We start from the raw sequence: 144179 nt of genomic DNA, 5'->3' as shown, positions 1-144179 counted from the left end.
TGCCGATCCCATGGCCACTTGCATCGGTGCTCAACTGTCTAGGGGCTGAAGCATCTAAGTGGCCGAGGATAGGCGGGGTGGTGAGCAAGGCCGTTAGAAGAGAGGAGGCTGCAGCTTGGGAGGGTCCCCATGCAAAAGGCACACCTTTTTTGAGCAGGTCTGTGAGTGGCCGTGCTATGCTGGCAAAATCTTTAACAAAGCGGCGGAAGTAAAAGCAAAGTCTGAAGACACCGTCTGAAGACGTCTGAAGATAAGTCTGATACGTCTTCAGACGTCTGGATACGTCTGAAGATACGTCTGAGGATACGTCTGAAGACACCCGGAAATTGTTGATATCTTCGACTTTCTCGAGTACACCCGGGGGAGGGGGGGAGGGGGGGGGGGTGACAGAAGACCTATGGGCCCCGGGTGCCAGACGACCTAGCTACGCCACTGGAGCCCAGCCAGGCTGTGTCTACTTTTCGTCGTCTTCGGGACCGTCCTCGTTCTCCTCTTCGCCTCACCGTAACAACATTATACATGTATGCAAACATAGATACATAAACATTTTCTTAATGCGACAGTAATACACAAATGTTAAAACAAATACAAGTTACTACTATAACAAATTGCGGTTTTCTAGTTGTGTTAGATGGATCTTGGCGTCAAAATTAGATCTGTATTCTTTTTTCCCTCTTATGCTTTCAATGATGTAAATGCCATTGCTAAGTACGGAGTACAGCGTTAAGAAACGCACTCCCTCGATTTTCTTTTTGCCCGCTTTTCGGGGCAGTTTCGACTTCTCAAAAACAGGCTCTCAAAGCGACGTCATGACATCATTATGGCGTTGAGTATGCCTCCTTAAGGAACGTAGCTGTCTCGATGCGCCTTTCCTAGGCATCTCAAAACAAAGCTACGTCTACGTGCATATTGGCATAGCACGTTCGTCGTGACAACTATTTTTGCCTGCCTGGCGTCATTTATGTCGTCTGTCTACAAATGTCACTTTGCTTTTAGTTGCATTAAGCTTAATGGATTGAAGAAAAAAAAAGAAAAAGAAAAACAGGATAAGTTATAAAATATCCAACTTAATAAATATAAAGAAAGAAACAATAAATAATAATTGTTAGAGTAATTTCGCGCGTTCATAAGTTCAGTGTTCCCATTCATGATGCCGGTATAACGGCGTTCCAAAGAAGACGATGCGAATCAACGTCTTGGTGTGAGCACCACGGGGAAGCCTTAAAGCTCGCTTACTACTTTACGCCTGCTTGCACGAGTGTCTTGGCTTAGCTTTACTGTATCCATTGCGCTTATAGTTCACGGGAAGCTTGTGAGGGGCGCACGCCGGCCGCTCACAGCAGCGCCAGGCGCCGCCACTCGTTGCCTCGTGCCCCCTGTTCGCTCTCACCGAGCGCCGTTCTTATCTCACTCCTCACCGGTCCGCTGACGGGAAACACACACACCCCGAGCTGATCGCATCGCGCTGCGTATACTGGCCAAATAAAACTGCACGTCAGTCTGCCAGCACGCTCGGTAAGCAGCTCCATTGACATATCGGCCCATTTCTTACAGCCAGTCAGCAAATTAGTACTCTCAAGGAGTTCCCTTCACGGAAGGGAATCCTTTTGTTTGGCTGCTCGCAATCGCAAAGGCGCCTGTCTTTACACGCGGCCAGCTCCTTGTTCTGCGAGCGCCCGTATTTCCGAGGGCGCAATCACGGCCTCCTGCCTCACAGCCTCGCGCGCCCCTGCGCAAACACGGCATCCTGAGGCAGCGCTCGACGGCAGCCGTCGTTACGTGACGGACAGGCGCCGACGCCCCCGGGAGAGCCGCCGCCTCCGAGTGGTAGTGTAGTAGCAGCTCGGATGCCGAGCGGTGCACTCCGGTCGGCCCAGGCAGCGCCATTACGTGGACTCGCTCACCGACAGTGCCACGCTCGGCTGCGGGAGTGCTCGGGTGCGCGCGCGTAAATACACGCGCGGTTGACACGGTCCGCGACAGGGATTGCACTGGAGAACCCGTATGTATTGACGGGCGCGTTCGGTGGATGGCAAGCGACTCCCCCCCCCCCCCCCCCCCCGCGCATCTCTCTCACCGCGGGGAGGCCGAGGACGCGCGCGCGCGCTGACCTTGACCACATGCCGCCGCTCTGCGCGCGCTTGTGTGCCGACCTCTGCGGTGTGATTTATCTGACCGTCTCTTGAGACTACGGGATCCTAAACGCCGCTGCCGGGGCTCGATTTTTATCGTTATTTTCCCTCTATTTGTACACCCACTCCTCTCTCTCTTCTCTTCCCCCCCCCCCCCCCCCATCTCCGCCGCACTGCCCCAGACCCCGTTTCTCTAATTCCGCCAGCCGGAAGAAGCTCGCCGGAGGCGCGCTCAGGTTGATTACTGGGTGTCACTTCATCCCTGGTCAACCGTTTTACGATCAGCGAGCATTTTCGTTGCGGGTGATTGCGTCTTTTCCCAGCGCTCTCTGCATGCGGCGGCGCGCAGAGAACGGGGCCGCCGCCGCCACCCCGTCCACCGGCCTATCAGTGACTACGCTACGTTCCACTACACTGCAGTGCGGAGGCAGTAAAGTTCCGTTGGTCGGTTTATTGCTCCAACTAGGGGCGCCTGTCGGTGTCGCTAATATCACCGATAAAGGTACAGCGAGGTTTGCTACACCGTCAGCGTGGGAGCAACTAGCCGTATATAAACGGATGTCCGGCCCCGATACTTCACTGTTTTGTGCTTATACGTTATTACCGTGCTGTGTGCAGTGTATAGTGCCATGCTGCGAACATATCTAATTCCGCGTTCGAGCGCTGCAAGGCGCTTGCTCGCCATGTAGACCAGATATAACCGCGATATTTAGTAACATGTATAGTAGCAGCACAGGCGCGTCGCTAAATTCTGATACCCGTTGCTAAACCTGCTAAACACTGCTAAACACTGCTAAACACTGCTAAACACTGCTAAACTGGACTTGCGTTAAAAATTTGCGTTTCTATTTTAAAGCGAATCTTTATTAGCGAAGCATCCTAGCCTTTGCAGACACTGGCTGCTGCTGTCTCGCCGAATTTTTCACACGCAGAAAATAAAAAAAAAAAGTTGACAGTCACATTAGAGACTGGTGGCGGCGAGTCCTACACAGTGGAGTTCTTTCCATCAAGTACAGGCCGTCCAGAAGGCCCATGATACGGCGGTAAGGTTAAACCTTACTGTCCCGACATGGGAGCCGCCTGCGTCAACCTAAGGGTTGATCTTCAGGACATTAAATAAAGTTCATCATACCATACCATACCATAGTCACATTAGCAAACGCTAAAGAGGACGAAGGCTTCGCGCTCTCGAGACATTTATTAAATTACTTGACATTCTCGTTCGAATGCGTTGTTACTTCCTATTACTTTTCTCCCACCAAAGGTCGTGGGATCGAGTGTCTTAATTAGCTATATCTTAATTAACTGTGCCTTATTTACCGTCGCCCTAATTAACACCAAAAGTCGTGTGTTCGACGATCAATGGTGGCACCATAAATTTTGGTGCCATTAAATTTCGGTCCCACCAAAGGTCGAGGGTTCGATTCCCACCAAAGATCATGGGTTCGAATGCCTTAATTAGCTTTGCCTTAATTAGAACGAAAAGTCGCGGTTCGACTCCCACCAATGGTCGTGGATCCCGCTCACATCAAAGGTCGTGGGTATGAGTACCTTAATTAACTATATTTTAATTAACAGTGCTTCAATTAATTTCGCCTTAATTAGCACCAAAGGTCGTGGGTTCAACTCCCAGCAATGGTCATGTGTTCGACCATGAATAGTCAAACACATTCGATCACTAGAACGAGCACAGTAACGGTCATTGGGCACGTCCCTAACTTGCACGTCTTCGATCGCTTCTACATTGCCAAGACGTTCCCCTCGGAGCAGCAACATATGGTATGGAAACGGGTTGCAAACAAAACTGGTGCTGTAGCCCTGTGTGATGTCCACTGTCGCAAAAGGCGGCAGCAGCGCGCGATGTTGCCTCCTTCCTGCTTCATCGATTCATCCTGCGTCATGGACCACCTGAGGAACTGCTCAGTGATCGCGGACGTGTCTTCCTATCCGAAGTAGTTGAAGCCATTCTTAAAGAGTGCCACGTTGCTCATCGCACAAATACAGTGCACCATCCTCAAGCCAATGGCCTTACACAACGCTTCAGCCGTACGCTCGGCAAAATGCTTGCAATGTACGTCGCCTCCGACCACACAAATTCGGACGTCATTCTGCCCTTTAACCTACGCGTACGCCACCGCTACACGGAGCACCAGCGGCCTTTCACTTTTTCTTACTGCACGGTCGGCACCCGTCGCACACCATCGACACAATTCTACTATACCGGCCGAATGCATCTGAATGTGCGCCCACTTCTGCCACGGCAAGGCATGCTGAAGAGTGCCGCGATCTCGCACGGGCCTTTACTTCCATTGACCAAGTGCGCCAGAGGAGCACTCGCGGTGACACTACTTCTGCACCCGCCTTCCTTCCTGGAGCGCTTGTGTGTCTTTCCGTTCCTTCCGCTGCACCTGGGCTCTCTTTAAAACAGCTGCCCAAGTATTAAGGGCCATGCCGTATCGCCGAGCACGCATCCCCCTGCAAATACGTGATCGAACCCATTGAACAGTGTTCGGACATGCGTCGTCGTGGATGAGACATTGTCAACGTCGAGCGCCTCAGGCCGTACTATGATCCACTCGTAGTGAAGAGCTGTTAGGTCGCCGGACGGCTCTCTTTTCGTTCCCGAGGGTTATTGTAGCGAAGAATAATAATAATATTTGGGGTTTTACGTGCCAAAACCACTTTCTGATTATGAGGCACGCCGTAGTGGAGGACTCCGGAAATTTTGACCACCTGGGGTTCTTTAACGTGCGCCTAAACATAAGCACACGGGTGTTTTCGCATTTCGCCCCCATCGAAATGCGGCCGCCGTGGCCGGGATTCGATCCCGCGACCTCGTGCTCAGCAGCCCAACACCAAGTAGCGAAGAAGAGGAACACTACAGTGGGCCATCCTCTTCAGCGCTTTCTAGTGGGTCAAGCTCCCCAGCGCTCTTCTCTGGAGTCGCCGCTCGTGCTGAGAGTCCGTGCCCTGCTCTAACGGTCGGCCAAACCGCTGGTGGCTAATAAACACCTTTACAACCTCGACCTTGTGCCGTCCTCCCGCGTGAGATCTCTCTTGGCGCGAGTCTTCTTGCCACTTGAATAGCCGCGCTTAAGATAATGACTCTTAGCCGCAGGCATCGCTTCGAAGTTGCAGTGTCCCTGCAGCTGCCTTGGCCAATTTAACGCAAAATTTTCTGTTAGCACGCCGTTCAAAATGAACACGTGTATTCCACTCAAGTGATATCGCTGATAAGTAGTGCATTATAGGTTTCCTCTGCCGCGTCCGACCACCGATCAAGATAATGTTACCTAAAGTAACAACACAAGCTACTCGTATTGGTGACACTTGCTCGGATGTACCAATAAATAAAATCCGGACCAACTGATGTCAGGTAACATAAAAACACGACAACTCTTAAATGCCTCAAAGCGCTAGTGCATCGACATATACGTTTTCCTCAGAAAATTAGCATTTCACCTCATTAGCATTCCAGCGTGTGAGCAGTTTAATTTGGCATATGCAGACCTCTGCATTAATCAGCTTATAGTAGACTGTATGACACAGTCTACACTCTATATACAGTCTATGGTAGACTAATGTCTCATTAATAGATATCTGCCCGAGGCGTCTTATGAGCTACCTTTTCCCCAAAAAGTAAATGAAACATTGAAGTCATACTGTTCAAACGCAAATGACGTGTTTTCCCTTACAGTGGGTAACCCTGTATATCAATAGTTAATCGCATGTCATGACTACTGCATTGCTAGCCCGTACCGGAGTTTAGAAAACTTACGTTCTGACACGTAAAACAACAGAATTCAATAAGGAAGACCTACAGAGTTCTTTTTTTTTTTTTAGTCAGCCCACTTCAAACACTGAGTTGCTATCCCATCGGTGGGTGCGCTTGAAATATCTGTGATTCAACAAACTCTCACTCTTCAATCATTAAAAAAATATACAGAACTGGAGCCGTATTCACAAAGCTTATCGTTCGTAAGTTGTCTTTGCCATTGGCCAGTCGCCTTTGCTAATTATATGTTCAGTTTCTAAGAGAATAACTTATTAGGAACAGTACTATAGAGTAAGACCTTTCTATGAATACGAGCCCTCATGCTCGATGTTTCATTCACAATTTACAGATAAGGACAACCAAACGATATTGTTTTATGAATACAGCCCCGATCGCTGCCGATTGCTCTTCATTCACCGAAATCCAAAATCTTGTACATCGTAAAAATCCGGCACGGGGAAGGGGGGGGGGGGGGTAGGGTTCGCAAAAATTGTATGCTTTTGGCGGGTCACACGTCCGCGTAGTTTGCGAGGCCTTGCCGTAAACCGTAAATGAGAACAAAACCGAAAAATAACGGAAAAAAAAAAGCGGGGAGGCTAGGCATAAAGACCCCCAAAACGGAATTTTTAGGCTAATTGTACTCGGAAAATGCGAAGAACGGGAGCGTCGCCACGACGTTGGCTCTATTAGGGACGGAGTTCAGTTCCGAAGAAACAATCACGGCATTTAATGTCCGGTAAGCTGCCAGCGGCCGTAGGTATAACAGCAACCCAAAAGCCAGCCAACCCTTGCACCAACCGCACCTCCTTTACATTCTTTGTTCTACTTCCCGCATAGCACTGGGACGGTTTCCCGGCAGCGGTGCGCATGTGTGCAAAACGCAGTGCGTGTCGGAAAGAAGATACAGAGCCTCTCGTTGGGCACTATTTCTCGAATAAAACGCTCCCTTGTTAAAAAAACAACGCTGGCGCAGCACGGGCGCAATTACACCCGCTGCCAGCCGCTTCCGAATAAGCGCACGCGCCGGCTGAGTTTGCGTTTACGCGGCGCAGCCACGAGACATCCGAGAGGGCGGACGCACTTTTACGCGGCCCCCCGGCCGGCCGGTCGTAGAGCATTGTGCCATTAAAAGGGGGCCGCCGCCATTACCGCTTCCTCGCATCACGGCCGCGTAATTTATGGCGCTCACGAGCGATGCTTGCTTGCGTAAGAGGAGGAGGCACCGTCTCGCCGCCACTGCCCTAAGTGCGGGGAAGGGGTGGAGGAGATGCCGCGTGCGGGATTGCCCGGTTCACTAAGGCAGCGGCCCAGCGCTGTCCTTGACTGAGTTCCGCGGGCTCTATCGTGCATGGCCCGCATGTGCGCGCCCCGCAGAAAGCACGAGCGCAATTAGCCCGTGTGATATGCCCTCCTGCGCCGGAACTGTGTACGAGTCTCCTCGGTCGTGTGTGTATAGCATCGCGTTCGATGCGCTTCCGTACGCAGTGTGCGATCTCGTGCTGGACGCTGCACGGAGTTGCACGTCCATTGCCCGCAAGGACACCAGGACCGGGCTCAGGTCGGCGGTGCCTGAGAACGTGGCTCGCCAGTCGTAAACCTTTAATGAGGCCCATTGCTATAGCTGAGTGCCTTCCGGGTTGCATAGAAGAAGGTATATCGGCGATTGAAGGATCAGTGTCGAAAGACCGTTGCGGGCGTCCGGGAAGTGAGCGAGTGGGCACGGAACGAAGCTCGCGAGTAACGCAAGCGCGAGAGAAGTGCCGAGATGCCGGGCGCTCAAGAAATATATAGGCCGCTTGTCATCACGCGGACGCGCGTTCGACGTGCAATAATGCCGATGGCATGGACGACTCCACGGGTGATTCAATCTCGGTGTTCGGATGCGAATAAGTCAATTTCGGATGCGAAGAAGTCATGTCCACCAGCGGGACATTGGCGTTCTCCGCTTGCACTGGACGCCGTGTTTGACAGTGCAAGACCACGACGCAAGTGATCTTATTGGCTTGTTCGCTGCAATTCTTGTAACTATTTTAAATATATTGTGGACATTGTCAGGAGCTCGTAATCTCCGCCTCTCTTCTCCGCAGTATCATCGGCCTAAATAAAGGCGTTCAAGTTTTCCTCACGTCAGCGCAAGGGTAAAAATAAAAGAAAAAAATAAAAAAAAAACGAACATAGATAGCATGGCCACATGCAGGCACGGCTACACGTGTTGAAATTTAGCTCTTGTCTCCTTAAGTGCCTCTGCGGTGCGCGAAGTCCGTCTTACAGTCGTTGTTACTTCAGCGTTTTGCCGGTTTGTCAGGTGTGTCATTATGCGAGTGATGTAACTGAGCGCGCAGGGTACTTGAGCTGCGCGCTTCAGTAACGGTCCCCTGCTTTCCACGAAGCGAGAAGGAAAGAGAATGTCTCCTTGCGATGAATGTCCCCTGTATACTCGCGCTGACGCGCCTTGACAAGTGCCGTACTTGACGGGCCTGGGAGACAGTGCTGCGGAATCGTCGAGCCGGATCTGCCGCGCGGCTGCACATGACGCTCCAAGTGCGCAAACGAATAACGCTCGGCGACGAGCGTAGCGTGTGGGCGGCCGTTGGGGGGGCGGGGGAATGCCGGCGGGCCGCGCGCGGGCCTCGCCAGTGGCTCTGCGCGCATGTTTCCGGCCGTGCGTTCTGGAGCGAGGACGTTACCCAACGCGACCTGTTCGTCTCGCCAGGGGGGTTCCGAAAACAGCGCTTCATTCAAGTGCGCTCGCCCCAACAGAAGCCTCTGTGCGGTCCTTGCGTACGTGGGCGCGTCGTGTGCGCCACCGTCGGGATATGTTCGGCGGCGCGTTCTAGCCCAAATAGCGGCCCCTGCTTTGCTGTCCCGGAGTAGTACCTCTGCGTGCGGTTGCGCTCCGGCCGTGCGTTTAATGTAGTCGCCACTATGCGTCTCCTTGTTCCTTTCTCCTCCCCCTCTTCCAAGTTGTCCTGTTTTCTCTTCCCTCTCGCTGTCTCTCTTATTTTTGATGCATTCGGTTGCACACCTCCGCCCCTGTCATCATTGTGTTGTCTTCTTGCATTGCAGCTGAATGCAACGCCACAAATTCTGGCCTTGAGTATAAAAAAGGCAGGTAAAGTTGAGATTGGGCCGTGCTATTTTTCGGGCGAGAGCGAGAGACAGAAATATGGGCTCCGGCAAACCAGCGCAGGGCTGCCTGTGTCTGATTGTCTTTGAGGGCGTGCCTGCGCGTAGACTACGTGCATATACGCGCGAACGCTAGACATTTCGACACCGTTCGCATGATGGCCATTACTTCGCTGAATGAATACAGAATACGATCCTGCAGGCTTCTCGATGAAGAAGTTGCGGCAGTTTTCACGCTCGTAAATTGTTTTTATCTTTGTTTATTCTATGCAAATACAAGTGCCTTAGGAAAATGTCCAATGCAATAATACCGCAATCGCATAAACGCTGTTGTTGTGCAATGGCTTAGGCTTCAGCAAACTTTACAAAGTTAGTACAACTTTTCCTTCCCTAAAGGGATTCAAGTTTAAACAATATACGTGCACATGAAAACAAACAAACAAAGCGAGAACAAATAAAAAATAATTTTGGTGAGAAAGAGTAACGGGAAGGGGGCAGCTGGAACTAATAAATCAGGGAGAAAAATATAGCTACAACCGTTATACAGTAAACTCTCAGTAGTACGAACGTCGGTTTAACGGATATTTCAGAATAACTAAATTTAGAAAATCCCTGGCAGTTTTCCTATGTATTCAATACAAAAACCTTTCAGTTAAAAACGAATTTCTGAATAGCAAGTATTTTAGTTGAGTGAACTTGATCAGTGGACCCGGGCTCATTTCTGAAATCAGTTCAACGAAGTTTGGCTCTCTGCAGCACTGGCGTAGCCGCCGCCCTCCGAATCCAAATCGCCCTTACAGCAGCAGATGTGTGCAGTGTGACAGTGAGCTGGTTACCTGTGCTGAGCTATCAGATCGGGAAATCGGCTACTGTGTTCGTCCCGAAGAAGAAGAGTGCTACGAGGAAGATTCAATGGCAGAGGCAAATTCAAATCATGTAATTCTAGCCGAGGCTGTGGGATGCCTAAGAAAGTTGCGAGACTTCGTGTGTCAGTAACAAGCCGTGCGAGAGGAAGTGCACAAAAACACAGACTCTTGGGACAACTCTGTTACTTCGCTCTCTTTAAGAACACACGTGCAAATGAAAATTGCAGATTTTTTTCAGAATTAGATAGGCAGCAACGTAACTGTTACGCATGTCGTATTGTGGGAACGGCGCGGCCCCTCAGTCCATGCCAGCAGGCCGCACTTCTGGCCGGCCGCACCCAAGAGCGTCCCAGCCGAGCCTCGAACCACCGCTCGCGCTCCCGAATCACTTTGTCCTCCACTTCTTCGACTGCTGGCTCCGATGCCGTAGTTCCCATACTGCCCCTCCCTCTGCGAAGGCGATGATGGCACTGGCCCATGGTGGCTTGCAGCGACGGCACTGCACCCCCGGCGGCGGGCAAATCTCGCAGACTGCTGCATCGAACGAGGATCGGCGGAGCAGGCAAGGTCCGAGACACGAAGGTCTTCCAGGAACACAAAGGCCCTAAACCTGGCTGGCCTCCCGGACGGACGCTTCGAGAAGATGCGGCAGACCAGGCGGTTGAGCCTCCGAGTTATCGAGGTCTTGCAGGAACCAGAAGGCTCTAAACCATTCCCGGAGGCACACCTGGTCCGGTCTTCCTCTTCGACCTCGTTATAACGAGTGCACGCAACAGGTCGCCGGAAGTAGCAGCCGCCCGCTCGCTGCCATTTCCCCACACAGAGACCACACGGCACAGCACCACACAGTTAAAGGGCAACCCCGGTGATTTTTCGATGTCCACTGATCTTGATAAAATTTTGAACATACGTTCTCTATTATACTCTGATTATCTGTGCCAAACAATATGACTGCAAGTCATTTAGTTTTCCTGAAAATGAATTTTAAAGTTTGGTTGCGTTCCCGACTCATGACTTTTTACTGGCAACCCTGTATTTGTGACAGCAGAGACTGCACCGCCACTGTCGCTGAAATCGTCACCGAAATCGCCACTTTCTGGTTCAGAAAATCTGTAAAAGCTCCCTTTGTCGTCAGAAGACATCATTAGTTTCGCTTCTTTGGCGTTAGTGCCACGTGTACTGCGTGTTTATCACGCGTTCTGTGTGTTTACATTATGGTTGTGTAGGTTCTGAGTTCTGACGTCATCGACTGATCGTGACGTCACACGAAGCACCTACCCGTTTTGGTTTCGGTATCTCGTCTATTGGTTATTTAAAATTATTAATGAATTTCTAAGCAAATTTAACCACCCTACCGGTTAAAGGTCTGTCAATGCCATTTGAAAATGTCATTATCCTAATATGGCTAAAAATAAAAAAAAAACGCCGGAGTTGACCTTTAAAAGGAGGGAAGATCGCAAATGATGATGATCTTCAACGGTGCGCTTCCACTACCGTTGGCAACTGACCTGAAGCGCCCACGAGGTTCTCCTCGTAGCCGTTGTGTTAAACTCCTCTTATTCGGAATCGTCGCCATTGCTGCCTTCGCTGCCGCTGCCGCCGGCCATCGTCGAGGAACCGCCGCCAGAGTCCGAGACTTCGCCCTCCTCGGGCTCGGAAGAGGACGACGTGCCGCCCGTGTTCTCGGCTTCGCTACCCGACGAGTGGTTCTTCCGAGCCGTTTTCTCCGACAGCTTGCCTTTGCCTGCCTTGGCGGCTCCCTTACCGTCAACGGTCCAGTCTTCGTCGCTCACCGACGTCTCCGAGCCGCTGGACGCGGCCGCGCCGCCGGGTTTGGAGCCACGCGTCTCTCCGTGCTTCGACAACTTGTCGCGTTGATGCAGTACTGCATCGCGTTGATGCAGTAAGCGCGCCGGCAGGTCCTTCTCCAACGGTGGCGCCGGGGCTTCAGCAGGGGGCAGGAGACCGCTCCGGCCCCGTGTCCCATGCCAGCTAGACCCGATTTCTTTACTGTTTATTCATCAGTTACCCCGCAGCACCCAAACGCGTTACAGCAAGGGGGTCACAACATGGAATAAAATACATCTTCGTTCACACAATGCACTTGCTTTTCAGTCAGCCTATTGCGCTGTTCAATTGTTCGAACAAAAGATGAGTTGGTATACATGTTCGTCTTGGCAGGTTACTCCAGGATTTTGCAACTATGATCAGTACGCTTTGAAATGCAATGAGGTTTCCGTAGGTAAATTTCCCATATTGTTAACCCGTAGACGGCGACAGAGGAAGCGCCGGCGGGAACGCTCCTCAGAGAACGCCAGAGCTGCAGCCCGCACCGTGGTCACGCGCCAGGCCAGGCAGGCGTCGCTCCATGGCCGTGGTACGGGCGCCGCCTGCCTTCCCCACGATCATGGCCCGTCCCGGAACGCAGCCGGGGCCCCACGTTGCGGGCACCAGTGTGGGAACGGCGCTGTCCCTCAGTCCATATTGATGGGCATAACTCTGTAAATTGCATTTCACATTTTTGACTCGATGTCTGCTGTGCCCTATGCTGTCCCATATTCTAGTGAATATTCAGTTTAGTGAACTTTCAGTTAAATGAAATACTTCCTTGGGTGCCTTGAAATTCACTCAAGTGAGAGTTCACTGTACATAGAAAGATAGCTCCTGCTGTAAAGGTGAAGTTATTGGAATAGACCCGTCTTAAATCAAGGTGCAAATGAATAGCAAAGAATTTACAGGTATTAGTAGGTTCCATCATACTCTTGTTGAACGTGCATAGGATGCGAATAATGTACGGAACGGTATAAGTACGCTGCGTAAAGGCGAATCGTTTTTTAAAGAGGTTAGTTCCATTAGTCGGGAGGCACATCACATGTTCACTGCATTCAAGCCGGACTGAACGGCTAGCTGTTCACTGTTGGAAACAAATATTACCATATAACATAAACATCTGCGAAAAGTCGTATTCGGTAGAGAAATATGTTCTTTGTGCTTCGGGCCCCACTCAAAGAAATTATGTTTTTTTTCGTTTTGTGCTAAGCAACCGATCATTTATTACTGAATCGCACGATATTCGTGCGTCGCCTTCGAGGTATGAAGAAAAAGGATTGTATAGAAAGGAGAGGAGGGGGAGCAGATGTCAGAAGGCAGAGGACAATGCGCATTGCAGCTTCCATATATGCCTACAAAAGCGATACTTAAGCAGGCTTTTAAAGACCATGCAAGATTAATAATTTAGCTTAGTAACCACCGCAGGAGACATTTAAACCAGACGGTAAATACCAGATCAGAGCAGAATATAGGACAGCAGCGATCTCTGGGTTCTAGTGTACAGTGTTTCCGCGACGTCTGGTCAGCATTTATTGGAGGAGAAGTTCGAGATGGAATGATAATTCCTGTTGTCCAAAATTCATAGTAGAGGCGGGCATCAGGAATTTTGCGACAATAGCGAGTGCAAGCTCTTTAATTAATTAAATATCACCAATTATAATTCTAACTGATGATTTTAGCGTAGATACAGCTAATTCGACAGTTAATTCTGTCAAAGCAGGCATCCTGAGAAAAAAAAAATTTAATTCTGGGGTTTTACGTGACAAAATCACTACTTTATTATGAGCCAAGTCGTAGTAGATCAGTTTTACCACCTGGCACCTAAACCCTGAGACTGGAAACACACATCCGGTAGTTGAGATGAACGACGATATACACTGCCGGTGTTGTGCGTAGTTTTGTCTCGCATTGCTTAGTGAAGGTGTGAGAAACTGGTACGTGGAATAACAGTGCATTTCGCCGCACGGGTACGAACACGTCAAAACTGGTGCCAGGCTCGGGGTTCGCTACAAGGTGGTCATGTATTTGGGCCCTGACCGGCTTCATTTTCGCAGTTGTAACACGGGCACTGAAATCAGTAGGGAAATTTAGTCGGTTGAAGAGCATATTCGCGATTATTGCACAATTACCGATGTCCGTCACTGCTGTGAGTTTTGAAGAGAAAAAGTATATCATTCTCTCGGAGGACAGCAGTCGCTGAAACAACTGACAACCTTTGCAATGCCAAGCCCAGTGATGCCTCCAATGCCAGACATGCTTTCCTATATGTATACCACGTTTTCACGGAGGACTTATTTGTCAAAAGAAGCATTTCTAAATTTATAACGGCATTGTCAGCTTTTTTGCCATTAGGTGGTTCATGGGCTTTATAAACCGACTGCAAGCCACTCGAACGGCAGATTTGGCACTCAGCTGAAACGCTGGCATCCACCTCATTATTTCTCTGTATAGAAAATGAAAAGAAGTTGCGTGGTTGCAGTTATTCAGAACAATCCCAAACGATCTGGGCCCGTGATACGAAAAATATCTTACGCTAGAATTGTTCGTCAGAGAAAATTTCAACCTGATGCTGAACTTACCGTTAGCGGAGGTGGTCGGCCAATGGCAAAGCTCACTTATGAGTGACAAGCTTTGTGAATTTGACCCCTGGTGTTGCTTGCTTAGTCGTCTAGGCGAGAAGCATTGTAACTTGCCGAATGGCCAGTAGTTGCCTCGAAGGTTAGATAACAGTGTCAACGTGACTTGGCTAAGGCAGACGTCGTCTCATAAAGAGGCCTTAAAATGAAAGCTGAGAGCCTTGTCTACAAGCTGGCCTGATTCATCAATGGTTGACAACGCTGTGCATCATAAAACGCGCTACTCTTTTTCCGGAGGAAGTTGACAACCTGCATTCCGTTCGTTTGCTTATGTTCTTAAGTTTTATAATGAATGAATGATTGAAGGAATTATCAATTAAGTAATTAATTAATAATGACACAATGCTTACTGATATGCTCAGAAACAACTAACTCATCTTAGTACCGGCATACTTAGCACAAAGGATCGAAACATATGAACCGTTTATGGGACTTCACTATCTAAATATTAAAAAATATATACTACGCAAGTGGCGTTACATAAAGCAGGCATAGCTATGCACAAACTATCTTTTTCTTTTTAAATTTTATTTCCTTTTATCCAAAAGCATAAAAATATTAATACAACAAATTTGAACAAGATTCTATCTATGTTTTTATGTAAAACGCACGGAAATCTTCTTGAGACAGAGTAGCAACTGAAAGCACCGATACTGTAACAATGTACAGTCGATATTTGGATTGCGCCTAATTAGTATCAGAAACGGTATGCGTGATTGACAATGTCGGTGAGCTCGTCGCCTGGGACAAACCGCGAGTTCGCAAGCGAATAAGAGGCAGGGCCTCTTAAACATGCACGGATTCAGCTCGCACTGACGGACAGCGGCCAGGAGCTGCTGGGAACATATGGGTCCCGTAACTAGGGAACCACGCCGTCTGGTGCCTGCGTGCACCACCGACTTAGTTCGGGCCTAATAAATGTTGATTCATCATCATTATCATCATCATCTTAAACGCGCAGGTGAGCGAACGCGTCGCACGAGTTGGCACGCGAAAGCTACAGCGACGACAAAGGCGCTCCAAAAGCGGCCGCCGAAAGCGAATTGGTGAAACCGGCCGCATTCAACTAGACGTCTGGCCACCGACGCTATACACTTTATTGGATGAACCAAGCGATAGCAAACATGTCCCGCTGGCAGTTTATTTCTTACTTCGTTTTTTTTCCTAATCAGGCATAGTAGCGCGACTAATTGGCGGGAAAACGGGTCCGTGCACGGCCGATGCAGGTCGGGACCGCCTCTGTATACATGGCGCGGGTTGACGTGCGCCGCTGCGCACAACCTCGCTGGGCCGTCCTCTGCCTAATCACTCGCGCCGCATGTCGCTTTGCCTTTCTGAAGAAGTTTGCACGGGAGAGCAGGAGATTTCCCGAAGGGCTGACTGTATAGTGTGCACCTTTTAGAACGTCGGTAGGCCTTCTAAGCACTGGAAATGGCCGAGTGCGTTTATTGAGCCTGCCACTCTTTACTGCGCTGCCGTTTCTTTAGATAAAGCTCTGGAAATCGAGGTGTGTTGAGAAAGCGTAGACCCTTTCGGTGGAGCAGTTTCGTCTAGAGGAACCAGATGGCGCTCTTGGCGGCGCGCCGCTAAAACCCCTGAAACTTCGTAAAGTAGTGCCACTCTCCTCCTCCGCCTTCACTCCTCCTCGTTTCTCCTCTATTTCACGCTCCCTCCTCGACCATGGCGCCGCCTACGATGCTCGAGCGCAGCAGACGACCTTTCGCAGAGTGAATGCACGCATAGCAAGGCAGTGCTCTTTAGGCGTTCACGTTGGCTTTCCAGCACCGCGTAACTTCGTGTACAGCATAGAACTTCCAGTCGGATGCTTGTACAACTTCGGTAACGGCAGCTTTTGTTTCATTTTTTGATAACTATTTCTTAAAAAAAGTATCTGAAGGAGTGTTAACGCTGTGCGTTGACGACTGCGAATGTATCGCGTGCCCTACAATTAGGTACGCAACATTTGTCAAGGGCGTGTCGCATGATCTTGTTCCGAATGGTTGTAAATAACACGTTTACCATCGAATGACAATCTCTTGGCTTCCAGCAAGCCCTCAGCCTAAAGAATCCGCGTCGCCCTTACCATGTGAATTCGCGGCGCGTATGAGCTATGACGTACAAAGGCTGACGGAGGTCACTGCTCTGGAGGTTCGAAAGTGTATTACAAGCTACAGTGCCGCCAACGTGCGTGCTTGCCAATCTAAGCGCACGCAAAGCCTCAGAGGTGGGCGCTGGTGCTATTAGGTTTCTCGTGTCTCAACGCCGACAGAAATACCGCGGCCGATCATCGAGTCGGGACTGTGCGTACACAACAAAATGAGTTTTTAGCATTCGTGCGCGAAGCGGGAGCGCGACAACAATGCTTGACTCAATCTCAAACAAGACCACTGTGGCCTTCAGTAATTTTTTCAGGTTAATGACTTATCATGAATAACACTTCATCGTGCGTTGGTTCGTCCGTTTACTAAGTGACGTACTTGTCGCGAACCGAGTTGCACTGAGGTGCATGCATTCAGGACGGTTGCACTCCCTTCGAAGTAATATTTGCGAGACATGACTTTATTAGTGAAGTCATGATCGCGCAAAGAATCCCCCCGCCATGACGCGGCCGAAATTGCGGCAAGTGAAATGATGTTTTATCCATAGGTCAAAATGATATGAAACGGCATTCGAGTTGCAAGTTAATAGTTTATGTTCACATAGATGCATTACAGATTTGCCTTTGCACTCACAAGTCCGTGTGCACCATTTGTTGTCTCATTGCGTAAATAAACGCACCAGCCTAAGAGTCCTACAGCAAGCGCGTCTCAATTAGGCATAATGACTGTAGAAACTAATAGTGGCATAGACGAGCAAGCGAACGACTATATGAGCGCGCGAACTAAACGAGCGAGCAAACGACTAAACGAGCGTGCGAACGAACGAGCAAACGACTAAGCACGAACGACGACTAAACCAGCCAGGGAACGGGCGGGCGACCGCACGTTTTCTTTGCGAGTGCTCCACCGCCGCATCTTAAGCTTCGCACACTTTAAAGCTCACGCGAATTAGCACATACGTCTCAATTACCTATGATGCGGTCGCTCGACGACGAACGCACCACGTAACACGGTTTCGGGAGAGCACGCACGCGTTTCATCGGTGCCTCTGTATCGCAAATCCACCGGGCGACCGCCAACGAGGAACACGAACAAATGTGGCAAACAAAGCTAGTCTATCTAAAGAAGGCTAGTAAGTAATCACAAAAGGCAGAGAGTTGCTCTCCTGAGGCGCTTTCATGATCGAGACTGAAATTTTATCAAAAGGACTGCGCTGAATCTTAAAAATTTCGTAATCACGTTATCGCACGCAACCTCGCGTGCCCGCGAACTCAAGCCGGTTGGCGTTCAAAACGATTAAGCGCACCAAATATGACTAACACGACCACGTAGTGCGCATATAAGCAAAGCAGACGTTGCGTAAAAATCATGTTAAAGCGTGCGTACAAATGACAACATGCACAGTGAACTGTGCAATATGTACTACGTTATTGCCCGCAGCACGATGCACAAGCCCGGCACATACAATACTCTGAGAGAGCCACAACTTACATCACATAGTCGCGCGGAGGAAGTTGGTCGGAAGTTCTCCCTCTCGATTCGGTGAAGCCATGTCTTTCTTCTTAACGCATTGCGCTTACCGGACGGTATCGCGAACATATTCTTGCCTTTGCTAAAACTATATTGGCATCCGAACGCGCAGCAGGTCATGGTAACAGAAAATGACGTGAAGCGACGTCGCACTTGCCACAAAACATCCTTTAAGGCGTTCACAAGATCAAAACAACACAGAATAGGAACGGAAGGAATGCCGCCAACAAGCGCCGCTTCTCGAGCAAAGATGGCACTGAAGCGCGACTGTAAACAAACGAAGCCGGCGCAAGGGGCCACGTGATGCCATTAGGCCAATAGCGACGCGGCGTCGGCTTCGGCCAGAGCGCTGGAGGAGGAGGCGGCGTTCTTCAAAGCGTGGCACTACTTTACGAAGTTTAAGGGGTTTTACGCGCCGCGCGTTGCCTCGGCGAAAGCGCACGAATAGGAAACCATTACCGCTTCCGCCCTGCAACTGTGGCGATCGGCTGCTGGAAAGGCGTGTTCGCCAAAGCATCGCGGTCTATCCATGCTGCAAGATGTGGAACGGCAGACGAAGGACGCGTACAACGTTTGGCTGCAAAGAGTGACATGTTCGGGAATGAAAGGAATCTGTGCGGCCAAATTCACAGACCGCTGCTGCACAGGGACTGACTGTTTTTCCGGCCCTTCGCGATGCAGGACCTTCCTCGTGGATTAGAAAAAGATAAAAAAATATCCCTCATTGCCAGAGTTGCACCGCTAACCTCCACATAAAGAATTTCGCACCACAGATCGTCGGCAAGAGTGAGTGTCGCTCGCTAAATAGAGACGTAGCGAGCAGCGCCGCTTCCTGGCGTATCGCTCGTTATCTACACACGTTCAGCCCCACTCGCATGCAAACTTACCATATTTACTCAATTTTAACGCGAGTTTCTTTTTCATAATTTTCGCAGCTTGAACGCGACCCTCGCGTTACATTTGAAAAGGATAAAATTTACGACTTTAAAACAAACATTCTAAATTTCAGCTCTTTTCGCGGCGCATGTAATACTTAGCAGAAACGGTCATTAGAGTGCATTGTATGCACTGCGTTTGTCAGCTCAAAATGGCCAGACCTGGTGAGGAGCCCTTTAAAGGCTCACTTGCAATTTTAAAACAAATACCATGTACGTCTTTCGGCAGGCCAAAGCTGGAATATGCAGGTATTATACATCCGCGTACTAAGCCTAATATCGATGCGCCTGAAAACATTCAGAGGAGCGCAGTCCGTTTTAATTTTTCTGAGTATACACGACTGCAATGTATATGTTTAGCAGCTTATGAAACATAAGTAAATCAAAGCTTTAAAAACAAGAAGTAAATTAAATCGACTTAAATTTTTATATTTATTATTAGGCCAGAAGTCGCACTTTGCGCTATTAGATACGTTTAAGCACTATTAACATCAAAATCCCGCCCTCACATTCACTTTAGTTGAGCCCATATTTTTCTAGGGCAAATTAATCTGCTCAAGCAATCCTTTTACACCGTACAAATGCTGATCGGGACAGAATCCCTGAACATTGCCTTGGATCTGTAAAAGAAATCATTTCGTGTATTAGCTGAATATTGTTTCGGTAACTGCTTTGTTTTATAATGTACACATTTATTTTTGAAGTTCTGTAATGTATATTTGGTGCTTTTGTATTTTTTACCATTCCGAAATGCCTAATCTGCTACCGTGTTTTGAATTATTCTCCCTCTTGCTTGGGCCTTCCGGATTTCAGTATGCAATAAATAAAATATCGCCATGGGAGACCTGAGGCCGGGTCGCGTTAAACCTTGCCGGACGTACAATAAAGTTGTAGCCATCCATCCATCCATGTTGATCTGTGAATACCGTATGCATACTGGCGCTGCGGAACGGAAAACATCACCTGATGAAACAAGGATTTTGAATAGAAGCTTAGGTCCACTCAGCAAGGGAGGCCATATGTTTAGCTTCCATCTATATTTTTGAAATTTATTTGAAAGCATCGGACCGGCGTGACGGAAATATGAAATCATCATTCATCTACGGCTTTTTACTTTGCTGATAGTGCCTGCCTGTTGCACAAACCACGTGGCTCGACTGCCAGTGCAGCTTTTCCACACTTCGAAGAACCATCGGAAGCTCTGCACATGATGCACTACCTTGGGGATTGCCCTTTAAGCCAGGAAATGCACTTGGACCAGGACCAGTGCCAACTGTGCGTGCCCCGCTATACGAAGACACCTTTAATTTTTCAGCGATACACTGGTCTCAATGACAGGCTTCTGGATGTTGCGCGCTTTGTGTGCGTTGTGCGTATCATTCCATTTATCGCATCAATCACCTGGGGTAGCATGCTATAGGCGTTCCGCCGGGGAATCCTCTCCAGTGTTCGTTAAAGAGCCTTTCTCTCAGCGCAAACCGACTTTCAAGTCTCCACATAACTGTTGCTCGATTACTCGGACGCACACGAACAAGGATTTTTTCTTTTGTGCAGGCAAGCACCGAAACGAACAGCATTTATTTATTTTCTTGCTCGGCAACCTGAGGAATGTTCCAGTGCCGAGGCGCGGTCATGGCTGCTAATCTTTCCCACGAACACAGACAAGAATAAGGCCACTGCGTACGTTACTGGTGCACTGTAAGCGATTGTGCGCAGTCCGTATGCGACATACTAGGGACACTTGGGACATTCAACGGGAGCGTAAACTCGCGTTTTCCTGTCTTCCGTCTCTCTCCGCCGCACCTTTAATCCTGGCCAAGCCCAGCTGCCCCGCCACCTCTCTCCACTTCGCCTTATATTGGACGCGAGAAATATGCCGCGCCGAAACGACACGCGTGCATGAGCACGCACGTCTCTGGGCAGCGCCGCCCGTCGCCGTGCTTTGTACACGCTTTGCTTTGTGCTACTGCCTGCATGGAGCGCTGGCGACCCCGAGACCGGAAGATCGACCTGGCCCTTGTTAGAAGGCGGCCGTGCCACCGCTGGACGCCTGCGTTGGGACGAGGAAAGGGAGGAGGGGGGGGGGGGGCGAGCGCATGCTGCTCCTCTCTTATTGTTCCCGGCACGGGGGAGCCCCGAAAAACAAACGAACAAGAGAAACTAAAGAGCCGACTGATCCTAGGAGGCGCTCTCGCACGCGCATGTGTGCGCACGGCAGCCGTTTCCAATCACACGCGCGCCCTTGCACATACCACACGCACGCACGCACTTGCTCACTTTGCTCCGAGTGCGGCTTTGGCAAAGCGAGGCGCTCCCCTGGGAAAACGCTTTGCATCGGGAATTAGCGAAAGGCCCATCTATCAAGGTAACGGACGCGCGTTCGACTTGCGGAAACGTCCGTTGTCTCCCCGAACGGGCGTCTCTGTCGTCCGCATGAGATGCGAGCCAAATGCGGCATGGCATGCAAGAACAGAAAGAAAGAAAGAAAGAGAGAAAGAAACGGCGCCGCTTGTCGCTGTGGCTGGCACCGTAGAGCGTGTGCGTGCATATGCGCTGCGTTTGGGTTGGAGGGACGCCGATCGTGGGACGGAGCCCTCCTGTCGAGTCCGTTTCTCTTCTTCGCGGGACTGACCCAAACGAGTCTCATCGATGCCTCGTCGCTGCTTAGGAACGGCTGTTGGCAGCAACTAAGAAACACCAATGAATGCCCAGGCCAGTGAAAGCTAACCTAAAAGTTCATGCAATTCATTTTTTTCAATAAGTTGTTAGTTTTTGCTAAGCGCTATCTTGATTTCGCGGAAGGGTCTGAAGAAAGAGATTGCCTCTCCAGCGTTTTCCCTTGCATTGACTGTTATAGGTTGAGCGCAGCGTTCTGCGACCGTTCAAGACCTTTGAGCCAGTGGTATACATACTGTATAGCGTAAGCACCGACTGCCCCTACTTTGAGTGTATTCCATAGAGCATCGCGAACGCCTCATTCCGAGTGACCTTGTGTTTGCGTTTTTGGAAGTAGCGGCTTATTTATTGGTATGCTCAGTTTATAGCAAATGCTTCGACGCGCCATTGAATAGCATGAATACTGTGAGGCAGCACTTAGGACAACCCTTAATCCGCCCGAGACACTCCGCTATAGGATCCAGTGCAGTCCACAGTGAGGATGGTCACACACGCGTGATGGAGAGGAAAGACAAACGTATGATGACGACAATAATACACAGACGATGGAGAAGCGCGTAATCGATGCCCACAATGCCCAGGAAGTACGAAGTCCGGAAAGCGCTAGAAATGTTGGTATAAATTGGCGATTTCAACGATATTATTCACCTGCCACTAACAAACACATAGGATACAAGAAATCGAAGATGCTCTGCGCAAATACCCGCCACTCGTCCTTGGTGAGTATTTGATTACCAACAATTTTCTTAAATGTTTGCTGCGACCGACTTCTTCAACACACTTTAAAACCTCATCATTATTTAGAGGCAAGAACAAATAGAACACTTACAAAAGTCTTCGATGGGAACATAAGTACTGAAACATACAGGGTGTGACACCAATACACCGTACACAGTTTGGACCTCCCCCACCTCCGCCACAAATTCTTCTAGCCTGAGAGGTCGTTCCAGTTAAAAAAAAAAAAGAAAGACTTATCTCACACCGCATCTGCAAATGCGCGAACAGAGGCTATTTACAAACCAGCTCACATTTAACAGTTCCGCTTAACCCGAACGCTCGTTTATTACGAACAGCTTTTCACCACCAGAGGCAGCACGCCGCCCACTAGGGGCGACTTCGTGTGCCATTTCGCTTAGAACGAACGGACTGTAGCCCAGCGGCGGGACCACTATACGCAGCGCGTAAATTGGGAGCCACAAAGGAAATCTTGCGCGCTAGCTTGTACATCCGGAAATTGGCGAAAAAGCATGTTTGATGCACTTGGAGGCACCAAGAGAATGTTGAATGTCAATTATTCTGGTGCCAATTTGCCAAGAAGCTGCCTTCGCGGATGTAACAGAAAGCGTACACGTCAAAAAAAAAAAAAACAAAAAAACATGATAATTAAGCGCAAGAGGTAGGGAAGTTTTACGACGAAGTTCACGCGGCATAATATATACCGCGCAGTGTGCCCTCACATGTGCAGCGACAACCTATATGCGCGGCGATCGTTATCTCTGACTTACTACGAGAGTGCTGTGAAAGGGCAGGTGCTACGGAACCAGATAAAACGGAGGAAGAAGAAGAAGAAAGAAAGAGGTTGCTGCGCAGGTTATTTTCGCGCCTCAAATTTTGTTCCTGCTAAGCGTGTGCAATTTTAGTTAATATCTCCGATAGCGAACAGCCTCCGCGCTATATGAAGCGTAGTTCGCTGTAACATATCTCGACGGTATACTTAGGCTGGCAACTTTTGTGTACAATGTGGACGTGATACCGCAGTCACCAGCTGCCACGTTGCAATCCTCTCTGTGTTTGATGCGGACACCTTGCCGCTACTTGAAGCCCCCCAAGAGTCCCTGCACACATTACGCACGACACATAATTATCCGCTCTGCCGCTGTGACTGTCAAGATACACTCATGAGTTGCGATAGCACAGTAACAACGCACATTCAGTGTTCGAGCACAACCTTTTTGTGTTCATCCCAATTCGCCCATCGCCATAGAATATAAAGCCATTCGATTTTTATGCCAGTGTTACGATCGTCACCCTTCGCCCTCTTCTTACCTCTCTTATTTTAACCTCACACCTCTTCATTTCCACCGACAGGCTGAATGCCTGATCTTAATTTTTTTGCACAGTAAATGCTCCACGGGAAGCACGAAGTCGCGGGATCGAATTCCGGCCACTGCGTCCTCATTTCGATGAGCGCTAAATGCGAAAACACCCGCATACTTAGATTTAAGTACACGTTAAAGAAGTGGTCCAAATTATTCCGGCGTCTCCCACTACGGTGTGCCTCATAGTCAAATCGTGGTTTTGGCAGGAAAAACCCCAGAATTTAATTTTAATTTAATACTCAAGGGTTTTCATCTTTACATTGCCCAATTTTACAAATGTCAGGCTAGAAATTATCACTATCTGAATGTTGCACCGATTTATGCCTGAATTGAAAGATTTAAACACAGAAACATAGCCTCTTCCGTCATGCTATTGAATGCCGGTATATGTACGTTGCCCAGTGATGTAAGGTCCATGTCCCTGATGAAAATTGTACAGCTGCTGAGCCCCACTTTGTGTAAACTTGACTTTTTGCAATGTTTTTTTTAAAGCCCAATTTCTGCAATAGATCTTTCTAGGGCTACAGTATAAATAACTAACTAAATAAATAAATATATAAATAAAAAATAAATAAATAAATTTTTGTTCGCAGAGAGCATCGAGCCTACGATCTCTCCAGCACCGCGCCTTTTTTTGGGTCCTCCCCGCGCTCGAACTGGGATGTAGTCCTTGTATGTAAAGAAGAATTATTCTCTGACAAAGAGCGTCGTTCTCTTTCTTCTTATTCTGAGCTCTCAGAGCGGCAGTACTGCATATCATAGACCGGCGATGTTCGATCTATGATATCTCAGCTACCAACACTTGCATCCACTTACGACTGCAGGGCATCTCGCACCTGTTTTTTAAAGTTTGTTCGGATGAAATTGTAAATGCTGACAACTATTGTATTGCTGGCTTCTTCAAAAGCAATAAATTGCTCAGTCATTGAAGGATGGCAACATTAGGTGACATGAAAACCCTTACGGCAATAAATCATTTCACAGACGCGCTAAAACAGTACAAAAAAAAATTGCAACAATATGGTACGATCTGCAGTTAACTACGATTAAACGCTAGGCAACCAATCAAGCCAATCCAATAACATAAAATGAATGTAAAAAAAAGCACCCAATAACGTTATAAGATGATAATTGTTAACGAATATGTAATGTATCGCTCTCATTAAAGAAGGATGTTGAAACTTTTGGAGAGGATCACTGCAGTGATGCGTTACTCAATAGCTCCAAGCATTTTTCTATATTTTGAAAGGACGAACATCAAGGTGATTTATTGCTGGTCCCCTAACTTTTCTGTGCCTAGAAAAATAAATAAGGCTGTCCTGGTAAGTTCACATACGCCCATACTCATTACTAGACCATTACTAAAGGCGTTTTGTATGCGAGGTCTGGGGAGAATACTCTTCGAGCAGCGGAACTGGCGTGTAAATATCCTCTTCGCGTTCAATAAAAGGCACACAGCTGCGTACACGGCACCAATTGCAACGCTCTCAGCAACATCAACTTAGGTCCCCAGGGCATATGAATAGGGATTTTTCTAGACGTCGAAGGCGCATGCGCAATGTGGTCGGATGTTAAAAATGCGGGACTATTTAACCAAGAGCTGTTTCTTCGTGAAGACTGAGGAGGGCCCAAATTCAAACACTACACCTGCTGTGGCGTTTCACGTGGTAGTGTGCAGAACTGTACATTGTTGGACCGTGTTTTGACCGTGTTTTGCGACTGGGAAGTAGCTATTCCTCATCCTCTAATTTTCTTAACATCACAGAACACACTCGCGGGCAGTTGGCGCCTGAAATAAGAGGAATGCTTCATCAAGCTGCGGAAAAAGGGCCGATATAATTCTCTGAATAACTTCCGGCTCATTGGGGCATCGTCGGTAGCGGCTCTGCTGCACAGGGCTTCTCGGTCCACCCACAAAAGCAGCCCGATGGTCACAATTCCTTTACCCGAAGAACGGACGTTGCAAGGGAACTCCGTTTACTTGCTCGGAGAACGACAAAAACATTATGGCGTTCGCGTAGCATCTCTAATTGGCGTCTGCGTGCGTTATAAACGTTGTTACGGCTGCAAGGGTCAACTAGCCCCTCCTACTGCGATGCAACGTTACTTTAAGGCATATGGGTGGGAATGACGCTTGTTCGCTTATTCCCGCTTATTCGTGAACACTTATTCTTTTTTTTATTAGAATGACTGGCAGAGGAACGTGCCACTTATGTAGAAACCAGGAGACCATTGAACACCGGTTGTTCATGTGTCCCCGATATGGGGTCGAGCGCCTGTTTCTCTAGATTACGCGAAACCTGGGCTTCAGAGCGTTTTGAAAGGCTAACGATTCTGGGACCGTACATGGCCGCATCCGTTGCTGGTGCAGAGTGCCATTCGCGCGCTTTTGCAGTTTTTTTAAGAGCACCGACCTGAGTGAACATCTTTATGGTTGCATATCTTTTTTGCGCACGACCGCAGTCGTGGTCTATTCATCTTTCTGTCCCCTTTTTTCTTGCCCCCAACCCAGTGTAGTGCAGCAAACCGGCCGTTGGTATGGTTGTCTTACCTAAATTTTCCCTTTCATGCTTTCTCTCTCTTTCGCATATGATTTTCCTGGACTGTGCTTTAGTTGCAGTACTATCAGTCCGCTGGGCAATATATGCACATGCTGGATGTGGAAGCAAAGTGGTTCCGTGTCAGGATGGAGTGTCGAACTCATATTATTTCATCAAAACGTTGTAGGATGATTGCCATTTATTATTTACCGCAGCGCGCTAATGTCGAAATCAGCGCGTTTTTCGTTTCTGTATTTATACCGAAACCTATCCAGGGTTATGGCTGTATATTACACGCCCCCCGAGCATATGTCGGCTGAAGATAACACTTCGAGCTAGTAAGAAAAATTTATCTGAGTTTAGAGCGTCCATTGTAATTTTTGTTCGTCTCCTGCTCCTTATGAAACGACTGGGCGAAACCGACGATACCACGGCGAATTCTAGCATTAGGCGTATCGAGGGAGTACGGTCTGTGGCAAATGTACCGAATTCCTCTCGGGGAAAGTGTGATGACCAGAATCGTAGCCCCGCGGAAGGTTGACTTATCCCCGACGGTTCTATTTTGCACCCCCATGGACGAAGAAACGCAAGTGGCAACAAGTGGCTAGCGGCCTCGTTGGTCGAAGTTGATGCACGCTGGCTCTCAGTCAGCCGACTTACAAGAGTATTGAGGTTTGCGTGAGCTAAATGGAGCGGGCACGGAGGGGCTATATTATTGGAGTGTTATGGCTACGGGAACGGACGCGGAGGGCTATGGACATAGAGGGCAACAAGCTATGCTGTTCAAGGTCCAGCCCCTCTCACCACAGTGAAAGCAGGGCGGAACTACATGGGATAAGTACACCAAGCGCCTGACCTATAGCACCCTGTGATGCGACAATGATCGACTTTCTCTGAAGATAAGCGCCAAGAGATTATTTCACTATCTACAAGTAATACTTTGGGTGAGCAAACTATCCATCACGGCCAGGGATAGAGAGAGGGATATAAGGCAAGCAGGCATGTTAACCAGTCAAACGTCACATCTGCAAAATGACAATGCTTCTGCTTCCTTTCCATGTGCAGGCACATCAACACTGCGTAAGACTAGGAACGCCTTTGCGGGCTGCATGACAGTGCCCACAGGAACAGTTCGTGTGTACGTGCGTGTGTGTGTTTAGGGTTTTCTTTTCTTTTTTTTATCCTTCTCCCTCTCACCTATTGCGTCCCCTTGCCCCTCCCCCAGTACAGGGTAGCCAACCGGAGATAATCTCGGGTTAACTTCCCTGTCTTTCCTTTTCCCCCCCCCCTCTCTCTCTCTCTCTCTCTCTCTCTCTCTCTCAAATATCCACTAAGGAATGTCGAGGAGCGCGCCATTTACAGTTCCCAGTCGAATGGATCTTGTGATGACCTAATTGAGGCTTTGTAGCGGCAATACTGATGTACAAAGACAATTCGCCCCATCGAAATGTTCGAGCGCTGCGAAACTCGATTAACGTTGAGGTCTTGTAAGCTGAGTCGGAATCAAGCGATTTCACTAAGGCGCAAGGCGCCGAACACACCGCCGAACTTGCAACTATAGACACAGACTTGACGCCAGATGACTAGCAAAATCACTATGCAAGTCGTTATTTTCGTAGTCTGCCAGTCTTGAAAAGCTATTTGCAGGCTATGGACGCGCGTTCCCCTCAATGGGCGTGGGCGCACGCGTACAGAAACGCGTGTGGTACACATGGCGAAGTGATCGGAATGTCGGCCTCGCGCGACTCGCCGTGGAGGAACGCCGTGGCCGGAAGGAGGAACGGCCGCGGGTCAGCAAGCGGGGGCGCTCAGCTTCCCTCCAGTCATTCACCGAAATCTCCCAGAGCACGCGAGCACGACGACGCAGTGGACGGCGGCCGCGCCAGACACGCCGCGTGGGCACGGGCTCCCATCGGCTGGCGTGTGCTCGCTTTTCCGCCGGCGCCCACAACTCGCTCGGCGTGATTCGTGGTTTCTCTCTGGCGCGCGAATGACCGTCTCGGGCGCGGAAGCCGACGGAAGCCTCCTTTGCGGACGCCGCTCTCCCTCTTTCCGCTTTTTTTTTTTTTCATTTTTAAACCACCAAGCTCCGACCTTCAGCGTGCGGAAAGCAAAACGCAGCACTGAGGAGGAGGCAGGAAAGAAACCCCGTCGATGTGTATGTGCCACCGTCATGCGAGCGTGCAGGTCCGAGCTGCTTCTTTTGCCGGCAAGACGAGCGTCGTCGACGGTCGCGCACGCGGTAGCCGCGAAGCCCCGGTGCGAGGAGAACGATGACGGAAGATCGCGTTGTCTACCTGAGAAGTGAACAGCGAGCGCCGACGAAACGTCCGGCCCCGAGTTTATTAGTGAGCCACGTTTTCACACGGCCAATAAACCGGCCGCGCATAGCGATATGTTGGGCCGAGAGCTCGGAGGAGGACGGGAGGGCCGATTATGCTGGTACGCGTATACCCGCCGCTTCTCCTAGAGAGCAGCACCACATGACACTTGTAGGACTCAAAATTGCACAACCCGATGCCCATTGCACGTGCCCACGCTCTTTGTCCCCTCGCGCGCCCGCCGCAGCTCCGCACCTATTTTAATATTTTCTGGTAGCAGCTGGAGCCAGGTGCGCCACACCGGATTTATTCGCCTTGGTTCATTCGCACGAAGACGAAGCTTTAGCTCGGGCCCAACTCCAACGCGGCCTATTCAAATACATGTAAAACGCAAAAACGTTTTCTGAGATAACCCCTGGACCGATTTTAATGAAATTTGTTGCATTTGAGAGAGAAAGTTAAATTCTAGTGACTGTTGGAAGCGGAATTTCGATTTCGCTTTTGTTAAAGGAATTTTCAAAAATTCGAAAGTTCGAAAAAAATAGAAGACGAAGTTTACAAATTCATAACTCTGCATCAAAAATAGATATCGCAGTTATGTAAACGGCATCCATTAGACCATTGAAAACGGACAAATTTGGTATGTCATTTCATACCTCACGTGAATTTGTTACGTTGTTTACAAAGGTTCTGCAAAACCTGTATTTTCAGATTACTAAGTTTTTTTAGATTCATGTATAGCAGGTCAATTTTGTCCGCTTTAGATGTACTATTAGATGCAATTCACAGAATTGTAATATCGTTTTTCGTTTCTGAGTTACAGAGTTATAAACTTGATATTTTCTTTCTTTGAAAATTTTCGATTTTTGGCAATTTTTAATAAAAAATTAAAGACGTAAATAAAAAATTCGAAACCAACAGTCACTAGATTTTAAGCTTTTCTTTTAAAGGCCACAAACTTCGTCAAATTTGGTGCAGTGGTTCCCGAGAAAAACGAATTCTCCTTTTACATGTATTTAGATAGGAGCACCCGAGCTAAAGCTTCCTCTTAACGGCATTTTCGGTCTGCCAATGCTCGAATTGCAACCACATATGTACGAGTATTCAGGGATATTTATTGTAGCGTTACGCTTACCGTGTTAGTGTTCCACTTACCGTTCCTTTGTTTTCCATCAGCTTTCGCAGCAAGGCCCCATTTTTGTCCGAGTCACTCAGTTCGCGTTTTTCATGAGAGGTGGTGCCGCCGTTGCATGTAGTGAGGGGAAGGAACACCATACCGATTCAACACAGCGTTACTGTGCAAACAAGTCTTTCCGCTGACTCATGCGCGGCCAAGGGGATGTGATCGGCTTGGACAGATTAGGTAGTGCGACTAACACATGCGAATGCCACAAAATAAGGTCACGAAATTTCAGGCCGCTTAAACCACGTGTTTGCTTTCCAGTAATTCGAGCGCATCCATCGCGGTTCGCTGGGGCCGTGAGGCCAGCTAGGGGCCGTATTCTGCGTCAGTCACTGTCGGGCAGATCTATTTTCACCGGACGCTCATTGGTTACGCCAGTGGGCGTAACTCCTATTGCTCTAGCTGTGCGTTGTCAAAGTATCGCTGGCAGTTGTGAAAATTCTCAGCATGCTTGAAACTGTTCACTAGCGAACATGGCTCCAACGCATGCCTCGCACAGCCCTATTCGCAGAAGCGCTCATCGCACTCATATATATATATATATATATATATATATATATATATATATATATATATAGAGAGAGAGAGAGAGAGAGAGGAGAAGAGAAATCTGTCAAAATTCTTCTGATCTGTTCTTGCTTGGTTCCCTCAGCGAAAGAGAGATACACATATATATAAAAGCAGAGGAAGGACAGCGAGGAAATGTGAAAAACCACTGTTATATACTCAGCTCGCCATCGAAGGTGCGAGCAGCTGCAGCAAAATAGGTATTCGAAAGAATGCGAGAAAAATACAAACTTATTTTATCGTAAACACGAGCCGTTCGTTCTATACCACTTGTTTATGCAGGCTCATGAAAACGTCTTGAGGTGAGAGAACCCTACCAGCGCTGCGAGAAATGAGAGCCGGGTGTGCAGATCCCCCAGGTTACTCTGCAGTGCTGTAGATACCGTCCACGTGTACGACGGTAGCAACTTTCACGCGTCTGGGCGGTGGCGGTGTGCGGGCCAACGTCGCCGAGACGTCATACAACGTCAGGTCACGGGATGTCATAGTAGGAGGAGAAGGAGAAGAAAAAGAAAGAGACGGCGTCGCGGGCATGGGGTGCTGCCAAGCGGCCGCGGACACTTGCCGGCGCGTTTCGTCGGGGCGGTGGAAATAGTTTTGAGAGCCGGAAATACGAACGATGCTCAGCCGTCACGGCTCAGGGGTCTGCCGGCCGAAGCAGAAAAATGACGCCCAGCGTTGCTGTCCGCGCCCCCACGGCAATGGACACAAACGAAACTTCTCTCCCTCTTTCCCCTTTACTTATTTTCTTCGTTTCTTCCCTCCGCAGTTGAAAAACATTGCCGAAAAGGGGCAGCAGCTGGGCTTCGGCCACGCGTATGCGTGTATGTCTCTTCAGTGTGCATAAGATATTAGAGACAGCACTGCGGAATGGGGGAAAAAAAAGCTGGCTGCATGTATTAAGTATTTCTCGAAAGTACCCTTAGAAACCGAGAAAAGATAACGCAAGAAAAACGAAGAGAGTAAAGGAAAGAAGTGCCTCCGGCCGACAGTAGTGGCGCTCTTCTTTCGTGCTGCGTTCTTCAAACGTTCCACGTGTTTAATGGTGTATCGAGGGCAAAGAGAATTACCCACAACAGTGCATTCTCGACTCCTCGGCTCGCTGCCTGGGTGCTAATCACACACTTGAGAAACCAAATTGCAGCCGTGTCTGGTACATGCAGGAAGCTGGCGTATTCGGCTTGCCCGGCTAGCTGGCCACGTATGTGCAAATGCTGCCACATTTATTGCCTTTTAAGATAAGGCTCCTGAGCACAATTTTAGAGCTGAAGTGCAAAGGAAAATATAATGCGACAGAAGATGTAAAAAAAAAAAGAAGGCAGCGACGGTTGTGATTATGCACTTTGCATTCTGATTTTTAAATTTCTGCATGACGCGCTTTCACCGCTTGTCATTCTCCTTCTCCCAGAGAAGGCAATGAGTTGTGTTTGTTCGAGTCATGTTTCGAGGGCAGCGAGATATTAAAAACAAAAGGAACTGTATGAACGTAATGGATAGTTTATATCCCTAGAAGCGAATACGCGGATCTTCTTGTGAATTGCCTCTGTTTTAAGGTGTTTGTTCGAGTAAAAGACACCTTAAAACAGAGGATGTTAAACAGGGGATGTTTGTTCGAGTAAAAGATAGGGTGAGACGCAGCTTTTCTAACCGATTAGTTGCGACGAAGATTGTATAAAACTAAATTTATATTTAGCTTATTGTGCAGTCTCTTCAATGAGACATTAAAGCAACATATTAAGTGATGTTGTTTGAGTTAAGCACGCTTCTGGCAGTAGCAAAACGATCACTTATGCACTAAGAGCTGGCTGTTTGTAATCCAGAAAAGAAAAAAAAAAAGTACGGGTGGAACCACCACCCTAAGGTTCTTGCATCAGCTCGCCTCGACGTAATAAATTTTCACAAAGTCTGCTCGGGCCTAGTTAATTGATTAACGGCAAAGCATGACTGCATTACATTCTTAAGGAACCAAGTATTGAACCTGGCACCTTTCAATAACCTTTCCTGAGCAAAAACGGTCTGAATGCGAAAAAAAATTGCAACCCGTGACTTCACGATCAGATACCCGCGCCTAAGTCGTGGTGCCAAATTGAGAAAAGGAAGGACATTTGATCTTCATTTTCTCTGGTAATTGCAAACTTTCTTTTTTTATGTGAAATGAATAAAAGTGTTATTCGGTAAAAATACATTGGCAGCCTGAACTGATTAAAGTGTTGCTCTTTAGCGTCCGTTTAAACCTGCTTATTTTTCTGGCTGTCGTCCCTGTCTTTATAGGCCTACTTCTTTTTATAACGTGTCTCATATTTCGAAATCTCGCTGCTAGAGTGAAGGTCTTGAGAAAGCGCCGTAGCCCTCTAAATGAAAAACGTATACATAACTATGATTTCTTGCGGCACCCTATGGCAAAAGTGAAGTAATAAAAAAAATAACAAGCAAATGAATATTTTCTTGGAGGAAGCAGCTGTAGACGGGAACGTTACGGCTCACAAACAGAGAGAAAGAAAAAACTATACGAACGTAGCTTTCCGAACAGCTAAACTTCCGACAAAAGTATTCGCAAGGACATTTTACGTTGTCGCAAGAAACCGTGTACTTGTTGACGCTCTTGCAAAGTAAACAGTGTTTCTGAAACCTCCGTATTACTCCGGCTCATCCACGGGCATTACTGCGTTCTGCAGGAACGCTTCTGTAAGGAGTTGAACGACGAGCACGTAAGGTTGCTTGAGCCCTGTTCGGCGAAGCTTTGTTCGCGTTACTAAATAAAGCGCACGCACAAAAAAAGAAAGAAAGAAATATAGAGAGGACGAAAAAAAAAAAAACATAACCTTACGGAGGCAGCCCATTTGAGAGCGTCCGCGAAGCGAGTGCGCTTTTTCGTGGCCGCTTCCGGCTGTGCCGGTCAGCAAGCATGCAGCCCGTAGACGTGCCGCGCGCGAGCGAGAGAGAGACAGAGAGAGAGAGAGAAAAAAAAAAAGAAAAGGAGAGAAAAAGAAAAGATAAAAATGCGCAGTACAAATGTGAGCGTGTGTTAAGACGAAGTACGACTCCTCTCACGCAGGAATTCCGCACTCCCGGAGGAAGGGACGCAGATCGCCATCAGCATGAGGAGGCGGCACTGTGTCACGTTACTGGTACTGGCCCACGTCACGGCGCTCGTATCGGGTGAGTGTGGCACTCTGACGAGGCGCGTGCCCGCGTCGGCCATACTGCTGGGCCAGCGTTGCCGTACAGCGCGAGCCTTTGGTTGGAACGGAGGATACTCGGCCGCCTCGAGACCTGGCCGCCACTCGCACACACCACGCGGCATCGGCGCCGCCACCGTGGACGGTGGTGGCGGCGATGGATTAATATCGCCAACTAATATTCTGGCTAATATCTGACGCGAACGAATATGCTGGCAACGCCATTGCTGCAAAGGTTTAGAAACATGGGCTAGGTTAGCTCATGTATAGGCTTGCGTTGGTGTTGCGGTGGGTTTGGCTACGTATTTCTTTGTGAGATGGCGGCTATAACAATTTTTGCAACGCTTAGTCGCAAGTGAGCGTCTTTCCTGTCCACGTCTCCCTTTTCCGCAACGCTCCTGCGCTCCCCTTTGCAAAAATCATGTCAAACCAGCTAGCCCAACAGCGTACTATTCTAAAGGCTATAATAATGTAGTACTGTAAAACTTGGCCGTTAGTTGGAAGGACCCTTCCGCATGTAGTCTCGAGCCAAGTAATTCCTTTTGAGCAAATAGAAAACATTATAAAATAATAAATATCAAATTATCTACTGAAATGCGGCTCTAATCGCAAAATACTGCCGACTTCTGCTCAAAACGTTTGATACTGGTACACCTCTACTGCTTGTCTTTCGTCAGAATAGACACCAAATGTGCGTTCGTTTCATTAAAGTTTCTGCCGGTTAGCCGTATGTGCCGTACTCAAGGCGCGCCACACGAAGACCACTGGGAAATAAAGTCCAGAGGAGGACATTCATATACGAACGTCCTCCTCTTGTCTGTTGGCGTTTATGTTGAGAAATACTTAGCAGAACCATTAGGTCGGGAAGCCAGGGCATTTCCATGTCAGGAGAGCAGGGTTCTGTTAAAAAGTAGGAAGATGAAGAGCAATGAACGGTAGGCAGGTCAAGCAGGCGTGCGCCAGGTTTGCTACCCTACACAGAGGGAAGGTGGTGAAGGAATGAAAAGAAAGAAATTAGAGGGAAGAAAGCAGTAACCGTTGCAGTTAAGAACTGTTAAGTATGTAGCACAAAGCCTGTAGCATGTGGCGCGTTTTGCGTCCGAGCCACGGTGGTGTCGCCACCATAATAAATTCGTAGTTTCGTCCAAAGTGCGACGCTTTAACAACAATAGCTTGCTCTGTCACCTGCGAGAGAGACAGGCGCAGAGAGGGAGATATGAGATGTGAAAGGCGGAGAGGTCAACCAGAAAAACAAACGTTCGACAAACATGCACTGGGGGGCAAATCCCCTGTGTTGACTTAAGCCCCAACCACAAGGGACAAGCTTCCGACGTATTTTCTGCCTCAGGCGGCGTCGGCCAGTGTAGTCAGGAACAATGTGACGCAGGGAGCGCCGCTTCCTCGACGCCGAAGCCTGCCCATGCCAGATCACAGTGCCGACGCCCCAGGTGGCTAGCAAAGCACGAAAGCCGGCCGATGGTGGTGGTGGTGAATTGTAGCAACAGGCGGATTTAGCCTGGCGATCAAGGCCGGCAATTGCTCCGCCCGAGCGTCTCGCACAATACCGCTGAAGGGTTTCACGATATGTCCATCAAACCAGTCTCTCTTTAGAATTCGATGAGGAGACGTTAAGTTTCTTTGCGGGCTATAACTGATCCCTCGGGAAATATAAGGTGTTGCAGGCACGCATGCGGAAGGTCCTTGACGCCGGCGGATGCCGACTCCGAAAATCTGTCGGTAACCTGTTCCTTGTAGCTGGGCCTCAATGGACACCTTTAGCGCACACCCTTACGCAGTCATTCTAATTACTACAGGGTGACTAGTACTTTCTGACCCGTAAATACGTAATAATGATAACTATAGATGTGCACTGCTCACCAATAGTGATAGTTTTCCAGTAGGCACTCTGTAGTAAAGGCAGATCAAATGAAAGCGGAACAGTGCTCAGAAAAAGGTATGAAACCCCGTGTTCATTTATACATAATCGCCACGGACACTATGGACAAGCAAAAAACGGACACCCTGCCGGCACTTCTTTATAACTCAACCTCATACAAGATCCAAATTATTGTACAATTCCGTCCACAACTCCGGGTGTTCCACTTTCATTTCATCCACCTTTATGTGGTATACCAGTGCAATTGTACACCGCCTGCTTCCTTCTTTCTTTTTTTGTTCAGTTCGAAGATATTTTAAAGATTGCTTTCAACAGATAGCGCTGTTACGCTTGTTGAGATGCATTTTGGTAGGGGTAAAAATTGCCTGCAAAAAGTAAATCGCGATTTCAAGGTGGCTGATAAGAAGCGTTCGCTAATGAAGTTTTTAATTATGCACTTGAGGGCACATGATGCAATCGCGAAATTGAAGAAAAGCAATAGTCACATCGTAACTGCTTAGCAGAAATCGTGAGCCTAGCGCCACTTTCGAGATACATGGCCTTAACCTGTGCAGCTAAATACATTGGCGCTCCAGTTGACAGTTTACCAAACGCGTGCTTCAGGTACTTTCGGACGACCTTAATTGGAACGCCGATGCATGCATTAGCACGTTTTGGAGACGGATATTTCGAAAATAGCGCTATAGACTTTGGATTTCTGCCAAGCATACATTACTTGATTACTAGTCAGCTTCAACTTCACAATTAAAGAATGCCTTACTTCATTACTGGTCAGCTTCAACTTCCCCATTGAAAAATGCTGGCTAAAGGGAATAATTTATAAATTTAGTTAGTAAATACTCTTGACTAGCCACCTAGACATTGCGATTTGTCGTGGAAGTAATGCACGTGTCTTCAGGTGATCCGCCTTAATAGGCTGAATTGCGATATATCCTCCATGCGACTTGAAAAAGTTTAAAAATAATATGTGCGAAGTTTAAAAAACATACAAACAAAAAACGTATTATATGTATGTTGCCATTGAAGGCTGACGCCGCCGCCGCTTACTCCAAGGACACCCAAACGGCTCAAGAGCCCATAACATCTATTGCTGCAATACAACTGCAGTGGTAAGGAAAACTTGAGTAAGCAAGCGTAAAGTAACCTAAGTAAGCGCAGAAATTGTTGGAGATGCTTCAACAAAACAAAATTTAAGGAAATTTAACGTCACCATATCCTGTGCACTATACCGGAGGCGGTGCGCAGGGCCGATACCGAAGGTTCTGATATCGTTTAACAATTATTATTTTTTATTATTAAATTACGGGGTTCCGTTTCCAAAACCGCGATCTAATTATGATGAGCCACGTCCTAGTGGAAAAGTCTTGATGAAAATTTTGACCACCTGGAGTTCTTTAACGTGCGCCTAAATCTAAGTACGCGAGAGTTGTTGCATTCCTCCCCCAACGGAGTGTGGCCGCCGCGGCCGGCATTGAACTCGCGACTTCTAGCTCAGCAGCGAAACGCCATATATAGTTATTCAACTACCACGGCGGGTAAGATTGTGAAATCCGTCACGCACGGACGCAGACCATCGACGAAGTTGAGGAAAGATCCTATAGTAGCGACTATCACTACGAAAAATCTACTTGCCCAGGTGAGGTTTAGCTAGTGCGCGCGGGCGCATTAGAGAGCTTTAGCGGAACGTTTCCATCGCCCCGCTCCGCTCAGCCGCGAGCGTGTGAGCGGACGGGCGCCTCCGTTCCGCTAGAAAGCTCGCGGAGCGGATCGCGCAAACGCGGCGAGCGAGGCGAACGAAAATACAAAATGGCTGCCGCCACTGGCGCGGGCTGGCTGATCTGCTCGGGAGACGCATCTTTGACAGAGTGCATAACGAAACGAGGTGAGGGTAAAAGCTTGGCGCCGCCAAAAGCACGGTTGCGAATACGACGATTTGTTGACGAGTACGCAAGGGGCACCTCAAGCGTCTTCGACTCGCCGCAGCCTCGCGGTCTTCGTGGGGCAATACACCCGGCCGGTGTAGATATATAGATAGATAGATAGATAGATAGATACATAGATAGATAGATAGATAGATAGATAGATAGATAGATAGATAGATAGATAGATAGATAGATAGATAGATAGATAGATAGATAGATAGAGAAGAAAGAGAAAGAAAAAGAAAGCCAATTATAGTTTTAAAAAGTGCAACAAAAATTTCACTGCTTGGCACTGATCAAGTTGAATATGCTATATGCTTTTGGCTGTTGTCTCTTATTCTACCACCAAGTGGCAAGCATGCGACTGCACGCCAGCCGAACGTGTGAACGCACAGCTGAAACAAATTGTTTTTCCGTTCAACCTCTGGGGTAGAGCCGGTGTACGCGAGCGGAGCGTGGAGCAGCAAACGTTCTGCTGTCTATTAACAAACAAACGGTGCGGACAGCGTTAAACACCGTACACGTCAGTGTTGCGGTGTTCACAGTAACGAGGGATTATTTGGCTGACGAAGATGAATTACACGGCTTAAGTTTTTGCGCTTCAAGCTGCATTTGGCACACGAATAAAAGAGACGACTATAAGTGATCAAAAGGAATCGAAACCACGTATTTATGTCTGACCTCATGTGGTTTGAGTAGAAAGTTGCTTACCTTGGGTCATCTCTCTTATTCGCGCCGACTGAGTCCAGGTTGGCTACTACTACTACTGCTGCTACTACTACTACTACTACTACTACTACTACTACTACTACTACTACTACTACTATGCACGTGGAAAAAAAATCGAGCCCCTCCGACCACCTTATTCTTCTCGCTCATATATGTAACGAAAAATGTATACACCATCTTTTTAACCGGGTAATCACAAGATTTACTTGACGCATATCACTGCACACAAGCGAAGCGAGGAGCTGGCAAAGAGGCCTTTGCCACCTCTTCAATTAGCTAGTTCCACGATAGCGTGCCATCAAAAATGATGCCAAGGTATACGGAATAATGCACTGAGGTCAGGGGCGTGCAAGAACAGCGTGATGATTTATACTTACGTATAAGTATACTTGGCGCTTTGGGATAATTCTTGACATTTAAGCTTATTCGGGAATGTTTTGTTTCAGTGAAACACATCTGCCGAATGATGTAGGCTCGTTTTGCTAAGTGTACGCTCCTTCATCGTAGAGTGTTTTGCTTATTTTTTGAACTTCGAACACTTAAATATAAAGAATAAACCGACATAAGTTACTTGAATCACGTCACTACAGACTATTATATACGTCAATCATTTGAAAAAGAAAACAAAACAAATAAATAACCAGCAAGCAAAGCAATTAATTTACTAGTTACATTAACTAACGTTTTATTTACAAAAGTTACGGCACATGTCCATGTCCGAAATTTGAAGGCAATCCTCATAAAAGTCTAGTTACGGGCATCTACGTTTCAAAGCGACCATGTAAACCGAAATAACTGGCGTCAAAATTGCTCCTTCAGTTTAGCTGATCACGCACGCAACACTGCGAAGTGCAGCTCCCTCCGCGACCCCCTTGTGACGTAGTAGGGTGGCGTGAAATGAAGCTTGGCTATATACGATGCGGCAAAGTGATCCCCCTCGTCCCTCCTGGTAAAGGGAATATGCATACAATCGATAGTTATGCACAGGGCCTATCGAAAGGAGATCGTGGGAAGAGGGAAACCTCACTTTACGCCGCACTCTTACGTCACGCAGGACAGAGGGCCACGCTCCACGGTGCTGCGTGCGTGGCCAGGTAAAATGAACGAATAATTCGACGCCAGGCTATTTCGGCGTTCATGGCCATTTCGAAGTGTCGAAACACGGAGCTAGAATTTTATTACGATTCCCTTGAACTTTAGAACATAAACCTCTGCCGTAAAGCAACTAGGAAGTTAATTAATCCGAATAGTTTAATAAGTAAATAGATTTGCTTTGTTCTTTTTTTATATTGAAAATGATGCCCACCTGTGCAGATAATGCATATGTAGTCACGTAATTGAAGTACACTTTCTAGGCTTTTAAATAACAAAGTTTTCAAAGTAAACAGAAAAAAAAACCACACGCGTACTATACTTCAGAAATGTCTAACATCGTAAATTCCAAATACAGCGCAAGAAATACACATACACATAAAGAAGACACGGACAAGCGCTTTCTGTGTTCTTGATGTGTATGTGTATTTTTTGTGCCGTATTTAGAATTCACCTACTGTAGACTATACAATGCAAAACAAGACGTGTTTCATCACCCCCCCCATATATATATATATATATATATATATATATATATATATATATATATATGTATATATACAGTTATTAAAGATCAAGGAACCTAATTAATATATATATTATTCAATGTACAGTAGCAGCCCTGATATAGAATTTTGAGGACTATCATTTGTTAGTTTAATCGGTGAATTAAATGCACTGCTCATTCAGGTACACTGTTCGGCATCTGGAAATAGTTAATAAAGAACACTCTTGTGACTTTCTAAACACTTAAGGTAAAAGGTCGAGTTAGTTCAGTAAGAGTTTATATTCGAACATGTCAAATGCCTTCCGGACGCTAACAAATTGGGCAAACAGGGTGTTGCTTTTATGAAATCTATTAAAGTTGAGGTTATCAAATTACATCTTCAAGAAAGCTTGCTGCACTGCTGCCACTGTGGAAACCGTATTATGCCACACTATTCATGGCAAAATGACGGCATAGTTTTATGAAACACTTTCTCCAGAACGCCCTCCACATAAAGAAACGTATTGCAATGGACCCGTGGTTACCGTAGTGGCCTTTAAGTCCTTATTTATGTTGTGACCTGATGACACTAACCTTCCTACTCTGAGAAATACTGCATGTATAGAGAAGCGTTCATTTTTTATTGAGCCCAAAAATATTTTGGCAACCACAATTACAGCATGTTTAGTAATAAAGGCATCATCACTGGGCGATCGTGAAGTCGGTTTCAACTTCTCTTGTGTCGCACGTATTCGGTTATTATTGGGATGTACACGGAGCTAATATTCGTTTCAAACTGTATGCGTAGTGAAAAGCACACAGATTCTGAAACTTCCATCCCTGATTTAACATCTGCCCATGACATTCGTTAGCTATACGTACACAAGACTGGTGAGCAAAAGCTCCTCGCGATATATAACGCCCATCTTTTTTTTCGTTTTTTTTTTGCACGTTGGTTTTGAACGTCTGCTGACAAGAGAAATAGCAACACCTTCGGTGAAACAACTGAAACTGAATTGTTTTAACCAAGCTCCTAGTCTATTTCGTGCTCGGGCGACAACACGAGAACTGATTTAATTAATGATTATGTTTAGCTAATGTTACCTTACCCATGACTTTGTTTCGCATCTGTTTGAATTCTTCCATTGAATGCACCACCATCGTCAGGGTTGTTTTTTTTTTGAAATTTTAGTAAATTACTTCTAGTGTAACTTAGCTTAAGAACGCTTTCATGGAAAGACCGGGACCATTTCTCCTTTTGAGCTTCGTTCTATTTTGATTCCCTCGTAAACACTTTCGAATTCTGAACACGCCAATCGTAAGACAGAGTATACCCTAATAATCGAAACAACGAGTCAGTTCTAGTTAAAGCCGGCAAATGCGTTTGTTTACTTCGTTGCCACTCAGCATATGTTTCTCGTCCTCGAGGTCTTGAATTTGGAATTACTCTCTCGAGACTGGGATGGGGACAAAAAAGACAGCGGTTTTCTTACCAATCGCGGCTGCTCGGCATTTGCGGCATTCTGCCGCTGAGTCGCGCAGAGACGGGCTTGAGTCTTGGTCGCAGCGGCTCCATTTTCACCGGTGAGGTGTGCGAAAACGCCCTTGTGTTCATATATAAGTGAACTTTAAATATTTCCTAGACGGATTGAACTAATTCGGAGCCCGTCACCGTGGCGCCTAAAATAAAAAAAAGAAAATAGATTCTATGGTTTTAGGCGCAACAACCGCGATCTGATTATGAGGCACATCGTATAGTGACGGATTCCGGAATAATATTAACCACTTGAGGTTCTTCGACGCGCACCCAATGCACGGCACATGGGCGTTTTTTGCATTTCACGCCCATTTTAACATAACATCCTCACTGATTCAAATCTCTGCCTGCGGTGAAGTCTGTCCCGTAATCATTGTTTAGTAGCTATAACTCACGTGATCAGTACCCGTAATAACCGAACATACCTATTATGATCGTGCGAAGATGTGTACGCTGGCATACTCGGATAGTGGTCGATCTGAAAAAAAGTGATAATAGTTTAAAAAAAAAAAACGTCTTCTTAAAGGACTACGTACTGGAGTTCTTGTGGGAAGTGACATTGCATAGCGATGCAGGTAGTGGTATATTTTTTATCTTGTCTTCTGTCGGCTATGCTCGTACATAGCTTTCTGTGTAGGCATAACATCCATTTTAGTATGCGGATGACTCTTTCACGACGGGTTAAAGGTTGCTTTATATATATATATATATATATATATATATATATATATATATATATATATATATATATATATATATATATATATATACAAAGCTTTGCTAAGGCTCGTGGCCCACAAGAACGTCAGCAGAGCTTTCGTGGCACATAATGAACAGGTGGTGCTTTGCCATGGGCCGAGAATGTGGCGTATACTGCCAAGCTCGAGTACCGTTAAAGGTGCAGTAACGCCTTCAAAAACTCTCTCCGGCGCGTAGCGGCAGCAGTCGCACAGAACATTTTGCAAGTCTTCAGGAACGTCATATTCAGAGCACATTAGTCTTGTGGAGGAGAACTCTCATTAATTAAAATTGTCATCGGTACCTTTAACGCGGATTGCAACGACGGTTTGGGAATATAGGCGTTTCTTCTAAACCACCCGCCTTTCGTAAAGTAAGGATGTCACCAACACTTGAAAAGAATGTATCCGTGAGAGCTTCGATTCGCCGCCGAACGTCGCGGATTTCAAGCAAGTGATTGCATAGCGGGGGGCCAATCGACACCTGCGGTGCTATTTGTTCGAAGCTATTCTTGCGTGCATTGTTCCTTGCAAACGTACGACGACACCACCCGTTCTCGCGGAAAGAAGTACGCATAGGCATAAACCGAGGCCCTCACGGAGGGAGGGGGGGGCGAATTGGTGGAGGGACGCAGCCACAAAGCAGCCGATTGAAGAAAGACGCGCGCGTACAGCGGCGAGCAGCGGGAGTAACCGCAGGAAAAAAAATATGATTCGCGTGCCTACGCCGTCACATGCGAGAACGGTCGCGGGTCATTGCGTCGCCTCCGCATCCACTCAAGCGGGCCGCGGATGCTCCGTTCCGAGCCAGTACGAGCCAAAGACGCCCCACGCGGAAATGAATGTCTCCGATTCCGGAACTGCCTGGCACTGCCACGCTTATCTCGCCCGAGGAGCGTTTGAGTGCGAAATAATGAAGGGGCTAAGTGCTCCGCTCGGAGCCCTGTAGACGCGCGCTCCTCCAAACAACCGGGATGACGCCGCGTTGACAGTCGCGCTTGTTTTCCAACGGGCGGCTAAACCGATGTCGAATCGTTTAGAGAGCGCGGAGGAGGAGAGCGCCCACGGCGCTGCCGCCCCCCTCTAGTGAAAACGACCTGCGAAAGGCTGTCCCTCTGGCTCTGGCCACTGCACCGTCCTTTCTGGGTGGCCCGTGGAAGGGCGGTAGTTTGGAAAGCGCAGGCTCTGCATTTCACATCGCGGTTCGGTAAGAAGGTAGTAGCGTCGACTGGTAAGGCAACGGCTTTTTCGAGCTACGGAACCGCACGGCGGCGCATGGCAGAGCGCTTTCTGTTCCAGAGCATGCGCTCCTCATGCTTGCGCAATTCACGAGTTTCATATTTGCATCTAGCCATTCATTCAAGCATCCGCAGCGTGGGTAAGTTGAAGCTTGCCTGACGCATCCCTTCGGGTATGTCATGCTGCTAAAACTTTGGTTAGCGCGATTGCAATATTTTTTAAGACAAATTTCAATGATTACTAAAGGACGACATCGCTAACACAGAATAGTAATGCGCGGGTTTCTACAATCTCTGTGTGTGCATGCGTGTCCTCTCATCTGCGTGCTGGGGCCGTATAATGTAAAACTATTCCAATATGTTTCTATTCCAATCTCCTGACGTCAAATTTGCGTAACCACAGACGCAAGCAACGGGCGGTCACCCGCAGGGTTGTCTGAACACACCAATAAAACGCCCTCCTCGTTCATAGGAGGTCACTTTTGTTTGTTTGAAAAACGAATAACATTGCCTACACTAAGCGGCTTGTCGTATATAATTGGCTGACAAGAGGCGAGGAGAACGCTCAAGTGGAGAGGGATTCGATGGGGCAGAGGCAGTGCCCTGAAAATCGATAACCGGATGAAGAGGGTGGTGCCGGCGTCTACGATTGGTCGGCTTACCCTTACTTAGCTTGCGGTGGCTGGTCGAAAATCGCGGCGGCATGCAACGGAAGCTTAAGAATGACGCTGAAACGGATCCTCGGCAAAGAAGAGTTGGCAGAATGAGGTGGTCAACGTGCCGAAAGGGCTCGAAAACGTTACACGGCCACGCAAAAAGATTTATTATACGCGAATACACCCATGCTCTCCGGCAGGTGCGAGTAGCCAGCGTCTCAGCGATCGGCGGCAGCCATCTTTTATTCCTTTGGGAACAGGGCAGCCTGCGGCTATTCAGAAGAAAATTCAGTTTTGTTCGGCATATTAATGCATCTTTGATGCGTACACGTCACTTTCACGCGGTGAGTTTTTGCGGTTTTGTCACGTCGCGTGACAGGCAGGTGAAGTGGGTGCAGCCCGAAAACTTTTGACCAATAGCCGGAGGCTAATGGCGAAAAGGCGTCGAATCAGAAGTAACTGTTTTTCTTTTTTCTCTCAAATCATGCATAATCAGTGTGTACACGTCATGTGAGGTGTGGAGGTATCGCGGTTTTCGTGACGTCGCGTGACAGTCAGATGAAGTGGGGGTGGTCGAAAAAAGTTTTTGACCAATCGTGGAGGGCTGATAGCAGAATTGGAATAGAAAAGTTTGGAATAGTTTTACGTTATAGCGCCCCTGAGCTGCAACTACTTGTAGACACATTCGTTATTCTGAACACGGCTTACGTCTTTAGAAGTTGCAAATACATATGTCTAATTAGAGTTGTTAACTACTTCAGCTGCGCTTTCGTTCAATTTTCCTTTTGTGTAATGAATTATTTTGCGCATTTCAAGCGTTATTAAAGCGACAGCTCTTTAAATCGGTGTCTTTCTTTAGTTGTTTTGGCCTCCTGGGATGGTTGGGCGATCTCGGAGAATAAACAGTGGAACATACCTAATGACCCGAGTTGCCCGAATAGACGACTTGTTGCTGGCTGCTGCCTGTCCCAGTAAAAAACTTGCATTCAATGGGTATGGTGATACTGGGCAAGTGCCCGAACAGATAACTTCGGCACAGCGTATGTGATACTGCTACGTGCCGATTCTTGGCGAAATGCGACAGAATGGATGCGCCAAGGTGACGCAAGGCATATCTAACCTTAAATGTATTAAAGCGATAGCGCCCAGTCCGCAACAAACACCACCCCGTCGAGCGCGGCCTCTTGATGGATAGCCATTGGGATGAAGTTGCATCGAGGATAGTATAGGACAATGTAAGTTGCTACGGAGTTTCAATTGGGGGACCGTGATTACAACGAGACATACTGTGTCCTGATATCATTCGGCATGGCGGTTGGAAGCGCGATTGCCACTCCGTGCGTCTCCTGATGTGCCCATAACGTTTCGCGATTTGCGGATGGCATGGGTGTATGCAGGAGGTTATGCAAGAGAGCTGTCGCTGACTTTGACAATCACCTTCGATGGTTTCTGCCACAGTCTTTTATTTCGGCCGGTCACTTTGAACGTGATCTGAACGAGAGCAGGAAGCCGAGTAATAAGCTACAGGCAGCTTCTCGCGAGTATAGCATAGGTTATGAACGCACGTTGCAAGCTCCGCTCGTTTACATGTGGCCTGAAGGCTGGAGATGCTGGCTTGGCAGGCAGGTATCAGCCGCAGATACAAACATCGTGGGAAAACGCGAAAGCAGGTCGCATGACATATTTCGTTACCACCTATAAAGGCAAGGTAGCATCACTGTAGGATCAGAGGACACGGCACCCCTGACAACTTCGTCCCGAATCTGAGCCTTCTCGGTGGAGCAAGAAATGACGGGAGAGCTTTTTCTGGAACAGATGAACGGAATACTGATATTGTAACCAGGGGGCACGTAAATCATGCACCTGTCCCACGCGAAGCGAGGAAAACTAAAAAAAAAAAATCTTTACCAGAACACATTTTTGCTTAACCTCGTGCTGAAAATGGTAGTATACATTATTATTGTGATTGTTCAACGCCACGCTTAACCAATAGCGCGCGAGAGTCAACCGGACGGCAAGCCATCTCGTTATAACGACGTTAGCGACGACACCCGCGAGAACGAACGCTCGCGCGCGCAGCTCACGCTATAGTACAGGTGTCCTCTGCTATAAGCCCTTCTCACAAGCACGCCACAGACCCTGCCCCGGCTAACTCGGTGGCCAAGCTTATCGGCTGATCGGAGATAACCAAGAACGCGTGAAGCTATTAAGTGCACCGGTGGCGATGGCCTTTGTTATCAGCGCGTAGGCGCTCATTTGGCTTCCCGGCGCGTTTGGTCGACGTTCGTATCTAACGCCGAGTACGCTGCAACAACTTATATAATATTTGGGGTTTTACGTGCCAAAACCACTTTCTGATTATGAGGCACGCCGTAGTGGAGGACTCCGGAAATTTTGACCACCTGGGGTTCTTTAACGTGCACCTAAATCTAAGCACACGGGTGTTTTCGCATTTCGCCCCCATCGAAATGCGGCCGCCGTGGCCGGGATTCGATCCCGCGACCTCGCGCTCAGCAGCGCAGCACCATAGCCACTGAGCAACCACGGCGGGTACTGCAACAACTTAGCTTTACGCCTGTGTGATGAAGCTGTTAAATGTCATGCGCTCTTCTATTAGCAGGTTTGTGTGCATTAAAGACGCATATATAAATCCGACTATGTATGTACATAGAGGGTGTACCAGCTATCATGCGCCAAATGTGAGAATAAAGCGAAGCCTTGTATGTGGATGAAACCAAGCACTTTCCTGATGAAGCGTCCAGTACTTTTCGTGTTCTTCCTAATTTGATTAATTCTAATGCCTAAGGAACCAACGTTTCAATTGTTAATTTTGGGAACGTCATTTTAGCACAAGGTGTAGAACACATTCGGTAGCACCAATTACCTTTTGCGCGGCTCGTTTTGGGAACGGAGAAGTTCTCGTCGGCAACCAATGCGCAGATTTTGGTCAGCTTAGTTGAATTTAAGAGGGAAGGTCAAAATCTAATAGTTCAAGAAAGGTGATTTTAAATTTATGCCATACATATTATATTTCCTGAAAATTCCAATATTTCGAAAAAAACTCAAGTATTAAGTCCGCGACTGTGCACCCCAGCAACAAAAAACGATGTCACAATTATATAAACTTCACCTAATAATACATCTAAAGCGGAAAAACTTGATGCATTATACACCGTTATCAATATACCAATAACGTGTCAGTATAGGACTCTTGCAAAGCCCTCATACAGTGTAACAATTTCACGTAATATGTTAATTCGTTAAAACAAGTTTGTGCGCTTCAAATGCTCTGGCGGGCGCATTTTACAGAACTGCGCATTTGGTGCAGAGTTGAGGATTTGTAAGCTTTGTGCCTATACGTTTTTCAATTCACCGATGTTCTGCAATTTTTGTAAAAACTTTGAAGCCTTAAATGAAAATTATGTTTCCTGCAGTCACTAGAATTTCTCTATGAAATGCGACAAATGTCCCTCAAACTGGTACAGTGGTTGTCCCATCAAAACATTTCTGTGTTCAACAGGTATTTGAATTGGGAAATCACAGCTGGCCCCGAGCGAAAGCTTCCTCTTAAGAGAAAGATCGCGAAATATGAAAAAAAAAAGGTTATACCGGGCTCCCCGCCGGCTCGCCGCAGCCGTAGGGCTCTCAAACACGCTGCGCAGAAACTAAGTGCACTCCACGCCTGACACAGCGGTTCTATCGCTTTGACAGGACGTCCATCTTGGCATGGCCGCAAAATTCCTGCTGGCGACAAGCCGCGCATCTGAGCGCCCGGCAGTCTGTGACAGCGGTAAGCAGGCTGCCAAAGTCAGGTTATGAAGGATCGCATGCGCGCGCAATGGATTTTCCGCGTAAGGCCGACACAAACATGCCTTGGCATAAATGTAGCAGCCGCCTCGATGAAATTGAACAGGTCATACTGTATGAACGAAATGGTTCATTACGCAGGTGGAATTAGTCCGTTCGCCGTGCGTTTGAGAACTGCACTGCGGCTGCGTTAAACAACTGTCCCCCCCCCCAAAAAAAAAAAAGAAAACAGGAAGAAATGAAAACAAAAGAGTGAAGGTTACATAATGCGAAGGAAAAAAAAAATAAGATGCTGTTCTTTAGAACACTGTAATGCTGAGAACTGTAATATGTTGAACTTTTGAATACTGAATTTGCACTGTAATGTTGAGAGGTCAAGGGGCAAAGGTTGCGCTTGTTGTTTCTCGGTCAACTTAATGCAAGCGAAAAAATACATATGACAAAGCAGCTGTTATATAGTACGACCTAGTGTGCTGTCTCAACTTGTAGAAGTGGTTGACTGGCTGTGTTAGAGACGGAACGCGCACTCGCAGCTCTTACGGGGCAGAACTTATGCGATTGATCACGGCATCTAACCGATCACTCTTCAGCAATCATCACTGGCGATTTCTTTTCACGTTGACGTTTAAGCATAAAATGGTGAAAATCCCGAAGGCAGCAGACCTTGTTTGAATCGCTCGCGAAAAGATCCCGGATAAAAGAATGAAATGAAGGGAGGGTGTTTGAAGTGCGAAAAATCGAAAGAGAATCGGATCGCGGGAAAAGCGTCCGACGCGTCTGGATTACAGTCATCCGGTGACACTGAGCTCAACTACCGCGTTCTGCATGGTGAGCTATATCGATCAGGCTAACCGGCCGCCGCCGACACGAAGCTTCGCCAATGGAAAGGGGTGGAGTACTGGTGCTGACCCTGACAGGCGCGTGGCGTCGCCTGCTGACCCTTAAGGCCCCCTCCCCCGCCGACCTTGCCTCGCCAGCCACGACCGGCGGCCGCCGCCGCCGCGCCGCGCCGCCGGCGCCCATTGTTTCCGGCTGGCTCCGTTTCCCTCCTCGTTCCATGTCCATTCACACGACCGCGGTGCCGGCACGGGGGATACGCCGTTCTCTCAGCACTGGGTGTGTGGGCCACCCGGAACTTTCTCAGGCCTGTCGGCGTCATTAGCGCTTTCGGAGAGCACGGGCGTTGAAATGCTCATTACGAGCAGCGGCGCTCCACACCAGGCCGTGCGCTGCGCATCTGTCGGGACCGCCGAGATGTGCTGCTGCCCGATGAGCGCGCGCTGTCACCGCGCGGTGATATACGCGCAGGAGGAAACGAGGGAATAAATTGGCGGCGTTGAAGGGGGAGAAACACGTGTTCTCTGGTGAGACGAAGGCGGAGGGGAACGTCCACTCTCGTATTTAACGTCCAGCGCAGGACCAGACTGTGGCACCGCGCGGCAAATGGGCGAAACGCAAAATGCAACCGCAGCCTCGGAAATGGGCAGACTTGTGTTTCAAATGAACGCGTTCGCCGTAGTGTAAAGGACTTCGCCTGTCCCACTGGCGGCCACGCGAAGTGACGAAAGCTGTGACGTGCACGCGTGGTCGCACGCCCGGCGCACGAATCGCGCTCGTTTATAGCTGTAAACCAGGGTACGTGCTTCGGGCATGTGCCTTATTGCTCAGCTGGGACCCGTGTCCGCGAGAAGGTTCTTACGCTAAAGCTGGTCGTAAGGTTCCATCCAATCATGACGTTGGACATATTATTAGCGAAGGCGGCCGGCACTTGTGACCGAAACGCTTCCTGAATTCGGCCGCAGTTTTGGACAGGCCATCAGTGTAGATATTTCGCCTTGTTGGTGTAACATTTTGAAGTTTTCTTATAGCGCGAAAGAAAAAAAAAAAGCACGAGGACGCAGAAGAGAAAAACAGACGCACAGGTTGTTGGAAGTTAGCGCCTGAATGTGTCTGTTTTTCTCTTCTTTGGAGAGGTGCAAGATTCCGAAATATACAAATCACGAGTGTCTGCCTATAATTTACGAAGGCGATGACGGTTCTCTACAAAAAGCACCCGGTCGCCGAATCGTGCGCGCGTTCTCCGTTTCCGAGTCCCGCCGACGGAGACCCACATTCGCGTTTTCCTCGTTTCGTTCGTAACTTAAGCCCCTTCTGGATATTATTTTCTTTTTTTTTTTTTTTTGCTCGCGCGGTGCGTTTTTGTTCAGTCGTCCTGAACATCAGATGACCTGGAACGCCGTGCAGAGCGCCTTCTGCGTTCAACACTCGCAAAGTGTGGGAAAAAGGCTCGCCACTGAATAGAAGATATCGGAAGCTGCGCCTCGCTGGTTGGGTCTCTACCGCGCCTTTAATTATGACTTTACTTCCTCTGCCTAAATAGCTACTGACATCTTGCGTTTGTTATTAATGTCATTGCTGACTGTGGTGATGTGAAAAAAAAAAAAACTTGGTACAGGCACTGATGTTACGTGTGTATAACAAATGCCCCTGTGATCTTGAGTAGTGCCCCTTTGCAAAAAGATCATCCATGAACTGATAAATTAAAAATATATTATGGAGTTTTTTCGTACCAAAACCACGATTTGAGTATGAGGTATGCCGTAGTGGTGGACTAGAGAAATTTGGCACCTAAATCTAAGTACACGGGTGTTTTCACCTCCACAGAAATGCGGCCGCCGTGACCGGGATTCGATCCCGCGACCTCGTGCTTAGCGGCCCAACACCATAGCCACTAAGCAACTACGGCGGGTCACTGATAATCTCACATGAACTAGGGTTTGATGGTATCATAAGCCGACATCATCGTGTTTTAGGGGTTTCGTAAGCTTTATTATTGCATTTACGGCAACCTCCCTTTTCAGAGTGCACGCACTGTGAAAAAACAAGGTGGCTACGAGGCAGGACACCCATACGTTGAATTAAGTAGCTGTCAGTAGAGCTTATATTGGCCATATGCGTCGTGCCAGCGATTGTGCTTGCCGCAACTTCACATTTGCCCATCAGTGTTTACAATTTTTGCACACTTAAGTTGTTGATGTGTGTGTGCGTTTTCTTGCACTTTCTTTCCTGTGGATATTTTTTTTATACGAGCTTTTCTGTGGCTGTTCACACTATAGGTTATCCGTCTTTCTAGGGGATATGAGAAATAGCTGTTGAGCATTGCGTGTCATGGCTCTTGTGTAGGTTATTTTTCATAAAGAGAAATTGTTACACAGTCACATTGTGCCATTGCCTTCGCGATCGCTCATGTGCATTGATGGTGCGAGTGTGAACAAACTCGGAATTATGGAAACACGTATGCGAGTAGAAAATAGTTAACAACAGTAAAGGGGCATGAATTGAACCAGTAGAATATGTAAAAAGAAATGAGGAATGTGTATATTGAAAAACCTTTTGCCTGTTTTGATTGCGAGGACAATTGTATTTCTGTTTAATTTCTCGTCGTATACTCACGGATAAATCTTGACTGTAACAAGTGCTAATATAGTTTTCATGCGGTTTTCTCTCTTATACATTCTGATTGTACTTCTATGCAGTGAAGTTTGAATGTTGCATAAATACCGAACATAATTGCCCGAGCGTTTCTTTCTTCCTTCCTATGCTTGTATATCATTTTCATTTTGTTTGGTCCAGAAATTATGATGTAAAAAATATATACTGTTTAATTTTCCTTACTTTAAAAAGAATTTGTTGCTTTTAGCCAAGTTCGCTGAACAACACTAGTATCGTCATGGAGGATTCATTCATTCATTCATTCATTCATTCATTCATTCATTTGCTGATCGCAGCCAAGGTGAGCTTCGAGAAGCTGACCAACCTAGACTTCGCGGGCAGCGCGTACTACACGATCCGCAACCTGTCGCTCTACGAGTGCCAAGGCTGGTGCCGCGACGAGAAGGAGTGCGTCGCGGCCGCCTTCAGTTTCGTGCTCAACCCGCTGGCGCCTCAACAGGAGACCACCTGCCTGCTGCAGAACAGCACGCAGGCGCGCAAGCCCACCGCCAGGCCACAGCGGGCCGTCAACCTCTACTACCTCGTCAAGAACCACATACGCTCCGGTCAGTCACATTGCGCGCCCAGCAAGTAAATCCATTGTAGTGCGCAGAAGTCACGTTATAATGGGCGTAGAAGCGAGCGGCCCTCGCCCGCGCCAACAGCTTGGGTTCACGTTCTCTCGTTCGCGTGCGCAGAGAAAATCTGCGACCGGCTATGGTCGTTCGAGCGGTTCCCGAACAAGATGGTGCGCGGCCACGACACGGCGGTGCTCTTCACGGCAAGCAAGGACTCGTGCCTGGCGGCCTGCCTCAACGAGGACCGCTTCGTGTGCCGCTCGGCCGAGTTCAACTATGTAACCCTGCAGTGCCACCTGAGCGACGTGGACCGGCGGTACGCGGGCGTCCAGGAGAAGTACGGGGACGCCATCGGCGTCGACTACTTCGAGAACGCCTGCCTCGAAGGTTGCCCCCATTCTGTTTAACCTGCTATTCCCTCGGTAGCCTTGTAGCCACTTGCGATTGCGCTGCAGCTGACGGGCTTGTTGCACGTCTCATACGTTCATGCGCGCAAGCTTTTTTCCGCTAAGAACTACAGGTGCGCAACGCTTCTCTGTAGCTGGACGACCACGTTTTGGCTTGACCAGCTTTGTCAATAACCGCGAATAAAACCGAGCAAATATCAAAAGGCACACGTGGCAGAGCGTTACTGTTTGATGCTATTGAGACGGCTGTAGTATAAGCCATAACCACGGAAGGAGAGCAGTGTTTCGGAAATGCGCGGGACGCGTGTTTGCTGCTTTCCTCAACAGTTGCTTTGCTGGCTGTTCTTGCAATAACAAACTAAACTTTAAGAAAAGAAAGAATAAGAAAGGAGATATGAAAACTGGTTCCGTGGTCCGCCTCCGCCCCCAAAGCGGCAGTTGGCCCACTCATTTCATTGTTTCTGCAAACGCGTATCGACCAGAACGCGTGCGGCTGCGCCGCAGTGATTTTTAGATGTGCGGCAAAGCCCGCTGCACCTAACTTGAAAAAATGCGTGTAAAAAGGCGAGATGTCGGAAATTGATCCATAAATTATCTTTATTTGTAGCATAGATGAAAACGATAGCTTATTTAGCTTATACCGAGTGTTTCTGCGAAGAAGTTAAGCAATTTTTAATAATCTCCATGGCAGATAGCACAATTAGAGTCCGTAAGGTGGCCCCCTCGAAGAGGCGGACATTACTTGCACGAGAAATTCAAATGTCTAATAGACTAATAAAATTTCACGTAACGGATTACGTTACGGCGCACACTGCAATTTACAAATTGTAGCCCGTGAGCCTGCAAGGCACATCCACTTGAAAATAAATCTGGGGATGACATCATTTTCAATATATGCGCCATCAAACTTGCGGTAAAAGTACATGGTCGTTCCACATATTTTTTTAACAAAATGCCATTTGATGCATTGAAACACATAAGTAACTGGCCTACCAATTTATTTCTTCGCAAAGTTCTGGAAGTAATGTATCGAAGCTGGTGTAATCCTGAGAATTGGTTCCAAGTAGATCCGCCTTGTAAGCTCCCCGGCTGTAGTTCGTAAATTACAATGTGCGCGGTAATGTTATTAGTTAAACCTTAATTCGTAAATTTTAGTCAGTTATGCATTTCAATTTTACGTGCAAATAACGTCCGCCTGCTTTAGCAATCGAGCTCAACGATTAGATTTCTGCTATCAGCCACAGGGGATCATTAAACATTGGTTAGAATCTTCGCAGAAATAGCCGGTAGATTGGATAACCATGTTAAGAAAGAGAAATGTATGCAAGGAACCATTGCGCACCGCCCTTTCAATTCTAATTTTTAAAAGTAAGGCTTGTTATTGCTGCAGCAGATTTGCATTGAAGCCTGCTGCTGCGTCGATTATTAGGAAAAATTCCCATTTTATTACAACACATGGATATCTTTACAATTTTCGATGTTATTGAGGCTACTTTCAAATGACGTGCCTTGTCTCCAACTTAATTTGCTTTAAAAGAAGCGTTGTGCACACTTCAACAGAACTTCTTCTTTATGAGATATATCTGTCTTTGCTTAAAGGGCCCCTCACCAAACCCCATAGCACATTTTGATTATACGCTGGAAGTTGTCGCGTGTCCTCTACGGAGCGTTCTGCCGCAAAAACTTTTTAAGACAGCTCATTAATAGCCGAGATAGAAATTTCAGTGTCGCGAACCCATGATTTCAAGAGGCGAGCTTCACCGCAAACATGGACGTTCTCTCCTTTTGTCCTGTCTAGCCTCCGGAAGCGAAATTCCTTCCCTGCGTTCTCCCATACCGGAACTCGAGGATCGCATGACGCATTACGTCACAGGCCTCGCGTTCATTTTTTTTCTGCTCACTTTTCTTTGCGGCGCGGCTTACTTCCGCTGACGGCGTCGCGTGCGGGCTGTCGCGATTGTCTCGTTTCGCGCAGCACACTATTTCGCGCGCTGTGCACGAGAACACTTGACTAGCGGTATAAGTCTGTGCTACACGTATACTGAGGCAAACACAAGCGGATCACAGAGCTTGATCCCGCGCTGGAACACAGTAGAAAATGACATAGTTTCGGTGTCTGCGCGCGGACTGCACGACGTGGGAACAAGCAGACGGAACGGAAGTACAGCTTTCTTGCTGCGGTGCGAAGTAAAACAATAACGTGCAGACATTCGGTTTGTGTGTTATATTATTTCTCTAAGATTTAATTCGTCTATTCTAGCAACATATTACACAAATAACAGATGTTGCCTTGAATAATTCTCGAAGTCACGTGTCACCACGAGCGACGTCACAGCGCGAACGCGTGTACGTAGGCGCGCTAGCACGTGTACGTCATCCTCCGGCTTGGAGCGCGGCGGCTGTGAGGAGAAGGAAAATGGCGTTCGCTTTGAAATTTCAGATCTTTCAGCGGTGTGTAGAGATGTAATACTTTGCAGACACGATCGTTATCGCGCGTTGTATGCTCGCGCTTGTCAACTCAAAATGGCCAGACCTGGTGAGGGGCCCTTTAAGAAGGTGACCTACGTCTTATCTTGATCTTGACTTTGCTCGCACCAAGAACGTGCTTAACTAAATAGCTGCGGACTTTTTCTTCCACATCACAACTGTTGTGATGGGATGAGCAAGAGGGCGTGTGTCATTTTCTTTTTGTTTACTATATCAACACTGCCTATATCTCGATCATATTCTCCTTCATCCTCTTGTTACAAAAGTGAAGAACTGAGGCTGAACAGAGCGAATAAAGCCAGAACACAAAGAAACAAATACCATAGACAAGCGCTGAATATTAACCTACTAGCCCTCATCTCGATCTTACTAATTCAAAAGTGAAGCTTTCTTTAGGTCAGTTCCGATGTTCGCAGTTTGATTTCAGCTGGTTGAGATAATCAAATCTAAGTATACGCTAAGGATGCTCTCGTATGCACTATATTAACAGGCACGACTAGTCGACCGGGTATTCTAGCCTACAGTTTTTTTTTGTGTTCCCTAAGGAAGCCCTCTTACTTGTACACTTCGACGGAATGAAATGCCAGCTTCTGGATAGGGTGGCTAGCGTGGCTTTTCACCTGATGTACTGTGTCGTCTTTTGCGTCTTGCCTGAAACAGCGAGCGCCGTCTGTTCGGGGATGAGGACGTACGACTTCGCTCAAGTAGGAGTGTCGCAAGACGTGGTGACGCACTATGTGGATCTCAACTTCTATCCGGATAAAGAACTACTGGTGAGTAGCCTCGTGCTAGCGATTTTGAACTTGAAATATAAGAGGCTATCGGTGCCTGATAATACCACGTTTAGCGCCAAAAGAGTTCTGCAGCACTTCTCGCTTTCGCCGTCCTGGATATTTCGGCACCAACCCATCCACCTCCGCTCTCTATTTCGACAAGTATATTGCCTACGCACGAATTCAGTCCCTGTACAGCATGTGCAGCGGTTGCTAGTCGGGGCCGGTCATGAGTCACCGTGCTTTTTTTTTCTTTTCTACACAGCCTATTGTGACCTCATGGGGACGAAGATATATATAACGCAATGAGACGCAGCAGAGGGAGAATAGGAGTTTGCAGGGGCCTCGTTACGTGGGTTTTACATAGCGTCGATAATTTTGGACAAAGAAGAGCAGCGCTGTTAGCAAGCGGTCATGACGATATGTGTCGAACGTTGTGTAGTGCGCGTTTTAAGCGACCCCCCCCCCCCCCCCCCCAGTGTGCCTTACCCCCCTAAAAGAAAAGGAAAGAATATCAATGAATAGAATTTATTGATAGGAAAGACAGAGAGGTCGACCTGAGCTAGTGCGCTCTAGTCTGCTACTCGGCACTGGGGAAGAGGGAAGGGGAGTGAAAGTATTGGAATGGATGATGATGATAATAGAAGTGGTGAGTGCTTATGTACATGAGACAGTTGCCTCGCTAGAGCCGCTCGTCGAGCTTGGTGTCCTGCAGGAACTTCAACAATATTTTTGTTGCACGCCATCTGCCACAACGGCCGCATTTGTCATCCCACAACTTGGAATTACTCAACCATTTCGATTAGACCACAAATCGACATCTACGGCTGCGGAACTTGCGGGAATTCGGGAGGCTGTCCGTTTTATGAGAACGCAGACACCCCATAAATGGACAATATTGTGCGATGCCAAATCAGCGCTACAGGCGCTAAAATACTTTTTAAACAAAGGACCATACTATCTGCTCGTGCTGGAAATCGTCGAACAAGAGAACAAGAGAATCGTGAACAAGAGAGGAAAGAAAGAAGACACACCGTTTCTTTCCGACGCCGGCACCCTTCTTCTGCACCGATTGAAATGAATTTACGTGTATTAATGCGATTACCATTCTTAGCCTACTCAGCCACATTGCGTCCAATCTATCTATCTATGGCCTCTTCATGCCTCTCTTCAATTAAAAAAAATATCTAATATTTATTCTGTGCTGGACGCATTCGAACCCGCGTCACACGGCAGCCCGACGCTCTAAACAGAGAGAGAGAAGAGAGAGAGGAATGTCATAAGGGAAAGGCAGGGAGGCTAGCCAGGCTGAGCCCGGTAGGCTACCCCGTGCTGAGGAAAGGGGATTCTCGATCCGACGCTCTAGCGATGCGCCCCGAATGCCAGCGGGCTACACGGGATCAATTCTCAGCGTTAGCAAGCTCTGGCACGCCACCGGTGCAATCTCAGAGGAGGACTTCGCACGCCCGCAGCCAGACGACGCAGCATGTCCACAGAGGGAAGCGCGAGGGAGGAGTCCGCTTGCAGTGCACGGCTCATACGTGACGCGTTTTGGCGGTGGTAATACGCTGCGTCGCAACACTGCTTGAATGCTAATCGCATTCACGTCGACAATTAGCGTGAGATGAGTTCTGCGGAAGCTTTGTTTTCTGTTTTGCTTTTTTTTGCGACGTGCCAATATCCCACGCGCTGTTTTTTTTTTTTTTGTGACTAAACAAATATAGCAATAGAATATCGCTAAAGAGCAAAGTGCGCGTTCTCAAGGCCGGACATAATTATTTCATTATCCACGACTGGCAAACGTGTAGGTTGTCTGCCATCGGTTTCGGTGAACAAAGCAACGTGGTGACAGGCCACTCGTGGCGTCTACTTTCACTTCTGCTTGTTTTGATCATGGATGTCCTCCTACCATATTGTTCGATCCTGTTTCATAATTTCTGAGCTGTATGTACCCAATGATCGTGTTTTTTTTCCTCCTGAAATTGTTTTAATGAGAATACACAACAAATAGAGCGAGATTATTCAACCTTGCTATATGACGACTTGAATTCAGCGTTCACCTGCTGCCAGTGACTTCACCTTGACCTCATTATTCAGGTTAAAGTAAGGTCCTCAACTACAAACGTATTTATTTGTATTTCTCGAGCGTAAACTTATGTAACCATGTTCTGATACTTGTGTCAAATGTGTATCAATATTATGATGCTATAGCGAGTTGACTATAACGCTTTATTGCACTTGTTGAGAGGAAGGTTTCAATGGAAAAATAGGTTACGGCTTAGGTAAGCTGCACCTATACCTAAACTATACACGATACGTGTCAGAAGTTAAGGCAAGATATGTCCCTGCTATATACACGCGGCTGAAGCAGTACCTGCTGCAGTCCAGCCTGAAATATTGCATCGCGCACCTAATTTTTCTTTTGAAAAAATGCATTCCCGAGTGGGCAGCTCCGGCAGCTGGCAGCAGGCGTAGATTAGCGAGAACACTAGAAACGGGTTCGACTCGCTAAAAGATTGGTGAAAGCCGCGTGTGCGAGCGCGATGCGCAAGCTTAACAGAAGTAGCAGCCACCGCCTGGGTTAGAAAAGGTGTAACTTCTGCAAGCTCGAGGCGACAGAGACCGAAAAACCTTATAGCATCGTAGCAAAACAAAATAAGTTGAACAGAGCGGCCGTTGCGAATGGCAACGTGCCTCACCTTTGTGTGCGGCTGGACGATGTCGAAACACGGAGCTAGACTTTTATGACAATTCCCTTGAACTTTAGAACATAAACCTCTGCCGTAAAGTTGGTAACTAGGAAGTTAATTAATCCGAATAGTTCAATAAGTAAATAGATTCGCTTTGTTTTTTTTAACCACCGCCTGGGTTAGAAAAGGTGTAAGTTCTGCAAGCTCGAGGCGACAGAGACCGAAGAACCTTATAGCATCGTAGCAAAACAAAATAAGTTGAACAGAGCGGCGGTTGCGAATGGCAACGTGCCTCACCTTTGTATGCGGCTGGAAGTGTCGAAACACGGAGGCGACAGAGACCGAAAAGCCTTATAGCATCGTAGCAAAACAAAATAAGTTGAACAGAGCGGCGGTTGCGAATGGCAACGTGCCTCACCTTTGTACGCGACTGGAAGTGTCGAAACACGGAGCTAGACTTCTATTACGATTCTCTTGAACTTTAGAACATAAAACTCTGCCGTAAAGTTGGTAACTAGGAAGTTAATTAATCCGAATAGTTCAATAAGTAAATAGATTCGCTTTGTTTTTTATATTGAGAATGATGCCCACCTGTGCAGATAATGCATATGTAGTGACTTAATTCAAGTACGCTCTCTAGGCTTTTAAATAACAAAGTTTTCGAAGTAAACAGAAAAAAAGCACACGCACACAAATAGAAATGTCTAACATCGTAAATTACAAATAGAGCAGGAAACGACATTCGTTATATCATTATGCCATGTGTGCTTCGACTCGACGGGAACACTACATCGAGTTGGTGCGGTATAGCGCAGCAGAATGAAATTAATAAGTGACATGAGTGACATATTTTTCTAGACCGAGCACGATTCCCGCAAAAGCTTCGCAGAAGCATTGGAACGGGAATTTTGCGCCATGTGCTTCAGTGATGTGTCACTATCTTATATCCGATAGGGTTCTGGCTTTTTCAGTATTTATTTCTGGTGGAATCGGGCAAATGCTTTTCGGCGTTTACATATATTCGAAACTTCGGTGTTTATTAAACTTTACTTATCTTTGACATCTCAATTATCTGAAATTCGGGCTTGTAGTCTTTAGAATCGTTGAGAGGTATAAAAGCTAATATCAAGGGGAAAAAAAAGTTAAGAATGGTGACAGTAATTTTTATCAGGCTGACATATCTTCAATCGGGCACATGCTTCTGCACATTTCAACTCGAACACGTCCAACACGAGCCCTAAGATACAGGGCGGCATGCACTACAGCTTAGCTGCTGCTAGGCGGTCGCACATAGCGAGGCTTCGCAGGTCCTTAACCAGGGAGTGTTCTGCTTGTAGGATACGGAATCGGGACATAACAGTTTCATCAGCTGAAGTCATTCAACTTTGTGACGGCTTCTATCAACATACCTTTCTAATGCCATGTTGTGCTTCCGGAGCACTTGAGCGTATATCGTCAAAGACCTGCTACCAAAAGCGCAACGATCTTCTCACGTTACCGGCACTTTTCCTATTCTGGCGTTAATTGAATCGGGGATCGCACCTCCTTTCATTATATTTCACCATAGGTGTAATAATTCCTTATTCTGTTTTTTTTTACCCACACTACTCTGGCGTTAATTGAATCGGGGATCGCACCTCCTTTCATTATATTTCACCATAGGTGTAATAATTCCTTATTCTGTTTTTTTTTACCCACACTACTCAGCGTTATGGCCGGAAACTTGCTTCGAAAGCAACATTCTTTTTCGGCGCCATCATTTATATTCCAAAAATAGTGGATGATATTAATTGTTTTTTCACCATCTTGATTCCATAGACCACGGCGTTTAAATAAAGAAAGAAACAACAACAATAATAATAAAACAGTAGGCAAAATTTATTGCCGAATATTCTTGCAATATCTTTTTTTCAGCCTTAACACTGAACATGCTACATTAATGATTATCCCCCTTGTGGTTCATACAGTGCTGCTCAAGCGGATCAATGGCCAGATTGCAGCCGCTCAAAGTCCTGCCTGTAGACTGTGGAAGAACACGCACTGCAATGCCTCATGCAGTCCAAATAGACGAATACTTGTGAACTTGTAGAGAACATTGTAGAGAAACGAAGGCAGCACTAAGCACGGGGGTAAATAGATAGATAGATAGATAGATAGATAGATAGATAGATAGATAGATAGATAGATAGATAGATAGATAGATAGATAGATAGATAGATAGATAGATAGATAGATAGATAGATAGAAAATGCTCTGCGCTGCAAATAGAGGAAGCCCGCGAATACAGCTCGCATCACAGCCCAGTGTTGTCCGACGGTGACTCATCGGCGCCGTGTTCGCGCATCGCAGAACGCGAGTGCGAGCTTAACCGAGCGAGCGGGCACGCGTGTTTCCGTATCGGACGTCTCGGCGAGGGACAACGGACGATCTTGACCGTCAGGGGCGGCTGGACAAGAACGCTTCCTTTTTAGCCACTGACGCGGCGTTTCACACCGCTTCAGTTCACCGCACACCTTTTTCGGCGGCAGAGTACCACGCACAAAAGACGGCTGGGGGCAGCCGCGTCCGGCGCAACCGATCAACACGAGCCGGAAGGCGTTTAGGTCAAGAGAGAGCGTGAAATAACGGTGCACGGCGCCACCGGCCCGTGGGCAGCGCGCAAACACTCCGAGCTATTCGGTGGCTGCCGTCCCACCGCTTCGACACCAGTTGACCGTGTCAAGAAGCAGTCTCTTCACCAGCGCGGCGCCGTCCCCGCCTCACGTTGTAATCGCTGCAACTCCCACTCATCCGCGTGGCTGGTTCCGTCGCTTCGCACTCTCGCGAACCGCGGCACTTTCTTCTCCCGAGATAGAACGTGGATCGATCCCTCGGGCTTTCTTGAACGAAGCAATCCGCGTGTCTAGACAGGTGTACTGTCGGTGAGAACAATGGAAAAAGCCGCTGCTAGCGTTCCGAATCCGAGCATTGCCATGCACGACGTTGTACCGAGAAGTAGGATAACGATCTAAACGTAGACTTTTATCCTTTGCTTAAAGATGTGGGAATGGTCTTCGCCCAGAGCAAATTATTGCCGACGCAGAAAAACAGTGCTGGTACTTTGAAACAGACACCGCAATACTTCTAAAGAAAAAAAAAAAAGAAAGTAGAAAGAGGTCTAGCAAAGAAAGGAACTGTAACGTACGGCTAACCAGAGCCAGGTTTTTGGTTGCCAACTTTCTCATCTGTTATCGCTGATGTCGGCTACAATGACAATTGCATTCTCATGTTAAGATGGAGCGCAACCAAATTATAGAGGTCAGAACTGAACTGTATAGCATAGAAGAGCTCTACTTTGGCACAGAACTGTGAATTCGAGTCCTTAATGTCTACACTGAGGCAAGCTGAGCGCCTACCGACGCTCGTTTGTGCACTTTAAATTATTGCAAACGTGGTTATCGTTGCTCCATGTTCTGTAAGTTAACGTGAATGCGGAAATTCTGTTCTATTCATTGCGCAGAGAGGTCAATAACTGCCGAACTCAGAGGTGTCCCGTTTACGTCGTTATTATTTTTCTTTTTGGAAATGGGAATAACATGTTATGTGGGCAGCAGCACCTCGATAACACAGCTTTGAAGTAAATCTCAGAATGTAGAAGGCAATGATACCAATTGCCGAGACACTTTCTCTCTTTCTTTCTTTTTCTCTTTCTTTCTTTCTTTCTTTCTTAGCCTCCGAAAGCGCGCATGACACTAATGTGGCGGCTCTGTTATGCACGGTTGGTGGCGTATTTGGTACCCACCCTGCCGAGTTCGTCCCGGGGAGAGCACCACACCGGCTGCTCTTGCAAGGAAATTTATTCAAACACCACGTTCTCAACTGACTGTTTGAATAAAACGTCTTATCAGTCCTACTATTGTAGTGGCAGCCTTCATTGCCATTTCACATGCATTCAAGATTGGTCTGAATACCGACTGATTGATCGATTATATGGGGTTTAATGTCTCAAAGCAATACTGGAGCTATGAGAGACACCGCATTGGAAGGCTCCATATTAGTTTGGCTACCTGGTGTTCTTTAACGGGCAGCTAAGTTTACGAACGCGAGTGTTTATGCATTACGCCTCCATGGAAATGCTGCCGCCTTGGCCGAGAATCGAGCCCACGACCTCGTGCTCAGCAGCGAAATTATATAGTCACCGCGTCAGCGCGACGGTTCTCAAAAAAGAAGCAGTGCATGATGCAACAACCTCTCGTATAAATCGCATCGGAAGATAATTTTTTTTTTCCGTGAGCAGAAACTAAATAACCCAAAGGCTGTCGCCAGTGCAATTTGTTCACGCCAAGTGGGAAGACATTGCAGTTATTATTTCCTTCCAGCTCCCAATGATCTTCAGTCCACAAAGAACAACGCTTTGCGCCACTTTCGTCAGACTGGACAACTGACCCTTACTTTTGATAGTAAAATCCTCAAATCCTGGTCCCAGGCGACGTGAGCTTGAGTTACCTTAAAAGCACTGGTGCGTTTTTGTTTCTTTTTCAAACATCTGGACTGCGTCAAATGCTGTGACCGCTGTCAGGATGAGCGTTGTCACGATGACCATTGTCAGAATGACCACTAATCGTTTTTGTGTGGACGTAACATTTTCGTATCCTCGTTTCTTTTATTCTCATCTTTTTTAAAACCTTTTATCTTACCCCCAGTGCAGAGTATCTAACCAGATAGTTCTTCTGGATTACCTCTCTGTATTTCATCTCTTACTTTCTGTCTGTGCACCATCCGAAGAGCTAATACATCTCTCACGCGAACTTCACTTTTCGGCTCTCTCAAGATACGGAGAGGTTCTTGCACCGCTTAGGCCCACTTAGCTAAAATCCATGGGCGAGAGGTTCATCTGTTAGTTGGATACCCGCCGGGGTGCCGCAGTGGCTATGGCGTTGCGCTAATAAGCCGGATGGCGCGGGATCGAATCCCGGCCGCGGCGGTCGTATTCCGATGGGGGTGAGATGCAAAAACGCCCGCGTGTACCGTGCATTGGGTGCACATTATGAGCCACGTCAAAATTAATTCGGAGTCCTTCACTATGGCATGCTTCATGATCAAATCATGGATTTTGGTACGTAAAACTTTAGAACATAATACATGTTTCATTGTTCTGTTAATGAGGTTGAGAGGCGACAATAACGGCACGTTTGCTCTTTCCGCGATGCGCCAGCAGTTCCCGGAGATTATTGCGTGCCAACATCAAGAAAGCGCGCTGCCCTGAGCGGTGAGCCTAAAATGAACAGCTTGTTTTCCCACCGTGAGACTGCTTGATATTGCTGCTATCCCGTGCACGAAGGTGCCTTGTCACATGGTAATTTTCACATTTCGCGGGCTATCCGGCTATCTCTCTTCGCAAGAAAAATACACGCCCCAATGTGTACTGAAAGATATATATTTGCCCCTGAATACACACACGCAAAAGGAAGGCACATTGACGACAGCATTTTGCTGTTGTGTGCATCGCTGGAGAAATCTCATTTTGACCGATCTGCTACAGCTCTTCAATTAATGTCATGACAACAAGAACAGCAATAACAAAATTAGCCAGTTACCTTTATTTAGCTAAAAGTATATCAGGACTAAAGAATACCGGCGGTTTCTGAACAAGAATTCCTTGGTCTTGTTCACGTAGAATAATAGGTCGCCTTTTTTTTTTCTTTATATAGCTGGACACCCCTGTATATTCCAAGAAAGCGGCGTAACCACCTGTCATATCATATACATACATAAGCCGTGTGGCGGCGCTGTCGTTACCAGTACCGGGTTGATAGAATAGCGTAAAATGTTTGCAATGCCACCCGAAAAATGTATCAGCGCTGATGACCACATAGCTCCGCCAAGCGCACTTATGTTCAGTCCGGGCGTGAGTGCTATTAGCCTGGAAAACCTTGCGCGTATTCACCGGCATTGCATGCATTCCCGTGACTGGTGTCGCACAGGTGAACAGCAAGTCGGAGTGCCTGCGCGCCTGCACGGTGGACAACGACTTCGTATGCCGCTCGGTGCTGTACAAGCCGAGCCAGGACGGCGCCATGCAGGGCTCGTGCTCCGTTTTCCACGTCGACCATCTCATGCTGCCCGACGGGCCGGCCACGTTCGCGGGCTCCAGCCCGCCGCTGCCGCTGCTGGACACTGGCGAGACCAAGGGCATCTACTTGGAGTCACGCTGCACCAGTGAGTGTCCCGCTATGGCCCACGCTGCTGCGCCATGAGTCGACTCCCCCGAATTCGGCTTTTCGCTTAATTCGAACACTGAAAGGTCCCGGCGAGAAACCGTGCATTGTTGTGGAAGGAAGAATCGTTTAGTTCCAACTCGAAAGCATGCCGCTTCGGTTAACTCGATCCCTAGCGACTCGCAACGGTGGTGCCTCCTCAAGCGCGCACCAGTTACTGTAAGCTTGAAAACACGATAAATTCAGCACACGATGCTACTACTTCCCTAGGCGTGAAGGTCGTTTATATAAATTTATTTTTATCTCTTAGTGGCCGAATCTCCTACCGCCCATGATGCCGTTCACGCCTGTATTGTGTCGAGTCACGCTGAGGCAGTATTTAAACATGTCGGCGCTCTTCGCTTCATGCGGGTTGCGTCACGCTTCCATAGGAAGAAACCAAATGACATGACAGAGTACTTCAAGCAAAAAGAAAAAAAAAGGAATTCCTTCATTTTGTTGCCATTTGTTAAGTTGCCTTTTCGGACAATTGGACCAAATCTTGCGGTTACGCAAGGGTCAAGTAAACGGGACTGTACGAATGTGACAGCGTCAGCACGGGGCAGATGCGTCCATCTCACAGGCACGCGATATCCACACCGTTTTTCGCAATCGTAACGCGCCATGGTACCGGTAACCGGTAGCCGCATGTAACCAGTAACCGCATGCAACAAGCTCATATTCGGCCGAGAAATCATGCAGCATGGATATCGCACAGCGTGGCATGGACTCGTGGACGCCGCCGAACACGAGGCTAAAAAAGCATCGCAAATAAGTTTCACGTTGCTATTGTTTGAGCGTGGCCCCCTCAACGACAAATAGGTCCCCCTCGTGTTCGGCACGGCTCGGTCGGAAGTTTATCTACGGCTGATTGTTTCAGGTCACGTAACACAGCAGCTAATTTAAACTGTGTTCCAATACAACCAACCAAACAAACAAGCAAATCGGACTTGAGTAACGACAGTGCAACCGGAATATCGTGACTCAGCAAAATACTGCTTGAATGCTATGTTACGCAATCTTTGGAGTGCTCCAAGCGTGCTCTGAAATGACTACTCGAGGGTGCTATTAGTCTTTAGGGCTCTAGACGACGCGGTCGCTATTGGCTTAAGGATAGCGTCTACCGCATATTATCCGTGACCTTAAACGGTAGCCTGAAGAGGAAGCTTTAGCTCGGGCCCAACTCCGACGCGGCCCATTCAAATACATGTAAAACGCAAAAACGCTTTTCTGAGATAACCTCTGGACTGACTTTAATAAAATTTGTTGCATTGGAGAGGGGAATTTAAATTCTAGTGACTGCTGGAAGCGGAATTTCGATTAAGGCCTGAATTTTGTGAAAAGAATTTTCGAAAATTCGAAAGTTCGACAAAAGAATAGAAGCACGAAGTTTACATATTAATATCTCTGCATCAAAAACAGGGGCCGTATAACGTAAAGCTAATCCAATATGTCTTTATTCCAATCTCCTGACGTCAAATTTGCGTAAGCGCCGACGCAAGCATCGGGCAGTCACCCGCAGGGTTGTCTGAACAAACCAATCAAATGCTCCCCTCGTTCATAGAAGGTCGTTTTTGTTTGCTTGAAAAACGAATAACATTGCCTGCACTGAGCGGCTTGTCTTATCTAATTGGCTCAAAAGATTCGTGGAGCATGCTCAAGTGGAGAGGGATTCCATGGGGCCGAGCCACTGCACTGAATATCGATAACCGGATGAAGAGGGTGGTGCTGGAGTCTGCGATTGGTCCGCTTTCTCTTACTTAGCTTGCGGTGGCTCGTCGACAATCGCGGCGACATGCAACGGAAGCTTAAGAATGACGCTAAAACGGATCCTCAGCAAATAAGACTTGGCAGAACGAGGTCGTAAACGTGCCGAAAGTTCTCTATAACGTTACATGGCCACGCAAAAAGTTTTATTACACGCAAATAAGCCCATGCTCTCCGGCAGGGGTGAGTAGCCAGTGCCGGAGCGATCGGCGGCAGCCATGTTTTATTCCTTTCGGAACGGGGCAGCCGGCAGCTATTCAGAGGAAAATTAAGTTTTGTTCGGCATATTAATGCATCTTTAACGCGTACGCGTCACTTTGACGCAGTAAGTTTTTGCGGTTTTGTGGCGTGGCGTGAGAGGCAGGTGAAGTGGGTGCAGCCCGAAAACTTTTGACCAATAACCGAGGGCTAATGGCAAAAAGGCGTCGAATCAGAAATAACTATTTTTGTTTTGTTCAGTAAAATTATGCATAATCAGTGTGTACACGTCATATCAGAAGGGGGGCTATCGCGGTTATCGGGACGTCGCGTGACAGACAGGTGAAGTGGGGGCGGTCCAAAAAAGTTTTTGACCAATCGCGGTGGGCTGATTGCAGAATTGGAATAGAAAAGTTTGGAATAGTTTTACGTTATAGCGCCCCAGGTATCGCGATTCCGTAAACGGCATCCATTAGACCATTCAAATCGAATAAATTTGATATGTCAAGTTATATCTAAAGTGAAGTTTTTACGTTCTTTACAAGGGTTCTGCAAAAGCTGTATTTCCATATTATTGAATTTTTTAAGATTCATGTGTAACATATCACTTTTGTCCGCTTTAGATTTAATATCAGATGCAATTGACAGAATTACGTTATCGTTTTTCCTTGCTGAGTTAGAGAGTTGTAAACTTGATAGTTTCGTGTTCGGAAAATTTTCGATTTTTGGCAATTTTTACTAAAACATTGATGATGTAAATAAGAAATTTGAAACAAAGACTAGCTAGATATAAAGTTTTTCTTTTAAATGTAACAAATCTCGTCAAATTTGGTGCAGTGGTTGCCGAAAAAAACGAGTTCTCCTTTTACATGTATTTAGATAGGGGCATCCTAGCTGAAGCTTCCTCTTAAATAGCTTAGTATGGAATTTTATGGAAGCTAGAACTAGAGAAAAAGGAAATACATCAGAAAAATGATAGAATAATTCCTAAGCTTTTGTGCAGCTTGCCTCAGGAAGTTGACTTTGTTCTAGAAGTACAGAGCCGTTGTTGATTTGTTTATAAATTCTGCATAGAGGATGTCATGCAAGAACCAGCCGGTGGTATAGACGTTAGCCTTGCGAGGACGCCAGCAATAATGTAGGTTTAAGGATGGTCTTGGGCAGGATACCATTATAAAAGCTTTGTTTGCAACGCCAAGAGCTCACAACCTCTGCTCACAACATGTGGCCTTTCCGAACGAATAGAGAGCAAATAAATAAATAAATAAATAAAACGAAAAGAACGTCCATAATGCACAGTCTCGTTTTATCCTTCGTTTCTTGCCACCTTTGTCTTGCTACGGCCGACGCGAAGCTAGAGCTTGTGGCTGGAGCGCCGCGAAACGCGGCTCACTGCAATCAAATGCATTAGGAAGAGAATGGCTGCGCTGCTCTCTCCTTGAGTGAAGCCGCGGGTTTGGACGTTTAGTACTTGCTGCTCACAGCTAGTCCTACGGAGCACGAGCAGTTAATCGTTGGGCGCTGATGCGATTAAGAAGGACGACAGGACATCACATAAATAATCCGACTTGTCCACTTGCCACTCTGGATCCTCGCGATGGCGCAATACTATGATTAAGAAAACGATATTGAACGAACGTAGCTTTTGTGACTTTAGTGCTGGCGTTGTAGAGAAACTTGACCCCAAGCAATGTTTAAATCATGCCTTACGTGACCGCGGGTGCTCGCTGTGCCTGTCGTCATTGCCCTGAAATTGCTCAGACGATGTATCTGCTCTCTTTGCCAACTGCAGCAGCACGTGAAGTCAACGTAACACGCGTGACAGAAATAAAGTGTTGCTTCTTCCCTATACAGCTTCTTTAGCGAAGTGCTCTTTGCGCGATGTGTTGATTCAAAGGACGGCTGTTTGCGCATTCTTTGCGAATTAAATGTTGCGCTCCAGGGACGTTACTGAAGAGAGACGTTACTGAAAACACACAGAGACAATAACGTGCCATACAACGCAAGTACTATATGGAACGTTGTTTCGTGATACATACATTAACTTCATCAACTTCGACTCATATAATGAGCATATTGAACATTGCGACGCTGGAAAGGCAAGGGTCTCAGTTAGTCAAGTTGTTGCAATATTGTATTTGGTTTTGTAAAGTTGACTTTCTATACGGTAGTCGCAATGTGAGGGCGGTGAAAAACCAAATAAATGAAAGAATATCGTGAGTGCAAGAAGCTCTCGTTAGCGTTAAAAAGAAATGGCCCCATAAGGTGGTTAGAGCAAATTATGAGCTCACCATTATGACATGCCTAATAGCCAGTGGTGTTCGCTGGCCCAGCGGAAGACTGGCCGTGACAATTTCTGTCATGATTACTCTCTTGCCTAGTAATTAATGCCAACATAACTGTATCATTACTGTGGTGCGGAGGCTGCCAGTCAGACTAATACCAGTGGTTCGCCGAAGCCTCGTCAAAGGTGGGTGAAGTGCACACAAATAACGCAAAGAAAAGCAAAAGAATGAACGCCCGTCAAAGGGCCTTTATGGCGCATTCAAGTGTGCAGCGCGTACCCGGGCGGGGACAATCGCTGCGTGTAAGGTCGCTGCTGACCCGGCCGGCGTACTAGAACAAGCGGCAGTGGCGGTGGCGGCAGGGCACTGCTACCCCGTTCACGTGCTGGTCAAGTGGCCGCCACCGCGGCTGCTGCTTTATGTGCGTGCAGCCTGGCGCCGCCGCATGCGCGTTGGCTGACGCGATGCATGTCTCCCCTTCGCGTGTCGCTTGCAGACAGCACGAGGCAGTACACGGCCAAGCCGGGCACGCTCAAGAGTCCGCCAAGCGAAACGAGGACGTCAACCAAGTCGCCCGTCTTCGCCGACTCGCCTGACCCTTCGTGCGACGCGTACGGGGTGTGCTACGACGGTGAGCCTGTGTCTTCGTCCCGCAATTAGGTGGCTCCCTTTGGACGACCTTGTCCGTAGCCGTGCTTAAGAGGTTGGTGTAAAGAACGCCGGGCCTGCACAAGCACGAAGCGCTCTCTTCGACCGCGTAGCAGCGGTCAGTTTCACAGCTCAGTCAAAAGCTGGCTGGAGAAGAATAAATGTAAGTTCTCCTTAAGAGCGTGGATAGGACAGTACCGTCTTACTACGCGTGATAATCATGTGTGTTGTCAGTTTGTGCGCACGACGAGTGCAGTTCCGTGTGGCATGTCCAGGAATATTGGACATTGCCCCTGCGGCCATCTCTTGAACTTCACCGCAGTGCATCAGCGTAACTCAATGAACAGAATTTTCAAAAACTCCTGTTTAAAGATATCGGCTGACGTTCAGCAACTTTAAATTAACAACGAGAGGTACTCCCTTCTAATAACATACGCATTTAGGACGCTTATATTGTTGTTTGTTTCGAGTCGGATGAAAAAGTAGATTGCGTGGTTGATTTGAAGTGAGAGAGAAAGATCAAAAGCAAAGAAAGCTAAGGCAGGGAGGTCAACCAGACGAGCCTCCGATTTGCTACCCTACACTTGGGATAAGAGAAAGGAGAAATGGAAAGAGAAAAAGAGTGAGATAGTGAGCACTGCATGCACGCGGCAGGATGCATAGGGGGGAATCTATACGGTCACTCAGGCCGGTGCACTTCAAAAACTGCACTACTAGCTGCATGAATGGCGGCTTGCCCCAGCGAAGAATGTGGCCACGGTCCCAGTGTTTCTTTGCTCAAGAAAGGGTGCGGAGCCCAGGCGATTTAAAGTTGTTTGGAGAGAGAGGCATCGGACGTTGCAGCGAAGAACACGTGGATTCCGATTTGCTCTGTTAGTGTTCTGACATTTTGTAATAGACTCTTGAGAGTGCTTTGTGTTTTGAGTAATATTGTTGTTGTCGTTGTTGATGCTGTTGTTTATCATGCCTAATGATTTTGGGATAGCCGGCCTTACTTGTGCCCAAACTTCCCCCCTTTTTTCTCACATTTCACCACGAAGAAGGTACACAACATGTGTTGAATGAAAAGAGAGAGAGAGAGAGAGAGAGAGAGAGAGAGAGAGAGAGATAAATATAAGAGAGGAAAGGCAGGGAGGTCAACCAGACGAGCGTCCGGTTTGCTACCCTACTCTGGGGATACGAGAGAGGGGAAATGGAAAGAGAGAGAGAGGAGATAGAGAGAGCACAGTTTCGCGCACATATGAAGGTCCGCACCGAGGCTACACACGGCTGCCGCTGTCCTCTCAGTAGTTTTCCCAACTTCTTGTGGCCCTTCTGAATTTAGATCAGCTGATAAAGAAGTCGGCATCTGACAAAAGTGGAAATAAGGGGAAAATTGTTATGAAGTCGAAAACAAAACAAAACCGCGCACAGCGTTTATTCAGCTATGTGTAAAAATATGGCATATGGTGCATTTGATGTTAGATAGACTGACAGTTATTCCTGAATATTTATTAGAAGTCATCTTATAATACAAGCATTGCCGATGTTGTAAAAAGTAAATATATGTAAAAATACCATATCACTCATTAATTTCATCACTCACTAATTTTATGCAAGTCTGGTGGTATTCAAGCACATGACGTAGTATACATGATTGGAGGGCACAGTGAACTTTATTTAAGGAAGTTTTGAACGAAATAGACGACGGGCTACGGCATCGTCCTCTTCAAGTTGTCGCACAATGCAAGTTGCACACTTTGCCGGTTAAAATTTTACAATCCTTCATTTTTTCGTGGTAACTACGAAGCTTGAATTTCTTTTGGAAAGCATATTTAGCGCCAGCAAACAAGGACGGAAGGGAGACGAGAAGGGAGCGCATTGTGGTGTCGTCTCCCTTCCGTCCTTGTTTGTTGGCGCTATATGCTTTCCAAGTCAGTTTACCAACACGCCCAACAAATGGCAATGTTGAATTTCTTTTCTAGATCACAAATGTCAAGAAAATTCGTGACCAAGGGTATTTGACTTCTTTTCATCCATAATATAACCTTTCGCTTTCATTGCAACTATGCGATTATTTGCAAGGTATATGCAAACACAGAAAGTAAATCATTGCGAGTCAAGGGTGATCCTGACGTATTTGTCGCATTACAACAGTAGTCTTACTCAGTTCATTCCATCACAGAAAGCACTTCATTGCATCTAGTCCACTTATGTGATTCACGTATGCGGTACAGCCGTTACAAAAGTCTACAACTGTGTGCATATTCAAACGTAGTTAAACTTGAAACGGGTCCTCCTGACGTAATGTTGAAATCGCAGCATTGAATTTGAATTGAACTGTTTTATGTGCCAAAACCACGATTTGACTACGAGGCACGTTGTACTGGGGGACTGTGGATTAATTTTTACCACGAGGGGATATTTAACGCAACACCGTAGCCGTTAAGCCACCGCGGCGGTTGAAATCACTCCACTCTCAGGACAGCAACACACGACGGAAGACGCTGCAGTCAGGCCAGGTACAGCCGCTTCGCGTCGTACATAGAGACTCAACAAAACCGCTGCTGTTCTCGGCAGCACGAACGCACGTGTAGAGGTAGTCGAGCCACCGCATAGGGAGTGTTCCATCTTGATTATGCGTAATCACGTCGGTCGGCTCGCGTCCGGCATGCCGCAGGATCTGGCAGGAAACGCGCCCGCGTGCACGTCGGACCTTCTCTGGGAGTCTTCGCGTGCCACCGCATCGCGAGCAGGGGCCACCGGGGACGCCGTGCCCCGATCAGCAAAGCGCGCCGACCGGAACAGTAGCCAGCGGCGGCCCCGAGCGCACGGTCGGCGAAAGAAAGAGTACCGTTCGATTGCTTTGTCGCTGTCCAGCGCCCGGCGCCGCGGACAATGCGCCGCCCGACTGTGTGGGCGCGCCAGCGTAGCGGGGCGGCCGGTTGCGTAGCAAACCGCTGCGAACACCGGCCGACCATCCATCACAGCGCTCGGAACGAGAGCGGCTGCATACGGAAGCAGTCGACAAAGGCCAGACGTTTACGCGCTTGACCGACATCGCATTGGAGGGCAGTGGCGCGGCGCGGCCGCTTCCAGAGAAGGTCCAGGAAACCGCCGCGCATCCGAGACGCTACTCGCCATTCTCGAGGCGCGAGTTGTATGGTCGCCCCCCGCCGGAGAAAGGTGAAACTCGCCGACCCTAACGTCCATTGTTCGGCGCCGCTGGGTGCTACTCTTCCGCCTGGATCCTCCTACACTTCAAACGCTCGAGTGTGCCTAGTTACTTCCCACATCTCGCTCCTCCGCTCTTTACTTTTTAGATTTCTTTAATTTTTTATTTATATTGCCTCCAGACTTCTTAAAGTACAGGGAGGTGAAGTTATGAACCCGAGCAACTGATGCGTCAAAGGTATTGCTAGAGCCGATACACCGCGTGGCTCGAATCGTAATATACGACCGTGACCAATCGGGCTGGGGCGTCCAATTTTTTTCCCCCCGGAACCGAAGGCCACAGAAATCTTCCAGCCCGTTTAAAGTAGTTCTTTAAGTGGCTTGGAAGAAGGAAGGTTCCCTATTTTTTAGGAAGATAGCGGAAGTGATCGTAGAAGGAATATCATTGTGCTCGCCCTTATCAAGAGCAAGAAGAGGAAAGAAGAACGTGTCCCAGGCTTTAAACGTTTATGGTATACAAGAGAGAGAGAGAGAGAGAGAGAGGAGAGAGAGAGGTCATAAGGGAAAGGCAGGGAGGTTAACGAGGCTGAGCCCGGTAGGTTACCCTGCACTGGGGAAGTGGGAAAGGGGATTGAAAGAGGAGACGCAAGAAACAAGGTCGCAATCTCCACTGTTACGCTCACGAGCGTACACCACTGAATCATTCAGAGGCGGTCATACAGGCTGGCGTATTTCAAGAAACGCACCAGCGCCTTTGTGGCCCATTAAAACAGTTGTCTGTTGGCCCAAAATGAGCTGCGGCCTCATTTCGACCCCAGCAGAGTGCTAAATTGCTCTTGTCTGGGTGCATATGTTAAAACAGCCCTAGGTGGTCGAAATTAAATCGTAGGCGAAATTGAACTGCCTGTAGCCGTTAACTGTCTGTGTCACGAAGAAAAATGCAAGCTATGATGCTTGTCGACGGAAGAATGGTGGTGAAAGGTGTATGGCATAGAGAAGTACTACACATATATGATTATAGTCACCCCTGACGAAGACAAGCCCCCTTGTCGAAACGTTGGCTTCGGCGACATTGCTTGTTCGACCACTGTTAATCACTTCTACAACTCTTGTGTCACAGTGGCACTTACAATTTCTGGGATAAGATAGACTGCCCTGCGAGGACAAGAAGCACGACAGCAACTTCAAAACATTTCTAGTAGGTGATGGCAAGTCGGCGTGGTTCCTCAGGAATGAAAACGCAGCCGCTTAGTTCCGCTGCTAAAACCAGGAATATCACCGCTGCAACTGGCAATCATGTTGACTTATAGCACTCGACAGCTATATAAATCATGGAACCAATGATCCCCATGCGTCTAGATTGGTACCTTGAACAATACAAAGTTTATCCTGGAAGTTACCCAGTTCATCGAATGACAACGCTATCGATCTAGTGTCCTCTATAGACCAGCAAAAAATCTGGGTAGCGACTGTCAGTGGAGCTTTTCTTCGACGTGAAGGCTGCTAGGACAACATTTCCCATGAAGCCATTCTAGGCATGCTTAATACAGTTGAACTGGGAAGACACGCATTTCGAATGTCACCGCTGCAACTGGCAATCATGTCGACTTATAGCACTCGACAGCTATATAAATCATGGAACCAGTGATCCCCATGCGTTTAGATTGGTACCTTGAACAATACAAAGTTTATCCTGGAAGTTACCCAGTTCATCGAATGACAACGCTATCGATCTAGTGTCCTCTATAGACCAGCAAGAAATCTGGGTAGCGACTGTCAGTGGAGCTTTTCCTCGACGTGAAGGCTGCTAGGACAACATTTCCCATGAAGCCATTCTAGGCGTGCTTATTACAGTTGAACTGGGAAGACACGCATTTCGATGGATCCGAAGCTACCTTACACGAAGACGCTTGTTTGTGCTTACTAAAGGTGGCCCGACCACCGACCACTACACATATCGTGGCACCCCTTAAGTCAGTGTTTTAAGCCATATTCTTTTCAGCCTCGCGTTTCTCGGGCTGGACGAATCGCTACCGGAAACAGTCAGTGTCTCGATATACGCCGATGACATCTGTGTCGGGGCTTCGGCAGTGACGCACCTGCAGATTCGTGCAACGCTATAGGAGACAGCAACGCAGACATCTGGCTATCTTCGCAAGCAAGACTATAACGCTCTCGATGAAAACATGCGCGTTAGTCACTTTCATGCGAAAAGCGACGACTTGTTATTCTGTATGTATGAATGGCCAGCCTATCTCCTACAAGAGTACTCATCAGCTTTTAGGTGTTATTGTTGACCGAGACTACTCCTGGAGTCCTCATGTAGCGCACTTGAGAATAAACTCACATCTATTGTCCCCTGCAGTCTTCAAGTTCATCGCTGGTAAAACATGGACACCATCAGCGGGCTCCATGCTACTGCTGTGCTGAGCGCTTTTAACTGAATTTTTGCGCTATAGTTCTTCCGTGCTCTCCAAAATCTGCAAGTCAGACCTCTGAGCTCTTTAGATCATGCAAGCACAGGCACTCCGTGTTTTCCTCAGGCTTCCGCGGAGCACTTCTACAGCCGGAACTGTTATAATGGATTGAGGCCATTTGATCAGGACTTACATTACCACCGATACGCTGAGGGCACATAGTCGACATATTTTACGGATGTAATCGAAACATCTTGCTTGTCTGGCCAGAACGGCGGCTACAGGCGTCATTATTCACCGTCGCCAGCACCCATCGTGACTCTCTTCCTTCGGGCTTCACGCCCTAAGCACGTCCATCGTCAGCGTTGTGGTGTCAACAACAACCTGAAGTGTACCTTTCCATCCCAGGGATACGAACGAAGGCGAACGTGCATATCTTTGCCTAGAGGCAAGCAACTCAGGATTATCTGCATGCTTTATACTTTGACAGAGTCCACATATACACGGATGGTTCTTCTACTGAGACCAATTCCACCGGCGCAGTGGTTATCCCGTTGAGATCCATCAGCCTTAACTGCAGGATTTCTCCCGTCACAACATCGACATATTCGGAGCTTGTTGCCCTCTAAGGCACTATCTGCTATAGCAACCACAAATCGGCTAATTCGCGGGCAATATTCTGCGATTCAAAGGCGTCCCTACAGTGTCATTTATGAGTTACTCGTCACGGGTCCTGTGAACAATTCGTGCCAGACATACGAGAAATGTACGACCACATGATCGCGAAAGGACAAAACCTCGTATTTCTGTGGTAGCCAGGTCATTTCACTATCTCCGCCAACCAACTCACCAACGAAGCTGCTAGAAAAGCACATGAAGGAAGAAACCTGGTCTCCATACATTTATCGAAGACTGAAGCAGCCCGCCAGCTAAGCAAGCAAGCGCATAATTTAACATTGCATAAGTGACACACCTGAGTTTAGTCCCCATAGATTGAATTCACTCGACCTTTCTATGCAACTGCGCTTGTTGCCTTGTCTTCGCCGAAGTGAAGGAAGTATGGGATCGGTTACGCCTGAGCGTTGTATTCACAAATGCATACTCAATATTGACTGGAATGACCGGTAACGCCGAATGTGAAGACTGTACGTGGCTGCGAAGAAACTGTAGAGTATCATTTTTGCTAGTTCTTGTTTTCTGAAAATGAAAGGCTTGCCTTTTGCACTGCTCTAAACGAGCTAGACGGAAGCCTTTTCTCCTTGGACCCGATCTTGGGACCATGATCTCACATATCACTGCTACAAAAAGACACAAAAGTGCCGATACGATTTCTTAAGGCAACCGGACTGGGCGGCCGTCTGCGATACAGCGTTGATTAATTTTCACTGTATCGGCAACATCAACACCGGACTTTTTCTGCTTTTCTTAATCCTTCCCACCCCTTTTCCCTACCCCCAGTGCTGGGTAGCCAACCGGGCTCAGTCCCTGGTTAACCTTCCTGCCTTTCATTTATCCTTCTATCTCTCTATAGGAGATCTAGGAGATCTCTCTATAGGAGGAGATCTTGGAGTATGCGTGCTGTGTTTGTGACCCTCGCCAGAAAACCTTGATTGATCAAATCCAGAGAATACAAAACAGAGCGGCAAGGTTCGTTCTTGGGCGATACAAGCGAGAAGAGAGCTGCACGGCAATGAAAAGTGAGCGCGGATGGTAAGTGCTCTCGTCTCGCCGAAGAAAACTGCGTCTAAAATTGTTATTTAGCATATATAATAACAAAACCAAAATTAATAGAGACGCTTATTTTAAACCACCGCACTATGTATCTAAGAGAACAGATCATGACTTTGAAATTCGAGAATACCGAACTAGAACGAACCTTTATGCTAATTCATTTTTTGCCCAAACTGTAACAGAGTGGAATTGATTACCTTGTGACCAAGTATGCTGTGCGAACGAAGATGTGTTTTTTTTTTCGAAGTTGTAACCTCCCTGCTTGCACGCCCCCGGGCAAAGCGGGGTATCTCTGAATAAAGAACAAAGAATAAGGAGGCATGAATGGGTGCACATAGCACATAACCAGTAGGTAAGGCTGTCTTCTCGGCAAGGCAGTAGCAGCCAGCACCCGTAGAGTCGGGAGAAGAGGCAAGGAAAGCTTGCATTTAAACAAACAAACAAACAAACAAACAAACAAACAAACAAACAAACAAACAAACAAACAAACAAACAAACAAACAAACAAACAAACAAACAAACAAACAAATAAATAAATAAATAAATAAATAAATAAATAAATAAATAAATAAATAAATAAACTCTGCGTGCTAAGTTAAAGCTCTCTTTCTTTCTCTCTCTGGAGCCCTCTCCCGTCTCTTAAGCAGTGTATCTTAAAACGCACACCATACGCTTGCTGACGCTATTTGCCAGGTTGGCTTCGCAGCGCTATAACTAAGTTTGCGGCGAAGTCAACTGTGTAGAATTAGAATGTCCGGATGTCTGGAATGTGAAGTTTGTGAGTGCAAAGAGACGATTGCGGACCTGCTGTGCTGTTGCCCTCGTTTCTGTGCGCAAAGTCATTAGACAACGCTTGACGAACTTGACAACCGGCCCTTTACGGAAGAGAAAATTCTCGGATCCTGGTCCCTCGGATCCTCGGATCGGATCCTAAAAGCGCCTAGTGTGTTTAAAACAAAAAGACAAACAAAAACAAACGAACAAAAAACATCGGTACTGATTGAAAAACTATAGTTGCTCTCAGATGCATTAACTATGCTTGTGCGGGACATTTTCTTCATATACACATCTTCTTTTCTCCTCCAGTTTTCTACTCTTTCCCCGTTTCAAAGTGCAGAGCAGCCAACCGGACAGTTAATCTGGTTAACCTATCTGTCATTCATCATTTGTTTTTTTTTCTCTCTCTCTCTGTAGTGTAAGGTGACCCAGTGTTCCGACAAGCTAAGGTGATGCGTTTCCCGCTTTTCAGAAAGCGAGTTCGAGATGCTACGCCCACCAGCTTGAAGGGGAGAAGAAAAAAAAAATGGAAAGGAAAACGAGGGAGGCACAGCACAATGCAGCTCATTACACACGAACCGAGTAGGAGCATTTCAGATGACAATCGAGACCCGTGGCTGAAAAGAATTCCACAACAGCTTTGTGGGTCTCGTGTCGACCTCATGCTTGACCTATTTGGAAATAATAGCCTAGCGAGCAAAGTTCGCGAGAGACAAAGATGCTGGAACTTGCACGGCAGCAAAGAGCGACGTCTGCTCAAAACTGGTTATTACAATATTAAGCGCCGTTTTGCAGATATTTCTTCAAGACAGGAACAAAGGGCTCGGAGTCCATCATTGTCAGTGCAGGCAATATGCCACATTAATGAGCGCCTCCGATGCCTAACTTGGGCGAAAGGGTATTTACAACTACCAGATTACATGCGTCAAAAATTATACCTGCTGGTCGGTAGATGAAAAATGAAGGGAAGAAAAGCCGCATCCTGTTTTGCCAGAAGATCCTGTCATCAGTTTCAAAAGGTGGATCTGTAACTGGCACACTGGCGCTACATCGAAAATAAATATGACGCTTCTGTACGCCATTCCCCCTCCCCCCTCCCCCTCCCCCCAACACGCACATATCGTTATAACCTCCGAGTGGGGATAGATGGAGAATGTTCTCTTCAGGCAGCTGGTGGTGGCATACGATATACGACGTGATTGTGTGGTCTCTGGCAACAGCGATTGCCGCAGCTGTTGCGACGCACCAACCAATCACTTCACGAGTAACGCCTCGAACTAACTACGCGTTGCGTATTAAATTATGAAGTGGTAGAGAGAGAGGCCAATTGAGAGTGATAAGCAAAGACAGGGACAGACTTGTACGTAACGAATTCATGTATTTAATTATTTCTAATCAATTACGATTTTTTCGTAATTTTGTAATTTAGCGATTACTTTGTTTACTCGGTAACACTCATTGTAATTCAATTACTTTTGTCAGTAACCAATTACATGTAACCAGGGGCCCTAGAACGTAAAACTATTTCAATGTGCTTTTATTCCAATTTCCTGTCGTCAAGTTTACGTAACCGCCGACGCAAGCATGGGGCCGTTACCCGTGCGTTGTCGGAACAGCCCAATCTAATGCTCTCCTCGTTTAAAGGAGGTCGCCTTTGTTCGCTTTCAAAACGAATGACATTGCCTACATTGAGCGGTTTTTCTTATCTAATTGGCTGACAAAAGGAAAGGAGCGCTCTCAACTAGAGAGGGCTTCGCTGGGGCCGAGCCAGCGGAGTGAAAACAGATAACCGGATAAAAAGGGTAGTGTCTGCTTCCCTTGGTCCGCTTCCCCCTGCCCTTTTCGACCAGCTTGCGGTGGCTGGTCGAAAATCGCGGCGGCATGCAACGGAAGGTTGAGAATGCTGCTAAAATGGATCCTCAGCAAAGAAGAGTTGGCGAGCGAGGTCGTAAACGTGCCGAAAGTGCTCGAAAATGTTACACGGCCGCGCAAAAAGGTTTACTATACCCAAATAAACCCATGCTCTCCGGAAAATGCCAGTAGCCGGTGCTTAAGTGATCGGCAGGGAGCCATCTTCTATTCCTTTCGGAATGGAGCAGTCTCCGTCTATTCAGAAAGAAACGCAGTTTTGTTCGGCATATTAATGCATTTATGACGCGCAAACGCCACTTTCACCCGATGAGTTTTCGCGGTTTTGTGATTTCGCGTGATAGACAGGCGAAGTGGGCGCAGCCCGAGAACTTTTGACCAATAGCAGAGTGCTGATGGCGGAAAGGCGTCGAATAAGAAATAATTAATTTTCTTTAGTTTGGTCTAATCAGGCATAATCAGTTTGCACACGTCATATCAGATGGGGAGCTGTCGCGGTTTTCGTGACGTCACATGACATACAGGCGAAGTTGGGATGGCTCAGAGAAGCTTTCGACCAGTCGCGTCGAGCTGATTGCAGAATTGGAATAAAAAAGTTTGGGATAGCTTTACGTTATAGCGCCCCAGTTACATTTTGATGGAACAAGCTATAACAGGTGACGCAGCTTCGAGCACCGAAATTTGGTGGGAGCTGCACTGTCTAAAGGAATGAAAACATGTACATCGGTTACCTCCGTCCCACTATCAGCATTCCGAAACTGCGCCTTGATCCCCTGATCATGGTAGGCTTGCATATTTGAACACTTGTCTTGGAAGGCTTATCTCTGACATTTTCTCTTACAACAACTTTTTTTTCTCCCCCTCTCTCTTTCTCTCCTGAAAGTGATTTTAAACGGCCTTTATAAGCGCTAAGAGCTGCTGATTATTTCCTTTTCGCTTAGTGCTAATAGTTATAAGTCATAGTGAAGTAATGATAGTGAATAGTGAATATCATAGGGAATAGTATAGAATATAGAATAGTATAGAATATAGAATATAGTGAATGGAATATCATAGTGAAAATCATAGTGAAGAGTAGTGAAGTCATAGTGACTATGACTTTGCTGGTATAGACAAGTTGTTGGCCTTTAAACGCTACGGTTCTATTGTTTGATATACGTATACGTGACTTATACGCACCTGTTCTTGGGATTATAACGCAACATCAGTATTATTAGGGCTGAATACTAGGCAGCTTTATATTGAATTACACCACAGATTTGGTCACGTTTTCGCGAAACGTGAATGTTCACTTGCGACCTTTACAATTAGTCGTTTAAGTCTAAATGGTTTTGAGGGAAGGGCGCCGGGAGGAGGTCAACCGAGTGTTCGTCAATAAATTGAATCGGTACTTCTGCTGCTCACTAGTGAAGACCACTTCGCACTTTGATGTCAAGAAATCACCTATGGACGATGTTTCATTTTATCAGGGGCCTTGTCGTGAGCGCCTTCCCATAATCCCAGCAACAATGAAGTGCCGCGTTTCATAGAGATGTCAGACCCGAGAATCGCAGCATTGAGCAACCACGCACAATCCTGTGATCAAGCTGTTCCTGCGTTACAACATAGCTCTTCTCTGAAACGTGCACATCAAGCATGTTTTCAGTGTGACTGACAGATATCTCCACAAGAAAACGAAGAAAATTTTGAAAAGCAGTCTTAGTTAAGGTCAACAAGACTGCAGAGGACGCATTGAAGCAGGCAGGCCAGCTCGTTCTAGTTACTGTATTTGTGTAACGTTAATCAGAGTAAGGAGGAAATTAACGTTAAAGTAATCGATTACTCTTCAGTAATCGCTTAGTTACTATCGTGGGGCAGTAACTGGTAACCGAAATGAATATAATATTTCCAAAAAAGTAAATGTAATTGTAATCGGTTACTTTCTTCTGTAACGTGTACAAATCTGGAGAAAGAGGCAATCTAGACGCATGTCCAGTTTGCTTGATGTATTACACTGAGGTAAGGGGGTGATGGGATAGGATGTAGATAGGTAGCACTGTGCGTACCCGATAGTTTGCAGCGTGACTATCACCACTCACTCAGGTTGTTGAGATTGTATACTGCAGCAGCGGTGTACATTGGCCTCCTGCGCTACTCGAGATAGCTAACATTAGCGCATCCTGTTAACGACGAAAATACCAAAACGAAGGAAAAAAAAGCAGAAAGGATATGGGTGGGGGGAGGCAGACAAGGCAACGCGTAACCACCGCCCTAGTTGGAGGCTTAAAGGAGGCATTAAGTAACCGTTGTCGGAATGAAGCGCGCAACAGCACAGTTTGCATCTTTGTGCTATCTTTCAGCCCTGTGTACTGAAACGTACGGCGTCCTTACCCGCCGATGTCTCCCGCTCGCAGTGTCCATTCAGTGCACGGACGCCAAGATAGTGGTGTACGTGAAGACGAGCCGGCCCTTCCACGGTCGCATCTACGCCATGGGACGCAGCGAGACGTGCAACACGAGCGTCCGGAACAGCCAAGCTTTTCGGCTCGACCTCTCTCTCACGGGGCAAGACTGCAACACACAGTCAATGGTGCGTTTGCTCTCGCCAATGGGAAGCGTGTACGGGGCTACATCTGCACATGCCAGCAAGCACTTATAAACCGTATCCCATGTGTAACGTGGGCGCAGGTCAGTGTGGCATGTACAGAAGCAAATGATTCTTAGATGCATCGCCTTGGAGGGCGTCGTCTTTTGGCCCAGTCGAGCTGGAATCCCGCGTTGAGGTGGCATGGCATGCACAAGCAAAATGAATATGTAGAGCACCAATAACACTTTAAAAGTTCACGGCCGACCGCTACTGACCGATGAAGAGGTTCACGTTCATGATATATAGCAGCGCACGGCAAAACGAAGTTACAGAAAGAGGAAAATATCGGATAAGCGCTGTCCCGGCTTCTCCCCTTTCTGCCTCTTTGTTTTCCCGTGCCCTGCTGTCACGGACAAGTTCCAATTTGCCCAATTCGCCATTCATTTGCGGTTTACGTTCTCTGGAGGAGACCAGAGGCGGCTTGAACGAGCATTTAATGACGAAAATAATAACGAATTTAAGAACGCGTTCTTAAGTGTTGCCTATACAGCTCTTAGTCCGCACTAGAACGCGTTCTTACATTTGTTATTTTTTTTTCGCTATTAAATGTTCGTGCAAGCCGCCCCTGGTTGTTTAATGCCTGTTATAGAGCATTATGAAACATGTTACTGGCTCAAACCCTAACAGCGAGTACACACAGAAAGCACTGAGGCCGGTGGTGTCCGTTATATGTGGTATTATGTTATTTCTATTATAATTTATGTGTTATAGAGAGAAACGTTGTTATTCTATATCTCTTTTGTACATGTTTTCGGGCATGCGACTATTAAATGGCAGCTGAGGTTACTTTATTTTGAAAGTCACACGGTAGAATAAAAATGACGTAATGATGCAGTATGTGAACAGACAAGCAGAAAAAAGGAAAACAGATGAAGTTTGTCTTCGTATGCGTTTTTGAATGCGAAAACGTGCGGACACAGGAGGGTAATGTACACACACAGTCATATACTTACATGGGCAATTCAGCGCCAAAAAGTTTACAGTGCGATTGAATCTTTGTACACGAATAATGACACTCCGTATTTATGCGGGAAGCAAACTTTCGAGAAACGTGACACAAAGAGACATTAGTTTAAACAATAGTTTCGAAACTGTGCGTGAGTTTATCAAGTGCATCTTCTGTCCCAACTCGTCATTACGAGCGTGGCTCTTCAATCTCCAACGCATTGGTTCTGTGTACGGTGTGCGCAGCCTGGCAAGTGTATGAAAACGAAAAGCGCGCTGCTGTCACTCAGCTGCAATAGAGCTGTAGTCTCGTATGCAGCGTACTCTTAAGAAACCGCCTTCTGTCGCGAATCTTACCTCAAAGAGGTAACATGTAAATACATCAAAGAGCTCATAACAACAGTTGGCTCCTCCTTGCCTCTTAGTTGTTGCGTACTTTGGCAAGTTCGCTTGAATTATAGCAGACTCTGGGCAGCACATAACTTGTCAAAAGCGACACATTATCGTTGACTAATGAAAGGCGAGCAGCAGAATTCAAATGCGAGCAGACGCACTCACATACGCCCAAATGTGGGAACATTATTTGATTGTTAAGGTGGGCTAGTTACTCGACTATTATTGTTATGGAAGCAACGGACTTCTAGCCACAAAATCGAACACAGAAATCGAAAAAGAAAATTGTTCGTCCTGTGTCCTACCTCTATTCACAAAGACTAATATTCCCCTAGCTGAAGCAAAATCTTCGTATTCTCTTGGTCCGATTTAAGTTTTCCTATTCGGGTTGCGTTTGCCCATGGTAGTACAAAAAACAAGAAAAAGTCATATTAGCACTGTGTCGCACGAGAACCGCTGAGCTGTAAACAAGGCAGTTGAAGTTTACCATTGCATAAAAGCAAGACCGCAAAGTGGGATGAAAAGACAAACACACCTGCGGTGTGTATAAAATAGCTGGTTCGTTCTTCTAACTGAAATAAGTAGGATAGACATACCCCAGGCGCAGGTATCGAATATTTCGCGCGAAAATAATAGACGGGACATTAATAATAAGAATTATAAAAGATACAGCTACGAAAAAAAATCCTGCCATCATGCTGTTTTAAGAAAATGAATCATATTACTGTTGTATCCTTTTTTTTTTCTCAAAAAGTCGCTGTGTAGTGTTTCAGGTATTAAGTGTCTCGGCTACTGCATCCCTTTGTTCTCTACATGCTACAGGTGAATAATACAATAATAATTAAAAAGAACAGTGTAAGTCCAGGGATGCGTCAACGGAGACCTCAGTAAATCACTCGTAGCAGTCAGTTCTATAGCTACCACACATATACGACACCCATTACAGTCGTTTGCATTTTTCTCTAGAAGTCTTGCGGAGACCACATTACTGTTGCCGCATTCACCACCCATCGCTAACCACCGGTCGACGTCATCACGAAGATTCACTTTTTTTGCGTGTTTTTGCTCTACTCTTCTAGGGGGGCGTATACACGAACACGGTCGTACTGCAGCACCACAACGTGGTCCTCACCAAAGCAGACAAAGTGTACAACGTGCGTTGCACCTACGAGACCTCGTCCAAGAACATCTCGTTCGGTATGATGCCCGTGAGGTAAGCGACCGAACGCACGTTCGTACTCACTTCTGTCCATATCCTCGCGCTTACCTCAGCGGACCTCTGGCGGTAACTGGAGCAGTGATCTCGATTTCAGAGACCCCGACACCACCCAGATAACGGCCTCGCCGGAGGCACCACTCCCCAAGATCGTCATCTTCGGCGTCGACGGAAGGGAGGCGTCCACGGTCAGGATCGGTGATCGGCTGACCTTCAGGATCGAAATACCTGAGAGCAGTGAGTGTACGCAGCTGCAGTTTTCTAGCGCTATACTCTAGAAATAACTAGGAAAAAAATCAGTTGCCTGGGTAGGCCTTGCATTATGTTAGTGCAACATCAATATGCAAACGCTGTCGACTGTAAGGCAGAACCACCAGACTGACATCCCGCCTTGGCTGGAAACGTTCATTACGGTGATTGTCGCAATCTGGAACCCATTGACACACACACACACAAATTTGCGTGAGATTAAAGATCGCCCTTGCGAATGCGTCGTTATCACGGGCCCTTTAACGTAAAACTATTCCAGCATGTTTTTATTCCAATCTCCTGACGTCAAATTTGCGTAACCGCCAACACAAGCATAGGGAGGTGATCCGTCAGGGTTGTCTCAAGAGACCAATCAAACGGTTTCCTCGTTTATAGGTCACTTTTGTTTGCTTTAAAAACAAATGACATTGCCTACGGTGAGCTGCTTATCTTGTCTAATTGGCTGACGAGAGGCGAGGATCACGCTCAAGTGGAGAGGAATTCTATGGGGCTGAGCCAGCGCACTGAAAATAGATAACCGGATGAAAAGGGTGGTGCCGACGTCTGCGATTGGTCCGCTTTCCGTTACTTGGCTCGAGGTGGCTGGTTGAAAATCGCGGCGGCGTGCAACGGAAGCTTAAAAATGCCACTAAAACGGATCTTCAGCAAGGAAGAGTTGGCAGAGCGAGGTCGTGAACGTGCTTGAAAACGTTACACGGCCACGCAAAAAGTTTATTGCACGCAGACCAACACATGCACTCCGGCAGGTGCGAGTGCCTGAGCGATCGGCGGCAACTATCTTTTATTCCTTTCGGAACGGGGCAGCCTGCGGCTATTCAGAAAGAAATTCAGTTTTGTTCGACATATTAATGGGTTTTTAACGCGTACACGTCATTTTGACGCAGTGAGTTTTCGCTGTTTTATGACGTCGCGTGACAGGTAGGTGAAGTGCGTGCAGCCAGAAAACTTTTGACCAATAGCCGAAGGTTAATGGCTAAATGGCGTCAAATCAGAAATAACTATTTTCTTTTGTTCGGTCCACTGATGCATAATCAGTGTGTACGCGTCATATCAGATGTGGATGTATCGCGGTTTTCGTGACGTCGAGTGACACACAGGCGAAGTGAGGGTGGTTGAAAAAAGTTTTTGACCAATCGTGGAGGGCTGATTGCAGAATTGGAATAGAAAAGTTTGGAATAGCTTTATGTTATAGTGCCCCAGGTCGATTGCTAGCATCAGTGGCAGGCACCCAGACCCCAGCCAATGACAAAATGCTCTTAGGTAAGGAAATCTTGTGAATGCGGATCTAAATCATTAACTCAACCTTGTGATACGCACTGTAAAGGTTACTTGGAGTAAGCGGACAGACTTCATTTGGGAAAGAGAAAAAGAACTGAACAGAGTTTTTTTAAATGCAATAAATTAGTCACGACAAGCTAGCACTTCCTGCAGCGGAAAAGACGCGAGAACATATAAAGGAACGATCGGATTGGAAAGAACGTCGGTAGGGATTATACCGGCCAAGCAGGCCGTTATCAAGGCAAGGAAGCACGAGCTTCTGATCAAGATTAAGATTTATGTGCATTTGCCTATGCACTGTGGCTCCTGCACGTGTGAGTCTTTTTAATAACTGCGCACTCGGTAAGGTAAAGATGCCTTGGAACACGAGTTAATGGAGCCATATTCCATCAGAAATAAATGATATATCATTATTATTATTATTATTATTATTATTATTATTATTATTATTATTATTATTATTATTATTATTATTATAAGTGAGATAGTAAATCATGTATACTCTTCAGGCGCAATTCTGCCGTCGTCGTCGCCGTCATGTTTCGCATAAAGCGTGGTTTCTATAACATCGTGGTTGCGCTCCGTATGCTGTCGGTGCGAGCGAAAGTGTGCGAAGGTAAGCTGAGGATGGTGGCTCGATCTCGCATGCGCAAGGGAGGAAGGCAGGGAGGAAGCGCGCCGTCTTCGTGCGCAAGGTACCGAGGACCGTTCTACTCCGGCTGCGGCTGCGTATGGCGCAGCTGAGCGCGGCCGCGCGGGCCCTATCTTGAAAGCAATCTGCAATGAGCACATAGTCTAAGTGCGCCGAGGGCTGAAACCTTTCTGTGGGCTGTATTCTTGCAGCTTAGTTCGCGTTGAAACGAGAGGCAGCACGAAGGTCAATTCGTTCGCTCCTGCTGCCACTCTTCCATACGCCAGGCTTTTGACAGCGAGTGTACGATGTCATCGAGTTTGCCTGTGTGCTTGACACCATGCTTGTTTATCTAGCTAGTAAGCGAATGTTTACGGGTTTATATGGCTAATAAAACTACTCTCCTTACTCCGCATACTCTCTAATTGCTATTGCAATCGATGCTTCGCATTTCGAGGCCTACTGCGACTTTTTTTTTTGTGTCAGCGATACGGCTGTTACTATCCGCAGCAATGAACATCCGTTCTTCGCGCTATGGTTGAAATAAGCACGCATTTGAACAATTCAAGGGCTATTATTACGGGTCTGTATTTGGTGCGCAAGCGTATTTGTGCACGCTAGAACCGTCTTAAAGAGTGTACCTGTCTTCTCCGAATAAAGCGAGTTGCCAGTGATGTTCTTTCCAGTCCACTCGTTTCCTTACATGTTTTAGCGTTTTTCCACCACGAGAAATATGAAATAACTAGCCCAGGAAGAAGTAGCGATACGCTAGAAATTCCTATAGGATATCAAGAAAATAACACATGCCAGAGCGGTGTTGTGTTGCTCCTTCTCTTTCAGTCGCCTCTTTTTTGTATCGCTGTTCTTCAAAATAGCTGCATAGCACTAGCAAGGATACATGCATAATACAACAAATCAAAACCAGGAAACAAAACAAGGAAGCATGTGATACATAGCAATATATTAACTAATGTGACGTCCATTTTACAAGCCGTGTATACGTTTTACTTCAATTGAATTGCAACGTGTGTAAGGTCGGAGTAATGTAACGGTTTATTCTGTTCCAGTTCTGTTCTTTTCACTCTTCGCTAATGGCGCGTGTGGCGTACTGCGACGTTATCACAAGAATCAGCCGCCCATGAGCGGTGGGTGACATAAAGGGAATAGTAGAGCAGTTTGCTGGGCCAGTTGGTGCATGGTGAACGTATAATGGTTTCCAGCAAGTACGGGCGCGAGCACAAGAAGTAGAAACAGACAGGACAACGCAGGACAACGCTGGAAAGTCCAGCGCTGTCCTGTCTGTTTCTACTTCTTGTGCTCGCGTCCGTACTTGCTGGAAACCATTATACGTTCATAAAGAGAATAAAAATGGCAATCTTTACAATCTGAAAAGCAGGCTACGAAGGCACGGATTTGACTGTGTTAATCAGTCAAAGGTACTCCTAGTTATTGCCATTCGCATTGTAGACATGGTGTGAAGCTGAAAACTCTCTTACACAACCAACATAGTCACTCCTGCATGCTTTTACGACAAGAAAAGAAATGTCAAGAAAAGAAAGAAAAGTGACACGAGGGCAATAAGTGGTAGTAGGCAGAATGTCCATGAAATATCGAGTCGAAGAAGTGGCAGGAAGAAGGTACGTGAAAGGCCCATATCGAGAAGTGTAGAAACGCTTGAACCATCAACAAACGCTTGTGACAGAAAATTTCGGAATATGCTCACTGCCTCTTCGGACAAACTACAGTACCGCGCATATGGCGTCCGCGGAGGTTACGTCTTAGGCATTTATCGTGCCAGGGCTGCGCAAGGCAAACCGTCTCACAAATGAAATTATGAGTTATGGCAGCTGTGCGCATTCATCTTTATTTTAATTTTACAGTGAAGCTGTTAAGGTAACTTCTGCAGCGGCTTTTACGCGGGCGGTGCGCTCGGTATCAAATGTCAATTAAAGAACAGCCAGCAGCTTGCCCCGGGGCCCCGGGTTTGCTTTGAAGTGAAATAAACAAGAATTATAAAAGTCACCTTGCGTATATACGCCTCACTGGAATAGATAACCACTTTTCTTGTGTGGTTTATCTGAGCCAGTAATCCATAAGCGTTGTTTCTGATGCCGCGTTTCACTGGCTACATGTTGGAGGTCAGCTAGGAGGGGCGCAAATCGATAAACATGTTGTGGGTATCGCGTATGGGCCGTTTGGCTGTGATCAATTTTAGTAGATATTCATATGAGTACGTTCGTGCCGTGCCATTTCTTTAATGGTTTTAAAGGAAAAACGCAGGTCTCTCTACAAAGCCTGGGTACAGTGAAGCTTATGAAAATTCCAGCGTACAGTGAAGGAATCGCACCAGATATAGTGGAGTTTGCAATGAATTGGATTGATTTCGGGAAGTGTCAAAACAGACGTCTTGGATTTCCGCAAGGTGTGAGAACTCCCTTATATAGCTGCGCTGTCTTTGATGGGTCAGTTGCTCGTATTGGCTCACATATGCGATAGTGTCTATTTTTTTTTATATCTGTAGAACAGGGGGACATGCACTCAAAGTTAGACGGAGTAGTCGAGGTATGTTCTACTCCAATCTTTCCACAGGAACTCATTTGTTAAAGAAAAGCATACGGTATGTACTGCCCCGTTGTAAAACAATTGTCAGATAGTTGTCAAAGACTTGTTGATACTTATGCCAGTGATATTAATTTAACTCAACAGTGCGAAGATCCGTGTAACTTGGTTAATGTTTTACCGGAAAGGCTATTCCACAGTAAGGTTTCAAACTCTGGAATAAATTGATAGTCGCAACTTCTGAGACATTGCGCTCATGACACGCTATAACAAACAAACAAACAAACAAACAAACAAACAAACAAACAAACAAACAAACAAACAAACAAACAAACAAATACATAAACGAACGAACGAACGAACCAACGAACGAACGAACGAACGAACAAGCAAGCAAGCAAGCAAACTAAGCGCAGCTTTGTTTCAATGTACTGTCATGGGTAAATTGAATACAAACTAGAAATTATGAAATAAAACGCCTTTCAAAAATAATAACACGAGAGTGCGACTTTGTACCGCTACAATCCTGTCCACCACGATGATGCAGGCCTCAGTTGATGCATATATGAGCGAAAGTATGTCGACATCACACAAGTGTTCAAAGCGGAAGCGAAATAACACACTCTTCCTACCTTTAACTCGTTTGCATTTGATTTGTGCAAAATTGTACGCTTTATGAGTTTCTCAACAACTGGAGTGCACTTCCGGCGTTACTGTGGCTCTCTTAGAAGCTCTATGTGTTTAACGAAATACCACTTATAGCAAACTGCATTTTCTGTCACGATAATCTTGCTATACCAAAGGTTTACTGTATTTTTGGTATGACACTAGAAAATTGGAAATACGGTCGGTAAAAAAGTATTATCCGCCATTCGTTGACGAGAAAGCTCACGGCGTACTTAAGTAGCGAACCATGCCCGCTATCGCACATCCTGCCACGCGAAAGCCATAAGCATGCAAAAAAAAAAAAAAAGAAACGCTAGAAGAAGATGAATTAAATGATGCTCCGTTTCTTTTCATTTTACAGCTCCCTACGGAATCTTCGCACGGAGTTGCATCGCCATGGCTAAGGATGCGAGGAGCACGTTTGAAATCATTGACGAAAGAGGGTATAGCCGCTTTCTTATTCACTCATTCGCTATTCCTTTCAGCATGTGCGCCGCCAATGCATCGCAACGCTCTTTGTGTCCTTTCCTACAGCTGTCCTGTGGATCCTACCATATTCCCTGGCTTCATGCAAATTGACAGTAGCCTTCAGAGTTCCTACGAGGCATTTAGGTTCACGGAATCCTACGGTGTCATCTTCCAGTGCAACGTGAAATACTGCGTCGGCAGGTGTGAACCGGTGAGTGGTCCTTCTTTTCTGCCTCCTTGCACGCCACAGAAATGACGACAACAAAAGTGGGCAAAGAGGTAAACGGAGAGAAGGACAGAATGAGAGGCAAGAGAGGCGCGTTGTATAACTGCGGCACATCGCTGACTGCACCTTTTGTTTCGGGACTAGCAGTTGCCGTCCGCATTAGACGAAACAGATTATTCAGGGGATAGCCGTGTGGTCGGATAGCATAGGAGAAATGAAGGTGAAAAGAAAGGAGAGGATGACGAGCCCCGCCAGCCAACTTTTCATGCATTAAGATTTACGGAAACTTGTCGTCACCTTTTTCGTTTCGCAACACAAAAGGCTAAACATCCACTATGCCAATACCTTCAGGATAGAGCCGCTGCACGCGTACATGAAGAAATACGGCGGTGCAAAAACTTACTGCCTGCTTACGAATACTGGCCTACTTGCGCAACTCATCCCCAATGGCGACTAGCAATTTCAGAAATAGTCACTTCAATTCCTGGAGTAGGTCGCAAGTGTGATATGCCCGTAGTTGCGATAAAGCAATTAATTTTACCACACGTTTACACTAAGTACGTAGATCGCATTCACGTATATACCGATGGATCATGCTGAAAACAAAGCTCTACATCTGCGTTTTATATTCCTGCATACCGAGAGAAAAGAGCTCGTAAGCTTTGTCAATTTACGTCCACAACGGCAGAACTCTACGCAATACTTTCTGCGTTACGTTACATATGTCAGCAGTCAGAACCACTTCACTGCGAGTAATTCTGAGTGACTTACAAGCCTCATTGCTGTGTTAAATGAAATCAACCTAAGAAAAGCAAGCAGCACACTGACATATGAAATACAGAAAACATACGCCATAACGAAACATCTACAACACGACATAACTTTGCAGTGGATTTCAAGTCGCTGCAAAATCATAGGAAATGTAACAGCTGATCGCATGGAACATGTAGCATATCAAGAGAATGATCACTACTTCCTCTAGCGGCGAGTCATGCGCGATGTCTGTTGAACAAACTATGCAGTAGATTGTCCAAGGAAACTTGGTTCATAAATTATGCGCAGAACTGTCAACTGTATAATATAGATCTTGGAATAAAATTAATTATTCCGTTTAAAATTACTCGGCTTGTTGAAAAATTACTGTTGTAAAATTACTCGGCCTGCAGTTCATAGGCTTCGGCTAGGCGATGCTTATACGAAAAGCTTCCTGTATATGATAAGAAAACTTACAGTGCTACATGCTGATGTGAAGAGGCCGAAGAAGGCATGGAACACCTTCTTCTACACTGTAAAAATCTTGATGTACCCCGCAAGATCCTTTTGGAAAAACTACACGACTTGGATAGACGGCAACTATCCTTAGGAAAAATTTTAGGTCCATGCCAACAGAAAAACTTTAAAACATCGCTGCGCGCGCCTTAGTACAATTTTTGGAGGAATCAACAATATCACACAAATACTAAGTCATACAACAGTTATTGCTCGCACTGTTATTATTAACAGGCACCCTTAATTACATGTTCATTATGTCTTCGTGTTGATGTGGAATATGTATTTGTTGCATTTAGAGTGCGGCATTCAGGTGCCCAACATTTTCTGGGTGAACATCTTAGTTTTGTGAACATCTATGCTCGTGAACACATGCGTTGCGTGTGAACACTTCGGTTTTATGAGTATTTATGCTATGTGAACTCTTCTGTTGCGCGAAGATATATTTACATTGCAGTACTGAGACTATAAGTACGCGAATGTTCGTTCATGTGTTTATTAGTTCAGTTTGGTGATTGTTGACAACTTTTCGACGATAATAGTGATGCAAGACAAGAGCAGTAGCCGGCGCCACACATAGGCACCAACCTCTCCTTAAATACATTTAATAATAATAAAAAAAGAGGATGATGATGGCAGTGAAACAGAAGACGATGATGCAAATTGCGTTCATGGAGCACCTAATGCTTTCCTTGAAGTACACATACTTAAAGGATTGATAACACCAAAGAGAAATAGAATAGAATGGCGGGTAGTGTTAAGTTAGAAGGCAGACAACTAACACTGCGCACTTTTGTGCTTGTGGCGAACTGAACCGTTAATGCTTCGTGCGTATGTGTGGGTGCATACTTAGAACTTCTCTCCGTTTCATTTTTCAGTCCCCCATTTCCCCTTCTCCAGCGCAGCAGGGTAGACAACCGGGCTCTGCCTAGTTAATCTCACTTACCACTTTTCTGTCTCTCTCTCTCTCTCTCTCGCTCTGCACGCACACGCGAAGTTGCGCAGCTGCACGGAATCAAGCCGTCATCGATGCCTGAAGACTTGAGGAACTATAGCAGCCCCCGAGTGCCGTTCCCAGTCACCTATGCCTAGGTTTAACTGGGAGATGGTCAGAGCCTTTTTTTTGTTTCAGTCTTTTATTCCAGACATTCATGCATAGGTACATGTTTGAGAAAGAGGAAAAAGAAAACAAAGCCGCTAAGTCGCGGCTTGATGGTGCTCCCTTCCTTCATGTATACATCGGTACAGCGGTACAGGCACAATAAAAGCAGACAGTACAGGTCGAAGCTATTTACAAAGAAGACTGAAAACAAATTTTATGCTGCAGCATAAAATTAACCATACAACAAATGCAATAACATATCATTGTGGAAATTCAATACATACTAGAAAGAAACAGGGGCAGGATGATGTACATACATGAAAAATTTACGAGAAATGATTCGAAGAGATGCATGAGAAATTGCACTGATCGAGATGTAAAATGAGCCAAACTTGAACACACACACACACACACACACACACACACACACACACAGACACACACACACACACACACACACATATATATATATATATATATATATATATATATATATATATATATATATATATATATAATAACGAAGTATATTTTGCAGTTTGAAAGCCGTGGTTGGTACGCGGCGGGAGAGACACAGTCAAGTATTCATGGTGTCATGTAGGGTGGTAGTGAATGTTGGCGTGGGGGAGTGGAGCAACTTCGCATACGAATAATATGCCGCCTTCAATCTGTGATTTTTATAGTTGTAAAAGACGGTAACTGTACATGTTGGATAAGAGCATGATGCTACAGGTGGTAAACAGTGGTTCAGAATCTGTTCTGTAAGGCACGCTAGCAATTGCTCTAAGCAAATTCTTCTGCATAAATGAGAGCTTCGTGATGTTTGTTGGTGTTGTATACTGCCCCACACCAAAATTCATTATTTGAATTAAGCTTTGCTTTTACAAGTAATAAATGCTGAAATTTTTCATGACTCTAACTATACGGGCAAGCTTACCTGCAGATGCTCGATGTGAGCATCCCATAACATGAATTCATTGAAATGTAGTCCCAGAATTTTTACTGTGTAATTTCTATGGCATTGCCTCCTAAGGTAAGAGTAGCGCTGACAGAAAGAAATTGATTTGTAGCCCTGAAGAATGTTTCTTTACTTTTGTTGGAGTTTATAAGGAGAAAACTTTTGATTGATCAAGGACTCAACTTGTCTAAGGTGTTATTCGCTTGTTTGACAAAATCATTCTCATCAGTATTTGACAAAAGCAACCTCGTGTCGTCTGCATATATAATATATTGAATATTAGTATCTATCTATACCTCATCCAACTTCGTCAACAACTGCTGAGCTAGCAGCGATTAATGTTGCACTGAAATACGTGCTAGAGGAGTTAACTACATCGAAGATTGCCATCTTTACGGACTCCCGCGCTGCCCTTAACAGGTTGCGACGCAGTGAGATTGATTGTCCTCTTGTGCGCAGCATTACTGACTCTGCGAGCAAAATTTCATCACGTGGGGTACCTCTCGTTTCTCAATGGATACCTTCCCACGTAGTAATCGCCGGAAATGAAGAGGGTGATCGGCTCGCTTACACTTGCGCTCATAACAACTGTGACTGTCCAGAAATTTTGTGTAAGCTTGATGACGCTCGTCTGCTGATCCGTCGCCACCTACTCAAGCAGCATCCAGACCAGCGCGTCGCAAATGGAACGTTCCCGCCCCCTGTTCGCGGTCGAGGCTTGCCTTGCCGCGCTAGAGTACAACTACCCAAGCTGAGGGTTCGCTGCGTGAACGTGCACGAACGTTTATACAGACAAGGACGTGTGGCAAGTCCATCGTGTACATCTATATTAAGACATTAATATAAATAATGCATAGCAAAGGACCGAGCAAGCTATCTTGAGGAACGCCGTGTTTAATAGTATAACAGGAAGAGTGATCGTCGCCAATAACCACATATTAAACATGATGGCGCAAGTACCTAGGCATTAAATCCAAGAAAATACCTCGCACAGCATAAGGCACACCACAAACGCTTTAGAGAAATCTATAAATATTTCTAAATTAATTATTTTGTTTTCTATGTTATTAAGAATTAATTCTTTTTGTTTGAGCAATGCAACTTCACTAGAAAATTTTTCTATAGAACCATACTCTTTACTGGTTCTCAAACTATATTTTTGAAAGAAATGAGAAAGATGCACATAGATAATTCGCTCTAATCATTTGAAAAAATTGTAAAATAGATATGGGCCTATAATTATTGAGAACTGTCTTAGCACCTCCTATATGAAGATTGACTACTTTCGCCTTTTTCATCTCTGATTGAAAAATACCGCCACTGAGCGACCCATTTTAAATATACGTTAGGATTGGGCAAATAACATCTATTGCACGTAATGCAGGTTGCATTCTCAATCCAAAAGCGTCTGCGCATTTGGTGACTTTCATACGCCTAAACGTGGATACTATCTCATCGCAATCACACTCAATAAGATCGCGTATAAAATCACATATCAATAAAAGCACGTATCATGTGCCTGATCTTCCCCGTAATCAAGAACACCAGTATCATGCTCACTTTTAACAAGGGAGGTTAAATTATCGTTAAACTTGTCAGTCAAATCTCTACCAGCACATCTAACACCATCAATTCTAACAGAAACAGGTGAGCAAGGTCGTTCAGGACCTAAAATCATGTTTAATCTACTCCAGCGGACCTTTAAATTACTAATACCTTCAAATAGGGGTAAGTGATATTCATATTAAAATTTTCTTAATGTGACACTTAGTTTATTCCGGTATTTTTTTAACACTAAGAAATTAAGGAGGTCACGAATCAGCAAAAACTTCTGGTATAGCTTGTTCTCCTTAGAAATCACTTTATGGTTGCGGGACGTTATCTACGGCTCATGAGCTTTTTTTGTAATCCTGTATGGGAATGCTTTATTGTAAAATAATGTTAATTGTTTTTAAAAAAATTAAAGGCATCGTCTTCAGTAACGTGGATATACAGTAGTGTCCAATCAAAATTTAATAGCATGGACCGAAATAGTTCTAATGAGTTGATGTCAGTAGTCTGTGTCTTAATTTACTGGTAATGTGTAATTGTGTTAAAGAACAAAGGGACTTTACATCATAAACACAGGGAGGTGATCACTCAGTGACCTATTCATAACTCCTGCAGAGATACATTCTAAGAATGCTATCTGTGAAAACGTTACAAAATGTAGCCGATTTTACGCGCTGTCTTGTTTCTTTTTCATTTCCTCAGTTCTCCACGCGCCGATGTTTTAAAGCGAAGCTGTCTATAGCTAGGATCCCGGTATTTATTCTTGGCGTAACGTCGACAGAAAACTGTCATCATCAATGGCTCATACCTCCAAATGCCATGGCTCATACCCCCGTAAAGCAGATGCTACAAGCACTCAGCAAATTGAAGTGAGCAGTGCAGACATTCCTTGGAGTCACGCATATAACGTACAGAACAGCATACGTTTCATTAAGCATACGCTTCAATCAAGAACAAGCTCCACAAATACACATCCGTAACAAATAATTGATGACAAGGCGCTCCTGCGCCTACATGCAATGCGAAGCGCGGAGCGCTCCCCGAATACGTTTTCCGGCAAAGATTGCATTTGCGCAAGCTGCCGCTGCGACGGCTGCTTGCGAAGTGGGGAGTGACCTCCCTAGCCTTTCGTACACAAAATGAACAGCCTATCAGCTGCTTTCAATGTTGTTGCAGCGCCTTTATGGGCGGCGGCGTGCTGTAAAATTTACCATTACTCCCATTAGTACCATTATTCTAAAATAGCATTACTGCCATTACTCTAAAGCCATAAAGCATTGCATACCCCACTTAGCAGTTGTAGTGGAGGCTTTCAACTGCTTCGCGGCACATTCCCTTTCGCAGGGCCAGGATGGCGAGTCAATTTTTTCCTTAGATCAACTTCAGTTTTGAACGAACGTCGAACATCGAGAAAAAAAGATCATTGCTAGCGCGCTAGAACTAATGTCGTTTGTTTCATCACTATTATCGGATATAAGCTGAAATACAGAAGAAACACTGAATCGAGAAGAAAAGCGATGTTGCTTTCGTTTTAATGTCAAGTCCGCATGATCATCAGTGCGAATTTGCAGCTGCTCTCCGGTTTAACTGCTCCGGTTATAGTACAACGACCACCTCTTCCGCGCTCTCGGTCTTTTTATCTGAACAGCCTGACCCTCCCCCCCCTCCCCCAGCTCCCGCGACACTCATATTTAAATCTTATTAAAGAATAAACATTAAAACATACCGATAGAATCAGTCTAGGTACACTTCCCGGAGAAAATGACGCGCGTGCGCATTGTGTCGTACACGTGCTTTATCCCCCTCTGCTTGTTTCCCGACATCTAAGGTTTTGTGAGACTGATACGCGTACACGTGGGATCAGAATGTAACATGGAAAGAAAAAGTAGAAGTGCCTGCAACTATGTAAATGTTAAAACAACAGTGCACTGTTGAAGGCGCTATAGGGTTGTAAGCTTGTTATGAAACCCATGTCATAATTTTTTTTTTTTTGGCGTCATTCGTTGTGACGAAAGTATGTCCCAGCAATTCAAGTTGCAGCGTCGTAGCCACTGATGATCCCGGCCACGGCGGCCGCATTTCGGTGGGGGCGAAATGCGAAAGCACCCGTGTACTTAGATTTAGGTGCACGTTAAAGAAACCCAGGTGGTCGAAATTTCCGGAGTCCCCCACTACGGCGTGCCTCATAATCAGAAAGTGGTTTTGGCACGTAAAACCCCATAATTTAATTTTAATTTAGCCACTGACGAAGGGCAAATAGCGTGGAAAGTGAAATAAATATAAAGTATTACCCCTAGATTTTGCGAGTTTGCCTCCGTATTCGTCAAGCAAAATTCCTTAATCGCATTGAACGTTACTCAGCTACGCCACAGGAGTGGACACCTCCACAGCTAAGTTGGCAGAACTCGTTGTCCCTCTCTTTGCGAGAGAGAGAGAGAGAGCAAATCCTGCGCCAGAGGAAGGGGTTTCTACCGCACCGTTTTCTGAAGGCATCACGCACGTCGCGCATACACGATGCATACGTCAGCGTTTTCTGCACTTATTCGGTACAAGCGGGGTGAGAAATACTCGGCCAGAGACGGCTGAAATGACATTTGGTCGCCGCATTTTCAGGTTGTCTGCACGCACGGCCGGGAGAACATTGAGTCGTGGGGACGTCGCAAGCGGTCTGCCCGTACTTCCAAGAGGACCACGGAGGAAATGACGCTCAGCCAGGAGATACTGGTGCTGGACATCGGGGATGAACCAGCCGCCAGGTCCATGACAGAGAGGCCGCCCACAATCAACGGTGAGCGTCCAGCTGATCCCACATTGTGAACCTGCCCGAACGTCTAATTGAACGGATCACGGAAAGAATCGCGGTTGCATTTCTCATACGAGGCAGAAGACGCAATAAGGAGAGAAAAAAAGAAGCGTTATCCGATAGCTTTTCCTTCTCGTGATCTGCTGAAGCTGACGATGTCGTTCCGCCGTTTATTTGAGGTCCAGGCACGAGGAAAACCCTGAGTGCGACATATATGTAAGTCGTCGCCGAAGCGCGCTTGCTTCTCTGAACGGATGCTATTGGCATACTTTGTAGTTTGTTGCACGCGCCGTCTTAGTCCATTGAGATACGAATATGTCTTTTTCGTAATTGTTTGTAGTTCGTGTTAACCATTGCAGTAGGTTCAAAGAGAAATAATGGAATCCATGTCGAAAGAACGAAATGTTTCGGTTGTCGCAGGAAAAGTGGCAATAGTAATGATAGCGCCTTGGTAAGTATGAGCTGTTAAGCAAAAACTGTGATATACAATGGATGGAATGCCTCTTTCCCTATTATTTATGCGTTGAATGACGCCGTAAACCACGATATGTCGACGGATGACGAAAACAGGACTCAAATCGGGGTGCGTCTTTGAGTGAACTGTCTTCGCCAAAGCCTCACCAAGCTAGCACTTTTGCTGAACCCCAGCGTGTTTGTTTCCGTGTTTACAGAGTCGCTCAGCTACCAGGAGACAGTGGCGCTGATGGACAAGTGCGCCTCCAAGAATTCCGTGATGGCACTCAGCATAACTGCGTCGACGCTGCTGGTGATTTACATCTGCACCGTTGCGTACTTTGTCGCACAGAGAAAAGTGAAGTCCATAACATGAACTTGCTAACCGTAGACTTAGGAGGATCACATTCGTTCGACACAATGGCGCGGACTTGTAACTCTTTCATTCTGCCCATTTTTGTTCCCACCGAGCGCTCTGATACACATTTTGGTACATTTTCAACTGCTGAGCATTACGTTTCAGATGAAAAATACCGAAGCGGTTTATAGCTCGCAGTTAGTGTTTCTGCATATACGCTCATATGCAGGAACACTGCTCGCAAAAAGTAGAGAAGTTAGCGAAGCCTCGGAACCAGGCCGGAAGAGCCCGCTTCCCGCGAAAAATTCTCGCTTGCTGACATGCAGTAACTTGAAGAAAACACAAATGTGGAGCGCACGGGGTGATTATCAACTTTATCTTAATCTGTGCCCGTGTCGAATGTAAACGCGGCAACTCATAGCCATGTACGGGTAGAACTGAACTCGTCCATTTACTTTCGCAAAATTCGACGCCACGGCTTAATCAAGGAGCGGCGATGCTGCTTTTCGATAGGATCATGACTATTACCTGCAGCGATTGCATTGGGTTCAGAATAGACGAACACACCTGGTGCGTATGCTGCTGTGGTGATATACGAACCGCCACTGCATCGATAAGCTTCGCCAAAGTCTCCACCGACACACTTTGAACATGTTGTGCATGTTGCCAGTGGGAAAATTAACTTTCGGAGGGGGGGGGGGTTGCATTCATATTTGTGAGTGCAATACATGAATAATTGGAGTGCGGCAGTCAGAGTGCGAGTCATATCGTGTAGATACTTCATCACGAGCGAGTAGCATTCGGTAACATGCGCGCACAAGCCGTGAGGGCCATACTATTAGAATGGCGTTGTGCGTGTCTGTTGCTCTTCGTATTTTACCGCACGATAGTAGCACTTGTGTTCTCCTGTACATCATTAGCGGCTCCGTTGCAACAACTTTCTCGTGTGATTATATTGTGTTGGGGGCATTTCAAGCAGGCGTAACCTCATTATCGTGTCCAGGCAGACTAAACTCAGATTTAGGTTTAAATTTCCATACTTGCGGTCGTCAAATTATAAGAAGGCAAACGTGCGCCGGACTGGACAGAACACGTGATATGAGGCAAAAAAAAAGAAATAAAAAAAATTCGCTGGGGCAAACAAACAGGGCAGGCTTCTGCACATTACTCTATTAACAAGTTACCTATGCAGCCATATAAATTCAGTGTAGTGATACACAGATGCTCAATGCAGATATTTGAAGTATCTGGTGAAGTGTCAACAGTCGGCGGGAGCGGACTACGGCCCCTAGAACTGCCGCCGCGTCAAGTCTCGACACGTCTGTAACGACGCCACTTGACATATGCGCCTGTCTCGTTCGGTACGAGGCTGTTTCTTTCTTTTTTTTTTTTTCGTGGTGTCCTCGACGACAGACATCAGGAATGAAAATCCACAATCAAAGGCGTGAAAAGGAGGTTTCTAGAGTGAAATTTGTGGACAACCACTTCTTTTTATGTCTCTACTTTAAATTTTAAGCAATCGGGCCTCCGATAATCACGCCGCACCTGCCGCGCATACCACATTCAGTCCCACGAATGCAAATGAAACACATAAAACTACTTCAAACGTCCGAAGCTTTGCAGCATACGAGAGACGTAGTTCTGTGGAGAACTCATATCAGGAGTGTTCAAGTAGATATAGCACTTGGGGAGAAAGAGATGTAGTACGTGTTTTCTTTGCCCCTTGAGCTCTAAAAGTGAGCTCCACTCGTGCCAGTGCGCTGAACATTTGTGCTACGAAAGGGTTACAACGTGCGTGGCTACTTTGTCGCGTCCTTATACGGTTTTTTCGCCACCAAATATTTATGCCCCCTTGCCTGTGATGAAGGGCAGCCAGCACGGGCATACTTCAACCAAAAAAAGAATGATGAGGGTTGTGAATACGGATCATGCTACTACTGCCTTACTGTGTAAATAGCTGTCTTTTCTTTTTTTGCGTATGACTTTACCGTGTGTGCATGTGAACATCACTAGATTTTTTTTCTGTCATATGAAGGTATTGTTATGGAAAGCTGTACGAAATTCAAGTCAATGTTTCGTGCAGCCCAGTGTTTCTTCTCCGGGTCCTACAGACTTTTGTTGTCAACGGCATTTTTCCCCTTCATATTAATGTTCACTTGCGCTGTATTTATTTATTTATTTATGTATTCATACCAACCACCGAGCTCCACTAGTGGGGCAATACTGTTAGAAACGACATGTGCCGGGTGCACCCTTCGCTTTATGTTGCGCGCCATGTTTCATTTTGTTCAAACGTGAGATGGGAGTGCGCATTTCACCCTGTGGTGGTGGTTTCGGTGCGTGATGGGGAACAGCCTACAACGCTTCTCCGCGGCTCTCTTTCTATGCGGTGTCAACGACGTTAAGGCTTTTATGTACGGCGGGTAGCTGCGCCCAGTGGGCAACATAAGAGCAGCACATGCACTGGTTTTGTAGGATGTTTCCGAATAAACTCAATGTTGAGAAATCAATCAAACTGAGAGCAATCCATTGTGTTTGAAGCAAGACGCCAAGACACTCTCGCCTTCCGAGATTTTGTCGTATGTTTCTCGGGAGGACCACGAGGTGGGGAAGGGAGTCGAGATCAACTATATGATATTTTTAGCCGACACGTATCACTTGAGCTCTATTGTTTTATCGGAATACCGGGAAAGCGAACAGCAGAGCTGGTGGTGACATTTAGTGATGCTGTGCTCATACCTTAATATAATCTGCTGTGTGGTTCTTCTTGGCGGCCGTTACATTTCGCTTCTGTTACACTTTCGTTTGCAGTTCACCTACCTGCTGGCGTGGCGGTTTTAGCAGTGACGCTAATTTATAACGCCACCTCGGGAAGTTTGCCTAATTGAGAAAACATATACGCCAGTAGACAAGAGCACACAGCGACAGAATATAATGACAGACCTGTGCGTGTGGTTCGGTTGAGCTGAGCTAGGCAAGGATCTAAAAAAAAAAAAAACAAAAAAGAAAAAAAAACGTTGCATAATTCGTCTTTTTAACGTCAGCTTCGCTGCAATATAATAATTTTATGCGGGGAAGCATACGTAATGTGTTGCTGTGAAGCATATTTAAAGCGGAACGCGGCCATTGCTACGGGACATATGTGTTCCTTTCTTATACACGCGCGCATCCGCCGTCTCCTGTCGCATTATGAGAACCGAGTCACCTAATAAGTGTACCGACAGGCCTTCAGAGTTATTTTGGACGTTGCTGTGGTAATTTTATTCCTTGTTCCTTCCATTTTGCGCACGTCATGTATGAGACCATAACGGGGTCCTGCGCACGTGCCATCTCCAGTCGCAGTACGAGCACAGATACTCCTAATAACTGCACTAGCGGCCAATCGAAGATGTTTCTGACGTGCCTGTGGCCAGCCACTTGTATTGAAGTCTCAAGTGCGACATTAGTTGTCTAAAAAAGTAATATTTTGTTTATCAAGCCATTTCACGGAGGCCATTTGTTTCTTTCAGCAGCGGCCTCTTTCGGGACCACCCAAGTGATGCATCGGCAGCGCTCATGCCCTGCTATCCCACCGTTATTCCACGCTGTTCGCGCCCTATATGGGAGCACGGCCATAGCCCCAGTGCAGTTGCTAGACGTCTCGGTGCTGGTACTGTGCCCAGAGACTGCGCGTAACGTGTACTAGGCTGTGACATAGTTACTAGAGCGAACAAGGCTAACGGAAAAGAAAAGGGTGGGACAGGACAGAGCACTAGCTGAAGTTGAACAGACGTTAGGAAAGGGCCCAATGTACTAGAAACCAGAGTAATTAACGCCGAAACTTGGGCAAGTTGGTGTTGATGCAGTTGCTATGACATAGTTACTAACGCGAACAAGACTAACGGAAGAAAGGGTGGGAGAGGACAGAGCGCTCGGTCTTGTACCGCGCTTTTTTTTGCGTCACTCTTATTTGCGCTAGAAACTATGTCACAACAAGTGCATCAACACCGACTAGCCCAACTTTCTGCGTTAATTACTCGTGTACTAGGCCCTGTTAAGGTCTCATAGCACGGGACAAGCAAGGTGGGCAACACAAGGGCTAAAATCGCGACAGTCACGTCCAGAATAGCGCTGAAGGCGTGCCAGTATACTTATCAGGCCTCCCGGCGCTCCTATTGCGACAGAAGACAGCGGGTGCGTGCGTGTCCAATTAAGGAACAATAGCCCCTTTCCACTCTTGATGTTCTTCACTGCAATACATTGCGTAAGCTTCACCGCATACATAAATGCAAGGCGGCAACGATAACATTAGGGACCAAATCGTGCAACGCTTCTACGACCCTTGCCGTGAGCGTCACAAGGTGTCGCCGCGAGCGCTGCTAGTTGGGGCTGTACGTCCCGGTGTTCCCGGTATTTCGCTAAAACGGTAACGCTGGAGCGTAGACCAAGTGGCTAAACCTTCGGTATTGTTTTCTGAATGCGTGAACAATGCAACACCAAACCATGCACATGTTGCAACTGCCTCGGTCACCAGCCAATTAAAGTGATATTAAAGGGAGTATATTTTGATCATATTACACTGTCACAAACATTACGAGTGAATGTTATTCTCTTGTGTACGATGGGTTAACGAGTTGACATGTCTAACATATCGTGCACCCACTGCGCTAGCACAGTAGATATGGCACTGCGTTGCTGAGCACGAGGTCGTGGGTTCGATTGGTTCCGGTTGAAATGAAAGAGATAAAGAAACTTCAATAATCCCGCTTTTGATTTCTTCAGCTTAGGTCGGGTGATACTACATACCGTAGAGTAGGCTATATTTTACTTTTACTAATATTTACTACATACAGTTCACTTTGGGCTCTGATACCGTGGCGCTATTATCGCTGAGTTCCGGTTTTAATTCATAAACATGAAAACCTACTATATTCATGAAGTCACAGTTAGAGAGCCCACAATTTTGTTTAAAAAATAAAAACACCTGTTTCTTCCTTCTGCTTGACGAAATTGCAGAAACTTTTCGAATATAATCCTGCGCACTCTTACCCACGACGACATTTATCCGGATTTTTTTAGACGTTGTCATACGACATTAGTGCCTCCGGCAGATGTACATTCTAGCAGAAATAAAAGAGTCAAGATGTCATTGGAGGTAGCGTCATCTTCTGGCAAAAAAAAAAAAAAAAACGAAATGACATCATTGCACCCGCCAGTGCCACGACCTCCGAGATGGAACACCGCTTCGAACTCGATGACATGTCGATACACTGGCTTGTTGCCATGGTGACAGCAGCGTGGCGCGAATCGTCCCGCTTGGACGCGGTGGGCAGAGCTTCGAGCAGAGTTCGAGCGACCAAAAGCCGATAAAAGCCGCGAAGGCAAGGCAGCTGAAGCCGATGACCGTAGATGGCGCATTTAAATATGTTTTACCGGGTAACATCCGTGAGGAGCTTTTAATACCAGACACATTCGGCATGTTTTGTAAAAGGTGCGGCAAGGCCCCTCCACAATAGCAACAAGTGTATGAGCGGGTATTGCATAGTGTACCTGCACACACAGAACCTCCTTCCATTAAATATATGCGATATTGTTGACTGAACTACCGTTTGCGCGCACGCTCCACGCTGAATGAAACATTTGGCGCAGCATTACAGACAAGTTCAGGTAAGTACTATGTTAAAAGGTGAATGTAAGAAAGAAAAAGTGGAGACGTCATCACTTTATTATGGAGGGATAGATTCGTGCGAAGCACAAGTCACTAAAAACGCGTGCTAGCTCACGACTACCGCCTTATTTTCACCTATATACACTTCCCTGCTCGGTAAAAAAAAATAATAGCGGTAATCAGGAGCGCTTCCACGTTAGGTGAGGTTACATTTCGGATGAAACCAGGCTCCGCATTGAAGAGGTTATATCTTGAAAGCTCATTGTACTCCTGTCTCTTTTTTGCATTTACCAAGACTCTGGTGTCTATGTTTAAAGTGAAATCATATTTGATTTCAATATTAGTTGAAAGGTGCACGTGCACATCCGACGATAACCGCGAAGTTGTGCTTCTTATCTTTCTAAATAGGCTTGTCTCGTTGAAAAATCCAGTCACGCTATACATATGCACTCACAACCATACCAGTGACCGATATGAGCCGACAGAAAGCATAGATGAAGTTGATTGGGACGTTTAACTGAAGTATGGAAATAGTGAGGTAAAGGGAAATGAAAGTAAACGAAAACACAACTTGCCGCTACGTGAGCACCGAAACAACATTTCTGCATTACCCGTGTGATGCTTTATCGATTAAGCTACCGCGGCGCCATCTCTCCGGCAACTTTCCTGGGTATTTGTGCACAAGATCAGCCCTGAGCACGGTGTAAAAATAGAGCTTATTCTTACACCATGGCCCTGAGGGAGTTAGCCAGCGCCGCTCGCGGCCAAGGTGGTGGACGTGGAACGTCCACTTATCTACGTCCCTGCAGATATATATATATATATATATATATATATATATATATATATATATATATATATATATATATATATGTATATATATATACGGTGCATAGCACGTCGGCAATGACAACACGAGCAGTACAAGCCGCCTAGGGGTGAACATGCTGAGCACTGGCTGTGCGGAGGGACAGTCCAGAAACGGGCTTCGCGTGACTTTCCGAAGTAAAAGGCAAAGCTTAGCGTTCATAACACATGCGGCGGCTCCAGTGTCCACGAGTGCAGATGGGCAAATCTTCGATTACGAAAACACTTTCGAAAACACTTCGATTACGTTCGAGGGACTGCGGTGAGGACTTTCACATTTCGACATTGTCGCAGCTCTTGCCTCTTAGACTGCAACGATTAGTTTTCCTCGTCTCTAGTTACGGGGCGATGTCGCATCGGCGACAGTGAGCGACGGCGTGGTGAAAGTGAACGGTGCGTAGTTGTCATCGGGCGCAATGTCGGCGACATAGCCGACGCGGGGGCCGTAACATGGACGGTTGGACTGGCTTGTCACGGGTGGTGCGGCGCTAGGCGGCTGCACACGGTTACAAAAACGTGCGACGTGACCGGCGTAGCCGCACGCAAAGCATATTCGCCGGTTGTCGGGAGTACGCCACCGGCTCGCCGGGGCAGCTCCCATCCACGTCACAGGACGCGTTGTACAGGGTGGCTGCTGACATGACTGCAAGGCGTGCGGCAGTCGGGGCCTAGGCACGAAGTCGGCAAAATGGAGAGGCATACTTGAAGAGAGTGGCTGGGTCCTTGCGACGACTTCAGAGCAGCTAAGTGGTGCAGCCGGCGGGATATGTTGGGGCGGCGCAATGACGTCAGCGTAGCTTAGTGGTGCAGCCGCAAGAAGATGCTGGCTCTGGTCTGGCAAGACCTGGGCGATTTGCTGCTCGATCGCGCGACGGAGTGGAGGCATAAAATTCGATGCAGGCTGTTGGAGATGCGGCGGCTGAGTGAATTATATCACGGAGAGCTGGCGTGCAACTTCCTCCCGAACGAACGTTTTCATTTCAGCAAGCAACGCTGGTTGGCCGGAGGTAGTAGCCAAACCAGCGATGAGGTCGTCGCGATAGGAAGGGCGACGTGTCAACGAGCGCTGCCTGCGTAGCTCCTCGTAGCATTGGCATAGAATGATGATGTCGGTCAAGAGCTGAGGAATCTTGGCAAGGAGCATGTTGAAAACATTCTCCTCTATTCCTTTTAAGACATTTCTGATTTTGTCGGACTCCGACATCGTCGCATTCCCTTTCTTACACAAGTCCAGTACATCTTCGATGTAACTGGTAAATGATTCACCCGGCTGCTGTGCACGTTCTCGCAAACGCGATTCCCGCTAGCAGCTTGCGCACAGCAGGGCGATCAAACACAGCCACAAAGGAGGTCTTGAACGAGGACCACGTCGGAAAGTAGGTCTCATGGTTGTTCTACCAGAGATTGTATATCCTCGAGAACGAAGGGAAACAGAATAAAGAGTTGTCGCGGCAGTAATAGACTCGAACTATAGGGAAATCGCTTGCGCTTCGGCACGGGATTGTACGGTAACCGAGAGAGAGGAAATGGCTGTTGCTCTAGCAGCTGTGGAGGGCTACCGCACAAATAGATCCCTTATAATTCTAACAGACTCCAAGGAAGTATGCCGAAACTACATTAACGGCAGAATCGGTCAAAAAGCGCTCCAAATCTTTCTCCGCGCTGGCCAACAGAATAAACGCATTAGACAAACCATATTTTGGGTACCTGGGCACACTGAGATTGAGGGCAACCAAAGGGTTGATAGGATCGCTCGCGAGCATGCAAACCGAGCGGACCTAAACAGAGATCCTGAGGGTTTCATGACAGTGATCCCAACGTACTCTGACATACTAAATTACCATAGAGGGACGAGGATCAGATATCCCCCGCCCCACAATACACTCACTCAACAACAGGCAGTTTACTGGCGAAAGCTGCAGACAGGAACTTTCCCAAATTTACATATACTATGCAAAATGAATAAAGGGAAAATGAGACATCCACCTGTTCGTAGCAATTGCTACAAAGAAAACCCATACGGGTTCCTCGAAAGAAAAGCCTCATAGTTGAAGAAAAAAAAAACAACAACAAAGGAAACTCCTATGTCTCATTTTCCCTTTATTCATTACTTCTCTCCACCTTGCGGGTTTCCGCAGAACTACTACGTCAAACTCTTGCCTTTGCTTCGTGTTGTCGACAAATTCGACTTCGCCCTGCCATCTGCTAGCTGCCTGGTTAGCTGTCATGGTAGAGCGGCTGCGCCGGAAAGGCGGTGGTCCCGGGTTCGAGTGCCGGACCAGGACGAATTTTTCTTCGACTATGGGGCTTTTCTTTCGAGGAACCCGTATGGGTTTCCTTTGTAGCAATTGCTACGAACAGGTGGATGTCTCATTTTCCCTTTATTCATTACTTCTCTCCACCTTGCGGGTTTCCGCAGAACTACTACGTCAATACTATGCAAAATGTTCCCAAGTCAATACAGGGACACATGCCCGTGGTGTGGTGCAATACCCACACTTTATCACATCACATGGGAGTGCAATACGAATCAGGAATTCCACAAAATAGAAAATCCGAGTACGGAGCAGTGGGAGAGCGTGCTCTCCAGCGGCGACCCTAGCCTCCAACGGAAGCTGGTGGATCATGCCCGACGAGCAGCCACGCTCAGTGGTGCCCTGGAATAGGGGCGCCAACCATGCAGGCCGGACATCTTCATCAACCAATAGAAGATCAAGACATCCGGCCCGACCGCTGAATTACTCTTTCTAGAGTAATAAAGTTTACTTCCTCCTCCTCCTCCTCTACCAGAGACTGGCGACACCCGCGAGATAGAAGAGCACGTTGCTCATTTTGGCGGGATTGTGCCATTTGTTGTGGGCGCTTACCCTTTCATATGTCGTCAGCCAGTCCTCGACATCGGTGTCGTACGCGCCGCTGGAAATTAAGCCGAGACCACACGTACGCTTTCGGACGCGCGCAAGCTCGCGTCCGCGCGCCTAGCGCCTGCCGCGCCTCGCCTGTAATGGCGGTTTGCATCCACAAAGACGCGCGACAGCGCGCGCTCACTGGCCTCACTCACAGACGCCTTGGCAGGCGCCACTTCGTAATTTGTTACTGACAGTGTTTCAAAATGCTTCAATTTCTATAAACGTAATTGTAATATTTTTATAGCGGTTAGATCAATGCAAAAGAAGGAAAGAAGCATTTTCTTGCATAATATAAATCTGCTTCACTGAGAGTTGATCGTTTCGCGCCGTAGCTGCGTAGCCAGGCGCGCCGACGCGAGTCAACCGAAGCGCGCGATAACAGAGAGGAGCTGTTCCCCGAGATCACGCCGCGTTTCGACGCGTACGCGCCATGCCGCACCGTCTGCGCATGCGTGGGCGCGTGAACGCGAGCTTGCGCGCGTCCGCAAGCGTACGTGTGGTCTGGGCTTTACAGGGTCGCTGTGGACGGCGCACCAGAGCACAAGACCAACTGAGGAGGCCCTTTCTCGGATGGAGCAGGAGGCGTTTGCTAAGATGCGTCCTCCGGCATAGTTGAGCGTAGGGAACGGGTTCGAAGTTTCAAGGTTGACATTGCAGGCCGAAGCAACCTCCACCACTTGTAAAGGCGTTTATTAGTCACCGGCGTGAGAGCAGTGCACGGGCTCTCAGCGCGAGAGGCGTCTCCAGAGAAGAGCGCTGGACAGCTGGACCAACTATAGTGTTCCTATTCTTCGGTACAATATATATATATATATATATATATATATATATATATATATATATATATATATATATATATATATATATATATATATTTGTTTACGTTGGCATGTATAGCCACCGCTCTTCGTTCGCTTGAGGTAGAATGCTATAGCTGGTCATCAGTGTGACATCAAATAATGTCAGAACTTAGCAAAACATGCAGATTTTGTGCATGTAAGCACTAAAAAGTGCGTCAGTTACAGTTATTTCGATAATTAACAAATCTGACTATCAATCTCACCATTAGGGACCGGCAGATTATAAATGTATAATGAATCATCCGCATCCGTCTCCCTGTCCTTAAAGGGCAACTCCGGCAATTTCTCGACCATGTCAAGGTAATGGAATATTTACGCACTCGAGACCCCCTTTCCCCCCTCTAACGCGTCTGATACTATTATTTTTGCCCGAATTCGAAAATAATTTTAAATAAGCGTAAAAGTGCAAAATATAAACCGAAACCTGACTGAGCTGCCGAACCAACCCCTTCGTGTGATGTCACGCGAGGTACACAGGCGTTCTGTAGTTACACCATCGGGGAAGGCACGCAAGGTATGCCGGTCTCGCGCTTGGGGCGAACGAAACCAGCGAAGAGCAGACACTCAGCTCATTCGTGACCTCGCCTGACGTTCGGGTGACAATGTGAGCTGCGCCAGCTCTTGGAATTTGTCAAACAGTGACAGCTACGATTCCGACGAATTCACTAGCCACAAATCGCCAATCGACCCGCTACCACGAGAGCCAGCGCCCATGCGCAACATATCGCGCTGCAACATGAAGATGAAGGGTAGCCCTAACCACTGATTTTATATGTGCTGCTTGCGATTTTAGGTGTTTTACCCCTTCTTGGGGAAGCGCTTCGCATACTCAATATAAGATGTGGAGCACGACTTTCCTTATTTGTAACCCCTAAGAACACCGCTGACAGTCCAAAGCACCGACCGGCGCATTTGTTTATATCGGCAGGTGCTGCGACCGCTCTTCGTTCGCTTGAGATTGAATGCTAGCCGGCCATCAGTGACATCAATTAATGTCCGAACATAGCAAAACGCGCAGATTTTGTGCACGTAAGCACCTGTGCATCATTCTCGGTTGCGCTGATATGAGCGACCACGCCTTTCTAAAACAGCCAGTGGAAGACTGTAGTACGGAAGCGTTGTTATGCTGCCTAGTTACCATTCTTCGTATTCCCTTCATGCACGCAATTAATGCATTCCGTAAAGTAATATGAAAGAAAGATAGATAAAAATTGATTTACAGAAAGGCAGGAAGGTTGGACTGAGCTATAGCTTTCTCTGGCCTGCTATTCTAGATTGGGGGAATGGGCCGGAAAGAAAAAGGGCCGATGAATGATGATGATGATGATGATGATGGTGATGATGATGGGAGAAAGTGCGTATATACAAGTTCACAACGTTGTGGCATCTCTGAAGCCGTGCGTTTGCACACCTTCACTGGAAAAAGCTAGCACCCTGTCCAGATCAACAGATAGGCTAACAGGGAGATTGTTGAAGCGCTAGAGATAAAAAAGCTAGGTGATTCTTGTGTTAGCAAGCCGTCCGTCATGCTCTCAGAGAACGACGTCAGATTTCTTACAGGAACCATTCTTCACGTATAGTAGGCTTGACCATGTGATGCTCTTTCACGCTTCTTATGTATTCATATCTTCTGTTTATTCATGTTCGGTACTTATTCTGCGCATCCATTGAATAAACATTCAGTTGTTAGTGCGCCCTCTGTACGTGTCGTTCTTCTTCGTATGGTCCCTTGGGTTCTCTGGCGCTGTTTTGCTACGGATATGAAACAAATAGCCCAAAAGTACGTCTTGACCAGTTACATCTCTGGTTCTGTGGGCTCCCATTCTACCTCTTTCAACACTGCCTATGTCGCCTCACTCATCGCGGGTGCCTACTGCTGTGGAAGACAGCTGGGATTTTGCATAAGAAACAATGTTCTTCCTCCTGAAGTCGTGGATCTCTTGGGCTACGTTTCGCCTTCGACAGGACATGGGAGCAGGGTCTGTAAGACTGTGCGTTCGGAGTGGCTACGGCAAGCTCGCCTCTACAAGGACCACCTTCAAGCATCCCTTCAGTTCAGGTAAACGAAGTATCGTGCTGGGAACGTGTGGAGGGAATGGATGCGTGTGGTAAATACTTTCACTGACGACCTGTGGCAGTAAATACTCCCTAGGCTTCGAGGTCTGCTGCAAAGAAGACTCCTGTAAGTGCAAATCCTGTTCACTTGTTGGGCAATGCTTCCATCTCGGGGTCCCTGCAGCAGGTATTAATCTGTGGGCCAAAGTTCACTGTCGAACTCCAGAAGAGTACTCTGGAGCTCCTTACCATGACCAAAAAACTGTCCAACCGTGTGCCCGAAGTTCAGCAGGAGATATATGCAGCCGAAGGGTTAGATGTGCTGATCCGCTGTGGTTTGTCAAAAAGGAGCCTTAAGACTCTTTTTTACCTGAAAGAACATGCGCTGTCTCTGCTATGTGCGGACAAGGAAGGCAGTTTTGCAGGATGCCCAAGTCGATGTACTTGACAAAGGCATCCGACCCTTTAGCTCAACGTTTAAGCAATGCGTGGCCACTTCTTTGCCAAAGATTAGAGCCAAAACCGTAAGTTAAAAAAAGGCTAAATCTCACCAAGCTATCCAGTGCTATCAATTCTGATCAGGCACTAAGCTTCATGTGTTTTTGTAGCTAAGGCCCATAAAACTGAAGGTCCTCTACGTGTAACTGCATCGGAAAACAGAACTTGGCAGAAATGCTTATCTTTGTACTTGAAGTAGCAGCTAGATAAATTGTTGGTGGATGGCCCGCTTAAAATAAAAAATTCCGAAGAAGTTGTATCCTTTCTTGCAGGAAATGAGACCAAACAGATGAATGCTTTTTCAATAGATATGAACGATCTGCACTATTCGATACCGCAGGATGCCCTTCTAACTAGCGTAGCGTGCTGCGTAGACAGCTACGGGGTAGTGGCTTTCCAAAATGCTTCCGGTTAGTAGCAGGTTCCTTCTTAGAGCTGCTAAGCACCTACCTTGGCACCACTTACGTGAAGCGGAATGGGGTCACCTTTTTACAAAAATACGGTATCTGCATTGGATCCTGCATTGCTCGCGTTATGAGTGAAATTTTCTTAGCGAAATTAGACAGACTGTTGCAGCAGCTACTAATACCCATGCAAGTACTATGTGTGCTTAGATTTGTTGATGACTTTTTATTGCTCTTACAATGTTATGAGAATGACTTATAAAAGCAGCCTTTCGAAATAATTTCATTTTTGCGTCAGTGCTAAGCACCTTTAATAGTGTTTCACAAGCTTCCTGTTGACTGCTATTTACGTTTCCTTGATTTAGGGCTACATTTCTCATCAAAACAGGTCTGCTGGGCATTCTAGTCTAGAGGAAATAAACAAGTTTTGATGCCTCATTCTTCGTATTCTAAGCTCGTAAAGCGCAGTGTCGTTCATTCATCCTTTAACAATGCCTTGAAGAAATCATGCGTTCATCAGTTGCGAAAGAGTTTCGACAAGCAGGTTTATCGACTTACTGAATCGGGATACCCGCGAGCAATGCTCTCTGCAGCTGCAGAAAAGATGCTTAAACTGAAGAAGCAAGGCACTAAGGCCAACCGTGCGGGAGCACATTAATGTTCAAAGAATGTGTCCTGTATTATTTACATACATTTCATTTGGCATAACCTGAAGAAAGTGGCGGAAAGGCGGAAATTGTCGATTGTTGAGGTCGAAGTTGTCGCAGGAGGAAACCAGAACGAGCATAGAGCTGCTGCTTGTTCAGACATTAGGTCCGCAGGAATCATGGGACTAAATGTGACATGGAGGCGAATTGCATCCTGTGGACATGCTGAAATTTCGCAATAGACGTCTACTGAAAGAGTGGTGAGGTGGTCATCTGCTATAGCATGGTCACCGATATACCTTCGGGTAGAACCTGCTTTGTCAGGCGAAAATTGATAACAGGGAGGCATGTCCGGTTTTCTGCAACGGGTACGACGGAGTGGGAGACAATGATATGGCGCACCAAAAGGACATCGGGAGGAGGCGTGACGACGCAGTCTCCATTGGGTAAAGGGAGAGATGATATCAAATCGACAAAAGTCAAGGCTTTAAGCGGTATAGGCAGACGCAAATGGTCGTACTAAAATTGTTCTGGAGTTCGGTTCGAGTATGCGGGAGAAAATGAAGTTCGAGGCAAAGGGTACCGGCAGAACATTCGACTTGAGCGTAATGCGCTATAAGGAAGTTTAGTCTGAGTATAAGGTCATAGGGACAATTGGTCAGCATTGTAAAAAGAACTGTGACGTGGCGGCCGGCGATGATTATACGGACAGTACATATTCCAGTGACGGCAACAGTGTTGCCATTTGCGACGCGTACGGCTCGTGTAGTAGCAGGTGTGAGAACCTTCTTCAGTCGACGACGGACGTTAGCGCTCATTATGGACGCTTGGGCTTCAGTATCAATTAACGCTGTCAAAGGGACACCGTAGACGCGAACATTCCGTAAGTTCTGGTTCGTTGGGCTCCTCAGTGTTTTGTATAAAGTCCAAGTGCGATAGGGTCCTATGGCGTCCCACATATCGTATGTTGTAGGCTCGAGGGGAAGTGTGCAAATCCTAGGCTGATGGTCACTTGATGCGCAACATCTCGCGCGCGCATGGGAAAGGGGGGGGGGAGGAGGCGAGCGCGTGGTATCGTGATCAAGGGTTCGCGAAGAAAGGAAGGGTAGAGGCGGCGGCAGGTGAACCGGTTGAGCCATTGGCAACCGCCTCTTATTTTTGAAGTAACCTACGGCAGCGGCAAAGAATGGGCGAACGGTGTTCGCTGGTGGTTGCATGTGCGCTGTCTTCGCGTGCGCTTAGAGCTAGAGCTCATGTAATGTCACGTTCCGGAGGCGCGTTAAAGGGAGGCAGCAGAAGCGTTCGCTCCCCTCGGTTTGTGTTCTTCATCACGCCGGTGCTGCGAAGGCATGTGTTGGTGGTCATTGAGTAAGAATTGAATTCTGGGGTTTTACGTGTCAAAACGACGATTTGTTTATGAAGCATGCTGCAGTCGGGGAATCCGGATAAATTTTGACCATCAAGGGATCTTTAACGTGCCCCCAGTGCAGGGGACACGGGCGTTTTTGCATTTCAGCCCCATAGAAGTGCGGCCGCCGTAACCGGCATTTCATCCCGCGACATCGTGCTTAGCAGCGCAACACATATCCGCTAAGCCATCGCAGCAGGTGGTCATTGAGTGAGATCGAGTCATGTTTGCATGTGCGCACGTGACACACTACTGGCTAATTTAATTATTAAGCGAATGTTTACTGTAATTATACGGCAGATAAAACTACGAACCTTACTTCGCACAGTTGTGTAATACCCATTTCACACGTGCACCCACGAACTTCTTCAGGATAAGGGAGCGCGAAACTTCCTAAGGAAGTTCGACCTCAAGAAAGTTGTGGTCGTGTCACATGGGCAATCGAGTTTTTAAATGAAGCCGCCAAAGGCGCTTTCAGCGGCGTTTAGTATTTGTAGAAATACAAGAACGAAATTTCTAATTACGCTCGTAGCTATTTTAATTAACGTTTCTTCCATAAAAAGTACTATTCATTATATTTTATGCGAAAAACATATACCTTGGTAAAAATGCAAGTGCGCTCGCTAAACATAGCAGTGCTGACAGCGACGCTAGCCACCTTGTGCTCGTCTGTTTTCTTTTGCGGCGTGGCGAGTATGCTTTGCAAGGCTATATAGTGTACTAGAACAACTGGTTCACTATAGCAACGCTCTGCGTTCTACTGCCGGAACTGCTGCAAACTAGACTCAGAACACAACATTTCGTGCACGGTAACCTCGTGAGCTCTCCTTTTATTTCGTGTACTGTGCCGAGTCAGTGATGAGTGACGAAGCGGAAGATGTGAAGAAAAGGCGCGAGATTGCACTCGCCGTGGCGACGATTGCTTCCATCGATATAGAAATCGAAGCTGCCAGAGCAGAAGTGCGCACCATCAAGCGTCATCTTGTCCTTAACAGCCTCATGCTGAATGCGGATGATGTTGTCCGGGAGACGCGCGACAAGGCAAGTTGGGGTGAACCCAAGGTGCGCGCGTTGGTTTGAAAACACGCTGCCGAACCTAGGTGGGCGGAGCTTCCGGCAACCTAGGGTCTTCATTCAAATACTACGTAGACGTCTGCAGGCCCATAATGCAACGCCAAACAACAAACGTGACAGAAGCGGTGTCAGTGGGGAAGCGGGTTGCTCTTGCTTTGTACAAGCTGTGTTCCTCTGCCGAGGTCAGAACAGTAGCCAATTTGTTTGACTTGGGGAGATCGACAGAGAACATAATTTACAGAGAATTTTGCCAGACCGTCGTTTATACCATATAAAGCCAGTGGATCAAGATGGTCGCAGAAAATGATATGGCAGACCATATACGGGAGTTTTCTGCTGTCACTGGCTTCATACAAGCATTTGTAGCACTGGATGGCTGTCATTTTCCTGTATCTCCACCAAAGGAAAACGCCATCGATTACTACGACTACAAAGGCTGGTAATTGAACTAACTACAATGCGCGGTATCCGAATGCGCAGAAGCAAGAAGTGTAATTAGTTAAACTGTAAATTAAACTGATAGTAGTGAAACTGGATAAAAATTGTCATAAAAATCTCGCCAGTCTTGTTCCATTGTTGCTATTGCTTCAATGCTTCGCCCTTCGGGTGATATTGCGACTGTCTTCACATTATTCTCTTCATCGGTGCCTGCGAATTTTACTCCAGTAACGGGAACATTTGCTTGGTTATTGGTGGCTGCCTCTTAAAAAAAACAGAATACCATGTTAATTTCCTAGAAGGTTACCATGACATTCTCTTCAATATTACTGGTTGCATTCAAGATCAGTTTAGTACCCACAGATTTGCTATAATGTTGTAAACCGTATATTTTTCTCACTTATATAAATATCTTTCTAAATTATAGTTTGGTTCATTATTATTTGTATATTTTGCACTTTCGTTTCCTAAATTTGTTCTTTAAGTTTCACTTGGACCGCTCCCTCTAACGGTCCATATATTACGCCGAAAGCTGTGTAGGACTAACCTTCTGTAGTTTTTTTCGGCGTCCACAACAAAAAAATTGGCTCAAGGCCTAGCTTGGTTAAGCCTGGAAGATTGCGAAAGCAATACCCTTGGCTGCGCCTTGGTTCGGCTGATGGTGTGGACATGGTTGCCCTTTGTTAAACTTATGGTTATACATCATCCGACATAGCGCAAGGCAGCGCGCCGACCACTGCGAGGAGCCGAGCTGTAGCCCTATTTATCCTCCTAGCGTGACGTCACGCCAGCGAGCGCCCTCTCTCGGTAGCGCCGAAGCAGCGGCGCGCAAGTCTCCATCGATGCCGAGAGCTGGGGCCTTGTCTCTCGGTCTGGCGTGACGTCACACCAGCGAGCGCCCTCTCTCGGTAGCGCCGCAGCAGCGGCGCGCAAGGCTCCGCCTCCACAATCGATGCCGCGAGCTGGGGCCCCGTCTCTCGGTCTGGCGTGACGTCACACGGTCACGTGACGCGCAGCTGTGTAAGGAGGCGCCACGACCACCGATGGGCCGAAAGTGCGAGCAGTATTGCTTTCGCAATAAAAAAAATCTTCATGTGGGCCGATCCTGGTAAAAGTGCAGAAAGGGTCCACGCTCAATGGCACATACCGCTCTGGGTATGTGCCACAGGGGTACGCGCCACAGGGGTCGGGGTGTGAGCCATTCAGCAGCTGCGTTATCGATGGGGCGGACACGTATAGTTCATACACCCGAAGAACAACATGCGTACGAGGAGCGCTGGAGGGAACAGCAACAAGATTGTAAACGGCGCCGGCGCGAAACGACTACCGACGAAGAACGTTCCCGCGATGCTGAACGAAAACGACCATCGCGAGCCCGGGCACCTCCGAACGAGCAACGACGCCAGACTCGCAACGCAATACGGCGGCAGAGGTACCGGATGGACCGAGTGAACGACTTCAAAGGTGCAGACTCTAAGTTCCGACAAGACTTTCTGGATAAAATTTTTTGCTGTAGACCGCTTTTCATGGGCGCCACCATATTGCTACGCAGTGGCGCCACCTATGGGCAGTTGGTATGCTGGCTTGGGTGAGCACTCAGTTTTGCATGACAGGTATACGCTCGGCGGTAGCTTTTGGCGTTTGTTTTCGCGCTCGTGCAGTCTATTTAGTATGACTTGGCGTCTTTTACGTGGAAAACGGTTCTGTGAGACGTAATGAAGTGGTTTAAGTCGGTATGGCCGAACTTTATGCGGTCGTAGAGGCGGACGGAGCACGCAGCGCGATGTCTGCGCGCATATTTGAGCCTACAATCAGCCTCGGAGATCAATTGTACATTTGTGAAAGTTCCATTCACTAATTTGACCTTATTGCATTATTATCCTCTAGTTAGAAGCTGTTGTTTACGAGCAAAGAAACATACGCGACGATCGTAACAGCGTGGGTACCTTTCTTCTACGATAGTCCTGAGCTCTGATGTTATACTTTGACAAGCATTCAAACTGTTAGCTGCAGATTACATTGCGTGACTACTTGGTTCTGTGGATGAGGTTTCCACCCACGAATAAAATAGTTTTGGTTAGTAATTACAGCATACTTTACAGTGCGAACTATACTTGTCCAGCAAAACGACCGTTTACGAACTGTGCGAACATAGGTGCTGGATTACAGATACCTTTGTTCTATATAGCGCATGGTCCAAGCATGCGGCGTCAACGTTTATAGATATGTAGTACTGTGGCGTTAACCCGTTTTTATTTCTTTCTCGAGACAGAGTACGATAACCGATTTTTTTTCTGTTGAGTTCGTTCCGTTCTTTACGACGCACTCACATGTATTACGGAGTTTTTGTCCTCAAAAATAGCCATCACATTATTTTTATGCGGTCTATCTCGGATATTATGGCTTTACAGGGCAAAAGGCAAAGCTGAAGCACATAGCTTATATATGTAACGTGCTGGTTCACCAACCCCAGTGATCGCTGTGTTGACCAGCGCCATCGCCCTTATGCAGGAGGCTAGCGAGGACATATAGTGATTTCAAGCCTACTAGACTTGAAATGCGTCTGAAGGATGCCGGTGTATTACCAATATTTGATAGCGCCTGCCGCTTAGATGTTTCGTGGTTGCGTTAGGTTGGCCGTACACGAGCATGCGCTCTTATGTTTTAGTCCCTACGCCAAGCGATCAGATAGTGAGCAGATTTACCATTTCATGCTGTTAATACAGAGACGCCGGTTCTCTTCGATGAATTAAAACCGATATACGCAAAATAGTTCCCAACACATACACACGCCGCGGCTGCTGATGCGCGTCGCGTGTTTGCGACTCCAAGAGATATATATATATATATATATATATATATATATATATCCGCGTACTGCAGTTACTGATGCACCGAAAGGCTTCCCTGACGACCTTATATGAAAGACATTGCGTAAATTTCACAAAGTACGAGCTAAAACGTCTCGAAATTGTTCCGCAGCACGCGACATCAACACTTTAAAGCAGCGCCGCGCCGTGTCGCACAAGCCAGAGAGGAGGAAAGGCTCGCCGCGCACCCTTCCCTCTTCGCCCGTCTATACAAACTGAAGAAGGAATCGTGATCTTAACGGTGTGTATCTCGCCCGTTACTTCGAAGTCCGAAATCAAGGACCACGTATAACCACGTATTTCCGGGTGGGTTAGAAGGGATAATACCATACCTGTGTCATCAACGGAGACTTCAACGTGGAAATTTCTAAGCCAGAGATGAAACGACTCATGCAATACATGTTGGAAGAGTTTGGCCTGCAATGTTACTCTAACACCATGATACCTACCACGCATCACTGGACGTGCATTGGTTTGATTTCAGCGAAGAACTTCTCTAGGGTGGCAGTCGAACCACTGAGTGTACATCACAGTGATCATAAAACAATCGTGACTGCCCTGACAAAATAAAGACTCTCAATCGAACATCAGCCACTGTCCTTACTGAACAATCCATTCAAACACATCAACTTCTATAATCAGACACTTCAAACAAATGACAACCATTCCACTCTGTGAAGATGAAATGGCAGCGAAAGCTGACGACAGTCAAAGCTATCGAACGAAAGCAAAGTGCTTTCGGGGCCATTCCATCTTCACAGAGTGGAATGGTTGTCATTTTTTGTTATATTCCTCGTAGTGGGAAACCGACCTGTTTTGGAGAGAAAACAAGCACAGACTACCGCTATCAGCATCATACCCGCAAGAGAACGCCACGTGTCGAGGAAGAAGTGCGCCAGTGCACGAGCTGCGTGCGCAGAGGCGCTGGCGAACGCTGCTCGAACGGTCGGACTTTCACAGACGAGCGGCTGCCCGTGTTCTCCGGAGACCAGCATGACATCCCCGTGGTTGACGACAGCACAGCGTGGACTCTGTCGCGTAGCCTGGGTGGAACAGTTGTGAAGGACGTCCGTCGGCAAACCGGGTAGTGAAGAAGGTCGATACAAGGCGCTACCCACACAGCGAATCAAGATGCTGTCGGGACAACCCAAGACGCCGACGCAGGTTACCGTTCCATCACCCTCGCGTATGCTCACACGAAGTCATGAAAAAAAACTCGCATCGAGGGAACCCAGCATAAAGGCGACGTCATCTACCGGGCTGGCGCCATCGAGCGAACCTACCATTCGCATGCCCCGAGCGAGGACAGGGAGGCGACCTGTACAGGACGCATTTACCCCGTTCAAAAGTGAGGCCAACGCAAGGGAACATGCTCGCTCTTCGACAAGCAAAGGGACAGCTCAAATTGCCAGAAAGCGACGTCGACCGATTAACGAGTCCTCGGCCAACAATGACGGAGAAATGAAGAACGCTACGGGTGTAAATGCAAGATGTCCCTACGACAACGGCGGGCGCAAAACTAGGTCCACAACGCCCAAACCACCGGCTAACACGTCATTGCGCCGCGAGACCAACATATACTGGACCAAGAGAGCAAGCCCTTGACAGTACACTTCACGTGCCACTCAAACCGAGAAGGGGATGGAAGTCTATGGAACATCCAATAGCAAGCGGCTTTCCCTACACTTCGACCTGGTTTGGACTGAATCACATGGAAGCCCAATATTTGGCAAGAAAAAGTCAAACGTTCGATGGTCTTTGCGCACAAGCACACCCGTCAGCCATGGTGAGAAAACGCCACAGACTGGCACATGCAAGGGGACCACAGAAAACAGCAAAGGTGCAAAAGAGAAGTTCCAAAGTACTTTATCTGGATCTACTAGAACGCCAAGAAGCACGAAGAGAAGAGGAAGAAAGTACAAAGGATGCAGGAGGAGGATCCTAACACAGCCGATCTCAGATAATGGAATTTGTACATCAACTCATTTCACAACTTCCAATGCCGAGACATGTTACCCTCCGGTTGGATCTTCTCAGGAATCGGGCTTGCGCTGTGTGCTGATGTAGTACGGTCCCCGAGCAGCAGAGCAGTCTTGTCAAGGTGTGGCCCACTAACATGTTTGCACTGTACGAATAAACTTGTGATCGCTTCTTCGAGACTAAACGTCTTCTGATCGAAGTAGTACAGGCTCAGGCAGCGCGAGCTCCGCTCTCGTGCATTCCATGAATGCACAGTACATTGTATGGTTAAGCGTTATGGCCGGTGTCCTTTACTGAATGCGTTCCAGTTATGAATGCATACGTAGAGCAACCGCTAAGCAATGATATTGGAGTCGCGCCCACGTGCACATGAGTATGCTCTGGACAACCTGTGCAGACATGTGAGAATCATTCTACTAACTTTTATGGGCTATAGAGTGTATTAATTACGCGCCGACTGTTCTAAGCACTTTTGATTCACGAACCGAGTCCAAATGCGCATCAGGATTCCTAGCTGAAGACCCGCCGTGGTGGCTAAGAGGCTATGACCTTGCACTGCTAAGTAAGAGGTCGCAGGATCGAATTTTGGACGTCGTGGCCGCACGTTAATGGGAGCGGTATGCCAAAACGCAAGTGTACCGTGCATTGGGTGCACACTAAGATCCCCAAGTGGTCAAATTTATTCCGGTGTCCCCCACTACGGGGTGCTTCATAATCGGATTGTGCTTTTGGCGCGTAAAACTCCGCAATATAATTTTTCATTTCCAGCAGATGATAAGAGTGGTGACCACTTACGGCATGCCGAAGTTTAAGGGCCTTTTTATGTTTTATTCGCTTAATAACATTGTTTGCATAAGTACACGACGTTTAGACCGCCACATACCAACATACCAGAACCGTCAGTACTTAAAATTCCAAAGATTATTTCGATTTTAGGTCTGTCATGCATTTGACTAATATGTTACGGGGATGTTGGAAGCATAGAAAGACCGTATTTACAATATATATGCAAGATGAGTTAGAGTAAAGATGGCTGACCACCAAGAACACGGAGTAGCCAGCGGCTTGCGATTTTCTTCTGCCTTTGTCTTCTTTTATCGTTCCGTAACAGGACTCCCGGGTGCTGAAGCGCCGTCTCGGCGCATGGTAAGCGAAGAATTGCGAGCGAAGCATGGCTTCAGCCGCGAAATGTGCACGACGTCAACAGGCAGCGCACTTGAGGATGGATGAAACTGTAACGGCGCGATCTCATAATTGACGTCGTTAACTTGACATAGGACTTCATAAGGCCCTGTGTAGCGAGAGAAAAGCTTCTGGGAGAGGCCGACCTGACGACATGGTCACCAAAGCAGCACCCAAGCAGCCGGGGCGAACTGAACATCGCGCTGGCACCGGTCGTAACGCTCTTTTTGCAGATGCTGCGAGACTAATAAACGGGATCGGGCGACTTGACGCGCCATGTGAGCGCGATCGATGACTTCACGAGCGTACTCAGTGGCAACACGTGGCACAGAAGGTAGGAGGTGTCAAAGGGCAAAGTGCGGTCGCGACCATACAAAGATAAAAGGGCGAATATCCTGCAGTGTCATGTCGAGATGAGTTATACACGAATGTCACGTAGGCCAGTGTGACGTCCCAGTCGCAGTGATCGTTGGAAACGTACATTGACAGCATCTCTGTGACTGTTCGGTTGAGACGTTCCATAAGACCGTTCGTTTCAGGAGGTGGGCGGTGGACAGCTTGTGCTCAGAGGCACAAGAGCAGAGGAGGTCGTCCACAACTCGAGACAAGGACGAGCAGCCGTGGTCTGTAAGTAACTGTCGAGGTGCACCATGCTGGAGAATGACGTCGTGAAAGAGAAAATCGGCGACGTCTGTGACGCAACTAGTCGGCAATGCCTTTGTTATCGCGTAGCGTGTCGCGTAATCAGTAGCGACGGCGATCCACTTATTCCCTCTAGTCGTTGTCGGAAAAGGGCCAAGCAGGTCAAGGCCTACGCGAAAGAAAGGTTCAGGGGGAACTTCAATTGGATGGAGTCGTCTGACAGGTGGCAGTGGAGGTTTCTTCCGGCACTGCCACAATTCGCAAGTTGCGACATAACAACGCACAGAGCGGTAGAGACCCGGCCAGTAGAACCGGCGTCGTACGCGGTCGTATGTACGCAAAACTCCAAGGTGTCCCGCCGTCGGTGCATCGTGAAGTTGTTCGAGAACGACGGATCCCAGATGACGAGGAAGGACAAGGAGCAACTCAGGGCCGTCAGGGTTGATAATGCAGCGGTAGAGGATGCCGTCATGGAGCACGAACATGCGGCACGTGCCGTCGGTGCTGCCAGATTGTACTCCGGCGATAATGGGCTGTAAGGATGCGTCGCGTTGTTTTTCAGCGCCCATGTCGGTCATATCAGTCAAAGCCATCACGCAGTTCACCGGATCATGCGCAACAGGATCGGGAGGATCCACGGGTTGACGCGAGAGGCAGTCAGCGTCTTTGACGTCCAGAATTATAGTTGACAACAAATGAAAATTCCTGGAGCCGCAAAGCCCAGTGACCAAGCCGTCCTGCGGGGTCCCGGAGGGAAGACAGCCAGCAGATGGCGTGGTGGTCTGTAACGACCGAAAACATGCGGCCGTACAAATATGGCCGGAACTTGGCGACAGGCCAAACTAAAGCCAAACACTCCCGCTCGTTGTTGGAGTAATTTCTCTCAGAAGGTGACAGCAGGCGGCTGGCGTAAGCTATCACGCACTCGGTACCATTCTGCTGTTGGGCGAGAACAGCGCCGATGTCGTGGCCGCTTGCATCAGTGTGGAGTTCGGTCGGTGCAGATGAATCAAAGTGGGCAAGTATGGGAGGGGTGGTCAGAAACCCGATGAGAGCGGCGAACGCGTGAGCTTGCTCAGGCCTCAATGAGAACGGCGTGTTCTTCTTTAGATCCGTCAAAGGCCGAGCAACGTCGGCAAAGTTTTTGACGAAATGGCGAAAGTAAGAAAATAGGCCGACGAAGCAGCGCACGTCAGAAGCAGCTTTTATTCACGTTTTTTATTCAGAATTGCATTGCTGTGCTCTTCGCAGGAGAATATCGTACATGTGGTCAGACTGAAGCCATATTATGACAGGCAGTGAATATTCGACCAAACATCTATTCTGTGCCATATACCAGTTTGGTATGGACAACAGCTTGTGAACAATTTCGTCGCTTTACGCATCGGGACGATGCGTTTTGGAGGGGGGATAATGATACAAGGCAGCATATTTAAACAACGCGCGCAGGCTCGTGCGCCCCCCTCAAGAGGACAACGGCGTATTGGAAGAAAAGACGAAATAATGGCACGTGTTTTCGCCGCACGCACTCGCATCGCAGGTGGCCGTTGTCGGCGTTTACAAGAAGAAGACGTGGTGACGCGACGCTCGATAGAGATGAAGAAGGCCTTCCTGATCTCCCGTTTGGAACGCGGCAGTGCTTTTTATTTACCCCCAGGGCACAAGTTAGCCCACAATAAATAGTTGTATCTGGACTCCCTTAACTGTCCGTTACAATTCGTGCCATGCTAACTACTGCAGAATCACTGCTCTAAGTATATGTGCGTGAAATTTGTGTTTTATTGAGATGCGGTACATAGACGTGACCACATAAAGCCAACAGACAATTAAACCAAGGAAAGCAGCGGGAAAATTAACTGTGGTTGAAATTGGAATGAAAGGCCGGGAGTAAGGGTGATTTTTACCGCACCCGACGCGCTAGCAAAAATGTGCAGAACTGTTAATAAACGACATAGGGAATCTGCATGTACTGCGAATCATCGCTATAAGCTTGTACAGTGCGCTGAAAACGTGGTCTGCGTAGTTCCTTTGGATTGTGGCGCGTCATACATAGGCCAAACGGGAAGATGCCTAAATGGCAGATTAACAGAACATAAGTACAACGCAACAAAAGTAATATCAGGGCATCTAGATATTCATTGTAGGGACTGCGGCTGCACACCGTTATTGAAAAAAAGTAACATCATGTCCAAATCAACGGATAAGCTAAGAAGGGAGATTATTGAAGCCCTAGAGATAGAAAATCTGGTCGATTCTTGTGTCAGCAAGTCGTCCGTCATGCTCTCAGAGAAATGCGTCAGATTCCCTACAGGAACTCTTCTTCGCACATAGTAGGCTTGGCCATGTGATACTCTTTCATGTCTCTTATATTTTCCTGTATTCTGTTTATTCATGTTGAGCCAGTACTTATTTTGCGTATCCAGTAAAGACGAAGTGTGTCTCTAGTTGACCGATGCATTCCCGTCTCATGTTGATTATCTGTTCTTTCCGGAGTTTATCTGCGGGACATCGATCCCCCGCCGGCAGTGGTGGAAGTGGACACTGCCCGGCTTGTTCCAGACCTGGCCTCCCGTTCCGCGGTGCCGTCGCGGAAGCGTAACAGTGAACTGAACGATACCGCCAGTGACAGCACGGAGCTCTACTTGGCCAGCGGAGAAGGCTCCGAAGACGGCTTCGAATCCTTGCGAAGCCGCAAGGCGAAGCGAAGGAGCCTCAGGACACCTTCGCCTTCAAGTACGTCCACAGTACAGAATACGAGCCGTCCTCATGCCCCCGCCATACTCTTCAAGCCGGTGGTTCCCTCTGAAAATCTGCGCCACCTGAATAAGGAAGCTGTCTCGACTTTCCTTGAAAGATTAGTACCAAATGAGATTAACCGATATAAGAAATAACACTCCAAGAACATAGTCGCCAACCCGTCGTGGTTGCTGAGTGGCTATGGTGTTGGGCTGCTGAGCACGAGGCCGCGGGATCGAGGCGGATCGAGAAAGAGGCGGCGCGCTCGTACTGGGGAAGTATTCCGTAGGAGTCCACCTAGTGGACTGTCCATTTCGGCCGCTGCTGATTGGCTGGGGCCGCTCGTCTCCTCCTGGCTCGTACAGCTGCATCCAATCAGCAGCGGCCGAAATGGGCAGTCCACTAGGTGGACTCTTACAGAATAACCCCCCTACTCTTAAGTGGGCTCGGCAAAGCAACAGCGATGGGCTTCGCTCTAGCTCATCGCCTTTTTGCCGTGCAGGTAACGAATTGCTTTTCTTTATACGGCTCCCGTACTCGCTACCCTGCGCTCTTAGCGTTGCCGAGCCAACGCTGTTGTTTAAGCATTGCATATGACTGTGCCGAGGTTGTTCTATCGCTGTTAGTTCTGTCGGGCGATGTGGAACTAAACCCAGGGCCTACTCTTCGTTCCACATCCAGTCAAACAGTTGGAAATGAAACGGTGCAATAATGACCGCGCTCGAAGTACTGAAGTCAGGAGAGTCATCGCTACTTAATGAAATAAAACATATCCACGCCAAGTTGTCGCAAAATGAGAAAGCGTTCGAACAAATTCTGAACTGCCTCCTAAAAATTGAGCAGGATTTTTCGTCCGTTCCCGCACTGAAAGAAAAGTTAGATGATGTTGAAGCTGTCGCAAAGAAAAACGGAGGTAAGCTTTCCCAATTTTCGTCAAAAATGGATGCCTACGAAGATAACGCCCGCAGTCAAACCTTCTATATTATGGCATAACCAACAACTCGGAAGAAACTTCGAACAAAGCCGAGGGTTTCGAGATTGAACTGTGCAAAATGAAGCTTAACGTTGATTTGCAGCCAGGTGACATTGAACGCACACACAAGATTGGCTCTTTTGATGTAAACAAAACAAGACCTATAATTGTCAACTTCGCGCACTTTAATGTTAAAGAGCGCGTTGTGGCAAACTGGGGTAAATTTAAAGATCCTGATTTCAGTGTATCACCAGACTATTCACCAAATACTCGGCTCGCCCGCAGAAAACTTGTTGCATTTGCAAAACCTCAAGGCAAACATTATAAGCTTCGTCACAACACGTTAATAATGGATAGCACCACCTATGTATATGATCATTTTACGGACAAAGTAATCCAACGACCATCATATAGCTAAAAGATGATCCTGGTGAACAACGAAGAAAATGTCTTCTTTCGATATTATATACCAACATTAGAAGCATTTTGCAAAGCTCGACTCAGTTTCTAACCTTATTTCCATCACAGATAGCAACGTTCTCATTCTAACGGAAACTTGGTTAAACACAACCATTGACAACACCGAAATTCAGAATGCCTTAACTGACTTGGATATCTGCCGTTGCGATCGTGATGTGAGGCGAGGAAGAGGAGTGTTAATAGCCACTAACCGCAACCTTCATTGTTTCAAAATTGATATCTCCTCTCCATTGGAAATACCATTTGTGTGCACTAAACATCCTCACCCCCCCTTAATATTAGGACCTCGTTACCGTCCTCCTGATGCCGATTCAAGCTTTGTTGCATGCTTCCATGAGGCACTTTATACTCTGGCACATTCTTTTCCTAATGCGCCAATCATTCTGTTCGGTGATTTCAGCTTTCCAACAATAGTATGGTTTGACATAGCACTAACGTTATCGAAGCACAACGCAGAAAGTGAATTTCTAGACACGTGTCTTACGTTTGGCTTATCTCAGCTCATCTTCAACCCAACAAGGCATATAAATCAATCGTCCAGCTTGCTCGACCTCTTGTTTACCACGCATCCTGACAACTTTTCTGTGCTAACATTTTTGCCCCGGCTTAGTCATCATGCTGAAATTCACGCTACTTATCAATTTAATATAGCGTATCCCCCAAAAAAGGAAAGATCATAACGCTTCATGAAGGAGGTGATTATGTCGCGTTCAATGAAAAGTTAAGTCAATTCAGTTACTCCTTTCTTGAAACGCTTACTTGTCGGTCCGTTGAAGATAAATGGTTAATCCTTAAATCCAAAATACAGGAACTAACGAAAGCCCATATGCCTACCATCACTGTAACTGAACGGCCTTCATCCTCTTGGTTTAATAACGCATTAAAACGCCTGAACAACAAAAAGAAAAGGCTCTATCGTATCACCAAGCTATCTAACATGCCACGTGCATGGGGAAAGTACCGCTGCATTGACAAAATGTTTGTAACAAGCTAACAAAACTAAGCGATCATTCTTTTTAACCTCACTTCCTGATATGCTACGTAATAACCCTCGTCAATTCTGGGAGGTTGTCAATACATGCCCGAAGAAATAGATAAAAATACTTGACCAAAATGGCGTCCCTATCCCCGATACTGAACTTGCAACAACACTTAATTCAACATTCTGTTCAGTTTTTACAAAAGAATTGACGAAATTAACGCGAAAGTGCTTAAAAATACGAAAGATGTCACTAGTGTCATTTTATCACACACTCTCGTCTAGAGTGGGGCCGCAGGACTGGAAGACGGGTAAGATAATTCCAGTCCCCAAAAAAGCTTCTTCAACGTCATGTCTTGACTACTGGCCAATTTCCATTACCAGTGTTTGTTCCAAAAAGATGGAGCATGTCATCTTTTCCCACATCATGAGATTTCTAATTTCTAACAACTTTTTTCATCATAGTCAGCACGGATTTCTTAAGAATTTATCTCGCGATACTCAACTTGCACTCGTTTAAATTACATCAATTCCCAATTAGACCTTGATGTACCCGTAGACTCATCGTTTTTAGACTTCGAGAAACCTTTTGATAAGGTACCCCACAATCGTCTTTTCTTCAAACTTTCAGTCCTGAATCTCAATCCGCTAATTTATAATTGGTTGCGCAGTTTTCTGACCGCCCGGGAACAGTTAGTTTTTGCAAATAACTTCATCTCCTCTGTGTCCTGTGCTTTCTGTGGTTCCTTAAGGTTCTGTTCTTGGTCCCCTTCTCTTCTTAATCTAGATTAATGATCTTCCTAATGATATATCATCTAACATACGCCTATTTGAGGACGACTGTGTTATTCACCGATCCAATAACAATAGCTCAGATATCCCTGTCCCACAGCGTGACTTACAAACAGTTGAAAAATGGTTTGACATGGTTAATGTCATTAAATGTAAATAAAACCACATTAGTCTCTTTCCATCGTCGACATTCTTATGTAGCACCCTCATATCTCTTAGGTAACTCAGTAATATCATCTGTGACACGTTATAAATATCTAAGGCTTATTTTAACGCACGATCTTTCATGGTCTTCTCGAATTGCTAAAATGACTAACGAGGCTAACCGCACCTTAGGCTTTATCCGGCGAACTCTGAAATTTGCCCCTCCTCCGGTAAGAACTCTTGCCTACAAATGTGTGGTAAGGCCCAAACTTGAATACGCATGCTCACTTTGGTACCCTCATTATACTAATCTTTCTAACATGCTTGAATTTGTCCAAAACCGCGCAGCCCGATTTATCTTCCATGACAATTCTTCATACCCTAGTGTCACAGCGCTAAAATCTAATGCGAATCTTTCCAGTCTATAAACGAGACGTCAAGTGTCCAGGCTCATTCTATATCCCAAGTTTTATCATGCCCAGATTCGTAACACCGTCATATCACCCGCTCACCGCCATTCATCCCGGTCTAATCATTCAAAGTCAGTATACCCCCCGCATGCGCGCACATAATCCCATCTGCATTCGTTTTTCCCACGTACAGCGAGAGACTCGAATGATCTGCCTGAAGAAGCGGCGGACCGCTCCAGTGCGACTGAGTTCAGGACTGCCATCGAACGCCTCCTTCTTTGAAGCTGCTCACCCCTCATGTGAAATCCCTCTCCATGGGCATTTGAGGAATAAATAAATAAATAAATAAATAAATAAATAAATAAATAAATTGTTGGAATACCAAATGAAGACTTGCCTATCCTAGTCAAGGCAGCCACTCCTGATGCTACCATCATACAGGCATCCCGGATCGGCAAATCACGGTGCGTGAAGATAGTCTTCAAGGTCAACAACATACCATCTAATGTCAAGGTGGGCCATTTTGGACCTACCATAAAACCGTTCATTCCGAAACCTCTGCAGTGACACAAGTGCCTTCGGTTGGGTCACGTCAGAGACGTTTGCAGTAACGTGGCAGTATGTGCGTGCTGCGCTCAGCCCCACACCACGGAATCTGACCAAGCAACAGTACTTAGGCACAGAAACTACAAAGGATCACACGAAGCGACGTCAAGAAATTGCCCCCGAGTCAAGGAGTAGAGTATACTTAAATAGATGGTAAGGTAAGGCGCTACGCAGCGGGAAGCAGCCGATTCTGTTAAAACTACACCCGCCGCCACCACCGCTGACATTCGCCAAAGAACGCGAAAGGTCCCCCACAGCGCCAACTCAGTCCAGAGGCGTCATCACCTCGAATTGTGGAACAGCAGCCATTGTGCGAGACCAGACGCAACGTTATGAATGACAAAGAAGCCCAGAAAAGCGCATTTGACATTGCCTGGCCTGCACTGCCAAATGCACGCCCACCTGCTGAGCTTGAGCGGCGTACATCGCCTTCATCGAACGCACCTCCTGCTTCCAACAAATTGTCTGAACAGGATGCGCAGGAGGTTATATTGCTGAAGTCGCTAATGGCTGCGATTTGCACATTTTTGGGAAATGTACAAACTTCGACTGCTCGATCCACTTTACAAGTATTGATTTGGCTGTTCGTGCGCGGAACGTTTGGGAGCAATGCAATCACGACGCGCTAGTGGGGCATGTCATGTGCTTTCTTTTTTATTTCGCGGGCATTATCAGTAAGCTGAAATACCTTAATACTTAATAGTTAGAAAGACAGAAACCGTTTATTCAGACGTTTCGTAAACCGCTCTGCAACTTTCTAATTGGAATTTTTTTTCTAGCTTTGTTACTTCAGAAGTTCGTTAATTAATATTGACTAAAAATCTAATTAAGCACAATATAAAAAAAGCGTGACACACTACATAAAAAAGTGAGCAACATGCATTTGGTCGCGTCGTCTTAGAGTGCATCGGCATATTTTTAAACTCTAGCTAAACTTAGCTGAAACACTCTGTATGCCGTGACTTTTGCTTAGATACGGAGATTTATTGGTGAATTATCATCATCATCATCATCATCATCATCAGCCTAGTTACGCCCACTGCAGGGCAAAGGCCTCTCCCATACTTCTCCAACTACCCCGGTCATGTACTAATTGTGGCCATGTTGTCCCTGCAAACGTCTTAATGTCATCCGCCCACCTAACTTTCTGCCGCCCCCTGCTACGCATCCCTTCCCTTGGAATCCAGTCCGTAACCCTTAGTGACCATCGGTTATCTTCCCTCCTCATTACATGTCCGGCCCATGCCCATTTCTTTTTCTTGATTTCAACTAAGATGTCGTTTACCCGCGTTTGTTGCCTCACCCAATCTGCTCTTTTCTTATCCCTTAACGTCACACCCATCATTCTTCTTTCCATAGCTCGTTGCGTCGTCCTCAATTTCAGCAGAACCCTTTTCGTAAGCCTCCAGGTTTCTGCCCCATATGTGAGTACTGGTAACACACAGCTGTTATACACTTTCCTTTTGAGGGATAGTGGCAACCTGCTGTTCATGATTTGAGAATGCCTGCCAAACGCACCCCAGCCCATTCTTATTCTTCTGGTTATTTCAGTCTCATGATCCGGATCCGTGGTCACTACCTGCCCTAAGTAGATGTATTCCCTTACCCCATCCAGTGCTTCGCTACCTATCGTAAACTGCTGTTCTCTTCCGAGCCTGTTAAACAATACTTTAGTTTTCTGCAGATTAATTTTCAGACCCACCCTTCTGCTTTGCCTCTCCAGGTCAGTGAGCATGCATTGCAATTGGTCTCCTGAGTTACTAAGCAAGGCAATATCATCAGCGAATCGCAAGTTGCTAAGGTATTCTCCATCAACTTTTATCCCTAATTCTTCCCACTCCAGGCCTCTGAATACCTCCTGTAAACATGCTGTGAATAGCATTGGAGATATCGTATCTCCCTGTCTGACGCCTTTCTTTATAGGGATTTTGTTGCTTTCTTTGTGGAGGACTACGGTGGCTGTGGAGCCGCTATAGATATCTTCCAGTATCATTACATATGGCTCATCTACACCCTGATTCCGTAATGCCTCCATAACTGCTGAGGTTTCGACTGAATCAAACGCTTTCTCGTAATCAATGAAAGCTATATATAAGGGTTGGTTATATTCTGCACATTTCTCTATCACTTGATTGATAGTGTGAATATGGTCTATTGTTGAGTACCCTTTACGGAATCCTGCCTTGTCCTTTGGTTGACAGAAGTCTAAGGTGTTCCTCATTCTATTTGCGATTACCTTAGTAAATACTTTGTAGGCAACGGACAGTAAGCTGATCGGTCTATAATTTTTCAAGTCTTTGGCGTCCCCTTTCTTATGGATTAGGATTATGTTAGCGTTCTTCCAAGATTCCGGTACGCTCGAGGTTATAAGGCATTGCGTATGCAGGGTGGCCAGTTTCTCTAGAACAATCTGACCACCATCCTTCAACAAATCTGCTGTTACCTGATCCTCCCCAGCTGCCTTCCCCCTTTGCATAGCTCCTAAGGCTTTCTTTACTTCTTCTGGCGTTACCTGTGGGATTTCGAATTCCTCTAGGCTATTCTCTCTTCCACTATCGTCGTGGGTGCCACTGGTACTGTATAAATCTCTATAGAACTCCTCAGCCACTTGAACTATCTCATCCATATTAGTAACGATATTGCCGGCTTTGTCTCTTAACGCACACATCTGATTCTTGCCTATTCCTAGTTTCTTCTTCAATGTTTTTAGGCTTCCTCCGTTCCTGAGAGCCTGTTCAATTCTATCCATATTATAGTTCCTGATGTCCGCTGTCTTACGCTTGTTGATTAACTTAGAAAGTTCTGCCAGTTCTATTCTAGCTGTAGGGTTAGAGGCTTTCATACATTGGCGTTTCTTGATCAGATCTTTCGTCTCCTGTGATAGCTTACTGGTTTCCTGTCTAACGGAGTTACCACCGACTTCTATTGCGCACTCCTTAATGGTGCCCATGAGATAGTCGTTCATTGCTTCAACACTAAGGTCCTCTTCCTGAGTTAAAGCCGAATACCTGTTCTGTAGCTTGATCCGGAATTCCTCTAGTTTCCCTCTTACCGCTAACTCATTGATTGGCTTCTTGTGTACCAGTTTCTTCCGTTCCCTCCTCAAGTCTAGGCTAATTCGAGTTCTTACCATCCTATGGTCACTGCAGCGTACCTTGCCGAGCACGTCTACATCTTGTATGATGCCAGGGTTCGCGCAGAGTATGAAGTCGATTTCATTTCTAGTCTCACCATTCGGGCTCCTCCACGTCCACTTTCGACTAACCCGCTTGCGGAAAAAGGTGTTCATTATCCGCATATTATTCTGTTCTGCAAACTCTACTAATAATGATCCTCTGCTATTCCTAGAGCCTATGCCATATTCCCCCACTGACTTGTCTCCAGCCTGCTTCTTGCCTACCCTGGCATTGAAGTCGCCCATCAGTATAGTGTATTTTGTTTTGACTTTACCCATCGCCGATTCCACGTCTTCATAAAATCTTTCGACTTCCTGGTCATCATGACTGCATGTAGGGGCATAGACTTGTACCACCTTCAATTTGTACCTCTTATTAAGTTTCACAACAAGACCTGCCACCCTCTCGTTAATGCTATAGAATTCCTGTATGTTACCAGCTATTTCCTTATTAATCAGGAATCCGACTCCTAGTTCTCGTCTCTCCGCTAAGCCCCGGTAACACAGTACATGCCCGCTTTTTAGCACTGTATATGCTTCTTTTGTCCTCCTAACCTCACTGAGCCCTATTATATCCCATTTACTACCCTCTAATTCCTCCAATAACACTGCTAGACTCGCCTCACTAGATAGCCTCACTGGTGAATTATACGTATATTTAAATATCTTGTTGCCAGGTTTTGTGGATACATGCAGTGAACTTTGTTTCTAGTGACACTTTCTTGCCATTTATTTATTTATTTATGTATTTATTTACAAAGACCTCACAGGTCTACGAAGAGGCATAGCGTGAGGGGGGCATATGGCGCAGTATATCACAAGATACAATCGGTAAAAAGATATCGATGCATAAAGGGATTCAAACATTGGCACAAACGATGAAATTTGCATATGTACAGGAAGATGTAAAAAAAGAAAGAAAAAAGCACCAAAAAGAAATGAACAGATAAGCATTGCATAAAAACAGCAAGAAGTATTGCATAAAAGCAGTAAGATACTTTGCGTTGAGACGTTATACACAGCGTAATGTTAACAACGAAAAAAAGAAACGAAAACAAACATGGCATAACGCATGCCAATACATTGAAAACGTAAACGTAATGGGATTGACAAGTACCCGTGTACTAACTCAACCCTGCGCACAGTGTGGAGAAAAATTTTTGATCAAATTAGTGCAAAAGACATCATGATTTCTGAGCGAAGTAATGCTATCCAGAGGGCATAGCGCGACGTAGTGGTGAAAAGTTCAATGCTTGTGTCGCTCCATATACGCGGACATAGCTGAAATTATTGTGCAATCTGCGCGATGTGAAGACGTGGTGTTTCAAGCATGGTAGGGATAATCCGTCAGAGTGAATGAATTTATGGAATAATAAGCTTTATATTCGCATTTGTGTATTCCATTGTATCTCCGTATTTCGAATGTATAATTTGCAGAACTCCAGCTTTCTATATGTGATCTCTGTTGCGACTAAAATTTCGGTGCAATTACAATACACGACCGGTGACAGCTGCTCCTGCGAACGAAGGGCAGCGTCATTGAGATTTTTCCCTAGCCGTCGCATATTAACAAAAACACAAACAAGGTTCTTGAATGAGAAAGCTTCATTAAAATATTTGACCTCAACTTGTTCATTTGAAGGCCTTTACATTTATCACATCAGCGGCATGAACTGTTTTGCTCGTTTAGAACTGATACAGTTCTAAAGTTCATGTGATATTTTCTTTGCTTATTAAATAGACAAAAAACACGGAAGCATTCATATAATTTATTTCTGGCACAATTTTGGGACCATACGAATCTATTCTTTTATGAAAAAAATTCATACTTGTCTTGACAGTGTTTAGCGTCCAAGAATTCTTTTGCAGCATCTTTGACAATGACTATGCAGTTATTATTCATGCGTTTGATCTCTCGACAAATTCTGTAAGGAGGAGGCGAGCTCCAACGTTCGCTCCTCTACGTCGTTGCCTTTTTGCGCCGCATAGCGCAGCAGTTTTCGTTGTTGATGCTATCGCAAGCGAAGCGGTCGGCGGCGTGTGAGCACTGACGATGCACGGTGAAGCTGCACAACGCAGGCGAAGAGTCGTTACATATTAATCCGACGCAAAAGACAAACCATTTGCTGAAACTGCGGCGTCACCTCAGCTGAAGGCACGCACCACCTGCACGAGCGTACGCAGCGTTGGAACCAGTGTTGCCACGACACATTAAAAAATAGTAGTAGATTTTTTCGCGAAAAATCAGTAGAAATCAGTAGATTTTTTAATTTCAATTTTTGCACTCAGTTTATGAGCCCACGAATTCAGCGCTTATATTAGTACTCTGTTGAAGTATTGTAGCTTCCAGGAAATAGTACAAAAATTGACCCCGACATTCTTAGCGATACTTTTGAAAAACCCGGGGATCCAGAGAGCCATTGTCAAGCACGAATTTAAAAACAGTGAAGCCCTCCGATGGCCTATTCAAAGGCGTCAGATGGTAGTTAGTACCCGAAAGCTTGAGAGTATAGTATCTTCCGGACAGGGCTAATTGGAGTCTGGAGATCAATTGGAGATAGAGGCCTCCGTGCTGCAGTGCACATAAAAATAGGTTGGTTATGATGATGATGATAATGGTGGTTTTATAGTTGTGGGGTTCGCTATGCACCCACTTTCAGAAATTCACCGCCTCACCTTTTTCCATAGAGCATAGAAACTCTATGCCTTTTCCCCACTTTGCTCAAAGACAGAGTTAGCGCCACGTTTGAGAGTCTGGAAACGCAAGAATGTATGTTAACCTCGGAGCCAACCACGTTTTTTTTCTCTCACTAGGTGGCATCACATTAATATAACCTCTGTAACCTCTATAACCATCCATCCATCCATCCTCTGTACTGAAAAAGTTGCAGATTCCGCTTTCGTTTCAGTAGAAGAGCAAGAAAATCAGCAGATTCAAGCGCTTTATCACTGAATCAGCAGAAAATATTAAAAATCAGTAGATCTACTGATAAATCAGCAGCCGTGGCATCACTGGTTGGAACCTCCGCTGTGCTGAGTAGTGCTGGACTACTGAAGCGCTCACTGTCGGCGCTCATTAGTGTCATGATGCAGTACTTCGCTTCACCGCTCATAGATGGCAGCGCCATCCCCGTTCCTTTACTTTTGATTTATAAAGGTTAGGAGGAAAAATATAGAATTCACTTGTGTAGACTGTTGACCATTACGTCGCTACTATACATGTTAGCAATGCAGACAATCAAAGGTGCAAGCATAGGTAGAGAATAATGGCATATTGGAAGAACTTCAGATGGGCTTCAGAATAGATAGGCGTTTGGATTATAACTTATTTGTTCTTACTCAGTGTATTGGAAGTATCAACAGTAGAAAGCAGTCCGTTATATGTGGCCTTTTTAGGCATTACAAAAGCCTATGACAACGTGGATTGCAACATACTGTAGGATATTCTGGAAAGGACAGGCTTAGGTGACGGATTGTCTACAGCTTTTGAGAGAGATATACCTAGAAAATACCGCTTACGTTGAATGGGAAGGGATGAGAAGCGAGGAGAAAGTCGATATCAAGACGGGACTGAGGCAGGGGTGCCCTTTATCGCCAGTGCTGTTTATGATGTAGAGGGCAAGGATGGAGATGGTGCCAAAAGGAAGTAATATCGGGTTTAACCTCTCATAGAAACATGCAGGTACATTAGTAGAGCAGCAGCTTCCAGGTTTATTTTATGCGGACGACATTGTGTTGCTGGATAACAAGCAAAGTGATTTGCAACGCCTGCATATCTGTGGACAGGAAGGCCATAATTTAGGTTTGAAATTCAGCGTTAGAAAACCAGATGTTATGGTATTCAATGAAAACAGTGAACAGACAGTGGCAATACAGGACCAGGAAATACCTCAGGTAAACGAATATAAATACCTTAGTATATGGATAAACAAAGGCAATAGATATACGGAAACAGAGGAAAAAACAATAACAGTAAAGGTGGAGAGAAATGCGGCCATAATGAAACACAGAGCGCTATGGGGGTACAATAGGTACGAGGTGCTCCGGGGTATGTGGAAAAGTGTAATGGTTCCAGGACTTGCATTTGGAAATGCGGTTGTTTGCTTGAAATCTGGGGTACAATCAGGACTCGGTAGCTGCCAAAGGTCAGTAGGACGCCTCGCATTGGGTGGTCACGGGAAGACTACAAATGAAGCTGTGCAGGGTAATATGGGCTGGCCAAGTTTTGAAGTGAGGGAAGATCACAGTAAAATTGATCATGAAGAACGAATGAGGAATATGGAAGGAAGTAAATGGGCTTAGAGAGTGTTGAGGCATCCGTACAGGAAAAACATTGATTCACAGTGGAGGAAAAGAACTAGGAAGCTTACCAGCAAGTATGCGGCCTGTAGGGTGGGCAATACAGCAACAAAGAACGTCAAGCGGAAAGTCAGAGAGGCTGAAATAATCTCATGGGTGGCGGCAATGGAAAAGAAACTTGCCCTGTGTAACTACTTAATAAGAAAAAAAAAACGAAATCAGAAAGAAACAATTTATGATAACTCAAAGGGAACATCATTACTTTTCGAAGGGAGATCGGTATGCCTTAGAACACGAACCTATAAAGCGAGATACAAGAAGGAAGAAGAAGCATGTGCTTGCTGCGGTAAAGCTAGGGAAACGATGGAGCGTGTTTTATTAGAATGTGAAGATATCTGCGCAATGGTCGATTTAGCAACCACTGGCCTCCTTGAAGCCCTTGGATTCAGCGAGAGCAGGGAGAAAGTAAACATGTCCGCAATAGAGATTAGTAAGAAGCGACTAGAAGATTGGCGGAAGAAAAGTAGGGAAATTACAAAAAACTGAGACGTTCAACAACAAAGTTCACAATAGGGAGTCAGAAAATTTGGTTATGGGAATTCATCGTGGGTTCTTTTCTGTTTCATTTTTTTCTTATTTAACGTAGGTAGGACATTAAGCAGTATAATAGCAAGAGCTTGGTCGCGCAACCCACCGCCCTTTCCAAAGGGCTCGTAACATCCATCCAAAGAGAGCATATGTTACGCGATTGCGCTGACGTCACATCCGTTAGAATAAGTTGATGGGAGAACTCGGTATAAAATACTTTCGTGGTAAAAAAAAGACTGAAGCGATTCTTTTTAACCACTGCTGCCAAAGACAGACGTAACAACCAAGGGGTTGTAATGAGCAAAGTGGTCTGCATTATATTCATTTCATAGTCAAGGAAGTATAATCATGCAAAAAGCGCACATTGAATCAAAAAACGCGGAAGCGATACTTTCTAACCACTCCTGCTAGAGACAGATGTAACAACCAGGGTGTCGCAATGAGCGTAGTGGTCTGCATTAAACTTTTATTCAGATTCAAGGAAATGTAATCATAGGATCTGAAGCGATACTTTCGAACCATCGCTTCTAGCGACAGTAATAATAACCAAGGTGTCGTAATAAGCGGAAGGGTCTGCATCAAACCTTCATTCAAACTCGAGATATATTCATACAAAAAGTACGCAATGAAATAAATAAATACAGAGATTGTGACTTGATCTGGGACTAAGTGTTGTAATATCATCCGTATTTATGCATAGCTCATGAGGTGTATGTTAAAATGATGACGGCATTAGTAGTACGGCAAATAAATGTTAAAACACGATCAACTCAGGATGATCATTAAGGTGGTACAAAGGCGCATTAGCGGCGTGTACCGCCTTCTCCAATTTATATCTCGAAACTGATGTCATCTTGAAAATTTGTCCCAAGTGGATCCGCCTTGCGAACTCCACAGCTAGAATTTGTAAATTGCAATATGGGCCATAATGTAATTAGGTAAACACTTACTTAATTATTTTTATTAATTAGTCGATTTTGCATCTGAATTTTTTGTGCAAGTATTGTTCCGCCGCTTCCAGTGGACCAGCTCATGAACTAGAATTGGGGTATCTGCCACAGGCAACTATCAAAGATTTTTGAAAGCGTTCGCTGAAACACCCTCTATATCTATCCTGTACAATTACCTATGCCCGTAACGGATCGGGTCATACGAATCTCTTCCCTTCTTTTTTTCCCACAAATACTCTAAACGTCTCAAGCTCATCTCCACCACTGACCGGTTGATGCTGTCATTCGCTTTTAATCCCAGCGCTTCTGAAAGGCTAACGTTACCTACGGGTCTCGGCGGATGAATACCTTCGCTTTTCATTAGGATGCGATGAGTTGTCTCCGGATTTTTGCTGCTCCAGACACATATACGTCATCCTGGGGGAAATAGATGTTCTTGCATGTTTTTGACCAGCTTGGCACTAAAATGGCGAGAAGTGCTTTCCAGTGCCGCTCACGGTCATAGTGGCGACAATAGTATTATCTGCAAGAGTGCAACCTTTCATTTGTTTTACCGTGACCCAATCACTAAGCGAAACTATTCGTGTAAGCAGTCGACACGTGTGTTTAAGTGTGCACCTGAGTAGCGGTTTGTCTCTCACTTTATTGCAGGAACGCGCGCTATTCCTCAGGTTACAGTAGCCATCGTGGCTTTCTGTTTTCTTCATAGACATGGCAGGTACATTAAGGACACAGACAGTTCCACACCCGAGAGGATCACGGGTGCAAAAAGCATGCCTACCCACTCATATGCGCCCTTCTCAGCGCGACCGCGAAACTGTCTCGGTAAGCGAAAAGGTTGTTGATAGCTTGCATTTGTGCTCGCTAAAGCTGCAACTTCGAAGCAGCAATGCGTCTTTCTGATAAAAAAATACTTCTGTGGTAGATGGCTCAAAAGCAAATTAGCGATGTGTTTAATACTTCCGTCTTGTTCTACGAGAATAGTTCTAGCCAACGTGTGCAGTCGGTTATGTATTGTAAATGTGACCATAATATTATCAACTTCTCATCGAATGTATATCCATTAAACCAAGCTACCAATAAGTTGTGTAATGTACTTTTAGGTAAGCTGTCCTCTTTGTTAGCTGGTAAACAGGTTATTATCGCGATTACCCTGCATATTGTCGAGTAGACTTATTATTTTCCAGGGTTGCCTCACTTCCTGACGTAATAAAGTGAAAAAAGAAAAGAAATGCAGATCAGTGCTGCAGTCTTAGTTCCAGTGTTATTACCACCCTAATTTTCTCCCCTTTTCCTTTATAGGGCATAAGTTCGCTCTGAGAGAAGAAAAAGTATTCTCGCGCACAGTTTACGCCGCGTTTACGTCAGTTCCAATGTTTCTATCGACAAGATTGAGTTCGCCGTAGAACTGGCTCTGGAGTCCGTTCAAGGCATTGAATTTAAACTCACGAGTCACGCCGAGGACGCTTCCTTCGTCAAGTTGAAAGCACCTGAACGTAAGGGCAGCTACGCGCACGGAACGTGGGCCGCGTTACATTCTTCATCGTCATCTCTCGCTGAAATGTTGAATGCACATTTAGTTTGACGCCAAATAATTTTCTTCCAAAGAAATGATTGTGAATTATCTTCAAGATACTTCATTGTAATTCCGAAGATCTGCGTAATTTATCACCGTGGTAGCGAGAATGTAGAAACATAAGCGTGGCAACCACAATTTATTTCATCTACTTTTTTCAACATTACTGCGTCGTTATCATGCTGTATCATGAGTACCCTTACGCGAGAGGGTATCATGAGTATCGGCTACTCTTATGAAGAACAACATAAAGGAAATGGGGAGCTTATGGACATATTTTGTTGAACAATCTGATGTTAATTCTTTAGCGTTTACTGCTTTAAGGTTGACCAAGTGATTTAATAAAGGACTTTAATCTTCCAAATCGGCTCAATCAGCATGATTAAATAGACGAACCAGGGTGCTCAGTCTTTAGGAACAGCAATGTAAATCCCCCATGCTATAATGAAGCCAAGAAATAACGGTTGTTTTATTGAAATGTAGAATTCAAATATGAAATAGGCATAAAATTGTGATAAGCCTCCATAACCATAGTAAAGGAAGAGGGAAACGAAAGTGGCCAACTTTTCGGCGGTAGGAACCTAGGGTATGCGAATGTTTGTAATTTTAGATTACCAAATGGAATATTATCCTACTCGATCCGGTTTCCTTAATTGAACAGTCACTTTTCGATTAGTTAGCTGAAAGTTAAGCGAACGCGGACACTTCTCGAGTAGATTTTGAATATTTCACTTTGTCAACTGCCCACAGAAGAACGTGAAACTGAGGCAAAAATGCGACTTTAATAGCGACCGCATTGTGCACATAACATCGTACAGCACGCTACGTCGCTTAGGGAGCCATACCACTCTGGCTAAATCGTCAGTATTCCCACTAAAAGATTGTTGTTATATAACATTCGGAATTCGATATTGTTTTGCACCATATATATGTATATGGAGGCATCACTTGTATGCTCTTTTCAGATTAAGTATAATCCCGTTCTACCTCAATATTAGTTTATATATTATGCTTACTATCTGCCACACCACTCCTACCAGAGAAAAAGTGCCATTTTCACTCTGCCATCTCTCCAAACTTTACTCTCGAAGGTATAGCTGCTAACGCTCTCACACAAATGTTTCGTAACCCTTCATTCTGATAATGCACATAGTCTTATGTTCTGAGCAGTTATGCGTTCGCGAACAAACTACTTATTTGTTCCTATTGTTCCACTTATAGTTTTAATAATCTGTGATCCATAATGTGCTATTTAATGAGAGAGACTTGCCAATGTTGTGAATGCAAGGATGTGACTATATAACTTTTTAATTATGATAAAAAAGGCTGTTTCTTATTCGAGAATTATTCAATATTTCATTAGATTCGCTTCTGTCCCTACTGATTTCGTATTTGATTCGGTCTCCGAAAAATCCTATTCGCGCATTCGTACGCAGAATATAACTCCCACGCAGCTAGCATTTGTCTCCAACTGAGCTGGAGCCGGTTCTGTGTAAGAACCCCCCCCCCCCCCCCCCCCCGAGAGCTCTAAGCAGGCGTCAGCAGTTGGGACTTGTGTCGATTATCCTATTACTTCTCTTAGACATGTTCAGAATATTGCGCCTTTCGCTTCAGCTTTTATAACTATAATTGAATTGTAAGCATAACAGCGATGCGAACTGATATCACTTTACCACTGCTCGCATTTCATCGCAAGATATTCTATTTAACTTTGTTGCATAACTCGTACCGTCATGCTGCGCTACGTGAGCAATTAATACTGCGAGCTCCGTATACAGTCCCATGGCATTGACTATATCGTCATAAGGTAAGAGTTGGATCATGTCATAACAAACTTTTTTTAGCGTTTTCTTTCACGCTCAGCTCCGACCCTGACCTGCAGGCCAAGGTCATCAAGAGAGCTGAAAAAGCCGCCCGTGCCCAGGGGCTCGTGGCTGCCTAACAACAAGGCCATCCGTCAATACCTTGTTTTCAAATAAAGTCTTTACTCACTCACTCACGCACGTGTCAAGTATGGAACTACTTTCCCGCAGAAGTCAGTGATAATAATGATAACCATGCTTTCCACAAAATGCTAGGTAGCATTGTACAGGTAACATCTATGGTTATCACGTTTGCATTTCTTAGCAGAGTGTGCGTGTAGGCCCGTTGGTTATTACTAGCTGATTTTGGAAAGTTGAAATCCCGTGTTTTCTTGCGGTAACTTCCCAAAATCTTGCATTTCTTGTTACTTAGTATATATCTTAATGACGATTATGACTACACCAGAGCACAGCCTGCGAATGGCACTGTTCATTTCCTCCTCCTCTCTGGCGCGCCATTACACTTCCTCCGCTCGGTGTGTGTGCCGCACAATGCGCTACAGCGAATACGGTGCTTGTACAAATGCTGAAAATGAACGCCCGCTCCTCAGCCGAAAAGTGAGTCAGAAGAAGGGAAGATGGAATCGGATAGTGTCCAAATAAAAAAAAACGCTGGATAAACACTAGCAAGCTAAGTATTAATGACAAAGAAACAACAGTGATGGACGATAAATGTAATTTCAGACCTGACAAAACGTTAAACAAGTTTCGGTCATTTGAGAAGCATTGCATGTTACGAAGCGACACATCTATCTATGACCACGACATCGCGTGTCATACATAAAGCCCTGTAATTGTGCGGCCCCAATATTTCGTGAATCGGCGACATTCGGCAAATTCTTGGCTACATAAGTTTGAGATTTCGGGCTTGTCTTTATTTGTGTCCCATAAAAATACATGACACGGGAGACCTGCAGTAAAAGCTATCATGAATGACAACATGACAGAGCCGTAGGCCCTCCATACACGGGGCAGTTACATCACGACAAAAAGGCATACAATACATAGTCACGTTTGAAATTACTCTTCCCGAGCGTACAATGTAACGTACACAAATTGTGATGAAATAAGGCAAGATGGAAATACAAATTCCAAGTTCCCTCATGTAATAAAACAACACAATCAACAACGGAGGAGTCACAAGAGAAACAACATAAATGCAGTTTCACTTATCCGCAAGAAATAACAGTAATACATATACAATGATAGTAACGAGAAACGAAACAGATAAAGCACACATTGTAAATTGAAAGAAGGGAAGACGGAACCATTCCGTCACCATGTGCACTATTAGGGATAACGGGGTAAAGAAGAACTCGGTTTGCAGAAACGAAAAATTGAGAAAGTTAACTGCCTAGAATTTGTTAAAGTGCTGTCGAAATTCTTTGAATATTATATCTTCAAGTTTAACGTGTTCATTATTTCACCTATTGAGTAACCTGGGTAATTTGTTCTGTAGTGTCTGCAGACCATACGTTGTTTTATAAGTTCTCACTTTCTAGGGCATAGTGTTACGTGTCAAGCGGGCATAAGTGTTTTCCTGTAGGTTATAGCTAAAGGTTGCAAAAAGGGGCTAGTATTTACTTTTTCGTTTTTAAATGCTTTGCCTAAGATGTAGTCAAACGATTTGGCAACTAGGGGAGCAGAAGTGCCATACACGGCTCACTTCTGCAGCCCCTAGCACTTTGACAACATGTTCCATTCCGAAATGAAGGCCGAATTTGTCCACGGTACGCTGACACAATGGCGGCGCAGCTTAATCAGCGCGGAGACGACGAAGTGCCTCTAACGACCTTGCTGATGAGCCAGTACCCGCGTAGGCTCATCGACGTACGAACTATACCGCTGCGAGGCCGGAGATAACCGTTACAGCATTCGCAAGCTTGAGCAGCCAAGTAAATTCAACGCACCACGTTTTCATGTACTACAGATATCGGCTCTATTCAATGTTACCAGGTGCGGTGGACTCTGAGAACTAGTTGAGCGCTTAGTAAAAACGAGGACAAAAAAAGGAGACACACGAGCGTTTGTGTTCGTCGGTAGGCTCAACACTGTCGGCGCATGTGTTCATCGGCGTTCCTGAATTCGGTATCTGATTTACTGGTATTACAATGTTCGGGAAGTGACTATTGAAATGGTCAGCAAGTGCTTTCCTTGATAGCTCACTTCCTTTATGACATCGAAACATGTCATCGTGTTCCCACCCGGAAGCCTGCCATAACAAACATAGTGGTTCAATTTAAGTCAAGAAC

General features: G+C 46.4%; 1 protein-coding gene across 1 annotated transcript; it reads left to right on the top strand.

The window, feature by feature from the left end:
* Window positions 1–47515: 47515 nt before the first annotated feature.
* tyn (trynity) lies at window positions 47516–99543 on the top strand. The gene is made up of 13 exons (XM_075694678.1): window positions 47516–47579; window positions 51385–51654; window positions 51787–52053; window positions 55221–55333; window positions 63987–64221; window positions 69006–69140; window positions 81498–81673; window positions 84148–84281; window positions 84382–84521; window positions 90050–90131; window positions 90223–90367; window positions 97876–98036; window positions 98714–99543. Exons 1-13 carry the CDS (start codon window positions 47516–47518, stop codon window positions 98892–98894), a joined length of 2103 nt encoding a protein of 700 aa, XP_075550793.1. The 3' UTR covers window positions 98895–99543.
* The last annotated feature ends 44636 nt before the right edge of the window (window positions 99544–144179 follow it).

This window comes from Dermacentor variabilis, chromosome 1 (assembly GCF_050947875.1).
Source record: "Dermacentor variabilis isolate Ectoservices chromosome 1, ASM5094787v1, whole genome shotgun sequence".
In the NCBI taxonomy this organism is placed as follows: domain Eukaryota; kingdom Metazoa; phylum Arthropoda; class Arachnida; order Ixodida; family Ixodidae; genus Dermacentor; species Dermacentor variabilis.
The sequence above is the reverse complement of the archived record's forward strand: the minus strand, read 5'-3'. Positions and strand labels throughout refer to the sequence as shown.

What these genes read in the sequence shown, in the direction of transcription:
- tyn (XM_075694678.1), top strand. Translation starts at nt 47,516, where the DNA reads ATGGCCGCAAAATTCCTGCTGGCGACAAGCCGCGCATCTGAGCGCCCG. An exon ending in CCCGGCAGTCTGTGACAGCG is followed by an intron (nt 47,580 to 51,384) that starts GTAAGCAGGCTG and finishes TGCTGATCGCAG; the next exon opens with CCAAGGTGAGCTTCGAGAAG. An exon ending in AGGTCCATGACAGAGAGGCC is followed by an intron (nt 98,037 to 98,713) that starts GCCCACAATCAA and finishes GCTGAACCCCAG; the next exon opens with CGTGTTTGTTTCCGTGTTTA.